This window comes from Haemaphysalis longicornis, unplaced genomic scaffold (genome assembly GCF_048455015.1).
Source record: "Haemaphysalis longicornis isolate Haplotype H1 unplaced genomic scaffold, Haemaphysalis longicornis Haplotype H1 scaffold_1, whole genome shotgun sequence".
Lineage (NCBI taxonomy): Eukaryota > Metazoa > Arthropoda > Arachnida > Ixodida > Ixodidae > Haemaphysalis > Haemaphysalis longicornis.
Window position 1 is genome coordinate 299,413,210 of NW_027526203.1, and position 121,860 is coordinate 299,535,069.

The 121,860-nt window shown below is 47.2% G+C and overlaps 4 protein-coding genes across 4 annotated transcripts; 1 reads left to right on the forward strand and 3 right to left on the reverse strand.

The window, feature by feature from the left end:
- Positions 1-4,070: 4,070 nt before the first annotated feature.
- Positions 4,071-27,438, reverse strand: Pgls (6-phosphogluconolactonase). Its single transcript, XM_077680599.1, has 5 exons — positions 27,148-27,438; positions 26,859-27,059; positions 26,624-26,760; positions 14,536-14,676; positions 4,071-4,304 (listed from the first exon to the last, which is right to left on the reverse strand). Exons 1-5 carry the CDS (start codon positions 27,272-27,274, stop codon positions 4,188-4,190), a joined length of 723 nt encoding a protein of 240 aa, XP_077536725.1. The 5' UTR covers positions 27,275-27,438; the 3' UTR covers positions 4,071-4,187.
- Positions 27,439-33,144: 5,706 nt separating this feature from the next.
- Positions 33,145-35,708, reverse strand: LOC144149042 (uncharacterized). The gene has a single exon (XM_077680592.1). The coding sequence runs from the start codon at positions 35,554-35,556 to the stop codon at positions 34,534-34,536; it is 1,023 nt and encodes a 340-aa protein (XP_077536718.1). The 5' UTR covers positions 35,557-35,708; the 3' UTR covers positions 33,145-34,533.
- A 140-nt stretch (positions 35,709-35,848) lies between these two features.
- On the forward strand, positions 35,849-80,645 carry Mrn (general transcription factor IIH subunit 4 marionette). Its single transcript, XM_077680583.1, has 14 exons — positions 35,849-36,228; positions 36,306-36,410; positions 41,146-41,277; positions 41,883-41,976; positions 43,862-43,950; positions 48,862-48,976; positions 51,761-51,829; positions 58,333-58,416; positions 60,874-61,006; positions 69,937-69,988; positions 70,082-70,160; positions 71,996-72,043; positions 72,133-72,273; positions 79,601-80,645. Exons 1-14 carry the CDS (start codon positions 36,107-36,109, stop codon positions 79,709-79,711), a joined length of 1,374 nt encoding a protein of 457 aa, XP_077536709.1. The 5' UTR covers positions 35,849-36,106; the 3' UTR covers positions 79,712-80,645.
- Positions 80,646-101,187: 20,542 nt separating this feature from the next.
- On the reverse strand, positions 101,188-103,126 carry LOC144149061 (uncharacterized). Its single transcript, XM_077680607.1, has 4 exons — positions 102,785-103,126; positions 102,411-102,624; positions 101,652-101,748; positions 101,188-101,581 (listed from the first exon to the last, which is right to left on the reverse strand). Exons 1-4 carry the CDS (start codon positions 102,822-102,824, stop codon positions 101,387-101,389), a joined length of 546 nt encoding a protein of 181 aa, XP_077536733.1. The 5' UTR covers positions 102,825-103,126; the 3' UTR covers positions 101,188-101,386.
- Positions 103,127-121,860: the final 18,734 nt, after the last annotated feature.

Here is a 121,860-nt window from a genome sequence, read left to right on the forward strand (position 1 = left end):
ACCTCCATTGAAGCCCATGTTTTGCGACCTCTATGTAACGAAGGAGTTTCGACAGTTAACCTGGATGTAACATTTTCTACGCTGATCAGTCAATGTTTTTTGCACTCTTTCTGAAAAATCGGCTGGCTTAATGCACCAACTTAGCGAATTTCGCCCGCACCGGCGGCACCGCAATCTCCGGCATTTCCCCGTGTGAGTGGGATGCCGGTTAGGTGCTTGGCCTTCCTGTCGGCGTGTAGTCGCGCGTCTCCACTGCTGTCCGTGGTGTCGGTTCGTCGGTGATGAGTTCTGCTGCCAGAAAACGAAAACTTTGTCTTTTCAAGACAAGCTCGCTATTTTAAATGCCGTCTCTGCCGGCGAGAAAGAATTACGTCACCGCCCTGTACAGTGTCCCAGCTAGCATCCCCTCAACAATTTTGAGTGCGGAAAAGAGCATCAAGTTCGAGAAAAGGCGCCCTTAAAAATTTCAGCATAAGTTTGGGTTTCGTTTCTGCTTCATTCACGCGAGCTTTAACAGCTTTAACTCGAAACCTGCATGTAATAAAAACCTGGGTGTAACGAAAAAAATGTGAATTTTTGTCAACTTCGTTATATCCATGGTTTAACTGTACAAGAAATAGTCATCTAAGCTGCTTGAAATGCTAAAACTAAATAAAAATGTAAACTGGTTATACATTATATATTTTATTTCCAACGCCGTCCCGACAGATCACTGGGTACTCTGCGAATACGTGCTCACACTTGGCCTCCACTCACTATGGCGAGCGCGAGTGGACGCTGTGGAGTGTGTTCCCAACCCCAAGCCAGCGTGGCGGCATTTCGTCCAGTAAACAGGATGGACTGTGAGCGCACTCGGGACACCCGACTCGGACACAGAACTCTGCGAGGCCCTCGCGCGCTGCTGCCGCGCCGCGCGGTGCAGGGGTTAATCCGGAATTTCGACTTTTTTTTTTTTTTTTTTTTTTGGGGGGGGGGGGGTCTAAATCCTTCTGGAGGGGTGTTAGGGAGGGTATAAATCCCTGCCGCAGCGGCCTTCAAGACAAAAGAAGCAGAACGCTTTCGGCGCCTATGAAGGCAGTGACCAGCAGGGGGGATTTGGGCACTACGCGTACGTTCGTCAACAGTCAGTAGGACGTGTGAGTGCATAATTATTCCAAGCGTACCTCACCAGAACACGCCTATGTAGTCTTGTATATGTCGATAGTTTGTATATGTGCCCTTTGTACTTTGAATATTTATTATGCTAATAAACCTGTTTTTGTTAGAAAAAAAGAAATGGCTCTTGGCCGAGTGGTCTGGAGCGCTACGTATGCTGTTTTGCAAGTCGCAAGTTCGAATCTCCGAGAGTGCATGCTTTTTTTTCCTTTGAAGTTGATTTCTTCGTTTTTGGCCGATGTTTTCTATACTGAATTCACCATTTTTGCACTGTAACGTTCATTGCTCGACGAGCGAGTTCGCAGAACGCCCGCAGACTGACACTGACGCTCAAGGACGGCACCACCTCATGCAGTGTATCACTCCGCCAAAGCGCCGAACCCGTGACGTCAGTGCGCGCGCGTTTTGAAAGGGGTTTGCTATGAATGCGTGATATCGCCTGCCTTGTCTCACGCAGTTTGTTTGTCGTCACTGGAGTCGTTTATAAGCATATTAAGTCCAAAAAATCACTGGAACGGCTCACGCTATGTTCAAAATATTCCCAGTAACGCCCCACTTGCGCCGCGCGGAGAAACATCCGGCTACGGTGATAAGGCAAAGCGGCAACTTTCGGTGTTGCCATAAGCACCGAGTGCTTGCGAACAATGAGCACAGGCCCGAATCAGCAGATCAGGCCTTGGCCTGGTACGAACATGCTTTTTACGATACAGACATGAGCCAGGGAAACTCCAAAGATAGGGGAAAAGCGCATCGGATTTGAGTGCCTCCGGTGACGCGGAGGCACTCCCCGTACGCCACTGCGTACGCCACGCGACTAATGATTGCTACGATTCCAAGCCGTCCTGGTAGGCTTATCTTGCTTATCTGACGCATTTTACAGCCGACAACATGGCAGAAGCGCGTTATGTCGATTACTGAGATATAGAAAATACCCATCCAACGATAACGTCAGCTGCCACGCATGTTGTTTCACAGAACCGAAACCGAAACTTGTTTGAGTGCTAATCTTGGACGTCGTACGTACTATCACGTAGCACCTTGCACTGACGTCACTGCAATTAGTTGGTGCGACCGCCGCTAACCGCGCATAGTAGTTTTTTTTTTCTTTCTAAAGAAAGCCGCCTTACTCAATAATGTGTTACTCTGACATTTCATTTGAGTGCGTGTCTGTGTATACTCAGATTAGTGTTTTTATCTCATCGCAGGAAGGTTAACCCCATAGGGTTAATGCAACGTTTGGGTTAATGCTACTGACTCTAGAGGAAAAGCTGCCCGGCCAGCCCGTGCATTGAAACGGTGCTAAACCAACTAACTAACCCATGGAGGAGAGAAAAGAACTAACCCCCCGCTATCGGATCAGCCTACCTGGATTTCCAGCACTTCAAACAACATCAAGACTCAGCCCACTTCAAATGGGTTAATGCTGTTATACGCATTTTTTGATACATTTTCTGTGATCTTCAACTTCTTTTTATGAACATTTTTAAAAGTTGTGTCAGTTTTTTTTTGCTACAAGATTGAAAGGCATTCAGTATGTAGTCATTTTTTTATAACCATGTTTTAATTGCTATGGCAGCCAAATAGGGCGGGTTTATAATTTTTACCTTTTATCCATAACATTTGTATAGTTTCAATTTTAGTGTTTTAAGTTTTATTTACTTCCACATCTTTGTCACCTTTTATGCTATTTTGACTTGTCATAATTTATTTGAATAAACGCGTTAGTCTTGCAAAATTGCTTAGTGTGCTTATTATATTTAAGGAGTCTGGAAGCTTTAGCTCACTCAAATTTGTGGGACCACAGGGAATGCAGTGAAATGCGATCAATGCTATTCTATCCATGCAATGCCAAGTTGTTTTAGATGTAACCAAATATATATGTGCACCCTCTAACTCTGATAACTGCATTTTTATATATTCCCTAAGCATAAAACAGGAAGAGAGCTATAACAGTCACCTTGATGACATCTTGATAAGATGGTAGCAAGATGACTCCAATAATGGTGGTGTAAACTGCTGTGGCAGGTTTTCCTATACGTCTCCACAACTACTAGAAAGTCTACACAAGACATTATTTCTCTATCATGCTTAGGAGTCGTCTCGTAGAGAGCTATGCAATATTTTTGAGAACGTCGTCAAAAAAAACATTAAACGTTTTGTTGCATTCAATCTAGATAGCTATGAGGTGATGACATGTCCAGTGAGATGTCAAGATTATCTTGCGAGACGTCTTGTAGCTCAGGCGTAGTGTCGCGTTAGCCGAGCTACAGGATGGCTATATCACGTCTTGCCGATGTCTATAAAAATTTCGATCAGGTGTTGCGTAGATATCTTGGAGGTCTTGCTATGATGTCGTATAAAAGTGCGGTAGCTGTCCTAATGTAAAGATCAAGATGTCTTGAACAGCTACACAAGATCATTTTTAGACCTTTACAAGACGTGCTTGCGTTCAGTGGGAATATCCAACTTAATGAACGAGAACTCCTGTAGTAGTACAGCTAAGCTTCCCTCGCTAGACAGACTGCGTGCGTTGAAAGTTGCCAGGGTCAAGTTGAAATTTGGAAAGTGATAAAGCCGAACCGTAATAAAATACAGCTACCGAAAGCCGAATTGACACCCCCATTTTTTTTCCAGTTCGAAACCCTCTCTTTCGCGCAACCAAATATCGCCGAAAGTCTTGCCCTGGTTGGCGAGCCTGAGAACTTGGATGATCAGCATGCTAGCGATGGGCATGAGCTTGAGTGAGAGACGATTGCAAAATTAATTTGCGAGTGAGTTTGAGTGCACGGCTTCAACTTTGCCAAAGGTATGCGTGGAGCCATAGCACAAAATTATCGAAACAAAGCTTCCAAATTTCGATGCAGCAAAGTCACTCTTCAAGGTTGTGGCCAATAATGTAATAATCAAACAGTTGCTGGGGTTTCTAAAAAGATTTATTATAAGGCACATGAACAGCTCAGCCAATGACTCGTGCAACATTTTTATCAATGGCCTGACATATCCAGAAAGACTGAAAACTGGGCTAGGAAATGTCATTTCGGCAGCAGGCTAGCAGCTGCACTGTCCAATAGCCAGATGACTTCACCACATTTGGGCTGAACCAGAGATGCAGGAAGGTGTGCTTCTCCAGCCTTTGGGTGAAGTACTCTCTGAAAAAGCAGACATCATCCACTTCAGTGCTTAGTCTAAGACACTAGAAGACAACACTGTAAGGCCAAAATATTTTCTTTGAATCAAAAGGCACATTCAAGTTCAAAAAATAACTACTACGCATGTTAATACACACAATGTAACATATAGACTGACTTGGAGGGGGCCTGTATAAATGCTGGGTCTAAGCCCACTCATTACAAGGCTACTCATCATAGGCCAACTCGTCACAGGTAAACTGGTCAGGAACGCCAACTCATCATAGCATAGGGCATCTCGCACGAGGAATTCTTGTGCTGCCGGAATATCGGATAACTCGCATTAAGAGCTTGTTTTTGAACATCAGTGATGTTACCGCCTGCTATGCGTCGCCTTTTAAAGAAAGGTACAAGCAAGTGCAGGGACGTAGCCAAAGGGGGTGTTTAGGGGTTCAAACCTAATCCGAAATTTTTTTCCAGGTGGCACGGGAGCCATACTTAGTGAGTATTTCGGCAAATCTTCACCTTTCCAATACCAGCCCACCACCACCCCCTTAAAAAAATTATGGCTACGGACCTGGGCGAGTGTGCTCGAGTTTTTTGCAGAAAAAGTTAGTATACCGTCACACCTCATTAAAAATAATTGGATTTCAAACTTATATCACATGACGCGATTTCACACCCTGATGCTTCTTTTTTAGGGGTCACGTGATTTGACCGTAGACCAATCTTCCTGGCCCTTTGAAGCCAGTGCTTTGTTTGCAATATCACGGAGCACTGAAGTCCAAGTGACAAAAATGGAATCCAAATGACAAAAAGCAACATATTTTCTGTGCCAAATTTACATGGATAAATTGCTCTGGTATCAGGCCTGCTTACAAAACACAAGTGTGGGGCACGCTGCTTCTCGCCGTTCCCCCCCCCTCCCCCCCATTCTTCTGAACAGTGCTTCAGCTGCGTTTAAAGGGTTCAAACATATGTGCAGTCACACCATGACATGGTCACACAAACCTCTACACCACCCTGCCCAACTACAGTACCATTGTCCACACCAGCTAAGTACCCAACCTCAACGCCTTTGTACGATCAGCCCTTCAAAGCAGTCCAGGTCACGCTGATTTTGCCACCCCCCCTACCCCCCAAAAAAGCAGCACTATGGGTGTTTTACACACATGCAGGTTGCACAGACCTCCCCATGCCCTCATAAACAGCTGTAACGAGTATAACATTGCTAAAACCATCCTCGGAACCGCTTTCAATGGCAATTTCCGGTCAGTGCGTCAAGGGGTTTATTCACACGGTCGCGGTGCGACGAAACCCATGTGACGAAAAGGCACCTTGCCCCAGAGTTCCTGTCTTGAGATGGCATTGAACCAAAAGGCCAGCGGGCTTGTGATGAGTGCGCTTGTTCCCATTAATTTTGGATTAATATGAAAACTCCCTCTTCGGACAAAAGACACCCAACAGACCTAGATGTTGTCATGAGATGCAGAAGAAGTGGACACTGACTGGCACGTAGCTCCAGGGGAGCCACCACAGACGACAATGACAGACTCATTGCTAGAGCTATCATGGCCACTTGCAAATAGGTTGCATCGCTCTTGCCAACATGTAAATATCATGCTTTCACCATCAACATCATCATGATGATATTGCTTCACCAACATCACGCTTCACCATCAACCATCGTTCATGTCATCTGTCCTGCTGCCACGTACAGTCGATCTCAGTTATAGTATCAGACCCGGATATAACGAATTATTACATATATCGAACAGTCCAGACATCCCCTTGGAAATCCTATGCAAACGTATACAGTTAAACCTCGATGTAACGAACTTCAATGTAACGAAACCCTCGATGTAACGAACCACGGAATTTTTTGTAACTTCAAGTGTGTGCACACCATGTATTTTCACCCTCTGTGTAACGAAGTCCCGTTTGCCGGAATTTCAATGTAACGAAGTTTTATGGGGAACGAGGCACGATATTTAAGTTGTAGAAGTAGATTTTGGGAGACGCAAGCGCCGAAATGGGGTCCCAATAAAACGCGAACGGCGACACAGGTCGCCCGATGCCGCGTATGCAGCCAGCCACGGAGTCTGATTAAGTCCCTTGCCTACAAACTGCGTGGCGTGCATACACGGCTGGCGCACTGTTTCTGTCGGAGCTTAATCGTCTACTGCTTAATCGGTATCAGCGTGAACCGCACGCAGCGTTTTCTCCCTGCAAAAACGCAAAACGCGCCCCGCAAGCCACAGGCGCGCTGACGCAGCCGCGGAGACCATCCGCGCGATGCGGGTAGCTCCAGCGACCGCTTCTAACCTCTCGCTGAAACGCAACTCGAGGGGCATATGAGAGGGGCATGCGAGAAAAAAAGCGGATAACGTGGGTGAAATTTTCATTGTAAAACGTGACCCGCGCCGCTTACGAAAGCGCCCATCGAATATCCTCCGCGGTGGTAAGCCTAATCGCCTCTGGCGTTGCCGCCGCCGCCGGAAGCCGCCGCTTTGCACTTCGGTCGAGTTCGCTCATGCTTGTTGGGTGTCGTCGTCCCAGCAAGCATTTGTGAATCTTTATAAGCCTTGCACGCGCGTTTTTTTTTTTTTTTTTTTTTTTTTTCCCACACACCGGCGTCCGTGATTGCGTGCCGGCAGCGGGAAGTGACTCGCGCTGCGCGCGGCAGTGGGAGGAGCCTGACCAGTTTCGCCATGGTTTCGCCAATGGGGAGGCGCACCCTATGGCGGGAGCTTCGAAGCGCTCGGGGATGCCGGCTGGCTAGACGATAAGGCCGCCGCGAAGGATATTTGATGGGCGCTCTCGGAAGCGGCGCGTATGACGTTTTACAGTGAAAATTTCGCCCACGTTATCCGCTTTTTTTCTCGCATACCCCTCTCGTTTGCCCCTCGAGTTGCGTTTCAGCGAGCGGTTAGAATCGGTCGCTGGAGCTACCCGCATCGCGCGGGTGGTCTCCGCGGCTGCGTCAGCGCGCCTGTGGCTTGCGGGGCGCGTTTTTGCGGGAAGAAAACGCTCCATGCGGATCACGCTGATGCCCGCGTACACGATTAAGCACCGATAGAAACAGAAACAGTGCGCCGGCCGTGTATGCGCGCCACGTTTTCTTTTTCAGGAAACGCTTCACGGGATGAACACTTCATTATAACCGCGAATTTCAATGTAGCGAAATTTCAATATAACGAAGTAAATTACGAATTTTACCGACTTCGTTACATCGAGGTTTAACTGTAGCACTTTTGTGCATGTGTATCAAACTCTCGTTCACTGTAACACTCAATATGTTGAACACCGTGCTGCATGTTCCCCAGCAAGTGCGCTTCTCCTGATGGCTTTGCAAGCGGTAACTTCTTGTGTGTCGCGTCGCTTGGGTGACCTTCAATACTTACTAAGAAACTATGCCTTCACCACCTGCTCGACGCGCTAGCATGGGGATAGCCTCGTGACAACGAGAATGCAGGGTAACAATGTGAAAGGGGAGGAGGAAACCGACGGGAGGCAGGATGGAAAGTTGGGCGAGTTGGTACGTCGACATGATATAAAAACAGCCCGGTAGGACGAAATACACGAGGAAAGAAACCAGACAGGACAGGCGTTGTGACCCAGCGGTGGATCTGCTTTCTATGGCCTTCTGGCCATGGTCGCGAAAAGAACAGACGAATTTCGCGATGAAGGGGGACATCTTTAGACGGGGTGGAGGCCAGTGAAAAGTAGTCGAAGGTCGCAGAGGCATTTCAAAGTCGAAATTCTTCGCAGCATGATTGAGCAAGACACTATGCAGCAAAATAATGTAAGGTGAAGGCAGCGCAGCCTGGCCATTCTGGAGTGTCATATGTGTGTTCCCGCAGTTGGTTCAGCAAAGCGGATTTGTTGCAACTCCAAATGAGAGGTGTTCGGACACAGAAGACGATGACAGCGGCAGGGATCGCCGTTACCGAAGAATTGAACCTTATTAGCGACCCTGACGATGTTCCCAACCGTCTACAGCAGCTGAGATTAAGTCAGCAATCAGCATAATTTGCGGATGTTGTGGCACGGTGGATGCCGCTGGGCTTTGTCATTTGAATGGCATTAGTAAGCTTCAGGACAGTTTGGTGGACTTCATGACACAGAAGATAAAGCAATCGGTACTCGCAGACTTTTTTTGTGCTGAATAAAGTGTAGTGTTCGCAGCACCGTATTTTGTATTTTCCGTGTTTTGAGCAACAAATGGGGAAGCTACCTATTGTCACGAACTCAGAAACCTGTCAGCAATGTGCGGAGTTTTCAGGTAAGCTTCAGATGGGCATATTTTATAATTTGAATTATCACACGCCGCGGTGGCTCAGCGGCTAAGGCGTTGTGCTGCTGAGCACGAGGACGCGGGTTCGATTCCTTGCCACAGTGGCCGCTTTTCTGATGGAGGTGAAAAGCAAAAACGCCCGTGTGTACGACATTTCGGTGCACGTTAAAGATCCCCAGGTAGTCAAAATTAATCCGGAGCTCTCCACTACGGCGCGCCTCATCGCCTGTGTTGCGTTGGCGTGTTAAACCCTACAATCAATCAAATCAATCACTTCCGAATTATCGATATATCGAACTATTTTGCGATCCCCATGGAGTTCAATATATCCAGGATCAACTGTAGTACTAATGGTAGAGGTGCGGGGTACAATTCTTCATGCCACAACACTGCTGGAGATGATTCCCCGTTTTACCTGCTATACGGCCGGAACCCCAATTTACCATTCGACACTTTAGTTCCCTCTTCAGCAGCTGCTCCTACTGAACACGCGCGCAACTCCATTGCCAAGGTCAACATGGCACGTCAAACGGCACACACCTGACTACTGCATCCCAGGTGTCTAGCAAGCTTCTCTACAATAAACACTGCCATGATGCGAAATTTTGTCCAGGTTCTGTGATGCTTCCATGGACACCTACGTGTCATGTCAGCCAGCGCTAAACTCATTCCCCGGTACACCAGCCCTAATCGAGTGCTGTGCCAAGTCACCAACGGGACTTATGAGATCGCACCACTGCAACACTCCTCTGCACAACCACTGATAGACATAGTACATGTTGTTCGGCTAAAGCCAAAATCTGCCCTTGAGCCTCATAGCCTGCCCCAGCTCAACTGCACTCTAAACAGCGTTGAGACAGCGCCTCATCCTGGGGGTTATGTTACCCACTGGTGTTGTCGAGCAACGACGAGAAAGGTGAGAGACTTGGTCGGCTGCTTGGGTGTAGAAGAAGACGATGTCGTTTTACACTCTGGCTCCATCTGAGCCATGAGTACTGTAAATAGTGTAAATACTTAAATATAACATGTTCCCTATTTCCTGCATCTTAAAGTTACAGTCCCCAGAGGTGTGAAGTCAGCCTTGCCCACCTCTGGTAATTCATTGCAGCCCCTGCAGCAAAGAAATTGTGTCAGCTAAGAACCTTTCAGCCGGTAGATACTTGAACTGTGATGCAAGAAGCCTGTATTGCCAATTTTTTTTTTTCTATGGATCACAAAACACAGAAAGGAGGAAATAGGCATTTAAAGGGACACCAAGTGAACTTGTCAAAACTCTTATTCGTGGCTGCATTGTACAGTTGCACTCAAGTAATCCTTTCAACATTACACAGAAGCCCGCATCCCTTGGCTTCTTTGCAAAGTCCAGAAAAAGAGACAGTGGCCTCCTCATAAACTAGTACTGCAGTAATGTTCCACTGTGGTTTGCTGCTTTCCCAGATGTTCACCTCCCTTCTGATGTTCACCACATCTGTGGTTGATGTGAAACATACTGTTCATGTTCTGTTCATGTTCCTGCAGTTTTGAAGGTTAAGCATGTGTGTACAATCTACTAATCGTGCCCTGCTGATACGCCACTTTTTTGTCGCAGTTGACAGCACCAAACCGGCAAGGAGCCTCAAGGAACCCGGAAAATATGTTCCATTTATCAGTAGTTTTGTATACGGTGAGAACAGTTTCAGGACTGCGTGATGCAAAATATAGGTAACAAGGAGAGCAGTACAATATGGGCACAAACTATTTGAGTACAAATAAAAACAGTGGAAGCGCTTTTTTTTCTTCCAAGTAGTACTTGAATTTTTAAAAAATGACAACAGTAGTGATTTACCACCCAGTAAAAAATGACTTCATAATTGCTTGTCTTAGCTCTTACAGCCCCTTTTTTTAATGGCAGCACTCATACTCGACAGGTTGGAGACTGCACTTTTTTTTTTTTTTTTTGTATGAAGCAACCACTTTTGAAGTTGTTGCTGCACTCCACCTTCCTTTCTGACGCAAGAGCACTGTGCAGTCGCTTCTGCGCTACCATGGGATGCTAACTTGGTGATGAAATGTCGCATAAAACATCGAGCAAAAGCTCCAAGGTTTAAGCCAACCTTAAAACAATTGCAAGCACACAGCTACTCCAAGTAAGTGATGCAGGTGCGGTGTGCAAAGTGCACGAGAAAACCAGAAACTGCTGGTGACCGAAATCAGGGAAGTGACGTATACTGCAATGGCGCAGCGTTTGAAAAACTAGTGGTGCTTTCAAGGCTGTTTTCAAGGCTGTTTTTGGCTAAGTTTATGTGGTGGCTGGAAAACCGAGTTCAAATTAACAAGGTTTTTTTACTTTTTACACTGCCCCAAAACGAAACCAACCAACCACAAGGCATTCGTCCCATTTAACACTTCCGTGCACATGCCTATTCAAATTGACAGTAGTTAATTGATGATTTTGAAGTCGAATTTTGGTGTTAACAAATTTTAATTTCAATGTCTTTAGATAAGAATTTCGCTGCTCTCCAAGCCCTCTTGGACAGCTACCGGCAGAAGCTCAACTTTTGTTTGTCCGGTCGGCGTCGATTTTTTAAAGTGCCTCTGGACTCATGTGACGTGTGCGAGGTTGAGGCACCACGGAAACATCGCAATTCGAGTTATTTGGATGATGTGACTTTCCAGACAACATCAGCAGCACGGTTTCTGAAGACAACTTTGATTTGTCACAGTTTTCCTGACGGGCACCAAACCGGCCCGAAACCCCAACATTAAGTTGCCGATAAGCTTCGCTTTCTGCTCTGAACTGTTTCGTAGCCTGTGTCTACAGATCTAAAGATAACCTGTGTGCTAAAGGTCACCTTTCTCATCTACAGCTTTTGCAACTTCCTTCAGGAGCTATCATTTGCTGGCTACAGCACAGAGTTGACTTTTGTCCTGGGAGAACTTAGGCAGCCTTGGAGGTTGGCCGTTTTATTTTTTTTTTTTAAGTCAAGAAATCCTGCAGTTAGACTTTTGATATCTGCAGGACTTCAGCACAATTAATGTCTAAAAATGTATACTATTCTGTATGTTCCAAAATGTTTTTTCTTTGTGGAACATGGACATTTTTGCTTGTTTTTTTTTGTCTTGGTCGCAAAATTCTTGTGTACACTCCTTTCCCTTTTCCTTTTTTTTTTTTTTTAGAACAGCAAAGAAAATCTACTCTTCTAGATTTCCACACCATACATTTAAATATTGCACCCGCTTTGCGACACAAAAAAAAATATTTGCTAGACTGCCCAAAATTACTTCTTTTCTTGTGGGCAGGAAAGTGTTACGCGGCTGTTTCGTTTACACATTTTGGTTTATCTAGGTTCTACTGTATATAAATTTCACCCATTTAGAACAAAACCAGCCGCCAGGTTCACCGTATTCACGTCAATGTGTACATTTTCTTTCTCTGCTTCGGTGAACATCCTAGGCGCATCCCCTCAAAACAATATTCCATCAACTAGTAGACTAATATCCAAACTTGGCTCAAGCACATTTCAAATTTTTCACGCTTTAATTTTCCTCATCTAATCCCTGCCTGATGGCATGCTACTTCATTGGCCACGTCACTGAAACGAGATGTCCTAACAGACCGTCAACCTGTCATGACACGTGGGCTTAATGCTCTTGTGGTTTCCATGCTGCTTGGGGGGGTAGCCCTGATGGAAGACACCACTTGCCACCTTTGCCAGATGTTGCAGAAAAAAATGTGGATACAAGCAAGGCTATTCCAGGACCACATCAAAGTAACTTGCCTAAGCATTTTGCAGCCAGGGCCAAGTAAGTTCATGTTCAGGTTTAAAAGGGCCATGCAGACAAAATACAAGTTTGTTTTATTTGAAAGATTCGGTGTTTTATAGTTCTCCCAATGCTTGTCTGGCAGTAAATGATGCTTTATTCACTGAGATTAAGTTGAAATTTTGATTCTCCTGCCAAATTGTGTATTTCGTGATGTCTGCGATGACGCAACAAGGCTAGGTCTTCAAGCTAACATAAGTATGCCGTTTAGTCTGCAACGGACTCCGGAACATCTTGTTTACCGTCATTCCTCCTAGATGGTGCCACCATAATGTGCAGTACCACTGCCCACCCTCGATTTGTTTCTGACCATATTTGCAGCTGGTTTGTTTTTAATACGGTTAGTAGTAATCGTTTTGTGAAACATTGGGTATGCTCAACAAACAGGGTAACATATGACAATGTCATTTACACCAATCGGCCAGTGTAGTGTGAGACAACCCCAAAGCGCTGGACTGCTGTGCATCTATAACAAGCATAGTGCGTGCAATACTAACAGCAGTACGCACTGGCACTTCAATGTTTACGCTGCACTTTCGTTTACCCCACCATTCTTACGGCCATAAAATGAATGTGCATTACATTTAGGCAAAAATAGCTCGTTCTGCAAGCTTATAAGCCCTGCCTAACTTGCATTTGCTTTTGCCGGCCTCAGCCAACTGCACAGCTGTGCATATTATGTCACAGGTTCTACTGCAGGAAATGAGCTAGTGAGTCGCATGGCCATTCCCTTTTCTCCTAATTATATAGCTTATTTGAGCGACGTTTTACGTTAAGAGTGGTGTCAGTATGATTCTAACGAAGCAATCTTTCCAATGAACCAAACTTGCGCTTTGGCTGCATGGCCCCTTTAAAAGACTTGGCAAAGAGGGAGAACAGAGGCTTGATGCCTTGTTTAGAGTCCTACCATGGATGGGGACAAAATCTCAAAGGATTAAGTACACCTTCTACAACCTGGTGAAGCTCCAGTTGCCAGACAAAGTCCAAAGAGCCAGAGTTGGTGAAAGGGCCAAAGTTGGCGGCTCATGCACAGTCAAAACCATTAGACCTGCTGGTTGACCACCTTCAAAATGGTCAATGACGTACATGTACATCATTGCTTGTACGTTTAAAAAGCGCGCCGTTTTCGATCATTTCTCTCGCTTGGCATGTGCTGCCACACTGCAGAAACGCGTGAAATTTCTTTCTTGCGCCGATGACTCTTCTTTTCTTTCTTTATGCTTTACTACAGCGGTGCACCAGCTATCGCTTGCGCATCCGGTCACGTGCAGGCCCGCAGCGGCTAGTTTCGGTTTCATCCTCTGGGCCCTTCCCACCTCTTGCGCCCGCGAAACTTTTTAAAAAGTTTTCTTGCGTTACTCATGAATAAACCACGTGTATGTAACAACACAAACGATTTCTTTGTCACTTTATAATCACCCTAAAAAAATCATGACAATTTTTTCTGAAAATAGATTCATCAAAACAATTTAAATCAGCAATAAAAAAATCGACCCTCGGGGGTCGCATTTGGCAAAAAAAAAAATTTACTCTAAAAGGGTTAAAAGTTACCATACCAAGAAAAGGTGGATGCAGTCATTCCTAAAAAATTTCAGCAAAAGCTATGGAGGACACAGTTTTTTGGCAGAGTTGTGCTACATTTCTTACAAGACGCTTGAGGAAGTTGCTTGTGGACGACCCATTCTCCAAACGGAACTTGTAACGACGTTGTGGACTTCCTGGAGGGCAATACTGGTTGGAGCTGATTCTCAAGCATCACTTGGCAGGCGAGCAACTTGGCACATGCCTAACGGGCCTGCACTTCCCAGCAACAAAGTCCTCTCCTTTCCTGGCTCAGCATTCTTTTGCTCAGGTGGGCGTCACAGACCAGACTTTCTTTCACTCACGGCGTAGACATCTAGCACTACAGGACTGTCAAACTGCACAATGATATCAACAGAAACTGAACAGGAGATTCCTTGCAGAGGGGGATGAGTTTAAAATGGGCACAGAGAAAAACCACTGCCAAGCCCCAAAGTACTCCTACAGCACTACAAGCCAGTGGAAGCTGCAGTGCCACTTATTCTGACAGCAGTAGAACAGTGAAATTAGTTCTATAATTAAATAACTTACTACAGACATTGCCTTTCTGAAAAAAAAAAGAAATATACTTACCAGAACAGTTTCAGCTTTTTCAGCACCACTGATAGGGAATATTGCCAGTTTAGCAGAATTGAGCACAGGCAAGGTCAAGGTCACTCTACAGGGTGGTGGCTTCGGGGAGTCTGTAATCTCAGCCACCCATTTGTCCTTTTCCTGAAAAAAAAAAAAAAAGGCATGTGCACAACTTAATTTAGTTTATTTTCCTCCAAATCAAAATATCAGTTACATATTTCTCCTGTCAAAACACATATCATGTAAAATAAAACTTCCCTTGAGAAGAAGCTTTTCAGAGAACCAAATCATTCTGAAATGCCCTGCTGTCACCGTATTCACCCATTGCATATATCGTTCAGTTATTAAAACTTTTTTTAAAGACAGTCAATAAATTCTCCTTAATCTGCACCCACCCCTCCCCCTGAAATTTTCATTTGGAATGGCAAGGAATGCGACTTATGTCGACCGCTTACTGCTTTACACCTAACTTGCAACCAGAATAATATATACCCACCCACTTTACCAGTGGCCAAGGTATTGGATCATCTTGTAACTTCCGGCAGAACAAACAACATACTCGCTCAGATTTTTTTCCTTGATAAAAAGAATATATACAGTGATTGGACAGTGAGCTACACCGGCAAGGTATTCGGCATTAGGCAGCAGCAGGATGCTATGACAGAGCAGGTACATTAGTGCCTGGTCATATGCAGTCAGCCTACAAATACTTTTGCAGAATGTGCCATGCAGGAAAAGTTCATCTACACTTTCAAGCTGCTGCAACGTGGAGACTGTGAGGCACTCCGAGTGATGACAAAAAAATGTCAACAAGCGTGTAGAACTGTATCAAGCTCTCCATAGTTTTGTAGTGATTTCAGCTGGGCAAAGTTCCACCTAAACTTCTTGTTTGTCCCGTCATTGAAGTTTCACAACACAGCGCACTTATTTCTCAGCAGTGTCACAACATAACAGCATGGCGGGATTGTGCCGTCCCATTGAAGCATTTGAGATAACACCAGAGACTTCTCCAGCATGAAGAGCACACACACCAACAGAATTAGGTGTCGGAGAGTGTAGCCTTGGCATGCAAAATAAAAAAGTAAACATACAGAAATCAGCTTTCACTCTTTCTGCCTCCTCCTAACAGCCTGTGGAAGCATTAGTCACAAAGCATCTCTTCATCAGCGAGTGTTCCCATCAGGCCCACAATTTCACAGAAATGCATCTGTGATGAAACGGAACAAGGCACGCTGTGTGTGCTCGTTGGTTCCCCAACAGACCACAACAGATACCAAGTTGTATTGGGTTTCCCAATAGTGCAATTAACCTGCAATGATTTGAGCAAAGACACTAAAGGGGCAATGATGACAAGATATAACTTTATCTATTTAAAAGATTGATCCAACAAAATAACACGCATGGCAATTTTAATGTGAACTTCAACCGAATAAGTTTTACACAGAATGAAGACAACAGAAGAAAAGGTGGCAACTCACGAGCTACTTTCCCGTGCTCAACTTCGCGAGACTACGTTTAATTTGCACGATTGGGTGATGCCAAGCCAACTGAAAATTGAAAGAGTTTTGTGGGCTTGAAGCTTGAACTCGGGGTTTCAAATTAAAAATAATGTTAATTTAAGGCAATACACACCCATACTAACAAACAGCCACAGGGGCATCGAACGTGAGTGAGGACATTACACCATCTGCAAGTAGTTCCCAGAACAGCGTGACAGCTTTTGAAAAAAATTACGCCCACCTCCCCTCGCGGGAATCCTGGTGTGACGCGACGCTGAGGGAGGTTCAAACGCAAGCGGAGAGCAACCGTCGACCGAAAGGCCGCCGGAGAACGGCACACCGGTTATATGCGCAGCGCGCCCGAAGGAGAGGAGACAGCGGAAGAGAGAGTACTGCACATGCGCCGGCGCCAGTGCGTCTGCCGCGGCTATGACGCAACACAATCCACTTTAATCCAATCCAATTCAAGCCAATCCAATCCATTCGAATCCAATCCAATGCCCCCCGCGAGAGAGGGGCATCGAGAGGAGAGGGGGTGAGCGGCGGAGAGCGCAGCTCGCGCAGCGAGGAGAATGGGGGAGGGGCAGACAACAACGCCGACAACGCTGCATGGACAAGGCGAGTGAATGAGATGCAGTCGCATCTAATAAATATTATGAACAAATTGCAACTGTTGTTTTCTCAGAAGGGCACCAAGGGTTTAGGTGAGCTCAAGTTATCCAATTTCAGTCTGTTTCATTACCTAAAGAAAGAACGAAGCTCAAGGCTATGCCACTATGCCGCACAGAATTATTAAATGTGTAACACCCCCCTAAGTTAGATCAACAATTCTAAACTTCCGGTTTCTTCACAGAGGCAGCAATTGAGCGTATCGACTGCCCCTTTTTGGCTGCTCCCCTAAGCATGCCCCACAGCCCTTGCCAAGTCATATCATGGCGTGCTGTGAGTGGCTAATTCGAAACCTACCCCTTTTAACACAAATTCTTCAGGATGGTGGCAATGTTTTCCATTGAACAAAATTGTAGCAAGGTATGATGAGCTGCCCAACATTTGAAATAAAGCAAAGTAGTACGTTGTCTTTGAGGTAACCTTAAGAGGTTCACTAGTAAACACACAGCTTTCACGTCGAATATTAGTACATTGAATTTTACACATTTTCCTAGTGTTATTTATGGAGACGAGAAAATGTACATCTGTTTATTTAGCTGCACCCTTAATTTTTCACCAACTACCAAGATGCATCAAAACCAAATAAATTACCGGCTCTGCTCTAATACCAATATAGTTCGCCTGTAAAAAGTGAGGCCTCTAGTGTAAAATTTCTTTGCGAAAATTCCTCCTCTTCATCAACTTGCAGACTAGAGCTTAAGAATCGAGGAAATGTTACAGAAGCTACGGCTTTTAAAATTGTATGACCACTGCAGAACTCTCTACAGTACGACTCTCACAATCATGTCCAGTACCAGCGCCGCTCACCTCTGCAGAATATTACCCAGGAGTTTACCAAGTGAGCCCTTCAATGGTTTCAGTCTACGCACGGCCAATTGCAATCCCGTAAATAATGGCAACTTTAGTGAACTTGCTCTCACAGCTAACAGTTCTTCGTTGCCAGCACTATTTAGGAGGGAAAATGTGCTTGTCGGGCATATGGGAGAGCACCCGCCGCTCCAGCATGTCTTTTTTTTTTGTTGTTGTTGTTGTTGCTCACGCGCTCCATTCATGACATCAAGATAAGAGCCCAGAAAAAGTTGCTTTCGGTTTTTGAAACGATATGCATCAGTACGTATCCTGCAAGTTCAGTTTAAATGAAGAGTGGAAAGTTAGCTCATTTTCACCAGTGCTTCCTTGTCCGCTATAGACAAATTGTCTGCTAGACATGCCATTCACAAGCCAGCTATGTGGCGAGGCGCTTTCATGGGATGAAGCGTGTTTTTAGATAACGTCCGCTACAGAAGACTTTCAGGTCCCGTGTGCTGACTTTTTGTCAGAGAGGGGACAGCTGGTCAATTCACCAGAGGAAATTTTTAATTTGTTCCACCTGTTTGGTACTTATTCTCTCAAGCCGACTTGTTCACAATTAGGACATTACGAATTTTTTTTTTTGCAGCCAAGCAAATTGCCGAAAATGGGATGTCAACATGACTATTCCACGTTGGTACACTGACACTGACCTTTGAAGCAATCAGGTGCTCGATATGTGAGATGCACTTGAAAGGCACATGCCATCAGAGAACGCACGCTGACAACATCACATTTTTTGAGAATTTCTGCTTGCCAACATTCACATCTGATTTAAGAAAAATAGTTTCTTCTGCTACGTTAATCCAAGTAGTACAATGTCTCCACTGACAAATTCAGAAATACAACAATATTCTGACTTATTCTTGTATAGCATACTGGATACTACAAGGCGTACTTATTTTGAGGCTCACAAAAAAACACAAATAAATGCCTCAACCTTTGAGGAACTGTACTAATGTTCCTATGAAAAACAAACAAAAGGGAAAACTTGGCATCCATCTGAAATGCAGAACAGTTAAAATAGAAAGATATATAGCTTTCTTAGAAACATTGCAGTTGACGAAAAATTTGAACTGGCCCTGGTTAATGTCAAATTTTCCCTCTGCAGAAACTTGCTCTACCTTCGGGTTTCCCCTAAACCAGTTGAAAAACAAATATATACACAGAAATCTCAAAATTTTCTAAACAAGCAGGTGAGCACACGTAAGACTACAGAGTCAGAACCTTATATTTCCTGCGGATTTATAAAAACTTTTTTCCGAGTTTCTTCATTCATAAAATTTCTCGAAAAGCTACCTCCACAGCCCCGAAGTTGGAGGCCAAGGGTTCTGCTCCACGCAGCTGTGACAGCTGACCAGGCAACAGTATTGTAGACCAGCCTTGGCGTCAGGTTTTAGCCACTGTGGGCACGGTAGCCCTAGTTTCAAGTGCGCTGGGACATCAGGAGGCCATCAGTTCCACTGGCGCCCCTCCCTTTGGATCCGCCACCTGAGCGAAGTCCAAGTAATCTCATTATAGCCCCACTGCACTGGCCTTGTATATATCATGACATGCAACAGCTACCTGCAGGAAACAGTAACACTGAGAATGCCGGTAACCCTGTTCATGACACTGTTTATATTGATGACGATGGTTGGATGTTAATGGTGCAGGGCCAACTGGGGCAAAGAGCGCCAAAACAGTGGTTATACATGAGAGAGATGAAGACGTAAACACTAAAATTTGTTTAGCAAGAACAAAACTAAAATCAATCAAATACAATGAGGATGGCTGGTGTAGAAGGTCACATTGTAATTATGTGTGGCATGAAATTAGGACTAAAAATTTTACTTCTGCTAAATAGTTAAAAACACGCTTGACAGAAAACATGAGATCATCAGACAGGAAAAACACTGGATGTGTTGCCTGTAGAGCTGGGTGAAGTGTCGCATTGTGTCGAGTGCTACGGGGATTACAGATAGGCCGTCTCCAAATCTGCTGCACAGGGGCCTTGGAGATCCCGTGAGCAGGTGGGAGCGTGTTACATGGGTGTGGCCTGTCCGTAGCCTAGCTAAGGTAGCCTCAGTGTGTCTGCTGTGTGTGTCAGTGGTGTACGGTCCCAAGAGTGGCTTTATTACATGTAGTTTGTTGTTTGTCTGTTCATTCCAGTGTGCTTGCCATGTTTTGCGAACGCGTTGTCTGATGTGTGGTCTGAGATCACTGTAGGGTCCACTGTATTTGTAAGTGCAGCAGTAGTGGCCATTTGATCTGCAGCCTCATTACCGGCTATGCCAGAGTGACCTGGAACCCAGCACAGGACCAGTTCAAGTTTTTGGGCATACACAGATATAATGGCATTGACGACAAGATGAGACAACATGGTTTTTTGAAGGCTTTGGAGACGGCAATGCCTGCACAACACTCGCAGAATCTGTATAGATAATGGATTGTGGAATTTGACTTTGAAGGATATGATTAACGACAAGAACTATACCATAAGCCTCTGCTGTAAAGATACTAGTATTCCCATTCATAGTTTTACTGGGTCAGTGTGCAGCACAGGACACAGAAGTGGCAGTTTTTGAGGCGGCAGTATAAAATTCTGCACACTGGTATTTCTGCTGCACAGACAAGAAGTGCTGCAGGATTGCACATCTGGGCACTCGGTTTTTCTCTGTGTGTGTGAAAGATGTGTCGCCTGATACAGGGCGGAGATGCCATGGTGCTATAAAATCTATTACAGAAGTTTTGATGGTATCTAAGTAGGAGACACCAAGCTCCGACGCTTCCTCTCTGACTCTGTAGAAGGATGCAGAAAAGGATGGACGATTTAGCCGGAGTAGGGATATGGATGTACCATAAAAAGCTTACTTAAAAGAATGGTGAGGCATTGATGAGATTTTAAAAGCATAAACCAGGTCCATGTATGCTCGCTGGTGATCTAGGGACCATTTATCACACTCAACGTACAGGCTTCGTACGGGGATAGTGCGAAAAGCACCTGAAAAAAGGTAAAGCCCCAAGTGCAGCATTGGGTCTAGCATTTTCAGAGCTGTTTTCATCGCTGAAGCATACACCACACTTCCATAGTCCAGATGAGACCCCACCAAGCTCATCAAAACACGTAAGAGCAGGTGCTTATCCGCACCATAAGCCTGGTGTGAGAGGACCTTTAGAATGTTGATTGTTTTGAGGCATTTATGCTTGAGTTGTTTGATGTGAGGAATGAATGCGAGTTTTTCGTCTAAGACTACACCTAAATACTTGTGTTCCTTTTTCATAGGAATTGGGTCGCCATTGAGTTTAATGTCACAGTCCACTTGCATCCTGCCCCTCTGAAAATATCACACAGGTACTTTTAGGAGGATTAAGTTTAAACCCATTTTCAACTGCCCAGCGAGCAAATTTGTTTACCCCAAGCTCGGCCTGATGTTCACGTATAAACATGTTACATGATTTAAAAGATATCTGATCATCTACATAAATGAGGCAGGAAATTGTTGGCGGCAATGCCTTTCGGAGCGAGTTCACCGTAGACTTAATTTAACTTACAAGCAAAGTGCCGCTCAAAACGCCACCTTGAGGCAGGCCTGCACGTGAATGTTAGATAGTGCCGAACCAACTCTGACATTAAATGTTCACTCAGAAAGGTACCTAGAAAGGGTGTTTAGCATGTTACCTGATATACCAAAAGATTTTAGGTCTCTAAGAATGCCGTAGAACTATGTAGTATCATATGCCTTTTTTAATATAAAAAAATACTGTCATGTACTATTGCATATGTACGTAGGAATCTTTAATGTAGGATTCTAAAGCAATAAGTTGATCACTGGCGGATAGCCCAACCCTGAAGTCTACCTGGCAGCTCTCAAGAAGACTGTAGTACTCCAAGAAGTACACAAGTCTCGTGTTAATCATCTTGATTGATTGCAGGGTCTAATGTGCCGACGCTACTACACAGGCGATGAGGCACGCTGTAGTGGAGGGCTCTGGATTAATTTCAACCACCTGGGGATCTTTAACACGCACAGAGACCTCAAACATGGGGGCATTTTTGCTTTTCGTATACACCAGAAAAGCGGCCGCCGCGGCCGGGAATCGAACCTGTGTCCTTGGGCTCAGCAGCACAACGCCATAGCCCCTGAGCCACCACGGCGGGTCTGTTAATCATCTCGAGGAGCTTGCACAAACAGCTTATTAATGCAATGGGATGATAACTTGCAGATGTTGGGCCCTTCCCTCTTTAAGAAAGGCTACTACTATCGCTTCCATCCAAAACATAGGAAGGCGCCCTGAAGGCCATATCTTGTTGTATAGGTGGAGAAGTGCTTCAAGTGTGTCTGCGTGTAGGTGTTGTATCATCGTGCATGTAATGTCTGCACCCGGAGCTGAACGCTTACATGTGCCAAGGGCAGCCCTCAACTCATGAACTGTAAACTTTTATTGTCATGTAAGGGATTCTTTTCTGCAGATGTTTTGTGTTGCATAAAAGTCTTCGTGTAGTGCGCAGAACTGGATGCGTGTTGGAAGTGTTGTGTGAGCGCGTTAGCCTGGTCTTGAAGAGTGGCCCCTGTTGTGCTGACCAAAGGTAGGCTATGTGTCGGCTGTCCTCAGAGTTGACGTATTCGTGTCCATACCTTGTGCGTGTGTGTATGAGTTTATGGATGTGAGGAAGGCACGCCAACACGTACTCTTTGCCTCACGGCACATACGCTTCCCAAAAGCTTTGGCTCGTTTAAACGATATGAGGTTATCAGACATGGGGTATCGACGAAGGATGTCCCACGCCTTGTTCTGTGCCTCTAGCGCCCGCCTCCAGTCCTCCTTCCACTAGGGCCTCCTAGGGTTGTGCAAGGCACCGGAGTCCTGGGAAATTAACCTTTCGGCGGTGGCAAGGATGTGTGCCGTGATGAATTGGGTTGCCTCCTCTACGTGTAGGTGCGTTATGGATGTGTGGTGTAGTTTAGATGTCTCCGTGAATCTACTCCAGTTTGCTCTTGCTTCGTTAAACTTTCTATGGGAAAGTGAAGTGTTACGGGCTTTACCTATGTATGCTAGTGTGGTTGGGAAGTCATCACTACCATATGGGTTAGTGCCAACATCCCACTCAAGAGATGGGAGGAGTACTGCAGGGCCAATAGCCAAGTGAAAATGTTAATAAGTGCCCTAGATTATGGTACGTAGGCTTGTTTTTGTTGAATAGGCATGCTCCCGAAAATGGTAGAATTTTTTTAACAAGGCGACCTCAGGCATTTGTGCGGGAAGAGCCCCAAAGTGAGTTATGCGCATTCAGGTTGCCTATAAGAATGAAGGGTTTGAGTAGCTGATCTATTAAAAATTATGGTTCGAATGAAAATAGCCTCGTGTGTGTGTGTGCGTGTGTGTGTGCGTGTGTGTGCGTGTGTGTGCGCGCGCGCGTGTGGGTGGGTGGGGGGGGGGGGTGCGTGCGTGTGGGCGCGTTCATGTGTTGTCTTTTGGGGCTTGTAATCTAGGAGGGAGCTTTTTGGGCTTTTCTGTTGCTTTGGACGTCGCAGCCCGTTCCTTGCGCTGCAGTGCAGGCAGGTATGGTCTGACGTCCATTTCTTCGTCAGATGTCCTGGGTGTGCCCGACAGAGTGGGCTCCCTGGACCTGGACGTAGCACTGTTTCAGGCACTCTTGGTTTCAGCCACTGCCGCCGAGGGCGTCGCGGACGCCACGGGCAGGACAGGTGATGGGCCGAGAATGGGAGCGGCCGCGGTTTCCTCCGTGTCAATTTCCTCCAAGCCCGAGGGTGTGCTTGAGGCTTGTGCGGTGGAAACAGAAGGAGCGACTCCGCTCCCGTCTGTGTGTGTTGCCACCTCAACCACTGCCGGGCCAGCAAGTGGTGTGGCGGGAGCTTGAGCTGCCAAAGGCTACCTAGCAGAAGGGGTGGGGGGGCATATTCGTTTAACAGTTGTGTGTCCCTGCCAAACCAGATACCACTTTGCCCCCCAGAAAGTTGCGTCAACATACCTTAATGAATGATCAATAACTTCGGGACAGCACAGCGATTTGAGATAGGTGGCGGGGCAGTGGAAGTGGTAAGCGAATATATCTACTTAGGCCAAGTTGTGACCCCGAATCCCAACCATGAGACAGAGATAATAAGAAGGATAAGAATGGGATGGAGTGCATTCGGCAGGCATTCTCAGACAATGAATGGCAGCCTGCCATTGTCCCTGAAGAAGAAAGTGTATGACAGCTGCATCTTACCGGTACTCACCTACAGGGCAGAAACTTGGAGGCTCACTAAGAGGGTTCAACTTAAATTGAGGACGACTCAGCGAGCAAGGGAACGGAAGATGATAGGTGTAACATTAAGGGACAAGAAGAGAGTGGAGTGGGTCAGGGAACAAACGCATGTTAAAGGCCAACTGCACTCAAATTTCACCTCGACCAAATTTATTTTAAATGCGTAGTAAGTACCCCCAAATCAGCTGGGACACAAGTGGTAGGCCCGTGAAACGCTTCGTTAACCAGTCAGAGGCGTTTAAAGAAGCTCCACCGCAGACCACTCTGCACCTGCCGGCGGATCACGTAAACAGCCATGACGCGCCTGTGACGTTCCAGCCAACGGGGGCTTCTTCCTCTGGCCAGCCATGCAGTTGGAGAACCGGTCGAGCTCTGCTGCGCACGCCTCACCCATTTTATGCCCCATGCATGCGTAGAGCTTGTGCGCAGACTTTTCTCCCAAGCTGGTGACCATCCGGCCGCTCGCTGGACGGCTGCAACGTCACTACAATGGCCGCACTTTCCTCGGTTTCGGTTTCAACATCGCCAATTTTTGCTGGCCGCTTGCGGCGTCCACATGCGTATTTCAGCTGTTGTATTTTGCATGTTGCTTTCTTTTTAAGCAGACTATACGAAAATAGGTTTTCAAGAGGTCGAAATTTGAGTGCAGTTAGCCCTTAAGGACATATTAGTAGAAATTAAGAAGAAATGGGTGTGGGCAGGGCATGCAATGCGAAGGCAAGATAACCGTTGGTCACTAAGGGTAACAGAGTGGATCCCTAGAGAAGGCAAGCGTGGCAGGGGGCGGCAGAAAGTTAGATGGGCAGATGAGATCCAGAAGTTTGCAGAGATAAATTGGTTGCAGTTAGCATAGGACCGGGATAATTGGAGATTAATGGGAGAGGCCTTTGCCCTGCAATGGGCGTAAATAGGCTGGTGATGATGATGACCTTGCAGAAGCAAAAGCACTGAGCTTTTTGCGCTCTTTTGGGTAGGAGATGTTTTCATTGACTTCCAGATTGATGATTTTCTTTTCGAGCTTAAGTGTTGCACACGCCCTTGAGTACGCTGGAAGCGAGTCACTGCAGTTCGGTCGTTTAATCCCAGTACTGTTGGAATTCTCTGTGGGGTGGTTGTACTGGGAGCACTTTGCACACGTTAAGCCCACGGCAGTTGTTAGTGCAGTGCCCATACCGTTAGCACTTAAAACACCGACATGGGTTGGGAACATACAGTCAGACGGTTCATCGAAGAAAGCCTGCATTTACAAATTCAGGTAGTGTGCTGCAGTCAAAAGTCAGCACTATGTGTTTGGTTTTGATTTTCTGATTTTCTCGGAGCATAGTGATCCTCCTTACTGCAATGACCACCCGGTCGTGCAGGCCCTTGAGGATGTCGGAGCCAGTTTCATTGCTCAGATCAGATTCTGATATGACACCTCGTGACGTATTGAGTGTTCGGTGGGGAGCAACTGATTTTCAGGTTGTCAATTAGGGTTTGTTCGAGTAGCTTTTTCGATTGTGCCAGGTTTTTTTACTTCTACAGGGATTTCTCCAGAGGTCAGTTTTTTTTGCGTTGTAGTGTTTCCCTAAACACTTTCAATGAACTTAGCTATGACTAAAATGGATTTAGATGTCACTGGTTCAGTATAGTCATTGTATTCAAGGATCAAGAACCGGGGGGTAGTTGCCAGATATTTGGAGCGATAGGGCAGGTAATGGAGGAAAGTTCACTTCGGCGTGGCCCCTTTTGGGGGGGGGGCCGATCATTTGGTTTGGAAAATTTTGAAAAAACCATACGGGATAAAAAAAAAAAAAGAACAGGGGAGTTCTTGCTTCGCTCAGTTTACCCTGATGCCAAGAGAGGTCCCAGAGTTCCCTGCCTGATAAACACACAGGGAGCCCATCGGCTGGAGTTTGACCAGGGCTCCGACGGCCACCGTTTGAGGCTTCTACCCTTCACCATAAAACTCACAGCCGTGGTAGGATACAGTGCGAGTATGGGGGCTCGGGGTACGTGGTGTCACCAATACCGTCACCTTGAATACACAAGGTGCCCTGTGCGGGGGACACCGTTTACATTACCAATGTGGATATGTGTCAAGCAAAGTTTTCAGGGGAAACTTGTTGTTGTGAGTAGCAGCATTGACTTTTTTGGCTTAAAACAGGATGGGGCATCACTAAGTAACCACAGCGTTCATGCTAGTCTATATGACAAAAATTCGCGTTTTTAAGGCGTTTCAAGGCTCTCGGTGTGGATTTTCAAGAACCACACTGTCCATTAGGAACCTAATAAAGATTGATGTTTAGGGGATAATGGAGGCTTGAAATTATGAGAAATCATCAAAAAATAGGAATATTGCTGGAGCCAACGTTTTAACAAAGAGACTTGTGTTGAGACAAGTCCTTGTGCTGAAACGATGGCTCTAGCTGTGTTCCTATTTTTCGACAATTTCTCATCAATGTTTGGTAGGTGTACATGGATAAAAATATCCAGTGTTACAAAATGCAAACTTTTATTGGCTAAGGAAGAACAACCAAAAACAATTATTCATTGAAGCCTTACGTAGCCTCACGCTGATTTTACGCTGATCAGAATTATTATTTGTATTTTTGGTACACACCGATAAACACTACGAGGCAACTGCCCCTAAACAACTAAACAAATTTACTTGTGGTGGGCTGATTTCGACCAAACATTAACAGCAACCCACTTGTGCAGTGATCAACAACACGTGAACGAAACAGGGCCAGTGCCCACCTTCGTTCGCACTATTTCCTTACGGTTTGAAGAAAACGGACGCTATAAATGAGACAAATTGCTGAAGAATACCACTCGCCTCGAGCAGCTTGTGGCCAGGAAAAAGGGAGCACGTATGGCCGTCAGGCCCCATTCCCATAAGTAGTAGGTCGAATACCGGCATGGCCGTAAAGTACTTTGCCAGCTTTTCACGGTAGTCTTTAGCTGCCTCCGGGGCTGGAAAAAAAAAAAAAAAACAGTGCACAGTTGGCTGCCACTCGCGGCGCAGGATTAGAAAGCCCGTAACAGTGAACAAGAAAATGATGTGAGCTTACGCGACAGCGACGGGTTGACCACCACGAACTGATCCTCTTTCAAACCAAGCTTCGCTGTAAGCTGCGCATTGTAGCAGCCGAAGGTGCTGTCAGCATTCTCAAACGGCACCAGCCGCTCATCACAAAAGAAAAAGCGCCACTTCTTCCAATCCGTTTTCACTTCAGGAAGTATGGTGGCAAGCATGCCAACCATACTGCCCCCTTAAAAAAAGAACGCGCACACAAACAGCATTGTCAAGGTAAAGTGAGCGCACAGTTTACGTCTATTATAAAACGCAATGATCCTTACCCGAAAGGCCAACTTTGATAAAGTCGTTTCCGCATGTACCGGAGTTATCGGCAACTTGTTGAATCAAGAGCTTCAGACGAGAAAGCAGGTCCGCTTTGTCTGCCGCAGTAACTACCTTCAACGGCATGGTAGAACAGCTGGTAATGTCTCTGTCGTGGCGCCAAGTAAACGATGCCTTAACAAGTTACTACCGAGGTCAACGAGGAAAGCGGCAGCAGTCGGAACCGCGGAACTGGTGGGACCAGATGGGGGGTAGAGGGGTACGAAATGTAGCGCGTAGTTGTCATGGCAACAGCTTCAAGTAGTGGCCGTCGCCAGATGATTTTAGGCCATAGTTAGCCAAGCGGGGCAGTTGATGAACGCAGAGTAGGTATTTCTGTCTCCAAATATTGTGAAAATCTATGGCGTAAACGTGCTAAAAGTCGACACGCCACACAGCTTTTCCTGGGCGCGATTTACGATGAAGGCCGCTACACGCGCATCAGCTCCATTTCCTCCTGCGGGAGTGGCGCGCGGTTCAAATACGTAATCGTGGAATGAGAATAACAGGGCTACAGTGTAACATAGCGGCGGCGATAAAGTTTCATACAAATATCGTAAGGTACAGGCCAGGAGTCTTTGACTGCAGTTTTATTGAGTGAACCTTGCTCTGTACGACATGTTAACGAACCCTGGGCAAGAACGGAGTATCACAGCTAAGTGCTGGAGTAGGCCGAAAATTGTGATAATGAAACAGGGTGAACGACGAAGAAGCATAACTGTTAGAGAGAGAAAACAAACTTTATTGCCACCAGAACCTAGGTCCAGATCCTGATCGTGCGGATCGGGTGCGCATGTTCATAGAGAGAAGTCCTGGGAAGCCTGGATGTTCACTGTCGACGGTGGAGACGGACAGGGCGCCCAGGAAGTGATGAAGGCGGGCGATGGAGCAAGAGACGGTGGGGTGCATCCCCAATAAGAATGAGAGATGGATGGGTCGGATGAACAGGTGGGACAGGAATTAAGGATGGCCAGGACGCCGATAGATGCGGTGAAGGATGTGATGGGAGGTGGGTGAAGTTTGAGCGTGCCGAATGAGGCACGCAGCCTCACGAGTTAGATGGGAACTGGGGGGTGGGTACAGGGTGCGTGATAGGCGCTGGGCGTGTAAGTGATAACGGTGGGAAGCGCGGTGCTGAATGCGAACGTGAGCGGGTGGTACAAGGTTGGCCAGGAAATGGGCGGACTCGATAAGGTTACTCGGGCTAGTGCGTTTGCTAAGGGTTGCCGTCCATGCCAGAGTGGCCAGGAACCCAAAACCAGTGTGAAACGTGGCCGAGAATTCGAAGCAAGTATTCAAGTAATGAAGTCAGTGGTATATGGGTAGGTTTCATGGTGAGCGAAATTACGAAGGGCTGATTGGCATGCAGTTGGAGAAAATATATACTGACGTCGTGGCAGGGAAGGTGAGAGTAGCGTGCTCTGTTGCAAGGGGCAGTGGCTTATTCTTCGAGGGAGGTCGAATTAGGTGGGGACAGAAAAGAAACCGAGGCAGTGTCATTACAGGAGAGTTGGAGAAACCGTGCCCGTTGAGTTTGAGGGGATGTTGCTGGCATCAGTAAAGTAAACGACGGAACCGTGAGAAAGTTGAAAATGAAGTCGTTTGGAGAGGGCCTCAATGCGCAGTGCATGACAAGCACGGTGTCGATCAGGGTTCATATTGCGGGGCAAAGTCTCAACCCGTAAATTAGCTAAAGTGGCCCAGGGAGGGAATTCCGGTGGTATGGGGGCCAATGCAGAAGTGGGGTAGTAAAGTGCTTCAAGACTAGTGCGACCTTGGGCAGAAGTCTGCAGGCACTCGAGTTGGGCCTGCCGATGGCACACAATGTGCTCTTCAAGGGTGTTGTATATTCCGAGTTCCAGAAGGGTGGCACTGGGGGTGTAGGAGGGTGCTCCCACAGCGATGCAGTAAAGTGTATGGAGTGAGGCCTCCAGGGACAAGAGCTGAGAAGGCGAGAGTTGCAAGTATGGAATTGTGTATAGTATCCGGGGCATAACAAAAGCATCGATGATGCAGAGCAGGTGATGTTCGTGCAGTCCAGTGCTTCGATTAGTAACTCTGCGATGTGATCTGATTGTGGAGTGTCCGCCAGAGTCGGTACCGAGCTCTGTTCAGAGGTGCATGAGCATCCCCTTACAGAAGAAGAGCACTTAATAGACGTTTTTTTTGTTTTACACTGCAAGGTCACACTGAGTTCCTAAAGCCCTTGTTCTGAGGGCATGCACATGTCACGTTCGCTTTCTTCGTGCGCTGGTACTGAGCAAGAACATCAGAGTGTTTTCTGCCCTCGAGTAGAGACCTGGACATGCAACAGAAGAAAATTACTGTGTTCATAAAGTAGGAAGTGTTTTATGAATGTCAAGGCACGAATGTGAAGTGCAGATCACTGCTTTCAGCGACTTTATGTGATATACAAGTAGTGATCTTAAAAATTATTGTATTAAACAAATTTTTACTGTTAACGCAAGCAAAAGCCAGTCATGTGGCTTCATTTGCTTGTTCACTCCAAGACGTTTTTGCCACAGATGTGTTTGCAGAAATTTCAGATACGTACACAGGTCCCCAGTTATTAGACCAGCTAGATATTGCAAGGTCACAATTAAATCAGAATGAACCTTCTCAATCAAATTTATCTCATGTTATTCATTGTGTAACATGTGTCCCAACCACTGCGAGGCTATCTGCATGCATGCATTCCCACGGTGCAAAGGTGCAGCCCTAGGTGCAAACCGTGCAAGCCCATTAGTTGTCAAGTCGCACAAATGGGAGTAGTGGATGGTGGGTGGGGTGTGTAGGTGTCTAATGCCAGCTGAAGTCTTTTCTTTGTCTGAATCCACAGGTGATTGGCTTTTGTAAATGACTGCAATTCTGCCAGAAGGCTCAAGGACGTAGCTCTAAACAGTAGTAAACCCAATAAGGTTTTGGCACCCTGTGTAACATCTCCAGGCGGCATCTTCCCTTAGCATATTTCGCTCTAGGTGTGAAACAGTAAATAAAATGCCCAATGCACAACCCTGGTATGTGGACATGATGCACATATTCCTGTTCAAATGGAGGCAGAAAAAAATACTATAGTTACATATATCACACAATGTATGCTAACGGTACATTTCTGCATACAATAGCGATAACCAATCAGTAAATAAATTTCATTCTTGGCATGTTATAAACAAAGCACACAATGTCCTCAGGTTACAAATAGATATATATGATGTAAAAGAATACGCACACAGAAAACACACGACTTGTGAATATCACGGGCTGGGGATGCACTTGTCAAAGAAGAGCAGCTAGTAGATATGCCTATCCTGAGCCAATAAAAAAAAAAATTCGATTCTTGAAATGCTGGAACCAGAACTTTGAAGTTGGTGGCTGCTTATGAATTTATTGTGGATATTATCAGCGACCTTTTCCCCTGATATTAATAACATACACAGATTTTGGGTACATATCTGGAAAACAGCAAAGCACTGTTCTGGAGCTCACTATTCAAAGTTGCTTGGAGTTGGTTTAAGGCCAAGCTAGAATGCATCAATGCCTTCTTTTCGAGTACAAAGCATACATCCAGTAAAATTTCACAGGTGATGCTGATTTCCCCAAGAGTTCCTGCTCCACTGAATGCTTTTTTACTCTAGATTCATTCTAATCTGCTGGTCACCTGTGATCTCAGCACCTAACAAGGCATGTGTTAGCTTGGCTATGGTGGCTCCTTCTAGCCACCATAGCTTGGCCATATAATCAACTTTTAGAAGCCCGTAGTGAGTGAATTCAGGTATAGAACCACTTTGCGGGTGCAGTTTTGTTGAGGCTGCATTCTCCACATTTTTTCACTTTTCATCTTCATGCGAAATTAATGGTGATTTCTTTCATCAGCAAGGTTGCTCCCACGAGCAGCGATACCACTTGCGCAGAGCCTATAAATACTCGTCAGGTCTAACCGTGTGGAAGAATTTTTCATGTGTCTAAAACACATCAAGGCGAAAATGAAGTTTTTTGTTCGGTTGCTTGAATGCATGAGCGTGATTGCGCTGTAATGGTCATCTTTGGTTCCCAGAGCTTGCTGCCTGAACTTTAAGGGGTGCTGCTATTCCTCACCTGGCACTGTGCGCAAGCACTGCTATGCATCAGCCAGCATACCGAGCTCTCATGAAACTGGGCGATGTTTGCTGATCCAGCACTAGCCCTGAAGTACCTATATATTGCCTCCACCAAGAGCTATCTTTCAAACACATGTAGGCTGTTGAAAGAAGAGTACCGTGGTTTCTGATCGGATGTGGTACTGTGAAACAAAGCAGTGCCGCTTTGACTCTGAATTCATAGTATCGGGAGTCTCAATGCTTATCAGTGCCACCACCATGTACACGGTGTGGACTGCACTTTTTCGCAATGCCACTGGCTAAAGGCAGGTTGCTGGCACAAGGACGTTAAAAGCCACTGTTCTCAGGGTATGCTATACCCTTATGAGAACGAATTTTTCATAAACATTGCTTGCTTATGATACAATAAAATTACATCAGAAAAATGAGCTGTATACATACATAATCAAATAAAAATTAGCAAAGTGGAATTTGAAAAGAAATGTATGACAAAGGAATCTGTTTATAACTGTTGGCATCCTCAAATTTCTGGTTTCTAAAGATCATACTAATTATGGTTTTCAGACCTCAACATTTAAGATACCCAAAATTTTAAATGAGCAACCCACCATTCTTTGTATAGCTAAAGAAAACACTTCATATAAGAAATTGATTGATTATGAGGTTTAATGCACCGGCGCTACACAGGCGATAAGCAGTGTAGTGGAGGGCTCCCTCCGTGGGCTCCCTACACCCTCCGTGGAGTGGAGGGCGTAGTGGAGGGCTCCAGATTAACTTAGACCACCTGGGGATCTTTAACGTGCACCGAAATCTCAAACAAATGGGCGTTTTTGCTTTTCGCCTCCATCAGAAAAGCAGCTACCGCGGCCGGGAAATGAACCCGCGACCTTCGGCTCTGCAGCACAATGCCTTAGATACTGAGCCATTGCGGCGGGTTCATATAAGAAATTCAAGTAGTGTGTTCAGCAAACGCTAACCTATAAAGACAAAGCAGTATGAATATTAATTTCATGGAACATACCAGACATTTATGGTGCCCTAAATTGTATTGTTATCTTTCTTGGGTCATTTTTTAAAACAACGCAAAGCTGGGCTTTATGCTTTCACTTTTGTTACCACATATTCGAACCTATTATATAAATCTATTTTCAGTGTTCTAGAATATTTTTTTTGCCCTTGTCTGCATTTGCTCTGCCATGCGTATTCATTTTGTTGTTCCTGATACGGCCCTTATGACTAGATATTGGCTTTGGAAGGTATTCACTTTCGCAAATTTGCAGCAAGTGGTAACTTTAAAACTGTCTTTATGATTTGTTAATACCTCTCATTTACAGTTATACGCAAACTGCCTGTTTTTAGGGGCAGGTTGACCTTGGTCATGTGTTTCAATACCTTTTGCTTTTCATTGTCGGTTTTTGTTTTTTCATGTAAAAGTAAAACTGGAAGTAAACTGTTTCAAACCAATGATTTAGCCCATGCCCAGAGCAATGTTTTGGCAGCTCTCTCACACAAAACACCCCAGCCCCATTCCATCTGGGAAAGATGCCTTCTTGAACCAAGCTAGGCCTGATGCTGCTGGGGGTATTAACCCATTCAAGTTACAACTAGCACACTTTTTCAAGACATTCTTGACCATTTTATCTCTTGGCCCCATTCTACATCTGCAAACTTATGCCAGTCAATCCTAGTTTTATAAGCAATATAGCAAATACACACAACCTATGTCAAGGACAAGTGTCCTGAATGCAAAACTCACGACACTAAAGTAAAAAAAATCACGATGCTCGCAACTGTAAACAGTCTAATTCTAAAATATTATCTCTTTTTCCTTACTCAACAAACTAAACCAAAGACTTCAGGACAAGTGCATAAATACTGCTTTTAATTTTGTACTGTTATGCACTGCCGCTTGGGCTGTGTCACACACATTTAGCAATAGTAATGCTTCCGGACCAAAAATGTATGCTCTATACATATGAAAAGTTCTTTTAATCCAAACTAAGTTTGGAATGTCACACACAGTCGACCAAATAGCATAGGTGGCATAACAAAATCAGCAGCAATAAGCTGCATGCTTCTACCGCGGAGCTGTATCAGGCTAGGTTTCCATACATTTTCCACTGTACCCGCATGAAGAACCCTGAGGCTCTCTCTTTCTTTGAAGTGCGAGGTGTTTCACAGCCTTCCACAGGCATTCTGGTATCAAGTCGTCACTTCTCTATTCGCGACAGTGTTTGCAAATTATGAGCGAAAATCAACGTCAACACAAATCCGTAGCGTTACGGGATTTTCATTCACGCCGATTTTCGCTCACGCTCACTGTCACCACCGCCGCTGGCTTTTCTGCAACACTTGGCCCTTAACAATATGACCTCTGAAACCCCCGACATCGGAAGCCATTGCCCTAACAAATGAAATGTGAGCACGAGCAGAAAGTTGTGATGCGATGCGAACACGGCCCGATAACGCTATGGCAATAATTAAGTGTCTTCGAAAGCACCGCATGAATAAACAAGCCCCAACCATTTTTTGTACCTTTTGTCAACACACTTAAATGAGTAAATGGGCATTGACTGCTTTATTAAACCACACTAAAAGGCAACATGGTGACTGTGACATCAACAGTCTAAAAATTAAATCCCTTAAAAGAAATAGCGACAAAGAACAAAAGGACACTTTTGTAACAAAGAACACTTGTTCAAAGGATATTGAAATGTTTCGCATTGACTGACATCACCCATTTCGGCTGAGCTAGTGAACAGACTACAACTATACATGGCAGTACTTTGGAATGGAATACCCAGTTTTTGAACACAAGCATATTGTTGAAATGTTTGTACAACACACGAAAAATAATACATTGCATTTGGTCACAATCAAAGAAACTCCACATGGCTGGCAAATACAATAAGGTACAACAAAGACCAGAATAGTTCGTATGGCTCTCATTCAATGGTGATAGGTGCTATCGGCCCCAAGCCTTTGTCAAAAGTCTCCAAAGGTCTCCAAAAGTCCCTATCGCAGGTGGCCAGGCCTGGTTGTTTGGGAAGCCATTTGGTGAAAGGTGATGAATCATCCACACACTCGAAACATGCTCTTGGCTGACAGTTAGCCAAAAAATTAAAAATAGCACTTATGTCCCCTAAGCTTTTGTGGCCAGAGATGCTACCTCGAGAAGACCACAACTTGACACCCCTCAATCAAAACCTTTTTACAAGTGACCAAGGCCAGTGTTTACGGCTACATTTTTCAGGCATACACGGAAATCACTTCAAAAATTATGTGCCGACACATGGGACATGTTTGCTGCTGTTGCTGAAGCAATGTTCCGACACACCGGTTGCACAACGCAAAATGACGGCATGGCATAAGGATGACAGTACGCTCTTCGTTGAGGCAGACAACGCAGAGTTGCTTTTCACGCTGTTGCTCGAGTTCTAGCTCAAGGCGTTTGAGTCTGGTTGTGCGCGCCGCCGTGGTGCGCCGTAGGGTCATTGTAAATGGTGGAGGCGATGGGCTCTCTCTTTGGCCCACCTGTCGCCGTCGCTGGAGCGTTCGCGCTCTTAAAGTGAACACAAGGCGCCACATAGCGTGCCAGATGAAGCGATGAACCTCGGCACGGATGGCGACCCTCAGGGTTATCGCTGTCAGCAGCAAGATCACTAGTCCAGTGTACACGTCTCCCGGTTGACCGAAAATAAATTGATATAGGTCACTGGTGGCGGTGACGATTACACTTCTTACGTAGTCGGTCACCGTTGCTACGAATGTGCAAATGCAACTGACAAGGCCAAACACCCCATAATACACATAGCGCGCCAGTTGCAGTGTTGTGTACGGAAGTAGTTGCAGTAAAAGTAGGGCTGATCTGAAAAAAAGTCCGAGGAAGTTGCGAGATGAAGACACAACTTGGAGCGCTGCTGACGACGCGCCGTTACACCCACTCACAAAGCTTTCCTTTAGAAAGGTCGATAGGCGAGATAAGGAAGTGACCGTCATGACGATACAATCGGCACTACCGTGGACTAGAATGTCGGTAACGCTCACTATAAAATGCACCAGGGACACGATGTCTTGCATGAAGAAGACAAGCTCTCTGTAGGCTTGACACAGACCGGCACCAAGGTATTGAACGACAACCGTGGCATAGTACAAGGCTGCGAGGGTAACGCTTCCCAAAAGTTCGTTGATCCGCAGAAACAAGCACACGGCGGCGACGCAACCGTCGACTAGGCTGCTAAACGTCCACAAAACGGCGGATACTGCTTCCATAGCACACGGCTATTCGGGAATGAGCTAGGTGAGCGCAGGGCATGCCATAACGGCAAACGCAGTTCACTCAACGCAGCCTAACTAAGGGAGAATCGCGAGCACTTCGAACTTTTTGAAAGTGCCAACAGCCTCAGCGCGTCGCCTCAGCCAACGCTAAGGGAAAGTGCTGCCACTAACGATAGCGCTGACAACGATTTAAACTTGTCGGTGCGCGTGCAGGTTGGCCACGGTGCACCTTCTAGCGCCCAACTAGCCCAACGGAAGCCAAATCGTAGGCTATCCAATCCAGTCTGTTGCCGCTCTCGGCTACCTCTGCTGCCTGCCGCATGCTCCCGCATGCTTCGCCGGCCCTTGCCCGCCTTGGGTGCCCGCCACAATGCGACGATGCTCCGTGTTTTAGTGTGCCGCTGTATGACCCAATCGCGTATGTTTAAGTGGCAGAGAGCCACTCGTGTCGACTACTACCCAAGTTGACCAACAGGGGCGGCGATAATGCGTAGACTTGGTTATAAATTGAGTTAATTGAAGCTCGTTCCAAAGCGTGATCGCGATGAGCTTGACAACGTCCGCTGGCCTGCGGTGTACCGATTTGCACGCGTACCTGAAAACGCTCTCGCCGGCTACTCTCGACAAGCTGTACACACACCCGGCGACATGTTTAGCCGTTTTTCGGTACGTTTCTTTGAAATAGCGTTTCTCTGTTCATTGGTGGTGGCATTGTCGCGTTCAAAATGCGCTCCCTGTTTCAGAGAACTGCCCATCATATCGCGTCATTACATCATGCGATTGCTCTTTGTTGACCAACCTGTACCCCAGGCTGTCGTGTCCTCGTGGAACGAACAAAAATACGTCAAGTGAGTAGCGCATGTGCCCCTGCAGCTCGAGTCTCGACATGAGGTACAGCAGCATGCTACCGGTGCTTTCTTTCTAGCGCTGTTGCTAAAGTATAACTCTAGCCTGCTTTTTTGCTGCGCGCATGAACAGCCTCAAGGAATTGTCAACTCTGCGTTAAAAAAAGGACGAAAACCGGCGCACTTGCTTTGGCATTTGGTCGACGAATTTTCGGTTTGCAAGCTTCTTCACCCTTCGTGCCTTTTATTCTTTTATAATACCCTTCATTAGCAGCTCACGTGCATCGCTACTCTTAAAAACCTCGTGTCTACCTACCGACATCTTTTGCAAGTTCATCAGTCCATGTGTCCTCAGGCTGAACATTGGAATGACCATTTGGGAGTCCTTAAAATATTGCCTTGCCTAAGCTCTTGGCTCGCTTGGTCAGGGTTCTCTTAGTTCTCTGTCTAATGCAAGAATTTACCACCCGAGAATTTACCACCCGGTATGGCCTAATGTTTTTGACAGCTTGTAGATAATTTATTTCCCTTCATTACACATCTATAAATTTTTTTTTAATCGTTTTTGCTTAAAAATTTCAATATGTGTGTGGGTGGAGGGGCGTCCTTGCAGTGCACTTCTCATTTTTAGTTGTCACCGAGATAGAGACGTGGAAATGTTTCAGGACAAATTACAGATATCTTGGGAATGCATTTTTAGTTTTAATGGGAAGTTTGAAGGAAGTGGCAGATGATGGAAAGCCATTTGCATGCTGTGTCACGACACTGAGGGTCATTAGTCGAGCCGTGAGAGGTGTATACAACCCCAGGACAGACTATGTAGTCCTTATCTCTGCGCAAGAATGCACTACTTCTGTTCGAATAAAAATGAGAAGAGGCCAATGTTTGCTCCTGAGAATGATCTTCACCACGCTTCTGTGTTTGAGTCATTGTCAGCTATGCTGCAGGCTAGGCTTTTCGACAGTGAAGCAGGTAGGCCCACATCACGTCAAGCGAGCCAACTGACAGCCTTATATGGGGTGGATGGTTTTATTCATAAGGGCAAGTTTGCATTGCATGCATTCGGTGGTAAGGTGCATAAACATACAAGGGTGAGCTGACTAAAAATCGTAAATAAGTAACAAAAAATTAAAAGGACACCTCTGCACTCCTCATGCTGTGGTGAATGAGAAAGCATTAGCGTCCCATTGCCAAATGGGTATGTTGGTTGCTGTTGACGGTTGCACCACTGGGTGAGGCAGTGGCATCAGCATAAAGTGCGGTAAGTGCTAAAATCACGTGTCCCCTCAGTGCCGTCATCATGCTTTTTCCTTTGTCTTTTTCTTCTCTCCATGACTGACTGAGAGCCTTGGCAATTGCCCTTGTTAGACATGTCTAATATTAAAGTTAGGTAGCTGCAATGTCGAACCTTCTGACATACCAGTTGATGTCAAACTCATTGTACGTCAAGCTGCGGGTGCTGGTTGATGTCAAAGATAAAAGCGTGGCAACCTCGGGCCGGCACATCTCATCTACTTGCTGGGCAGCACCATACGATCGCAGGTTTCAGTAGATGCAGCATGATGGCACTACTGTTGCACACAAAGCAGAGAGGATATTTCGCGGAAGTGTACTCTGCTATGTGCCTAATGGCTACTTGTATAATTAGCTTGCTCAAATTACTCATGCATGCCTTAGTACATGTCTAACGTGTTTCTAAGCCACAATGCATTCACTAGAACCACCTTTAGTCACCTAGAGCATGGAGCCGTCGTGGCATTGGGTAGGTTGCCATCTTTCTCCTCGGGAAAAAAAACTGCCAAGGGTAGGAGGGGGGTGCATGTCAATCGCTATTGAGCTCACAGTGTGCAAATGGAAAAAAAGAGGAAGGGAACACAAGAAATGATGACAAAGCCCCTATTCTTGAATATTTCTTAACTTTTGCGATTATCTTTTAGTTAGGTTTACCACTTTGCACCAAAAAGGAAACCTGCAGTGGGGGAAGGGAGGGAAGGATTAAATTTTGACAGTTACCACCTGTAACAGGGAAAAAATAGTATTTGGTGCCTAATAAGCTTTTTGTGCCTGCCCTAAGCAGTGCTAGTATTAAACCAAGAGTGTAAAACATGGGTATATTAGTCCTTTTTGGTAAGATGACATGTCATCACCCCGCTACAAAGGGGAAACCAATAGCAATCATCATCATCAACATTCAATGAATGGGGGGAGGGAGTGGAATGGAATGATGGGTGGATGTCGACATAGAACGTGCCATACTAGTGCTCTATAAACCCCCCCCCCCCCCCTCCTCCCAATTTTCTCCCCTAGCATTTGGTGGGGAAGTCTACAATGCATGTGGGTGCGCAGTGGAAGATAAGACTACAAATCACCGACACAAGAAGGCATCATCTTGGAGCATTACGCATCATTAGGGAGCAATAATACTCTGACCTCCTAAAAAACGGCCTTCATTCAAATCGAAATGTGAATCGCTGCCTGCAGGTGTTCTGTTGCAACATGACAATGTAGAGTTGCGACGATACTGTATCGAAGGTTCCACTGGACTCGCCGTACGCTACAAGCAACTTCTATGTTTTGACCACTCAAAGAAGCACTGGGCAGCAAGAAAGGCTGCTCGGATGAAGAGAGATGCCACGCTGTGCATGGGTGGGCGTGCACAGACCCAAACGAATTCTTTTCTGTACAAAGTCAGAAACTTTGTGATTGCTGGAAAACTTGCTTGAGTGTAGGGGAGATTACGTTGTAAAGTAATACAATTTTGTGCAGCTTGTGTGCAGTAAATAATCAAACATATATTCAAAGCCGTCACTGGATTCACCCTTTTTGCATTTCATCTGTGGCAGTCTTTGTTGCAAAACACTCGGTTCGGGATGGCTAAGAAAGGAAATGGCAGTTTTTTTTTTCCCCATCATAGCAGCTGTGATGCGAGACCATACTTAGGCAGGAGGCTGTGAAGACCCAATAGTTCAGAGAGTTCGGCATTGTGTCTTCTAAATCGCACTTTGGGACGCAATCAATGCTCATCAATACCTCTGGTTGTGGTATGCTCACACGGTGTACGTGGCAGCCTCCAAGTTCGATATCTAGCTAGGCACATGCTGGTGAACAAATGGCCTTTGCAAACTATACATGAGTTGTCTCATGGGCAGAGTGTCACTCTATAAATGTTCATTATGCTGTGGTACAGGCTGCCGTCGTGAACGGGATTTGTCAGCCATGGGCCAGGAGTCGAGGTCTAGCTTAATTTATGAAAATGTGGATGCCAGAACTTGCCTCAATCGCCCAGATGAAAGTAATTGCACTAGTTAGCTTAGGCACCTTCATTGTTCAATCAGACATCACTTTGTACTTTGCAGCATCCTACTTATTATGCATATAGCCAACATAAAGTTTGCTGCAAACAAGTGGTCACTTAACTTTCCTGTCTATAACTCACACTGTAGTCAGTGTGGCAGCCCCCTGTAAACTGCCATTTTTGAAAAAAATGTGGTGGCCAAGTCACACTTTTGTGTAAGTCATACTTTCTTAAGTTCGGCACAATAAAACTACACTGATAAACCTTTATATGTGTGCTGTCATTGGGAAGTATGGGTGAACGGAAGCCAGTTTTATCACTTTTTGCAAGCGAACCACCACGGCAGTGCCTATTTCTGTTGGGGCTGCATTGTTTGAAGACACTTTCAGAGAAAGGGCAACATAGCTGCATCTACGAAAAGTAAGCTACTTCTATAGTTCATTTCGCAAGCTGTGTGGAGCACTGTGGAGGTTACACATATCTCAGCTAATCCGTTACTCACTGGGACATTCTACGAAGGCTGGCTGAGGGAAAGCGACCGTGCGCACTGGGGCCTTGGAAGGGAGTTTCATCCCCCACCTTCCCCTCCCTGTCATTCAGGTGGAATCGCGTAGGTATACCGGCCTCCGTAGCATGCCCTGGTGAGTTGGACACGAATTAGCTCGGATCTACACTGCCTCCACAGTGCTCTATGCAGCTCGTGAAATTGACTATAGTGAGCTGCTTTGGTGCATCTGGGAAGTTTTGCTCTTGGAACTGTTAAACCTGATTGATCTTTATTGCACAGTCTATATACCCCTGAAAATTTCTGAAAAATTGAATGATTGTTAATAGACGAGAAAATGCAGTATTGGATTGTGGTAGACAACAAAACAGGCTATGAAATGCAATTGCTGTGCTTGGTTAACTATGAAAGAATCAGCTATTTAAGCTACGTAATTTTTACTACTTTCCATCAATTACATAGATGTTCCACACTGTTACAGTGCTGTAGTTGGGGTTCTGTCGGGGTTACAAGGTATATTTTCTTGCATGCAAGTCACCTTTATGTTCTGGGTTTGCCAAATTTTGTCTGTATATTCCCACATCTGGGAAAAAGACCATTTCTTCAAATGTAGAATTTAATGACATCTTCCTTGTGTGCAAGGAGGCTTTTGTAAAAAGGATTAGGGTCTGGGAACTAGTTTTGCTTTCAGACTTTTTTTGTTTGTTCTAGCTTTGCAGTGCTGTAAGTTGTGCTTGGCCAATAAAATGCAGACATAGCCGTGGAGAAATTATTTTGCTTTATGTTTAGTTAGGACGGTCAACCATTCGTCTAACCAAAGCAGTTCTTCCTGCAGTTTGTGGGGTGCCTCCAGCTTGCTTGTGTGGCATCAGTTGGGCCTGGCGCGGAGCCTCGTGATTTATTTTTAACCTGTCTCTTCTGTCCACTCCTGTTGGCAGAGAACACTTGGAAGCTCTTGAGGCACTCACAGCACTGCACATCTGGACAGACTCCAGTCTTCCTGGCGGGCTCCCAGGCTGGTGGCTGAGTGGGGTGTTTCGCAAGAACATTCAGATTGCACTGCTTGGAGGGTGAGTTGTATTGCAAAGTTTTAAAAGTTTCCGCAGATTTTTTAGAGGCACAGTTGGGAATTCAAGATGTGAGAAGCGTTATAATTAAAAAACTTGTAGCACTTTTCTAAACTATTGTTTCATCATCATCTTCAGCAGCAACCTGTTTGTGTCCACTGCAGAACGCGGGCCTCTCCCCAAAAATTGTAGCCATTTGACGTCTCAGAACCGTTTATTGCAAAGCAGTTGCAGGTCAAGCATCTGGCTGCAGCAAAAACATAGTGCCAGTCAGAGGTGCTCGATTTTGTGAGCCAGAGGCAGGAGCACATGAACCCATAGCTCGGTACATGGCACCAACAAAGGAGCCTGACAAGCCCAAATTGGTGTATTTGCATGTTTTACTGATGGGTGAGCTTTTTGAAGTTCCTAATCGGCAACAAATGACCGCATGCACATTTATTACGGCGTTGGGTTTGTGGCTTGAGTAGAAAAATATTTTGGGGGGCCACGTTTGGGCAAACACATTTTGTTTGTGTAGCTTATACTATTGATGTGCTTTTCAGTGCACTCTTTAGACACGAGCACAAATGTGTGGCTTGTGCTGATTGTGTTTGCACATGCTGCAGTGGGAAGCCATGGGCGGTCTACAACCCTCTTGAAAGGGACAAGCACGGAAGAGATGCTGCCTTTCTCGACCAGTATGCGGCCGAGCGGTGGGAGGTATGCACTCGCAGTTATTCTACTGTGACAAAAACCTCGCTAGGCTTTGGTGGCTTAGAATTAGTGGCTTACGGGGTAGTGGTGGAGTGTCTCCATCCTGATGTACGGTTGGAAGGTATGTGTTACAGGCGAGTGTTGGTCAGGTATGTGTACCCCAAAGGTCACCCTGAGCTACGTCAGCGTTCTTCGTCATTTTACGCATCTGACCGCCTCAAATCAGAAAAATGATCTGGAAAGCTCAAGTGTTCAGGGTGGCTTGGGGGGAGGCATATTTGTAGCCACAAATTGCAGATGTTTATCAGTTGGTTTAGCTTAGTTTAACATTTTGACACCACTTCTATAATATGAAAAGTTCCCCAAAAAACAGCAGTAAAGAAAAGATTTATGAAGTGTAGGTAATTATGCTAATTAATGTATTTAGCAGCAACTTGCCAGAAATATATTCTGGGGTGTGTAGTAAAAAGAAAGAGAGACTGTGTCGGATGCCCAAACAGTATGTGTAATTTTTCTGCATGCATAAATTTTGAGAGGTGTTCTGACATCGAAACGCCCCCCTGGCTACGCCCCTGGTATTTACTATTGTATTTCCTGGCGACTGCCGGAATACAGTTGCTCATGCGAAAAATGAAACTGCTCCAACTGCCCCCCCCTCCCCCCCTTGCGGAATATCTGGAGCAGTTAAAAAGTAATGAACCCCTTATGTGTCATGAATACGCTCCGTTCGTTGAGGGTTTAATTTTTACTACTGCTCTAGCGGTATCGATAACAAAAACTCGTCGGTGTCGTCGGTGTTTGAGAGTGACGAGGAGTGGGCAAGAGAACAGTGACAGGGAGGATGGAGGAGGTAGGGATGATGTGAATCAGTTCGTCAACATTCATCTGTCGCACATCTGGAATCGCACTGCTAGCGCAGACCTAACTGCATGAATCAGAACGATTGCCCATAAATTTTTTGAATGCTTTGACTGAGCTCCAGTCGCCTTAGGTGCTTTGCCATATTGGTAGATGACAGCACACACTATATGTTGACCTAACCAGGTGCAATATGGCTTGGTGGCAACAGGGATGTTTATAAAAATGGTGTTGTGTACAGGTAAGGCTTTTTTTACCTTTCAGGGAAGGGGAGAGAAGAAATATTGCATTGTAAGGTGATTGCAGTGATTTGGAAGAACGGGGCTTGACTTTACCACCAAGGAATTGACTACGTTACTCATAGTGGAAGTGAAAAAATAGGAGCCATGACAGTGGCACTGGTGGTGACTTTGGCATCGCAAAGCAGTGGTGCCGACTTGATGTCAGTGTTTCCCTCAAGTTCATTTTGCTTGTCATAATTTTGTGGTCCCTGGGTGAGGCATCAGATGCAAGGGACCAAGCTGACCAAATACAGTACCGTACTTGCACGATTCTAATGTGCCCCCGATTGTAATGCGCAGATAAGTTTACTGATGAAAATTTGAAAAATACTTTGACGCCGATTCTACCGCACAGAGGCAAAAGAGATGACATCACGTACCTGGCAGAAGACAGCTTATTTGATGCATGCAACTATGGCAGCAAAAATTCCTTGTGCTTCATAAACTTGCTTATCCAGCTTCTGCTGCCATTAACACTATAGCGGTGAACGTTGAAAGCTGATTTCGGTTTTGAGCCCGATTTTAACGCGTGCACATTTTGAGGCTGCTTTTAGCAGAAAAAAAGGTGCGCGTTAGAATCGTGCGAATACGGTAATTTAACCATTTAATATTTAACCGTAGCCATTTGTTGTTTTACACATAGCTAAGGGGTTTGCCACATAGTGGGAAAGCAATGTTATAGCTGAATGAACACAAGTGTTTTGCTTCTAGTTTATGTAATTTCTGTGTATGGTGATTTGTTCTCATTGCAGTGCGTTCTTCACTTCATGGTGGGCTGTCATACAACGGAAGGCATAAGTGCAGATGCAGTTCGAATACTGCTTCATGCAGGGTTGATGAAGTAAGTTTTTCTGTGCACTTTACCTTCAGCACTTTACCCTTAGCTTCTATGCTTCACTGACCATTCCGGACTGCCGTTGTTGCAACGTATCTGGTCCACGTGGTAAAGACACACGTAGTGTGTGGTTATGATGGCCTGTTACCTGCTCTGGGTGCCAATGTGGGCATAAAGGTTGTTGCTACAGAGCGCTGTAATCCCGGCTAGCTAGCTACGGTAGGCAACAGCATCCCTCAAACTCCACCAAGAAATGCGGCGTCACGTAGGGAAGACGCGATAGGTTCTATTCACTGACAGAGCAAACACAGGCCCCATAGGGCCGAAACGAACAAGGGGCTTTATTAGCTGAGTAGTATGTACAAGTATTTACATAGTGATTGCTCATACAAGCCGGTAATTACAATATACTAACGCGTGCCATTGTGACCGGCGGGTAGACGGGCAGGAATTCGCTATGCTACATGTAGATACGAGCGAGGTAGGCCTAAAAGTCTTAACCTGGGCATCCGGCTCAGGGCTACTTTGACAACGTCACAGCAACATGTTGAGAAGAGCAGGTCTCCCCCCCCTTCAAAGTGTTCAGACAGACAACTATTTTTATTGGAGATGGCTCGAGGCCACAGGGTTGAAGGAGAGGGTTAATAATGTCCAGCCGTGGCTGCCTTTGCCATAATGCGGCCAACGTATCTTGGTGCCGACGACGTGGCCGGAGCCAGTTCTTTTATGAGAGGACCCTGTCGGGACGGTGTTTGGCATGAAGCAAGTCTAGTGCGCCGTAGTCCCAAACGAGATGGCAGGTTGTTGTGGTCCCGTTGGTTTTGCAGGCAAAGCATCGGACTGGTCTAGGTAGCGCAGAGGTGGAACCACCGTTGGGGCAGCTGCCATCATGGGATGTCGGTTGATGTGGGTAATCTTACCTTCGAACAACCACGTCTGCTCAATGTGCGCCTGTTATCCTTTAACCCTTAAGGGCTCATTAAAGAAAGCAATTATGTTCCAAAATTGCCAATTTTTTTTGTTGTGTGGAATGCTTCAGTAACATGTTCCAAACAGAAAAACATTTGCGAAAACATTTTATGGCAGATGATGTTTTATGGTCATTCTTCTCCCCACCATGTAATACCCTCATGCACCTATGTTTCGAGCACGACTGCAGCGCCGCTGATCAGTGACGGCGGCAATAATCAGATGTTGCTCATCCCGAAGGAGCCGCAGTACGCGGCAGAGAATTCGCAGTTGTTGCGAAAAAGTCGGGCTAGTAATGCGTATTTCTGTGTACTGCTAGGTCTATGGCTCCCACAACATTTTCAAAAACGCCGCGAGCAAGCTGCCAAATCAATAATTTCTCTCGGATCTCTTGAAATGAAGCGGAAAGGTGACAGCAATGAATCCGCGTAGTGCAACGTGCCATGTAAACAACGCCGATTGACTTGTGGCCATTAACATTTGTTTTGCTGTTTTGTGACTCGGGGATCTTGTTTTTGTGTGCATCCGCCATCAGCTTCGAAGGGGGCTTGTGACAGCCAGTGCACGATGAAACGCGCATATGCAACGCGAATTTTGTCGGGAGTAAAAACAGCGCGCCAGCACACACCCGAGCAATCTTCCCTGCGTGCTACGGGACGTGAGGCGGAGCAACGGTTGGCGCTTTTAGTCTTTTTTTTTTTTTTTTTTTTTTTGTTACTGCGCATGTGGCTACCCCAGCACTCTATTATTACATTTCGCTTATGTTTTAATATTCTGTATGCTTGATTTCTTTTCTGTGTTACGATGCTCATCGCTGCTTATGTTTTCCTAGTGTACGCGCGGAGCTGCGGCCCGTACGGCAGCGGCGGCTGCTTCGACACAGATATATCGCGACCAACTTCATACAAATAACATTTTGTTGACTCATACAGCGGGCACACCGGTGCTAATCTCAGGGCTGAAAGCAGGCAGCAGCTGCCCAGTGTTCTCAGTTATGAGTTGACGAACCTAGCAACTGCATCAGCATGTTTACATGAGCCGTGGCACCCGGCCTTGTTCGTGCAGATTGCTTCGACTAGAATTCACTTAAATCTTCATATAATGCAGTGATGCATGAACCTCGTGTTTCCAACAGAACCCACAACCGTTCACTGTACCCGCCTTTAACTAAAAGTCATAGCCCACACCTGTTACGTGGCCAACGCCATTGCCGGAAACATCAGGCGGCTTGCATTGCACCCGCTAGCTCTTCCCCGGGTGCAGTAAACATTGTTTGTGGCCTGTGTACAGAGCTGGCAACCACATTTTGCGGTTTTCTTATAAAAAAATGCCGATATTTCCTATCTCTCTAAACCTGTTAAGAGCGCGCTGGTTTGAGCAATCACACCTCGCACCGCAGCGCGGGCAGTGTGGGGACAGCGTGCTGGTGATGTAAGCAACATGTGTAAAATGCCGCCAGTGGCCGGTTGGGGCGCTAGTTCAGGCGCCAGTGTCGCCACCGTACCAGCGCACAGAGCCTATACCGGGGGATGGCCTGACAAATCAAAACAGCACATATCTATAACGAATCCCCCGTCTAAGAAGGCTGTGAAGGTTCACACATTGAAGCAGCCCTCACACTGGCACAAATGCACCCACACCCACAAAGACATGCTGTTTCTGAGTTCGACGCAGCCCAGCGTCTCCATGGGAGAAGGGGCAGATTAAACGTATTGCCAAGCCACCAAGGAGCATGCCCAAGACCAACGGGCCATGGGGCAGGTTCATACCAGGCCGTTCAAGCAACGGGCTCGTGCATTGAAACTCAGGTGTGGCTTGACCAGCTGCTGCAGGAGAGGGCCAGTATAGCTAGGTAAGCAGCAGCTACAAGGTGCTGGCCAGGCTGATGAACTTCAGCGGATAGCACAAGCAGGCCCAACCCGGGCTGTTGATGAGGCTCCAAAGAAGCACCTAGGATGTGCCCAGTGGAGGCGCTAGGGAGGAGCAGCAGGAAGCGACGCTGCACAAGACATCGCTGGGAAGAGCCCCGAGAAGGCGCCGGACCTCCAGAGTTGGAAGAGGTGGCCCGTGTGCCCGCTGAGTGACATTGGCTGGTGTGTGAGAGGGGTGGCGTGTGGTGTGGCTGCTGGCGCTGAAGAGAACTGGGCTTGGGGTCGAGCCAAGGGACGGTGCTGGAAAGGGGAGATGAACGAAGGTGGAGCCCAAATTACCTGCCGCTGCTCCCAAGCGGAGTGGGACAGCGATAGGGACGCACAAACCAGGCTCAGGCCTAAAAGAGACTCCAACGCCGGCACAGGGAAAAACTGGGGAGGGATAAATAAGGCCGTAATAAGGCTGCCTCTCCCAGCGAGGCGCTAGCAGAAAGTGCTACCTTAAGCGTCACCAACCAGGCAGCGAGAAAAAGAAAGCTCCCAAGCCTGTAAAGTGGGGTGTGTGTGGCTCGCAGCTTCGCTGTGCATAACGGTCATGGCATGGATGGTAGCCCAGCTTCCCCGTTTCGCTTTCATTGGTGGGTTGGAAACCATCACTGATCATGCCCAACTAGCAGTGCAAACAGGTAAATTATAGAAGGAAAAACTTATTTTGGTGAATTGCCAAGCAGTTGTGCTGTTCCATACATGAACCGTTCGCAATTTGCAATGCTATTTGCTTAGCTCTTTGCCCGGCATTTACTTGCACAAAAAATTTGCAACATGATTGGCGCTTGTCTGAGCTGCATGAGCTACCCCAATCGAATCTCGTTCCATCCAAGCAGGTTACGCACTTTTCTTCAGCATGCAATGTGCTCTAGCAACTGTGGTGGCCACACCACACCAATTTAAAATTATGCGCTCAATCTCTATGAAAGCGTGCGCGCTTGTTGATCAAGTGGTTTATGATTCAAAACGTGGCAGTGGAATGAAAGGTCTTTTGTTCTTTGCCAAGAGTTCCAGATAGTACGGAGACTGAGGAGTCTGCCTGCATCACCAGGCATGCCAATGCATACATCATTAATTAGTCAATTAATTTTTGTCATTAGTTTGGGCACCACACACAGTGAGGCTTGTTCATAGGTGGCACTAGTTATTGCTTACTGACATTTGGATGGGTTGGGCGATTTGACCAATCCAATCCCCTCCTTCTACCTTCTCCCTCCTCTACTGGGATGGTGACCACCATGAAAATGCTGCACATGTATCCTAAAAATATACTAACAGCAGCTACTGAATGCACTGATACGAACTCGAGTTGTTTCTGGAGTTTGCATCAGGCAAGCGGCTGTCAGAGTAAAGATTGATGGTTATTAGGATAGTTGCTGCCCTGGCGGGGCATCAGATTATTTTTAATGCTCCTAGTGGGGCACTTGGTGCTCCATTGATTTTCAGTACACGTGGTGTATGCATCCGCTCACCCAAAAGTACACTTCACTAAGTTTCATTTATTTGTTTGTTTATTCTTTGCCCTCCCAGCATAAATGGCTGGTTAGCAGGTCCATTTTGTACACATCTTCAACTTTACCTTGAGAGCCCAGTACTTTGCTAAGGTCGTATTTCTCTATAGTTTTTCATCTTTGGCAAATATTAAAAAAATATTGTTGTAGTAATAGTAATAACTGCAGCTTGTCATAAGTATTATTATTCAGTGAAAGAAATTTCAGTGCTACTGTCTGTTCTTTGGTGATTTAGTGCTAGTATTGATATTCCATTAAAGAATGATCCCACTCCAGATCCCAATTGAGATCTAGAAGCACCATCAGTCGCTTCTTTGCCTTTGGAATCGTACATATTTGCTTTGAGTAACTGACTTTTGTTGATTAGAGGAGTCCTTTGCACAAAGCCCCCTGGCATTAGTCTTTGTTTCGCTCAGAAGATAATTGCTGCTTTAGTGTTAATGCAGTTGATGCTTTCTTCGAAACTTTTTGCTTCTGGTACTATGTGGTACATTATTGTACACTCTTTGTCGGTGCAGGGAAGAAGGCGAAGGCAGTCCTCCGCTGATCACAATGGAGGGCTTTCAGTTCTTGCTGATGGACACACCGTCCCAAGTTTGGCATTTTGTCCTTCAATACTTGGACACTATTGAGGTATGCATTGCCCCTTTTGGGATAGTTACATGTGTTACTGCCGTGTTTTATGATCTCTTTCTTGATGCTGTGTGTACAAAGCCTTTAGTCTGTCCTGTGGAAATTTTCTGCCCCTTTCTTTGTGTGCCACCCTTAACCGTCGCTTCGCTCTCTGAGAACTCCAGCCAGCATGGTGAAAGTATTTGCAAGGTGCTCTTTTTGGCACCTTGTGCATCCCATTGTGTTTATTTTTGTTTAGCGTTGCCAGCAGGCTTGATTTTTCGGTTGGTTATGAAGCGCTGATGCAGAGCTCGCTTTTTCTTAGGCAGCAGTGACATGACGAATACGCCCAATTTTCACACTGGTGATACAAATTTATGTCGAAAATCACGTTTTGTTGCATAAATGAAAACAAAACTGATTTAAGAGGGCATTATCTAAGTTTGCCACGAATAGCTTTGCTTGTTTTGGAAACACAAAGAGGCACTGAAGCTGCACCTAGGCCATGAGGCATGCCTTAGTGGAGTGCTACAGGGGTAGTACAGCTGCGCCAAAGTACAACATTTGCGAGTTGCTGCGGCAAGATGCACCAATACCACAAAATTGACCCAAATTGCGCCTGTGCTGTGCCAAAGTACAAAATTAAGGGCAGGTCTACCCTTTGCCAGTGGAATCACCTGCCAGGGTTGCCACTGATGGCTACTTTTTGCCAAATTGGCGAATTTTAGAGGTCCGTGGCGACTTGAAATTATGAATGGCAACATGGTGAATTTATGACGATTTTCGACTAAGGACTCTCTCAATCAAGTAATGGGTTCCAGTTGCTGTTGTGATCCTTGTTTGCTTCCCTCATTGGCTTCTTCTCTGTCCGTCTCGACGGCAGTGTGTGATGTGGTGTTGAGGGGTCGTTTTTCTAAATTCCCCCGAGGCGCGCACGCATGTCTAGGCGGGGCTGCAGGGGTAGGCAATGGGGAGCGGCAAGCGGGACGCAACTGGCATGGCTCGCATGAAATCGTCCGCTGCCGTGGCTCAGGAAACACGCGGGCAGCTGATTTTTAAGTACGATTTTGGGTACTTATTCAACTAAGTTGCAGACAGTTTTTTTTTTTTTTTTTTTTGTAACGAACGAAGACATGCTGCGTGGCTGGCAGTGAGAACAGCTTTGCTGGTTTGCAGCCTTGCAGGCTCCCCAATTACCTGGAAATGTGATATTACAGGGAGGACAGAAGGCACATAACTGAAAACTTCGTGCCCAAGGGCAAAGGGTCTGTTGTGTCCTTGCAGTCAATGATGAGTTGACGCGGGGGAACACTTAAAAAGGTGGTTTATTCTGGAAACAGCAATGAGGACTGGTTTTGTGTGGGAGGCGTTCGCGAGGGAAAGCGTGCGTATGTATGCCCTTGTAGGGAACACTAATTGGCACGGGTTATAGGGTCCCGAACCCTTGCTCGCAAGATGCGTTCCTGCGCAGCATACACAACATATCCCCCAGTCTTATAAGATCGCCTTGTTGGGGTCAGGAGGTGGTCGCTGCCGTGTGGACCTGTGTTGGTCAGGTGTCTTGGGGGCCAAAGCTTGTGGGAGCAGGCTATCTGCAGGTGCAGCTGGAGGCGTCGCTTTCCCCGTCTGTGCTGGGACGGCGTCTCCCATTGTGAGATATCAGGCTCTATTGAAAGGTGGTGATACACACTTTCTCTGGAGTGGCCTCTTTTGCTCGAAGACGGCTGGAAGGTCGAGGTGCAGGCGTTGTGTCATGCCGTCAGTTTGGCCTGCAAGCGTCACTTGTTCCTTCACCCAGGACATATTTTACCCTCTAAAACAACTTTTATTTATAGTACTCTGCTCCTTTACTGCTCCAAAATAATATTTTTTACCCGTGCGAGCTTCTCCAAAAGTGGGTTTTTGTGCTCCACAAAGCAGTTTTTTTCTCCTCCAAAAGCTGTTCTAGCTGTCCCACCCATGACAGATTAATTTTGACCGCCTGGAAATCTTTAACCTGCGCTGAAATCTCAACACACGGGTGTTTTTGCTTTTCACCTCCATCCTAAGAGCAGCCATCATGGCTGGGATAGAACCGATGTCCTTAGGCTCACATTTGAATATTTCATTTTTTTCTGTATGTCATGGAGGGGGGGTGGGGGTGCCTGTTCATACCTTCAGTATCTTTTTTAATGTGTAGCATTCTTTGCCGAGTACTCCCACAGCCAGGACCGTGTAACGCCCTGCATTTCCACAATAATGCAGATTTTGCAGAAGTTCCGCCTGTAATCATTTTAATAGCAGAAATGGAAATAATTGGTCAAACGAGATTTTAAGAAACTAAAGAAATGAGAGAAATATAAAAAAAAATTATGGAAAAGGGCGAACCGTATACTGCCTTGCATTTCCTCAGTAATGCAGATTTAGCAAAAGTTCCGCCTGTAGTCATTATAATAGTGCAAATGGAGATAATTGGTTGGACAAGATTCAGAAAAACAAAAAAAAATTGGCTGTAAAGAACTCGCACTCAAGACAAGCGGCATAAGAATGCTGCGCATTAGTAGACAATTCTCTGAATTTCTGCAGATTTTTTTTTTTCTGAAGTTCTTTTGAATGACTTCATACTGCTTGCATTGTTACTTTTCTACGTGGGTTTAGTTCGGCACTTAAAAATTTCTGATTCTGACTCCTTTTCTTTGTGTAATACTACAGCCCTAAAGGTTTGTCTGGCAAATAGAGGACGGTTTCAACACCCATTTTTAAACTTTCATGAACGAGTATTCTGTAAGAACGCTAATTTTTTTCCTTCCTTTTTTTCACATGCAGTCACGAGGCCTGAACCTGGTGGAATGCCTTACCTTTCTTTTCCAACTCAGCTTCCTGACATTAGGAAAGGTAAACTACCTTTCATTTTCTTTGAGGGGGTGACTAGCATGTGCATAAATGCAGCCTACTGCACTTCTCCTTGGTGACGACGTTTTCGTAAAACCTGTTCAGCCTTCCTGTTGTCGCTGGACAGCTGCATTCGGGTGGAGGCTAACTTCGCGCGTTCGAAACCTTGCCCCACTTTGGCTTTTTTTTTTCCTTAACACGCACACTTGGAACCCTCATATTGTATTTTCCTACTCTTTCTTATTCTGCTCTTTCTTTACGTAAAGTGAATTTCTTGGCACAGTATTAGGAGTATGCCAAGGACAATAGTCTGGCTGCTTGGACAGATTACAGAGGTTAATTGACAAATACTGTGCGAATTTTGGAAGCGAAAAGTCGGTAAGCTAAAAATTACATAAGCGTAAAAGATGCAAATGCGGGCTCTTTATCCAACCTTTTTTCTGGTTTATGTTTTTCTTGCTGTTGGTTGGGCTAATATATCAAAAAAAATTTCTGGTGTGCGGCTAGGAATTATTATTATTATTATTATTATTATTATTATTTATTTACCCTATTTATTTTTCAGGATTGGTGCAGGCTCAGATGACATGTAGTTATATTTTTCGTGAAAATTTCCACCTCAATACCATAACAATGAAAACACAGGGAAAAGGAATAAGTTTAGCTTTCAAATGGATGTTGTTAGTATTGGGATTTCTGGTGACATACATACTCCGGGACTGTGAAAATATTTTGTGGCAGAGAGAATTTGATCCTTGTGAGCGTTTGTTATTGCAAGGTTCAGCCCCATTGCAAGATGCATGTGTGCGAGGTGGCTTTTTTTTTTTTTTTTTTTTTTTCTGGTGCAGGGTGACATGTTACATGCGAATTTCGGCGAAAATGAGTGCTGTATAAATCATTGGATAATATTTTAAAAATCTACCATTGCAGTTTTAGGTCCCAGCATGTAAGTAGTTGGTTGGTCTTAATGGTTAGGGCCAGTGGGCTTGGAACATTCATCGAAATTCAGCGTGCGACTTCAGTAGCTGTCTCTGTTTTTTGGCGTGGCCACAGTCACAGTCACTGCTGATCGCAGGGATAGGGTGCATGGGTTGAAAGCAGTGCATCAATGAAAATATCTACTCGCACTGGGCCAGTCTTGTCAATATTAGTGTTGTGAGGCTGGCATTTGAAGTTCCCAGTCAGTGGTTTTATTCTTTCTCGAGAAAGATTAAAATCATTCTGGAGAACCACCATTTATCCATCCCACTTCCCACCTGATACTGCACCACAGGAAACACCAAGTTTCAGAAAACTCTGCTGGCTCTTTGCAGTTCAAAGTAAGATTATTTTTTATTGGTGGATCTTTTAAGGTGATGCCACATGCTAACTGAAGCAGAAGCTAGTACTGGCAAAACAATTCATTTAGCTAGTGAATTGTCTCTATGCAGTGTTCTGGGACTGTATTTCTGAGGGATTTAAAAGTGCTGCCCTTCCTAGTATTATTTTTATACAATTGAATCGGGTTACCTATAACAAACTGTTTAATGCGCTAAAAATTAGTTCAATAATAATACGATATACCCGAACCTATTATGAACTCTAACAAACTTTTTGGATACGTTTGTTATGCCAGGGCTTATCTACGGGGTGAATACAAGCAAGGAAGTAATTGCTTCATTGTTGAATGACCTGTGTGTAGTAAAAACAGTAACTTGTGTCCGAGCCTTTCTCGGTGTCACTAAGCACAGTGTCCTTGGCACGTTAGAGATCAGCGCAGTACCGGTGAAAACACCGAGGCAATCTCTGCAGCCCCCCCAAAAAAGCAGTTGGTGCCTAAAGGAGCTGTCCGTGCTGACTGTGAGGGGCACACCCTCTCCCTCAGTAGAGCCTTTGCTTTCCACCGTGGCACTTTTCATTTCTGAGTGCCAAAGTTGTGCTGGGTGTCGTCTTCACCGTCATTGGACTTCTTATGTCCACTGAACCCCTACCCTGTGCTATGCAACTATATTCTTTATCCTGAAATTTTTGTATCTCATCCCTCATTCAGTTTCCTGTTTTCCCCAACCTCTGTTCTCTTCCCTCCGTAGTATTTCTGTTACTCGAATGGTCCACCTGTTGTCGTTCTTCTGCAGTGTTGATGATACAGTATCGCTACTTAAGGGGACTCATCTGTTAACATTCCTATGGTACTTGCTTCTTCATGACCCGCAGGCTTAAGAACTATCGGGCACCAATACCAAAAGTTTTACAAATGCGTAGAAATGTTCACAACGGCTTAGTTTGTTTATTTTAGAAATATGTCTCTTCTGTTACTGAAAGAAACACATGAAACTGTGGCTTGCTTGACAGCTGGCACCATCTAGTGAAAGCTAGATAAGCTAAAATGTGTTTCTTGTTTATTTTTTATTTCAATAAAGAAGGGATATATTTTTTAAAAAGAACAAACAAGGTGGCTGGGAACATCTCTACAGGTTTGTAAAACCTTTCGTATTTTTACCTGATGCTTTTGAGGCCCGTGGTTCATGAATTCGCAAGTCCCATAGGAATCTGATCAGGCGAGTCCCCCTTCAGCCACCAAAAGCCACCCAAGCAACTCGGGAAAGAAAAAGTGGGATTGTGATGTGTGCCACATGCCTTATGGCACTAGCAGCGGGTGTTCAGAATTTGATACAGTGGAACCCTGATAATACGACTTTCAAGGGATCTTGCTAAAGCATTGTATGATAAGGGTGTCGTATGACCCGGGCGTGGGGAAATGCCGCCCTGCTAGATGGTCTCACGTAACTGGTGGGATAAGAATTTATACAAACTACTATACCTGCGAACCTTTGTTAGCGAACCTTTAGCTAAAATCTCAAGTTAAAAAGAATAAACGCCTATTTTGCGCCCCCCTCCCCACCACGGTGGCCAAACTAGCCCGCTAGCCAAGCGCTGCGCGACCCCCGTGCCGTGAAACTGCCAAGGCCAAGCAAAACAAACTAGTAGTACCAGGCGGGGATGGAAAAAAGGCGTCAAAGAAAGAAGCGGAGCAACAACGCTGCTTTGAAAGACACTGATCAGCAGAGAGCAGAGATAGAGGGAGAGAGAGCGAGCGACATGAAAGGAAAAAAAACTTGGATAGAGCGGGCGAGGAAAGCAGGTGTTCAGTGATCGCCGTGGGGTTGCGTCGTATGTGTTTTCACGTTTGTTCGTTCGCGGCTCGATGGGAGCTTCAAATTTACGTTCTGCCAGCCACCTGAACTTCGATCACAAGGGTGCTGGTTTGGGCCTGTTTGTAGAACATGACAAAGAATTGAAGCACTAGGACAACAGGACAAGCACCTTTTGTGTGTTGACTCACTTGTCCCATTGTCCTAGCGCTTCAATTCTTTGTCTGAACTTTGACTTGTCGTAGTTGGTGCGTTGGCATACTGCTGCCGTGTGGGGCCGTCAAAGGTCAACTCCCGCTCGCGAGTACCCGCCTGCTTGCTTGCGTCTGTTCAGCAAGTGGTCTGGCCCACCTGCGGACTTTTGCACATCGAGCAGTGTCAAACGGGGGTCAAGAATAAAGAAAGGTCGGGATGAGGCTCCTAAGCGGTGTAAAAGATGGGAAAAACGCCTGTTTATCCGCGCCAGGGTCCGTCGTATGAAGTGGACCGCGTACGCCCACTCATCATATCATCGGGGTTTGTAATGCATTGTTTCTATGGAGAGTTTGCCAGGACCGCAGTGATCCGTCGTAAAAAGTGGGTCGTCGTAAGTCTGGGGGACGTATTAGCGGGTTTCCACTGTATATCCAATGCACAATGAGGAGCAGATGGCACAAGCACAATCGGCCGAGCGCGAACACAGGGATCGGGGACGGTTCCCCACTTCGACAGGGATGTCTTCACCGCAGGCAAAATATCCCAATTGGCAACTTTGCAGAACGTACTCTTGGGAATGGACATTTTTCGCTACTTTTATCAGTACATGCACTTGCAGGCTTCCCTTTACTTTTGCTGGGTCACTCTTATGTGGGTTTTTTATTTTTATTTTTTTACTCAAGGGGTCAATTTTTTTTCATTCAAGAGGTCCCTTTGTGTAAACCAGACCTCTACTTTCTCTTTTATTCACAGAGTAGGATGTGTTAGCCAGGTGTTCTATTTGTTTTAGCCTTGTTTAGAAGCTCTTGGCTGTGTGTGGGATAGTATAAAATCCTTGCCTTTACACTTTGCGCACAATACAACAGGTACAGAATGTTCTTGAATTATATGGCCGTCTGAAGCAGCATACGCCCAAGACTAGACAGAATGAAATCAGAACTTATAAATTTATAACAATGGCTGCAGACGTCTCTGGCGGGCAGGGTCGTAATCACAGTTGGCGGGAACAGGGTAGTACATAACTTCAGGTGCTGTCAGAGCAACCGAACGGCCTGGTGTGCAGTGACAAAACATCTTTGTGGCACCGTGCCCACCATTGTAGATGACCTCATCACACTTGCAGCATGCCAAGACGCCTGGATGATCATTATAGTTAGGGATGCAAAACAGTGCAATCCCATGTTTTCAGTAACTGCGATTAAGGTAGCACTTGATGTTATGTGCTTTGTTCAACGTGTACGTTGGCTATGTTGTGATGATAGGCAAACCTGAAGGATAGAAGAAAGAGGATTATAGAACTGAAGGGTAGGAGTGGACATTACAACTGCCCCCTTTCTCTGTACCGTCACACAGTGTTTCGGTTCTTTCCATTCAACCTCAGCAATGCATGAGCGGATGGAATGGATCTTTTGAATTGATATAATGGTAGCGTTCTATTTTGACGTGTTAAGATTTTCCAGTTAGGTAAAATACGTGTGCATAAAAACATTTCTAATATTTTTTTTGTCTCAGATCCCCGCTGTCTATAGTAACTGATCTTGAGCTTGATCTGTATTACTGTAAGAAGCTTTGCAAAGCCCTCTAAAGGCCAGCACATGTGAAAATTTTTCATAGTTGGTTCAAACTGCTGTTAACTGACACTGAAGCCACCATGCCTAGTGACCTGCTGAGCGTTGCGCCTGAGCGTAATTGTAACTTTTATGCTTTGCTGGTGCAACTTGATGATATGTATGAAAAAAAAATTTTGTTTTGAGCTCCACTAAATTTGAACATGGTAGCAGCAAACGTGGAAGTGAATTGTGATTTTCACTGTCTGTTTACAGGGGGGGCTCAGCAGCCACTAAAAAAGGGGTTAACTCTCACGGTAATTAGCCTAATTAATAAGCTTAAACTCTTAAATACTCACTTTTGTACATGTTTCCGGTGGGGAAACGAAGCCCGTCTTAACCACGGGGAAGACTCGTTGGTTGCTCGGCAATAGACCAATTCCGCTTCGAATGTTCAGGCCCAAAATTGCGGTTTCTAGGGCGCAAGAAACCTGGGTTGTGGCTCCAGCAAGTACTGGTCAACAAGTGCAGACAATCATTGTTCTCTTTTGTTTGCCAGTCCTGAGTAGTTTGTAAGTGGTCCAGAACTGCACTCATTACAGAAATTCTATTGCAAAAAAAAAAAAAAAAAAAAAACAGCTGCTCTGGAGCAGTTCCGTGCAGTCCAAATGTCAAATAAAAAAGATGTGCCCCTACTATTGCTTTGCTGTGGCCCCTTTTGCAGCTTGTCGTTGATCGTTTTGCTCGCGTCATTGTTGTGCAATCACCGGTAGTGGAGGGGCTGGCAAGCTCACAATTTCACCGTCTTGCCCAGAGCAAAGATATTCCATTTTGGATCTACTACAATGGGCTTCATTTCCCTCATCGCTGAAAAATTGCCTTCGGTCATCCTTCTACCCCATTTTTTCCCCCCTCCCTTACTTGTATTAACCAGTTTGAATCTCCCCTGCAGCGATTGTGCACAGGGTTTTTCGGGGGGAGGGGATGAAGGGGTAGACAACCTTTTTGCAAGGGTGCAGCACATAAGAGATGGGCTGACAACTAGTTGCACTCTTTTTTCCTTTTTTTTTTCTTTATAAATTAAGAAAAACACTTTTCTTTGAGAAGAGTCTGTCTGTTCCTCAGTGGCTTTCTAAGAAATGAACACGTGTCGCAACTCCTTGAGATGATAATCAAGAATGGATGGGAGGGCAACCTTCATTTCCCCCTGCGTGCACTACCGGGATGAGATGCCAGATGAGCGTACAGCGTTGAGTACTGGTTTCATGAATGCCATCCCCTGTAGACAGTGTTAAATGTGCCACGTTTTTATTTATTATTGAGGAAATTTCTAATGTGACATATTGTGCAGCTTTCTATTATGTGGCCATTACTTTGAGTCATGTCTTTAGATAAAGGTTCAAAAGACACTTTTGTAATGGTCTACCAGCATTGCTTTAAATTATCAATATAGCACGCATTTTGTTGTTGTGTCTGGGTTTTAATGAGGAGTTTAACATACTTTTATACATTACTGTATTTGTAATTAAAATGTCTAGCTTTTTCTTTAGACAACATGTTCCTTAATAGTGTTGGCATGTGTCTGTTGTAGATTATTTTGGGTGGTGGCAATGATTGATATGCTTAATTCCAGGACTACAGCACAGAAGGCATGTCGGAGTCTCTGCTGGTGTTCCTACAGCATCTCAGGGAGTTTGGGCTTGTATATCAGAGGAAGGTGTGTTTATTTGCATGTTTTCTTTTTATGCTGGTTGCTAGCTATGCTTTGAGCCCACTTGTAGCAGCTAAGGTAAATATGCATAATACATTTGAAAATAAGTTCAAATAATTCAGAACCAAAGTTCGCCAGTGGCACACTGCTTTAGTTCGTTTTGCCTCTGAAGTTGTTGCTGCCGTTGCTATCAAACCATGCATGTTTATGCACAGAGTATTTGATGTTCACTACTTTGATATCAAATGCTGGCTAAAGCTAGCAGGACATGTCTTTTTTAGGGCAGTTGTTAGGCATTCTGCAATGTGAAAGTTTGGACAAGTTGGTAGTCTATGATGACCTTGAAACTCATACAGAAGCAAGGGTGATATGCCAGAGAAAACAGGCACAGCTTCTACAGGGGAAGTTAAATTTTGTGGAGCTAGAGGATCAGTTCTTGATCGAAAGTTCATACCAAATCACGGCATTTCTTGGGGATCAGCGCAGTCTCTTATAGGCTTTCGGTATCGATGTAAAATGTTTGTTATTCCCTTCTGCATAGTGAGCTGTTAACATGAGTAGAAGAATGCAATGATGCTTTCTGAGGTGGGGTACTTCCAGAATGCTGCAGGGTTGTCTTACCTGTGGGAGGGTTACTGGAGTATGTTTGGAGCAGAAAAAAAAAAAAAAAAGAAAGATAGAAAAACTAGGCAGAGGAGGGAGCGGTTGTTATTGCCACAGAATTGGCTCTGGCTGTTTAGGAAGAGTGTGCGGGCTGGGCTTTTCTGCTGGCACCCTGTGCACTTTGCATTTTCCAGGGTGGGTAGTCACCCTCTCTGTTGTTTCCTGTGCACTTGTGGCTACTTTATGGGTGCCTTGTAAGTTGTAACTTGGCATTTTGAGACTTCAAGATTGCTCAGTCTTCATTGGGTAGCCACTTGCTGCAGTTTCTGCATTTTTCGAACCGTGGATTTCGATACGAGCCTATCCTCGAACCTGCAAAAAGAAATAAAAGTGAGGTACTGAGTCAGAGCGAATAGTCTGACTAGCCACACAAGCTGTAAAAGCAGGCTACAGATGTGGGAACGTAGCCTAATAAAGAGCTGATGTGAAACCATCGATGCTAACTTGCAAGATAGAAAAACAGGCTGACTGATGCGAGGGTTCTTAGAGCTACTGTCATTGTACGCAATGTCAGCTTTCGTTGAACAAGGTGGGCAGCCTGTAAGGTAGTAGCAATCTGGTCAGTCATTGTCAATATCACCTTTGTTGTCATCGTGGTTATTAAGCAGAATGTGACGTAGAATGTGCTTGTTAGCTGTCTGCAGCGGTGTGCTGTTTTCCTCCACTCTCTTGCTGCCACGATCCAGTGGCTGCCTCCTGGCCCTGGGAGTAAACATAGCGGTTTTACAGTATACTCAAAAACTGGGGATCTGATGAGGTCCTGCATTGCTCCTGTATTAAGCGACACTTATGCTTCATAGTTTCACTGTGCAGCAATATAGTTTTTGACTGCATCCCATCCCTCTGTTAAAGCACCCTTTGCACGTGGGTAAAGCAAGAGTTTCATAACCACTGGTTCATTCATGAACTCTGAATAAACGGCGTAATTGTGCGGGGGTGGCATATATGCAGTGGCGGGTTATACGAGCAAAGATATGGTATCACACTTAAGCACATGTATTGCAGTTCCTGCATGGCTTTTCAAATTTTAGGATGTTCGGGCAGATTGTTTTTTAACACGCTTTTCTTTGTTTTTAGCCTTCACTTGACCACATGGTTGTTCGTCTACTTTTTCGTAAATTCACACTACATGAAAAACCATGTGCTAATATTTGCGAATGCTTGCTATTAACATGGCACAAATTGATCTTTGCATGTCTTGCTTTCAGTGGCATGGTAACTGCGAGCCACTGGAAAGCGATGTATTAAATTTGAGTGTATCTACCTTCAAGAGAGTGAATTATGGAGTTCAGGAAGTTTTGTACAGCTCGTTAATTAAACATTTCTGAAACTGCAGCTTTAAAAACTGCACTTTTCGCTGCCTATTTTATACCCTGATGCAACATTGATCTCTTTTGTAAGCATTTTTGTAAAATCTGCCAAAGCAGTGAAACCAATGCTAAAAGTTTCTTGTTCCCATGCATTGTTACCTTATGCAACCTGTTTCCTTTTTTTTTGGCTCGAGTGGTATAAAGTTTCAGCAATATTTTGGTTTCTAGATTTTGAGATTAGCAAAAAAAGGGAGGGCAACCCCCCCCATTTTTCCACTAATCTTAGGGAGGGGGTACTGTTGGTATTTCAAAGAACGTGGTGCAAACAAAGGTATTTGAAGTACTGTTTTGTGCTTTTGGTCATAATTTTTGTAGACTTAGTTCTTGCATAGATTTTGTCTAATTGGTGTTTAATTTTACCTTTTTTTTTCTGCTTGAATAAGTAAAAAAGCAGTTCCAGTGACCTCTTCAATTCTTTTATCTCTATCAGCGAAGATCAGGTCGGTTTTACCCGACGCGACTTGCCATCAACCTGGCTTCGGGCCTGAAGGAGACCAGCCTGCAAACTTACGAGACCGGTTACATTATGGTGGAAACCAACTACAGGGTGTATGCATACACAAGTAAGGCATTCCTTGGGTGTGAATGGATGCTGGCATGCTCCAGTTGATGCATCAAGTGCACTTCTGGTCATCAACACTTGTGCACCAGTATTGGTTTTTGGTTGGCTGTCTGGTGCCCTGAGTTTAGGCTACCTCCTTTCGTCTTATGCTTCTCCAGCCCTGGCCATTGTCCTATACTAGTCCATCCATGCATTAGGAAGACTACCAAATTGGCTCAGGTTGCGTAGAGAAAACGTTATGAACATAGCAAGAGGGGTCAAGGTAATATGAGCGACTAAAAATGAACATGCTTGGATTGCTAAAATTGACACAATTTTCTGCAAATTGCCTTAAAGCCCGTTCTACATGGTGCAATTTCCCCTGCAAATTCGATGATATGGTGCCGCTTGTGCGGCAGAGTTAGGTATTTTCACAGCTGCCGCAAGCTGCCAAATGTATGGGACGGACACACTTTTCGTGCAAACGCTGCTGCTGGGGCCTGGACCGGCCGTACTGATAAGAACAGAACAAGATGGACATTGCGTTTTTTCTGTGATGTTCAGGCTTGAAGGGGCCATGCAGACAAAACAAAAGTTTGGTTCATTCGAAAGATTGCCTCATTAGAATTATACTGACACCACCTTTAACATAAACGTTGCTTAAATAAGCCAAATAATTAGGAAAAAAGGGAATGGCATGGCCATTTCCCGCAACACTAGCTCATTTCTCGCAACAGAACCTATGATGTCATATGCCCAGCTGTATGATTGGCTGAGGCCGGTAAAAGCAAACGCAAATTAGTCAGGGCTTTTAAGCTTGCCAAATGAGCTATTTGCGCCTAAATTTAGGGCACATTCTTTTTATTTTTATAGCACTAAGAATTGTGGGAGAAACAATTAAAGTTACGGACAAACACGTAGACACCGAAGCAGTTAGTGCGGCACTTTGCCAGCTGACACTGCCTAATACCCCTGTCACACGGCAAATCTAATGTCATTCAAAGTGAATGACATTAGCTGTTAATGACATTCGGCTCGGCCGTGCGGGTCTACACGGCGAAACAAATGTCATTCGATTGCGATAGCGGTGACGATTAGCGAGCTCGCAAAACCGCAAAAATTACATTTCAAGCGCATCTAGAATGTTTTTACACGTAATATTAAAAAAAAAACGTAACAAAGGATTATTTTTTAAAGGGGCACTGACACAAAATTTTGAAGGCGAGATAACGTCGGAGATAGATTGGTGGGAACACATATACATCATCTGCAAAATATCAGCGGCGAATACAGCCTAGAACATATTTAAAATCAATTTTGAAGTGTGCGAAACGCAACCGAGCAGCCAGCAGAGGACCACGCGCAATTGTAAATAAACAACATCCAAACACGTCACGAGTTTGTGTTTGCCGCTTCCGCACTACCGGCGTTTTACGCGGGCTCGCCCGGCTCGCCGCTCCAATCGGAGGGCCGGAGGGCGGAGCTTCTGCTCTCGAGAACGAACGACCCGATCGTTGGCGGCGGAGGCGCCGTGATTTCGTCAGCTAATCGGGCAGCTGGCCGCGACCAAAGTTCTACAGCGATTCCAGGCACTCTGTTTCTATTACTGTTTATTACCATTGGATGCGAAAACGCGCCGGAGGCACGAAAAGCCCACTGAGCTAGCCGCACGGTCGCTGTGCAGGCGGCGGCCACGGCCGCGAAGTGGCCCAGGCCGGCGCAGGTAGCTCGAGTGATAGCTTGTTACCGCTGCACGAAATTGTCCCCAAGTTCCGACCATAGTGGCTTAAATGAGAAAGGAGTTAATGATGCGATGGCGGGTTGCATTAAAAATTGTCATCTGCACCGCTTACGAGAGCGGCACTCGAATATCCTCCGCAGTGCTGAGCCGAACACATCTGTAGGCGGACCTGTAGGCAGACCGGCCGGCTGCTCCCAGCGCGCGTCTTGTTACCCACCGCCTCGAGCGTCGCGCGTCGTTCTTTAGCCGCGGTAGCATTTGCACTCGCAGCGCCTGCGTCACATCCACGGTCGCTTTTTAATTAAGCGCCTCACGAGAGCAGTACGTGGGGGCATTCGCAGAAACTGCCGTCGATGCGGATTCGACAGTGCTACGGCGGCTCTGCTCAGTGATATCCCTCCGACGGTCACGTGGTCAGCTTTGTTCACACAAAATCCACAAAATCCATCGTTTCGCGGCACTCGCTGAAACCGAAACTGCGACTGGCCACATTTAAAATCCCTCTAATTAAACAACTGTCGCACGCTGAAGCAAATGAGGTTTCTACAGGTTATAAGTAGGTCACTAGCTACTTATCGCAACGAAAAAAACAAGATGCTAAATTTTTGTGTCAGTGCCCCTTTAAGTAAAAAAACAAGAAAACCATCGATTTAAGTGGCATCAGTAGACATTACAAGCCGAGACAAGTCTGCAAAAAATCCGGATTCGGCTAGCGCGCGCACTGGGGACGAGATTTTTTTTTTGTTAGTACTTGTTTATCTTTTTTTATTTGAAAAACAACACAAAGAAGCAAATATAAGTTTACTGACAGTTTTTAGAAATAATATTCTCTGGTTTATTACTGAATTTTTCTGTCTAGGGACGCGCTACTGCTGTCGAGGCTACTCATTCGGCCGCCAACTGAGGTCTAACTGAGGTCCGAGACCTCAGTTAGCCGGTAAATGTCATTCGCCTTGAATGTCATTCGGTATTCTCGTGTAGCGCCGAATTAATGACATTTATAGCGAATGACATTTGCTGTAAATGTCATTAGATCTGCCGTGTGACAGGGGTATAACACAGCCGTCAAACACATTGGGCTTGTCTGACGCAACACTGACTAACTGACATTAGCAGTACAGTCACTTGCATGACCATGTTTGTCGAGTCATAGCTTACGTTTTAGGAAACAATTAGTATGAACCCTAACAAAAATATGGCAGGTATAGAATGAATGAACACACGTTTATTAAAAGAAAAAAAAAGAGGGAGAGAAGTTCCTTGGCATGACTGGAGGCCTCGATCAAGGGTCTGAAATGGGATAGGAAGTAAGGAGTGAAGTCCGGCCAGAAGCAAAGTTCGAACGCTGGCACTTCAGCTAGAGTTCCTGTATATCGCGTAGCGCAAGAGTTGCGCGTCTGATTGCCACATGCCGCGGGTTCCAGTTCGACAGAAAGCCCGCTTTCAGTGCTGCGCACAACACCCCCGTATTCAGTCAGTTGTACTCAACTGGGCATCGGCGGTTGTGAAAGCGGCGGCAGTGGCGAACGCCTAGCTGATAAGCGACCCAATATCGTGCGCCAGTTTCTTTCCGTGCCGTTCCTCGCCACCCCTCCTCGCCGCTGCCGCTGGCGCGGCGGCCCGGCGGCAGCTTCTTCACACGAGAAGGGTGGCTTTCCCGCACGACCTGGAACAGATGGCGGATGGACGCACAACTCTGCTCCCCTATGGGGAGCTATGTACAGGAACTCTAACTTCAGCGGTATTGCAGCGCCATCTATGAAAGTGGGCAATAAACAAGATAACCAAACGCCCGTCTGGGAGATGGTAGAATCCCTGGTCAGAAGGCCATCTTTAATTTTAAGGCCCTGCTCTGGATACGTCATTGTCGATGTCAAGAAAACACGATTTAGCAGGAGAATTGAAATTTTGGTTTAAAATGTTTAATTTCTCAGTGAATAAAGCATCGTTTGCTGCCGGCCAAGCACTGAGGGCACTATAAAACACTAAATCTTTCGTATAAAACAAACTTGGATTTTGTCTGCATGGCCCCTTTAAATAACTTGCTCAAAAAATAAGTTTTTTTTTTTAGGAGCACCAAATCACCCATTGGCCTGCAGCAGTTGGCCTGTAAACAACATGTTTCTGAAATGCGAATATTCAAGTGCGGATATTCGTCAACTGGATTCGCTAAAAAAAAAACACATCATGTAGTACGGGCTTAACCCAAAAAAAGGGGGGGGAGGGGGGGGTGTTGGGTTGAAAGGACTCTTGGCCTATATTGGTTGATTGCAGTGGTCGAATAGAAAGACACCACTCGAGCTAATTGCTTTTTTTTAATAATGCAGGAAATGCCAGAACCATGAAAATGAGTATCCCCTTCCCTTGTACACTTCTGTGCTGCGATTTGTGGCATTTCAAATCGTGAAGGGCGAAAAAGGATTTGTTGAGTTTGTTTAGGTATTTTTCTGTAAAGAACAGTAAGGTTGGGTCATGTAAATGCAAAATAATGTGCCTGGAAGCTTTAGTCGAATAGATTCTTTGGAAAAGGTGCAAACCTCAGCTTAGTAAGCATTAACAAATGCGAAGCCGCACTACCTTGGGCAGAAGGCTTTGTTTCAGTTTCAGTGTTGCTTAGCTGCTTTGCCTGTGTGAACAAGTGTTGTGGAAGGGTTTGTAGAGGTGAACACAAGAACAACCATGTGCATACATGCACCACTAATAGTGACAAGAATTGTTAACTACTAGTGTAAGTGGTGAGGTGACCAAGCTGACTGTTGGCTTTACTGTTAAGGCTTTCTACAGCTTCTCCTAGGTGGCAGCAGCTCATGGTTTGGTCAGCATGCGGATGGGGCTTGGGCTTCTCGGTCTGTGGTGTGTTTTTGTATGTTGCAAAAAATTAACCTGTTCAGTGTCGCCTGATGTACCGATATGTTTTCCCCTTTCCATCCAGCCATTCCGTCGATGTAGCTGTGCATTTTTGACCCATATATTTTTCAGTGCTGCTAAGAAAGGAAGCAACATTAAGTGAGCATCACCCCGTGCAAAACCAGACAGAAAGGGTTGAAGGTACCCAAGAGGCTAAGTGCCTTTGTTTTACCAGGAAGGTCACACCTTTTGCAGCTCTTTTAGCTTTGTTCCGCGTGCCAGTGATACCTAGTTTGCTTATAAATAAATAATTAAAGCTAACCCCTCCTCTTCCCCCCGCATTTTTTTCTCTCCAATTTGCATTTAAAATTTTTCGTGACACTAAAGTGCATGTCACAAAGTGCTGAGATTGCGGTGGAGCCATCTGGGAAAAAGTATGAAAAATACCCCCACGGTTGGCCATCAGTGAAGCTGATGGCTGCCACCATTCCCCAGGGGGGTATGTGTCGGATGCAGGACGCTGAGTGGTGCAGCCCCTTTGATAGTGCGACTGTGTGGTAATCACGACTCGCTAGCACATTAGATGCCCTGTCAATAAATCCCATTATAGTGTAGCGGTGGTCCTAATACCCACAAGTCACCAGCCTGGAACTACGAATAAAACAACACGGATTGAAAGTGGGCCAGTTGGTACATGACTGAGTTGTAAAACGGTGTGGGAAACGAGACTAAAATAAAACAAGTGCTCACCACGTTCCACAACTAATCGACCATGAAGTGGCGTCTTTGCTGCATGTGGCGCTCGTGTGCTCCGGGTCTCTTCGCTAAAATGACCCTACTGTCTTCAGCGGCAGTGACAACAATGATGCAGTGGATTAGCTCTCTACTTACAAAAGGGTGAGCACCCACAACACATGGAAGGATGAAATGAAGCACAATGGCTTAATTTTTTTACCTGGACGGTGTAACAGACTTGTAGACCTATAACAATCAAGCCGACATACACATCTGGTTTCCATTTAGGACCACTTTCTCGGAAGTGCTTGGTCGCCCCATTGTGCACAAGCTTTGCCCTGAACGACGACTTCACGTATTCGTATGAGTGCAGCTTGATGAGACATACTCAAGTTACACCAAAGATGCTGCGGACCTTTGTAAGCTAGTGATTCCTGCGGTGGCCAAGTGTGACAAGATCAGAAGTCGAGGATTGTGCGTTTCAGATGCCCCTGGGCAAGAACACGCAGACCGTTGGCAGAGTCATTAATTTGTGCCTTACCTCCACCGAACTACTGAACGGTGCATTTTCACCCTCCAGGCCATGTTGCCCAATGACGACTTCCCACAAGGGTCCCTTTCATTGTTAGCCATACTTCATGACCTTTCGCCTGCCCTGTCACACTTTGAGTTATGAATGAAGATGTTACGTGGCAGCTGACCCTGCTGCTTCTGACTGTGTGCCATGTAGTCTAAGACAGGTCGCTGAGGCAGTCCACCAACTGGCACTTGTGCCCACACCTGGGGGAGGCACTCTCCTCTTATGGCAGCGCACCTCACATCTCCCCTGGTAGTGCCCCTCACACCACCTGCAGGGGTACCCTTGACTTGCACTTCAGCCGTCAGGCAATTGCAGCTGGGCAGGTTTCAGTCATGCCAATGCACAGCAAACCAATGGGTGATACCGTATCTTTGGCTGGCACCCCAACAACTGAATCCTTGGCTCACACCCGACAACGCCTGACCTGTTGTGCGTGTGGTATTCCCGGACAGGTGGAACGTTTGTGCCATCAAAGTCTACCACTTGCTAGCGATGCCACAGATTTCAGCCATGCGTTTCCTACATTGACTCAGGCCCAATACCAAATTCCTCTTCTGATGACCACCAACTGCACTTTTTTAGCTGCTGCCCCCTTCCCCACATCACAGTTTCCTGTCTCCCACATGCACCAGCCAGAATACAAGGGGAACTAACGGTTCCCATTCTTAAGGCGAAATGCCATCCCTTATGTCACTCACATCAAATGCACTTACCGTATTTACCCGATTCTAACGCACCCCCGATTCTAACGCGCACCCGATTTTCCTGGCAAAAAAAAAAAGAAAAAACTTGCACCTCCGATTGTAACGCGCACGGGACTTTGTGACCCAGACAAACGAATGTGAGAGAAACGGGCGATTTATTTCCCGAAGTAATCTCACTCATCTCACTCCTCGTCGCTCTCCACTGACCACAACATCTCATCCTCGGTGCCTTCAAGCGCGTTCGCGATGTCACACTTCTGAATGAACGTTCAACCAGGTCGATGGGATCGTAGCCCACGCCTCGCACGCCCATCCCGAGAGCTTCTCCAGAGAGCTTCTCCAGAGGTGCACGCTTGAGCCGACTGCTTGTTTTGAACGCGTGGGAGCCTCTGCTGCCGTTGCTGTTATCAAGCGCGCAAGTGAAACGATTTGACGATTTGTGTGAATGCCGATAGAAATGCCTAGGCGCCTAGGCTTGCTGCGTCCGAAAAATCGTTGCTAAAAGCTTTGGCGCCATCTTGAGATGGCGATGGCGATGGGTGGGAGGAAATTTCCGCTGTTTCGGCAGTTTCGGTTTTATATCCGATTCTAACGCGCATGCGATTTTTCGGCCTACTTTTTCAGAAAAAAAGTGCGCGTTAGAATCGGGTAAATACGGTACGTCACAATGCTGAAGTATTCCTCTCTCACCCGCCAATGTTGTATAAGTGGCTGTTGTAGGTATAGCCGCACTTGTGCCTATACATGGTATTCGCTGAAAAGTTTAGCAGGTGATTTCTTCGCCTGGTGAAAATCACTGTGACCATGCCCGCTGTGTCTGTGCATGCACTTTGCACCCGCATCTCACGGGGGGGGGGGGGGGGGGGGGGACCCAGCGTGCATTGTCTGCCGCATTTCAACCCAATTCTCGGCGGTGGCATCAACAGACCTGTTATTAATCGCACTCGCATTATGGGGAGGCGCTCTGCTTGCCCTCGAGCACTTGGCATCCCTGGAGAATGAAACCGCTAGTGCGAACAAAAGCGACACGGCGTGCAAGAGGCTGGCGCTCCAGTTGCCTGCGACCACGGATGTCGCCACAAGTGCCCTCGGGTGCATGATTAAGTACAAAACCAAATAATGGTTTTGAAGAAATGTTTCACGCGTACGCCTATTTAGATACGATGGTAGCGTAGAAACTAGTGCATGCAAGGTTGTCTCCCGAGCCGCACCATGCTCACACTGCCCAGCATGTTCCAAATCCCAGTGCAGGAAATCGTATGGGGAGGGGCGGTAGCATACCTGTTTTGACAACTTTGGCATTTTCTGCAATAATAAGCAACTACTGCTGCAATGATTGGTATATTTGTATTCTTGGGGCACTGTAATGTACCACTAGAGGCCAACTTGTTTCTACACAGCAGTCCATTTGATGTGCTGATGCTACTACGTATGGTCTTTAAGTTTGACAGCAGTGGAGGGCTACAGATTTAGGCCAAGGTTGGCCGTTTGAAGGGAGGCAAATAACTATGCACACAGATGTTTTTATGTTTTGCCACTAATTGGAAGTAGCCCTGCTTGTTCGGAAATTGAACCCATAACATCGAGCGCAAGCCAGGATGCTTTTATGCGTTGCGCCGCTCGCCATCAAAGGGAATACAAGAGGAGATCACGATATCATAGTTTCCCGTTGAGCATAGGTGCTCGATGAGTTTGAGCTGTCTTGAAAAGTTTGTAGGCCAGGCAGATGAGACGCGTTTATTGTATTTTCTGCAAGTAAATGCCTGGCAAGCTGAGCTCATGTTTTGCATGAAAAAAGATGAGTGCATATGCAGTACTGTGGACTAAGGTAATGAACAATTTGGACTGCGTAGAAAAGCTTAATAAGGGAGGAAGAGTGCAGATCAGTGCCAAATAGTGCTGCATGATTGAAAAATGACAGTGGCCTGTGATCTCCGTACCACTTCACAGCTGCAACCACAAATACAACCTGCATACAGAACTTTGCTGGTTTTACGGTCACTGCCTCAACAAGCGTACATTCAATAAAGGCTTATTCAGTATCTTCAATTCCTGTGGGAAAAGTTTTTTGTTGATGTTTTATTATTACTAATCGATTATTGGGCCCCCCTGACACTATGTAAACCATACCTGTTTTTTACCCTGGGAAGTTCCTGTACCCGTTCCTTATGTGTTGCTTATTTACTGTATAATGTGGTTTAGTGTAAGTCAAAAGAATTCCCTACTATCAGCCTGTTGCATCCCCACTGTCAAGCGCATCTTTTGAATTTAAAACACCTCAATTTTTTGCTTAAAATGTTAGTTTAGGTGCCATTTATGTAGTTAAATTTGTCTTTCTATTTCAGGTTCCCAGCTTCAAGTGGCCCTGCTAGCACTGTTCTGCGAGCTCTTGTACAGGTTACGTATCACTTAATTTAAAACATTGTTGTCTTTGGTCTGCAGAGGTAGTCATTTTATTGTATTTACTACTGCTAATATCTGGTCCAACAGGTTTCCAAACCTTGTCGTTGGGAGGCTTACAAGGGAAAGTGTTCGGCAAGCCCTTCGTAGTGGCATTACTGCAAACCAGGTAGGTTTTTTTTTTTAAATGTTACATTAAAGGAGATTGCCTTTGGGTTATGCTGCCACTTTCAGAAGTGCAAAAGGGTGCTTCCACATAATGTGCAAATAACCTGATAAGGGTAGAAAAACCTCTCATTGAGGGCCCACAAGAACAGATATGACTGCTACTTGGCAGAGTTGCATATGCTATCTAACAGGCTGGTGTTGGAAGTCAACTTGTATCTCCCGTAGATGAAGGTTTGACCCATAATTGGTGTGCAAACTATTGTCATAGTTAGATTTCTTCCAGAATATTGTTCACTTGCAATTGTTAAAATTAGCTCAAAATGGAAATGAAGTGAGAGAGAAACTGAATCTGACACATCCACTTGCTCTTTTTACTGGCTGAGCTTAAAACCTTGTTAAAGGGGCCATGAAGGCAACGTATAACTTTGTTTTATTTAAGAGATGTGGTGTTTAATAGTACTGTCAGTGATTTTCCGGCAGCAAGTGATGCTTTTTTACTGAGAAATTTAACAATTTATGCCAGAATTTTAATTCTGCTGCTGTATCGTGTGTTTCGTGACATCAGCAGTGATGTATTAATCAGGTATTTAGAATGGAGATTTAGTTGCAATACAACAGGAACTGTAAAACTGCTCGGAATACATATTGAAACGTGCTTGGCTCCCATCGACCTTCCTAGGTGGCACAGTGGTGCTCCTTGGGGTGGGCTGTTCTAGAGGACTTAGCTCGGCAAACTCGGTGATTGCTCAGTTACTTGTGATTGGACCTGTGCTTGCCGTATTTTGTCATGGTTTATAGTAATCATTTCGTGAAAAGTTGGGCAGGACTTCGATATACAAGGTCACATAAGTGGCAGCAGCGTCACTTATGCCAGTTGGCTGGTGTTGCGTCTGAATCGTCTGCACACCTGTACACGCCAGATGTCGGGATTCCGCAGCATCGGCTGGTGGTAGTTCCATACGCGATTCAGTTGCGTACATGTTTATGTGTTCGTGTGGAACTTCCGCTTTTTACCCCACCATTCTTACTGCTATAAAAAGAGCATGAACTAAATCACATATAGCCCTGTTTAATTGCATTTGATTTTACCTGCCGCAGCCAATTGCACAAGCGGGCCATAATGCGTCTTAAGTGGCAGCAGAGGCAGCAGTGGCAGCAGTCTTAAGTGGCAGCACAGGAACGTAGCTGCTGAGTTGCATTCCCATTCTGTTTCCATCATTATATAGCTTACTTGAGTGATGTTTGCATTAAAAGTGATAGCAGTGTTATTTTAACTAGGCAATCTCATTAGAATGAACCAAACTTGTATTTTGTCTTCGTGACCCCGTTAAGAGACCCTGTTAAATTGTTGTTCAACTTTAAAAGGCAGATAAATATATCCCAAAATTCTCAATGCAGCTACTCCGGTATACAAGGGGTACAAGTTATTTATGCTGTCTTACCAAATGCACCCCACCAAGGCTCACTGGACATGCATTGAATTTCTTCATTATGACATGGTGCATTCAGAGAATTACCTATGGCTGGGAGCTTCAGAGTAACTTCAGGGAGTCGCTTATTCTGTTTTGTTGAAGTTTAATTGCATTTTGACGTCCTCTTAATTAAAAGAATCAGTGTTGAGGGAGAACTAAGAGAAAGAGACAGATGTTGGGATGAGGTAAAAGCACTTGTATACTAGAAATGGCAAAGAGAGGCCTTTATCCAGTAGTGGACATCCAGCGCACTATTATCTTGTGCATTGGTTGGCGATACAATTGGGATGGTAATGGGGGGATGAAGCATATTGTTTTTCCTTGGCCGTGTGATTCCTGAGTGAGGTGGGCTGTTCTTTTCCAGATCATCAAGTTTCTTCGAATGTACGCACATCCCGAGGCCCTGAAGCAGGCAAGTGGTTTCCCATCTACTGTTGTTGAGTGATGGCCGAAGCCGCAGTTGAAGCCAACCTGCCTCCTCTTGCATGCGTGTTGCTGCAGACGCCCGTGATCCCGACCACAATCATGGACCAGCTGCGGCTGTGGGAGCTGGAGAGGGACCGATTTACGTTCCGCGAAGGAGTTCTGTACAGCCAGTTTATTTCACAAAGTGACTTTCAACTTCTCAGGAACTACGCTGCGGCAAGTTGCTTGTCCTTATTTATTTTGGAAAGCATGCTTATATGGCTTATAGGAAGAACTATAAAGATGCCGTTCACCAAAACCAAAGTTGACAGAGTAAAATATTTGGAATCAGCTGTCTAGTTTGGCTGAGCTAATTGCTTTGAAGCTTGGGTGAGATATCTCAAACTGCCTTTTAAAGGTCTATTAAAGGGGCAGTAAAGGTAATTTGTAAAACTTGTTTTTGTTTGCATTTCAGAGACTGGCTCAAATGAACACACTTTTCATTGTTTATCTGGTCGTTAATGCAGTATTTAATTTGTAAAGCCTGAAAGAAAAATACCATGAAACATTTGCAGTGGCTGCAACAACTAACAGCAGTGATGCATATTCGCCTTGTGATGTGATTGGAAAATGTTGAAGATGAGAGTTCAAACCAGTTTCAGTTTCGGTTTCATGGATGCTAATGGGAGAAACTTGAGTTGCCCCATTTGTTTGAGTGGTACAAGCAGATTTTCCAGCTGTTGCGTGTTGATAGTTGACATGTGGGAATTCGCTGCATTCACTGCATGGCCTCCCATACAAGGACACAAAAAGTAGGGTGTTTCAGCTGGGCTTGGTAAAACCGTAATCACTTCTTGTGGCTGAATGCACCATTTCTGAAGGTTGATTGGTATTTTAGGGACAATTTGGGTGATGTGTATGGTCACGTTTCCCCTTTTGCATCACCACTCCGCTTATCTGGGATTGAGGGAGCACGGTAACCAATGAAATGTGAAGGGCACAAAGCTTGGTTCCTGTATAAGGAGACCTCACACATGAAGTTTACCACAGCAAATTTTGGTTTTCAGTTCCCCTGATTTGTTCGAAATGCCTCTGCAGTTCCATTGTAGGGTGACCAGTTTATGACTTGGAAGGCACTTAGCCATTTTTCAAGCTAGTTTGTGTAAGTTGTGTCAGCTTAGAGAAGGAGTCAATATTACCCTGAAGATGGCTCGATCACTGGGGAGTTGTCTTCTCAGCATTGAGCAGCATTCTGGCAAGTTTTGCTTGCCCTGTAGTGGCTGTGCGTCAGTGCATTTCATATGGATGGCTGCAATGTGTGCCTTCTTTTGGCGAAGCGCCTCAAGCCGTTGTGACAGTTTTGCTATTTGAGTATGGAGATTTAAGAGCCTTGCGATAAAGGTGCTTTGTTAAATGTCTGCTCAGAACCTCGAATCTTTTTGGCTGAGTATTGGGGGGAGATATCGCGGGGATATTGGTTATGGGTTAAGCTGAGCAGTCCCCTGTTCAAGGTCTGTAGTCATCACTGTGCGTTGTACAATCTCCGAGTGAGGGATATGTGCCGTGTTCCCTGGTTAACCGGTAGTTTGAAGACGACGGCATAAGATGAGTGTGCCCTGTGCTCGCCTGCTAGGGTCCATCAGTCATCTTCGCTGAGGCACGACCTGCTGCCTTGCCTCCCCATTTAAATGCCATGCCTAATAAATAGGTGCATCACCGTATGGCCGACTTTGCCTGCGTTGATCGGGACACAACAATATTATAAGGGGCTGAGCATATTTTTTTACCAGTCCTGAATGCTTGCTTAATTGCACTCCGTCTTAGCGGCAATGGTGATCGACAAATTCTGCAACCTGTAGGTGTACAAAGTGGGATTTAAATATTTACTCGAGTCATGAACCCTTGCTTAATATTCGTTTTGGTAGCAATGGTGATTGATTGATTTGGCAACTTATAGTTGTCAAATTTGGCTTTACATATTTTGTTGATTTTTTTTAACCTTCAAATTGCTTTTCTTCAGAAATGTATTTTGGCTTTTGGCCCCATTCGTGTAATATATATTGACTTCAAACCTGCCATAGCTTTGCTAGAGTGGGTCTTGTTCCCGGTATTTTTTTCCCAATTTTTTTTATGGAGGCAAAAGGGCCAGGTGGGGGGCATAGAATTTAAAAAAAAAATTCTATGCCCCCCAACAGGTTCAGCCAACTCCCAAGGGCCATTGAGCGTTTACTTAGGGGGTTGGTGCTTTTTAGAATCAGACCTTTTCAGAGCTCTAGAATACAACATACCTGCTGTTGCAGGCTTCTCATGCTTGCCTGCTATCAGGTTCATCAATGTTTATCCTTTCTTCAAGGCTGTATTGTTGCACATCTTGTCACAAGACCATACACGCACCATGCAGAAGGGAATTGTGTAGACTGCTGGGCCCAGCAGCTCATTTGCTGGTTGCAGCGGAATGCGTTCAAAGGTCTCAGCGAGCACTGCATGTATTGAAGAATTTGATGCACCCACTTTTTTCTGCATTATAATTTAGCTTCCCTATGAGATGAGTGTGAAAAGACTGAGTTAGGCAGATTCACAAAAACATGAACTGACTGCCACTGACTTGCTGCCTTCATTTTAAGTGCAGAACACTTTAGGGGCTCGCCTTGTCGTCGTAGCTCGCTCGCTCGCTGCACCCAAGTAGAGCCACGCAGCATTCCGTCGTTGCGGTGTAACCCAGAGGCTTCGAAAGCCGAGCAGTTTATATAGTCATAAGCGTTTGAAACTCGTGAACCGCTGGTGCTTGTCAGTCATCTCCCCATTGTTTAGCGCAAATAAAAGTGCAGGTACATTTGAGGCAAAATATGTGTAATTAATTGGCAGCTCCCGCGTTCATTTAGCTAGGAAGGCTCGTTGGGGTGGTTTTTACGATAGTAAGCGAAAAGAAAGTGGCAGTGTAATGCCGGCACATGCGGGAAGAAAAGCAAGCACAAAAAGAACAGAACTCCCGCTGGTGCAGTTTCGGGCAGGGGGTGCGCGAGCACTGCGAGGGCAGGAAATTTGAATTGCTTTGGGTGGCAGCAGTGAGCGCACAACGGTGCTACAGCCTATTGTGGCGAATCACTGCTATGCACTTCCGACGAGTTTCACATTGAGTGGAACGGCTTGAATTTTCTTCCTCCCCGCTTGGCGCAAACTGTCCCTTTCAAGATATGCACGGATTATCGCGTGTGGCTTTTTACTATGCATGTCTGCAGCACATTTGAGAAACTTGAAGTGTTAGCTCACCTGATGGATGAGTCGATCGCTACAGCTGTACCAGATGGCACTGGAGTGTGGACAGGACCAGTGAATAGTTGAAAGGCGGCGCTTGTCCTGTTCACTTCCGTCTTTGTGTCCCTGTTATCTCTTGCTGTTCCCCAAGATGCAAGATACCAGTGAAATTCGACCGAAGTGCTCGGCGTAGCATATGTTGGCTTTTTTATGTTAAAAGGCTCTGCTAGAATTGCTCCTACACCTGGCTGCAGTGGCTGCGACGTGTGAGCGCCGACGTCTGAGCGCCGACACAGCAAATGGCATCACCAACTTTAGGAAATTTAGTGAAACGTACGTGAAACAAAGGCACAAACCCATAGGTGTGCAAAAACGATACAAGATCTTTCTGGTCATTGTCCCCATTCAGCATACATAGCAACTTTTACAGAACTAGAACGACGCAGGAAAGCAGGGAAAAAATTAGTGCTCTTTTGACATGCAATAACTTGGTTAAATAATACTGTGTTAACAAAGAGATTTCTTGTACCGCTTTGTGTAGCACCATATGCGCTGCATAGTGTCGGTAAGGGATGCCCCAAATCCCTTTAATAGTAGAGCTTGTTCCCCCTGAATACATGCTGAGTCGAAGGAACAAGTGTGTGGCTGCAGCGATTGTAAAAAATGGCATCTGTTCTAGGTGTAAAGCAGTAGGAGCCATTAACTGGTGATTACATTTGCCTATAGTTCTGCAAATATTCCATTATATCAGTTTTCTTTGAGGCATTCATTAGGTACAAATGAGATGTCGAGGTAGGACGCTTTCTATGTTTAACCGTAGTGGCAAAGATGATTTAAAGGAGCCATGAAGACAAAATACAAGTTGGGTTTATTAGAAAGACTGCTTAGTCCCGATAACAATGATACCAATGTCATCGCAATCTTCGAACAAATAATGGAGATATTAAAGAAAACGTGCGAAGCAGTCGCGACCCCTTAGCCAATTTCCCGCAACTTTTCAATGACGTCACGGAACCTTGTTTGTGCGATTGGCGGCCACCTGACTCACCTGGTGCGACGACACATGACTGGACGTCTGTAATGGGGCCTCTAGTTTCATTTTACCGCATCACTTGAATGCTAACGTGCAGTTAACGCACTGAAAATTATATTTTATTGTTGGCCCGTATGACGTCATATGACGTCAGGCCAGTCAGTGTGGCGCAAAATTTGAAAGTTTTAAATAATACTTTTTGCTTTTTTTTTCGTTAAAAAACATCTTTTGTGGCTCTAATGAAGCTTAGTGAGATACTGAATCCTAGTTCTTTCAAATTAAACGAAGTTGTATTTTCTCTTCATGGCTCCTTTAAAGGGAAGGTGAAGCGGTTTTAGAATTAAAAGAAAAGTTGACTAGCAGCAAGTACACATTGAATAGTTCATGTGTACGAAATATTTTCGCCATACATGCAATAGAAGCGGCGCAATGAGCAAACAAAAGTGGCCCGATGCCCCGCCCCCATCTCGCCACGCGATGCAGGAAGACCGAAGAGCGCAGGCGAAAACCGGCTGAAAAACGTCATACCAGGACTTCCAGCCGGATCGGCCGCCTCGGCCATGCTCTTTTCACCGCGTTTTCTTGTGAATGATACTTGTTGTTGTTGTGGTTGATCGCACTCATTTGTACAATTTTCGTGTTCAAAAAGTATGCACGAACGCCAAACGAGGCATACGTTATCATGCCGTATTCCTAAGCAGAATAATGCCACGCCGGGATGCTTGATAACATACGGAAGCGACAGCTGAGGTGGCTGTGCTTGATGACAGAAAATATACTACAATACGTTAAATACTTTGTAAACTGCTCCAATGCGTTTTTTTTTTTTTTTTTTTTTTTTTATGCGACGGACGTGAATGTTCACATTAGATTCTAGTTTTAGGAAGGATGGGGAATACTGCTGTACTGTGGCCGGAGATGTTTCGTTCCATTCCAGAAACTAAGTCACATTTCTTCAGGAAATACTTGTTTCGTTAAACGCGTCGGTTTTCTTTCCCTATGGGCTCAGGACAGTGTTCAAAAAAACAATTTTTTGGCGAAACTAAAACAAGGGGCCAATCCTGATAGAAGTTCTCTCCCGGCTAAGAGGTAAACAGTATTCCTACAAAGTAAAAGAACCAAGACAACCAGATTACTTATTTTGCACGTATACATGTCACGATAAGGTGATGTTTGTCTGGAATTAAAAAAAAAAACACCACTCCGAACCACCACCGTGCCATAATTTGTGTTGACTGTGGGGGCCTAATTTTTTGCCCAAGATTCCGTGCGGCTGCATATTATAACCTGGCAAGCACTTGTTGTCACTGAACCTCAAGTGTGCTCCAGTGATAGTTGGTGATATATATAATCATGATGCTAAAAAAATTAGGAGCGAAGAGTAAATATACGGCCTCTGTCCGACTAGCGCGGTAAATGCTTAAATCTAGAAATGCTGAAACAGGCCAACGATTCATTATCACAAACGTTTGGTGATTGTTACCTAAAGTGACGTAACTACAACGTAACTGCCTTGTCCGACTGGTCTGTTAATTATAACGAGGTGGCCGTAATATTGTAGCAGAATGCGCAACGCACAAGCGAAAATCAAGCCCTACTACAGCCAATAATGCTGAGCAGGCATTAGGATGCTGCAGTGTTTTCAGAATAAATGCATGTGAAGCAGTAAGACGCCACTCATCGAAGTGCAGCTAGCAATCGCGGAGGCGCCGTAGCGCCGGTGCCGAAATGGCGCACGCGTGTGGGTCTGTGTACGGGGATGAGTAACGGGGCTGGGGTGGTCGACAACGAACAAAGGAAATGCGGAAGCAGAGTCTGCTTGTTGGTTTATGTGTGTACCGGCAAGATGTGTCTCGCATATACGTTTACAGCGCATGAAGGCTATTTTTTCGCGCAGTGCACGTACGTGCTTTCCGCTGGTAGATTGTTTATAAAACGCCCATTAATCTTCGGCATAAATGGTTTTGTGTATAATAAGAAACAGTTAAGGCAGTACCTAATATTAACATAAGGTATAAAATCCCCCTATGCTGGTTGCCTAATTCAAAAATATTTTGATGGAACCCACTAGTCGACGTCACAGTCACTGCTTTGGGGTTCTCTGTCGTGTAAAGCAAATTTAAGCTCCAAGATAATTGAACCAACAGCACGGGAAATTATAAAACAAACTTCCAGTCATGTGCGAAAATTAAACTGCAAGCTAAATTGCCGCAAAGGCAACCGTGCGATCGTTCGCAATGCTTCCGACAACCCGCGCGGCCAAAGGGTGTCCTCCTTTGACGTCATGACGGGCGCAACCAATCAGGGGCGTCAAAAGACGAAAAGCGTGCGTTTTTCAAACGAGGCCGCGCTTTTTGCAAGATAAATGCCACTTGGACTCATGTACGATAAATTTCAATGTGATATTCGGAATCGGCGCGCAAGAAACTATATAACTGTTAATCTAACTCAAATTTTTTTGGAAAGCGCTTCAGCTTCCCTTTAAGGTAGAAGGCGTACCTTTATTGTTTGTAATTTTTAAAGTTTTCAGAAAATTTTTAAAGAGCTTGCTAAATAGCAACTCCGGTGTATGAGGGTCTGGCTATAACAAAATTTTGCAGGTTTTGGTCGTTAAAGAAATGGTTCCAGCATTGTATAAAGGTAAATGTAGCGTTTGCTGTTTTTCAGAGGCCATAGAGCTCGTTCAAAACAAAGTGCTGCAGTTTATTCACCATGCACGGCCTGTAGGAATGTCTATGGCATCACACACCCTAAAGATTGCAAGTAAACACCAGAAGCTGCTAGACTTTAACAGCTACTTGCAGTTTCATGTGTGTTGTAAGTCGGAAAGCAAACCTGGCGCTACAAACTGTCATAATGCAGGGTTGGTAAAAAAATCCTGTCAGCTTTCTTCCTTTCTTTTTTTTTAAGAACCATTAGTTCCTTTTGATATGCCGCTAACATGTCGGTGGGAGATAGATACTTTGTTACTGCTGCTACAGTGATGCCTGTGATAAAAATGCCTTTTGTTTCATGCGTGCACGTATAGTCTGTGGGCTTCGTTCGCCTGTGTGTACCTTCAGTTCAGAGTATTTGGCTTGCGCTTGCAGTGTTCTGTTTTGTGTTGCGTTTCTGTTTATGTTGCTATTTGGATACTGGCATGATGCGTATGGGAACCTGGCGTTGATTTGTGGTCATTGTTGCTTCCTTTCCAATCATTGCACCCGTGGTAATGCTTTTGTTTCTTGCTTCATCCTGCTCTTCTCTGGTTCTGAAGACTGTTGTCGCTGTTTGCAGGACCTTGGCGTCCTCATCTGGGACAACCCCAGCAAGCGGGTCATGGTGGTCAACCGCAATGGCCACGACGAGGTCAAGCGCTTCTGGAAACGACATCGTCAGGATCACTGAGTGATATCATCCGTACCCATCATACGCAATAAGCCAGGGCTAGCACTATCACTTAATCGTAAACCTACAGTTAATCTTCTGTTTGTTGCCATGGCATATTTCTCATTTTTTTATTGCCTAGTCTATTACGAGCACCATTTTTTCATAAAAGCCTGTTTATTATCTGCATGTTTCATTGCTGCGAACCATGTTAGTAGTGCAAGTTATTTTGTGGGTAATAGAAATACAGATTGAATCATCTTAACAGTGCAAACCACATTCTGTTTGTAGCAGACTTGCACGTTGAAGCTTGTCAACAGTGAGATGCAGATTACAGTGAGATGCGGATTGAAGCATGTCAACAGTGCGAGCTGTTCTGTGTGCATTTGAGATACAGATTATGAAAGCGGCCATGGAGACAACTTACCAAGTTCAATTAATTCGAAAGATTGCCTTGTTAGAGAACCTTTGCTGTTACTGAAAAAGTTCTCTGGCAGGAGAAGCGAAATTTTAAGGTAGCGAATTGGGCAAGTTAGAGTGCGTTCATGATGGTCAGCGCACACGAAAACCGGACAAGAAGAGTAAGGCCAACATAAGCGCTGATTTAGCGCTTGTGTCGTCCTTACTCTTCTTCGGTTTTCGTCTGCGCTGACCATCATGATCGAAATTTTAACTTTCAACGACGTTTGCTGCCGGGCAAGTGCTGAGGGCATTATAAAACACCGAATCTTTTAATATAAGGAAGTTGTATGTTGACTTTGTGGCCACTTTAAAGGATGAATCTGAAAGGTGAATCTTGTAAATTCTCATCTTGTTTTGTGTTGCGCAATGTCAGAATATGAGTTCATATCCACCAAGTTTTGTGAATTGCCCATACATTGCACAGAGTTCAGCCATTTGTGTGCTCATGTGGATGACGTGAAAGTATCATTAAAAACTGTGTTCAACTGCTTTTTGCTCAAAGTTTGTTGCTTTGCTACCCACACACAAGTGCACAGACAAACAAAAGCCAACTGCTGCCATCCACATCATTTGGCTGGAACTCTGCGCAACGCAGAAGAGGAACTGCTGCCTGTGCCTGTTTCAGAGAACTTGCTTTTCAGATGTGTCCTAAACAATTATCTTTATCTGTTGGAAGCATGTCTGTTGCAAGGCAGCTCTGGAATGCACGCATGTGTTGGTGTGAGGCAGGAAAATTGTTGAAATCATTGAGGCTGTTTCCAAAGAATTTACCAAGAAAACTGCTATGCAATACTTTGCCATTTTCCATCAAATTTTTGCAGTGTGTTTAAGTACCTAGTTACTCGATGCTTAGTATGCCCACAGGTAAGTAATGTTTAGTCCACTGGCTAATTTGGAGCTTGGGACGTAAGGGCAGATACTGGTTTTCAAAGTTGCCAAAAAAATTATTGCATGTAATATAATTGAGTTCTGAAAAAGACACTTGCAAAACATTGCTGTCCTATTAATTCTTATCAAGCTGTTGCACTTAGACTCATCGAAATTTTCGCCTGCATGACCATTCTTTCCTACATTCCTAATCTTTGTGTTTTCTAAAAACGGTGTTACGGCCACCTTGCATGGTTTCCATGCAATTATCTCGGCATCTAGACCAGCTAGGGTTACAATTCTCTCTGAAAAATGATCCTCAGTGTGTAAGGCATGGAACCCTGCAGGAGGTTTTGCTTGGTCACGGACAATGAATTTGAATTGGCTGTAAAGCGGGCAGTAATGGTGTCATTTAAAATCTTTTTCAGCATTGCATTTCCTATACATTGCAGTGTCTACCCATATGCTAATATTAATTTTGTTGGCCAACAATGCAGAGGTATTTCTTAATTATTTTGGCGCGTAAAGGACCCACCACAAAAGTAATTGCATATTTGCAATCAGGGCAGAATGCTGTGAAGTTTCACTTAATTCTATCAAGAAGCAAAAAGAGTGTCATAAATACCCAGGTCCCCCATTAAATTTAGGATAACATTCATGGTAACGTAATAGAGCTCAGAGAAGGAAGATGGAAAAAAAAAATGCAGGTGCTGTGTTGTCCTTTTTTCTTTATCCTCATGCTTTGAACTGTTTTATGTTACTATGATCTACCAGCTCACCCAAGATATCCTTATGACTTGCAGGAGAGATAGACACAACACTCATTCATTTTTTTTTACAAAGATGTTGTAGGCTACAAACCTTTATGCATAAATTTATGTTGCAACTTAAAAGGGCCATGAAGACAAAATACAATTTCACTCGATTTGAATGAACTAGCAAGTAACTCGCTCAACTTCATTCCGGCCATGAAAAACATTTTTTAACCGAAAAAACTGGAAGGATTGAAAAACATTCATATTTTGCACTACAGGGACATATTATGGGCAGGAATGGTGTAATATGGGCCAGAACTAAAAACGTACCTACCCTAGTTATATTACTGCATGTTAGCATTAAGGTGATATGATCAAACAATTACAGGCCCCACTACAACCGCACAGTCGTGTTTCTTGGTGGTGTCTTAGGCCGACAGCCGCCGATTAAGGTTATGCGATGTCTAAAAAAAATTGCTGGAAAGTTGCTGGGGGGTCACCACTGCTTTGTGTTTCCTTTAATATCTCCATTATTTGTTCCAAAGTTGCAATAAAATTGGCATTGTTGTTCGGTAAAAGCAGCTTTTTTAATTAACCGAATTCCTATTTTGCCTTCTTGGCCGCTTTAAGTTTGCTCTTGTGGGTTTTATGTATTCCTGGCTTCAGTGAAAAATTTGCTCGTACTTCACAAGTCCTTGCCTTTATTCCACTCAATATATGCTCTGTGGTGGCGGTGCAGCTAAGTGCAAAAAGCATGGCAGATGTGATGAATTATGCTATTGCACAAGCTAATTATGTTTCTGCAAAAAGTAAAAATGAGGTGCTTAGGTAATACAAAGTACTACTAGACTTGGGGCGTATCATGCGTACAGAAAAGGGGCAAGAGGTGTACATCGGTCTTTCCTACCGGCTAACATACCGGCTAACCCAAACACGAGCTGTGCTGCTAATCCCTTATGAATACTGTTTCATGCCTTTAGTATGTACACATTCTTGAGAAGGAACATTTTATCCGAGTCGTCACATTCTGTGTGCTAACCTATGCCTTTGGGAGAGAAAGTAATCATGATTTTTTAGAATGAAGCTGTTAGCAAAACAAAAAACTCAGGCAGGACCCAGCAGTTCTCGTCAAAGACGCCGAGCGCATGCGTCAGGCTAATCAGACGTGCAGCATAGAGCTCAGTCAGTATTCGTGTAAAGACATGACCACAAAACAAGCATAGAAACCACGTGATTGATGATAAGGCGCCGGCGAACAGTGAACAATGCGACCCCCCCCCCGTGTATTGTGGTAAAGATTAAGCTTGCAGCTGCTCTCAAAAGGGGAGGGGGGTTGATGTCATCCGAAGGCTAGCTAGTGCATGCGTCAGGCTGGGCAGGACTCCGTAGTTCTCGCCCAAGTCGCCGAGCACATGCGTCAGGACCCAGCATTTGCCGCCAGAGAAGCCAAGTGCAAGCGACAAGCCTGCCGAGACAAGGAGGAACATTTCATACCCTCTCTCCCTCATCAGCATGGGCAGTGGTGTACAACAGCTTCGCTGGACATCCACTTTCGCAAGGTCGGATGGTGTCCATTTTTTTCTACTTTGTTGCTAGTTCAGTTATACAATTGTTACAGCTCTTGTCAATGCCGTCTTGTAGTCCTGGAATACCCCTAGCAGTGGTACAGAGCACGTTGGGTATGACATTATGGTGGTACGGAGAGCATTGGGTATGACAATGTAAGTTTGGGTGCAAGTGTAGGCATGCATGTGTACAGGGCTGTTCCTGTCTTAAAATTCTTTGCCCCAACTGATTCCTTCAAAAAGGGGATTAACTCTACTGCTTCTCGTTTTATCATATATATTGTTCTAGTAAATAATATTACAGTGGAGCCCCTCTGACACGTCCCCCGGACTTGCGACGACTCGCTTCTTATGACGGATCACCATGGACCCGGCAAACTCCCCATGGAAACAATGCATTAAAAACCCTGATGATATGACGCTCGGGTGCATGCGGTCCGCTTCATACGACGGGCTTCATGGATAAACTGGCGTTTTTCTTATATTTTACACAGCTTCACCGCCTCGTCCCGATCTTCTTTATTCTTAAAGGAGCACTGACACGAAAATTTTATGTTACACTTTTATTGCTTTTATCGATGCTTAATGGTCTGGCCAACCTGAAACAGCACTTCAAATACTTCAGCGCGCGATAGTTAATTATATTGAACGCCCTGAAAATCGTTTGTTTCAAATTCCCGCGCTTGCATCCCGAACGGCGCATATGACAGACTCCCTGCCTGACCTCACCGCTTTGTGCGGACGTCACCGGCGCCCGCTTGAGAGGGTGTTGCGCACGCTCGCCGCTTGTGGGGCCGCGCGCGTGAAGTGACGTCACGAGTTTTTGACGAGCGCTGTCGTGTCACTTCTTTTTCCTCTCCTGGAGTGATGTCACGCTGATGTCCATTTGCTGAGTGCCGCTCCGCGCGCTGCTCCGTCGGCGCGATAAATGAGATCCAATTGAACTATGTTCTTCGCATCGCAGGCCGCTCATATTTCAGCCAGGGTATTCTGTTGAGTGAAGGAAGCGAGCTGTGCAATAATATTAACGCCAAAAATTTGTGTCAGTAATCTACATTTGACACTGCTTGATTTGCAAAGGTCTGCAGGCGGGCCAGACAACTTGCTGAACAGACGCAAGCAAGCAGGCGGGTACTCGTGAGCGGGAGTTGACCTCCGACGGCCCCGCGCGGGAACAGTATGCCAACGCGCCAAGCGCGAGAAGTCGAAGTTCAGGTGGCAGGCGGACCGTGAATTCGAGGCTCCCGTCGAGCCGCCGACGAACACGATAACACATACAGTAATCCTTCATTATAACGAAATCGCTTTACTCGAAATATCGCTTTATTCTAAATTTATTCTGGTCCCAACCCAAACGTATGCATTTAAGGCCGCATTAATCGAAGCGCACGAAGAGCTGGACCCTCTTAGAGCGAAGTGGCGAGCGGAGGCGTGGCCAAGCGGCGGGCGGCGAGGCAGGCGGTCAATATGGCGAGTTGATAAGCTGGTGTTTCCCCGGCAATTTTCTCGAGCCGGTCACGCTCGATTTGCGCCATCCAGTTTAAGACAAACGGTCGCAATTGCGTGTTAGGCTGATTGAATTTTGTTCCTAGACATTGGCGTGGACGCGACGGTTCATGCAAAGTTCACGGCTGCACACCCCGGGAAAAAATTGCCCAGTAATCATGCAAAGCCCCTAGTGCAAAACCGGTCAGTTTTCATGATTGTGTTGTGTACCCACAATAAGCAGGTAATCGTTTTTTGAGCTCAACAAACACAATCTCAGATTCGAGCTGTGGAATTTGCGGCGGTTTCCAGCGCGAAACCTTCATAGCGTTTTGTGACCCCCTCCCCCTGTAAAAGCGGCCACTGCTTTCTCCTCATTCCCTCTGCAGTCTGCGAGGCGTACGGACGCCAGTCACTGCTTGGTCAGATTGGAGCGGGGTTGCTCGCGCCCGGAGAAACATTAAACAGCCAAACCTCGCTGCCGTTTTTGCACCTGAATAAGGTTTTGCTCACTGAATACATTGTATTTTGATTCCTCGCTGTTGTGGCGCAATTAAAGCTTAACCACTGTAGTTTTCTCGGGTGGTCGCTTATATCAAAATACCGCTTATAGCGAAATTTTTCGCCGTCCCGATGACTCCGTTAAACGAGGGATTACTGTACGACGCAACTCCACACCGATTACCGAACCGCTTTCCCCGCCCGCTCGATCTAAGTTTCTTCCTTTCACGACGCTCTCTCTTCTATATCTCTGCTGTCTCCTTATCAGTGTCTTTCAAATCCACGTTGTCACTCCGCTCTTTTCTTTGGTAGATAACATAAAATCACGCGCGTCCGCCGCAAGGGTGGAGACACGCAGACGTTGGCACCGCCATTTTGGGTCAAACGCTGGTCGCCGCAGTGTAAGTCACTGTAGCAAAACCGCGCTATAATCGCGGCAACACGGTTTACTCCCGAAGTTGGAATCATCGTATCTATTTCGCGTTGCTTGATCCTGTGGGAAACGAAAGCAGCTATGTGTTGAGCACTTTACCCAATAGCGACGGCACGGAACCGTTCAAATGGTGTCTCCACCATGTACAGGAATGCTGTTTTTTCATCTCCGCCTTGTACTATGGCTCGTTTCGCTTGGCCTTGGCAGTTTCACACTCGCCTTTCCCCCTCTCAATTTGCTCGACCACATCGGCCTTATCTCGCTCGCGCATGGCGCGTGGCTGGCGGGCTAGCTCGGACGCATGGAGCAGAGGGGGCATAACATAGGCGTTGCTTTTTTTAAACTTGGGATTCCAGCTAAAAATTCGCAAATCACACGAGAACGCACTAAATATAGCAGTTTAAATAAGTTCTTATTCCACCTGTCGCGTGAGACCATCTACTAGGCCGGCAATCACCAGCACACCGCTCGTACGACACCCAGGTCATACGACGCTTTCTCGCAGTCCCTTTAAAGTCGTATTATCGGGGTTACACTGTATTGCGGACTCAAGCAGAAGGGGAAGCTGACACATAGCTCCAGGGGATCCACGCCGACGACGATAAAGCAGTTTGTGGCACGGACTCAGCTCGAGCTGTCATGGCCGCTTGCACATAGTTCATTCATGTAAATACATCGCTGCTCTATTATCCAATATTCGTCTTGTCTTTACCTTGTCGCCACGTAACAATATAAATACTACCAGCGTTTTAGGTTAATTGATTGATTGATTGATTGATTGATTGACTGACTGACTGACTGACTGACTGACTGACTGACTGACTGATTGATTGATTGATTGATTGATTGATTGATTGATTGATTGATTGATTGATTGATTGTGGTGCGCGCCGATGCTTACACAGGCGATGAGGAGCGCTGTAGTGGAGGGCCCCGGATTAATTTTGACCACCTGGGTATCTTTAACGTGCGCCGAAATTTCGTACACACGGGCATTTTTGCTTTTCGCCTCCATCAGAAAAGCGGCCGCGGCGGCCAGGGATCGAACCCGCGTCCTTAGGCCGTTGAGGTTGAACATATTACCTGAGGGCGAGACGGGCAATATATGATGCTAGACAACCAGCACATTTGAGGGATTCATATCACCACAAGCCAGGTTCGGTGTTTTTATAAAATGGGGAGGGTGCGGTTACTGCCAGCCCCCAATTTTCTGGTATAATATAGGCTACTAGAAGCGCCAATAATTAAAAATTTATTTGATGAAGTTTTGTGAAGTGGTCGTTGCAAACTTTTCAGTGTCCTAGCAGTATCCTCCTGTGTCCTCATAACCAGAAAAGAATGGTGAATTTTGTGCTCATCATTTCTTTTGAAACTTATTTACTACAGAATAACTTGGGACACCTTGTAAGGTGCACAATTAGTCAACAGCGAAATTTTGTGGGGCGTGCAAGCACTGACCAAACTAAGGGGTCAGACTGAGCTGCTTCGCTGCGCCTCGGCGCCTCATCCAGAGTATGGGACACGTGCACATGGTTCGGCTCCTGCATCAGGGCTGTTGCGCACCCCGACAGACATCGCGCTGGTGGCCTAATCAGTTATGGACAACAAATGCTGCCACGGGCAGAAGCTAACGGCAAACGCGTTGTTAATAAAGAAATGTGCGCATGCAGAGGGCGTTAGTAGGAGGAAAGAAGAGGAAGATCTTTATTTCTTAACAGTTATGGTCGCTTGCCTTATCAAGTTGATGTTGCCTGGGTGCCATTTCATAGGGGGTACCAATACCCTGGTTAGCATGGGAATGTTGCTAGATGGGGGTGGCTTCAAGTGGGCTGGAGGCAATAACTGATTTTGATTATAGGGTTTAACGCGCCGTCGCAACGCAGGCGATGAGGCGCGCCGTAGTGGAGGGCTCCGGATTAATTTTGACCACCTGGGGATCTTTAACGTGCGCCGAAATCTCACACACACGGGCGTTTTTGCTTTTCGCCTCCATCAGAAAAGCGGCCGCCGCGGCCGGGAATCGAACCCGCGACCTCGTGCTCAGCAGCGCAACGCCTTAGCCACTGAGCCACCGCGGCGGGTTGGAGGCAATAACTGCTCCTCACCTTAGTATCTTCGAGACAAGCGCTACCAAACTTACACCCACTTATGGCCACTGGCCAGTCTACAAGGCGCTATGTGGCCCCGACCTCTCCTTGCGGATTCCCCTCATCATATCGCTGCAGATACACCCCTGAGTTCGGATTGGAAAAGGGGGGCTGAGACCGGAAGCAGTTTTGTTCTGCCAGAGCGGCTTTACCGCTGTCCTTGTGATGAAGCGCCTCCACTTAGGGACCAAAGTTGCCGTATATATGCATGCCGAATAGTGACAGCCACAGTGAAAGAAACTTGTCCGACCCACTCCGTTTTCCTGCTTTCATTGCCCATCCTATATGTATACTATCACTGCTGCAGGCCTCGCTGGCAAACACGAGCTAACACGGGATTATGGAAATGCTTCCAATTGCGCTTCCAGCTGGAACCAGTGCTAAAAGGTGCTTGTCACTACTTTTTCTTTGCCAGTTTGCCTACACGCAGAAGCTTTGCGATCATGCTTAATCGCAATAATAGGTGCCTAGCTTGTGATTTTTATTAGCACTTCAACGTACCCCGACATTGCGAACCAGATTTCTGAGTTGTGTCCATTAAAAGCGTCAGCTTGGTTGGGGCCTTGATTGACTGAAGGCGGATGACACAGTCATGACACAAAACAGGAAAGGTGAAGCACGTGGGTTTCTGCGCACACGTCGGAGGCTCCGCAACTGAAACTACGCCACGAAGTTGGAACGAACGCGTTTGAAACGAACACAACTCGGAATTCCGCCCCTAAAGTGCCTCTTCAGAACACGCAGTGCCTCTTCAGAGCCTCTAAAGTGCCTCAGAACACGCAGCTTTATTCTTGCACCATGAAAAAGCATCGGACCTCTCATCATTTCCATCTGGCCATTGGACTGTACTCATGGGCGTCCGGAGAGGGGGGGGGGGGGGGGGGAGGAGGAGGAGGAGGCAGGGGGGTAAACTGCCCTATCTGGGATTTTCGCTTTATTTTAGTTTGGCCATGCTGATACAAGGCTGCCCCCCCCCTCCCCTCCCCTTCCCCGAGGCCCTATCAATGGATGTGTGCTTTCGCCCCCCTCCCCCTTTGGAAAAAAAGTTCTGTGGATGCCCATGACTGCACTAAATGTTACGATGTCCTCCCACAGTTGATATGCTAACCGCCACGTGGCATTGAAAAAAGGGGGCGTGGCCGTGATTGGTACCCCCCCCCCCCCTCCCTCTAAACTCTTTGTGGACCAGCCCTGGTAAGCCTATAGTACGTACAGCTTCAGCTCCTCATGCCCTACAACCTATTTCCTCCGTCGAAAGTTGAAATCTCAGTGGTTTATGCTGTATGTGAAAGTGGGGATTTCTAAAATAGCAGACGATAATATACAGGGTGTCCCAGCCATCATGAACCAAGATTTAAAAAAAAGAGTAATGGCGTAACTCGAAGAAAACTTAGTGCATAATGTTTGCATACTGTGGAGAAGCGGGCAGCATTTTTTTCGTTAATGAGACTTAACTAATTAACTGTAATTAATGATCTAACTCGAGAAGTACTGTCCCAATCACTATAGTGTCAATGAGGCACTTGTAGGTACCAGATTTCGGCGCACGTTAAAGATCCCCAGGTGGTCAAAATTAATCCGGAGCCCTCCACTACGGCGCGCCTCATCGCCTGCGTTGCGTCGGCGCGTTAAACCTTACAATCAATCAAATCAATCACTTGTAGGTACCCACGAAGGGAATCTAACTGCGGTATTTTCAGCGACGAACTAATTGCGTACACATTTATCCTGACTGATAAAGAAAACCCGCGAAATATGAAAAATACCCCGTGACGGCGCCTCTGCGCGCATCGTAAAGCAATGCCCTCAAACAGGCTGCCTCGGAGTTAGCCACAATGAAATAAACAAAAGAAAGAACGAAGAAATCGCAACTGAGTTTGTGCCTTATCTGCACACGCGTCCCGCGAATCTTGCTGTTGCTGCTCCTTCCATGCATGCCATTATCAGGGTGATGCGGTGCCTCTTCGGGCGGGTGACAAGCGAAGCAGTAGCTTTCAATCAGCTTATTTGGGGACGCTGCTTTACAATGCGCGCGGAAGTGTGACGGAAGCGCCTTCACGTGGTATTTTTCATATTTCGCGGGCTTTCTTTATCATTCAGAATGATGATGATAAATTCTTTTATTAGGAAGGGGAGGACCGAAGGTCGCTGGAGGGGGAAGAGGGGAAATAGGGAGGGAGGTAGACGCCCACTAAATCATGCTCGCCAGGCCACTGGCAACGCCAAACTGGGCTAAATAAATGAGTACGCAATTAGTTCGTCGCTGAAAATACCGCAGTTAGATGGCCCTCGTGGGTACCTACTCAGTGATTAAGACAGTAATTCTCGAGTTAGGTAATTAATTAGAATTAATTAGTTAGGTCTCATTAACGGACATTTACGGTACGCTTCTCCACAGTACTGCAAACATTATGAACTAGGTTTTCTTCGAGTACCGCCATTGCTCTTTTTTAAAATCTTGGTGCATGATAGCTGGGACACCCTGTATACGCATGCCCTGTTCATAAATATAATATCTATGCGGTTTTGCTAGCGGCACAAAGCCAGGATTGTATAAAGACTTCGCGGAGAAACAAACTTGCTGGTGCCGTTCTGATATTCCATGAGCAATGGTAATTGCTACACACTTAAATTACAAGCATTTATGACGTGCGCTCAGTCTCATGCTGGGCGTTAGTGATATGTGCGGGCTCTATTTTGTGCGAGTGTGTGCGCATCGTGTTGTGCTTGTTCTAGCTGATACTCGAGGGGCATGCACATAAAACACACATTTACCAGTTAAATGAAATATTTGGGGTGTAATTCTGTGGCCTTTCAGCCCTTGCTCTTTTGTTTTTTTTTTTGTACGTAATCGTTCACTTAAAAGTCAAAGCTATTTTGTGTCCCCGCGGCCCACCAAGATTCGGCACGACAACCTTCAAGTGTGCTTACGATATATCGTTCTCAAAAAAATTCATAATTTTCGGTGCTCACGAGCACTCACATGCAAGCTGATCTCTGAAAAATAATTTCGGCGCGAGAAATAGCACGTGAAAATTGGCTATTGCCTAGCGGCTAAAGGAGTGCAAATGACCTCCCAATATTTGACCTCTCTCAGCTTCAAATTATCTCGACCTCATTTTAACCTCAATCACGGTGGCTGCGGTCCAGTTTTGCATAAATCAGCTCAGTCACTACACTCACTTGTACTCAAATTCAAGTGTGAGTACAATACTAAGGTGTGTACAATACTCAGGGCCGTACCGAGAATATTTTTTTCGGAAGGGGAGGGGGTTGCGGGCACCACGGCGGCCATGTTGAAAGTTTCTATTTTCGCATACGAATCATGTGCATCGGTGACATAAAATGGAGAGTTATAGCAGAGCGGAGAACCGGTCTTGGTACGGTGTCCGGTAGCCGACCGGCGCCTCTGCCGGCTGGGCGCATGCGCAGGTGCTCCGACCTTGTACCGGGAGCCATGCCGGGACCGATTCTTTGCTCTGCTCTCTCTCTCTCTAGGTGGTTCGGGTGAAAAGGAAAAGAAGTGCACTGGGGATATTATTGAGCCCAACTGGGGGCTCACCTGCGTACAACCCAGAGCGGTGGGGAGGGGGAGGAAGGGGGATGTAAAGATTAGAAGAGAAAGGGGTGATAAAAGAGATAGGTAGGCGTGAAAAAGAAAGCGGGGAGCCTCTACGTGAAACTAAGTGAAGCAGCAGTAGCAATGGCGCGGACAGCAGACTTCCAAATTACTTTTTTTTTCCTACAAAAAAGGAAACATTGCCCGAAATTTAATTGCTGGTTAAGGAAAGGAATAAAGGTTCGGGTTATAACGCTTGCCACAGCAGCTAGGATGACCCTGCGTGTTACGAGCGGTAGTATAGTGACTAGAATATATACACGTGTCCCAGCTATCATGCACCAAGATTTTAAAAAAGAGCAATGGCGTTGCTTGAAGAAAACCTAGCGCATAATGTTTCCAATACAGTGGAGTAGCGGCCAGTATTTTTTTCGTTAATGATATTTAATTGATGAATTGTAATAATTATTTAACTCCATAAGTACTCTCTACTCTTTAAAGTGTCAATGAGGCACTTGTCAGTACCCATGAGAGGAATCTAACTGCGGTATTTTCAGCAACAAACTGATTGCGTACTCATTTATTCTGACTGATAAAGAAACCCCACGAAATATCTGCAAAATATCTTATCTGCACACGCGCCCAGCGAAACTTGCTGTGGCTGCTCCTTCCATGCATGCCATTATCAGCGCGATGCGCTGATGCCAGTGATAGTATCAGCGCTGATACCAGCGATAGCTAGCTGCTGTTGTGCAAGAGCGCCCGGCTAGAGTGAACTAGTTCACTGTAGCCCGGCCCAAATTCGTTGCACGGGGCGACGCGCCGACAGCGGGGCCGATTTACGCCTCGACCAAACCAGGCCAAACCGCCCGTGGCTGACAGGCCCAAACTTGCATCGTCGCAGAGCCGCCGCGACGGGGAAAGGAGAGTCGCCTCTCCTTTTGCCGCGATCTCTCCTTTTCCCGTCGCGGCGGCACGGCCGAACCATGCATCGAGTGAACGACCGGGGGATGCCGCTACATGCTTGGAGACGGCTCCGCGGAGACGGCGACGGCGCCACCTTCTCTTTCCCCGTTGTGGCGGCTCGGCTGACGCAACCGCTTCGCCTCCATTCGTTGTATTTCAAACTTCGGCCAGCGAGAGTCCTGATTGGAGCGATTCAAACCGCTCGCGGCTGCAACAGACTCCCGGGGGTATAAAAACCCGTCCGGCGGCACTTTTGTTTTCGGCGGCACCGACTGTAGAGGTGCTGTCGCCTTTGTGCGAGCCACGTAACTTTTGTTACCCTTGTACACATTGTATATGAACACCCGTGATACGTATGTGGTACGGGTTGGGCTTTTATTTTATATTATAGCCCTTTACTTTTCTGTATATGAATGTTGCTTCAACTTTTCTTCGGCTCGAGAACTTCATCGCACTGCTCTGCGCCGCGTCGATAGCGGACGGAGCAAGGCAACGTCGCTACACAGGACTGCGCTCGGATGGCTACTACTACTACTATGTGGTTCGGGTGAAAAGGAAAGGAAGTGCACTGGGGATATTATTGAGCCCAACTGGGGGCTCACCTGCATACAACCCAGTGCGGTGGGGAGGGGGAGGAGGGGGATATAAAGATTAGAAAGGAGAAAGGGGGTTGCGCCAGTCGCAACACTGGATGGCTGATTCGCAACATTGCCTTCGCCATGCCGCTACTACGGTAACTAGAGTACCTACCCTCGACTGTTAGCGAAATAGTTTTTCACGTTCAGAGCAATCGCTCTCGTGAAGTTTGAAACAGCAATTGCCATTTCTAAAACGAAATGTGTGCATATGCTAAGTGCTTCGCTGGGTTCTTTACGTCCATTACGATATCCTGACCCCTGCCCTACCGGTGACTCCTGACATCATGATGATTATAGGGTTTAACGCGCCGACGCAACGCAGGCGATGAGGCGCGCCTTAGTGGAGGGTTCCGCATTATATTTTGACGACCTGGATATTTTTAACGTGCGCTGAAATCTCGAACACACGGACGTTTTTGCTTTTCGCCTTTATCAGAAAAGCGGCCGCCGCGGCCGGGAATCGAACCCGCATCCTCGTGCTCAGCGGCACAGCGCCTTAGCCACTGAGCCACCGCGGCGGGTACTCCTGACATAATATCTTTGGAAGTGTTATTATGGACCCCGATGGACCCTTTGGACCCCGAGGGCCGTCTCTGGTAGCCGCTGGCTTCGTGGCGAGAGGGACGGCCCGGAGCTGATGGCTTCGACAGGGAGCAAGTGGGAGGCTCACTAGGGAAACTCGTAACCTAGGGCAACTGGACACTCGGCCAACTCGTCACAATTTACGTTTTTCGTCTATCATGTTCAAATGAAAGAGTACAGAAGCTTGTATATTTCTCATCTTATGCGTAAACATTCTTACACTCCTCCTTCAATTCACCACCTTTAATGTTTCCTTTGTCGCCTTCGAGGAACGCGCCAGCCAGACAGCGTATCTTATTTTTTTTTGTGCAGCTAATTACGTGAGCCTTTTATATTCGATTTAGTTTGCCCATTCTTTTTTTCTAATACATTTTTTTAATCTTTGGTAATTAAGTGACGGCGCTGTATTGGGATTGCGATTTAGTTCTGTTTCCGCTTTTTAGTATTTTGATCTTTTGTTTTCATGCCTGCTGACAAACGATGACTGTCAAGCTGGGTAACTTTCATTTTGTTAGTCTTCATATCACCTGAAAGTCAAGGCTGGACTTAACCCGCCGCGGTGGCTCAGTGGCTAAGGCGTTGCGCTGCTGAGCACGAGGTCGCGGGTTCGATTCCCGACCGCGGCGGCCGCTTTTCTGATGGAGGCGAAAAGCAAAAACGCCCGTGTGTACGAGATTTCGGCGCACGATAAAGATCCCCAGGTGGTCAAAATTAATCCGGAGCCCTCCACTACGGCGCGCCTCATCGCCTGCGTTGCGTCGGCGCGTTAAACCCCACAATCAATCAAGGCTGGACTTAAAAGTTGACCGCCCCCCCCCCCCCACAGAAAAACTCACACAAAAAAGTGTGACGAATATTTTTTAGAAGAAGAAAATCAAAAAAAGAAACCGGAAGTTGTGCTGAAACCAAAAAGCCAATTTCAACCAACACCTTCAAACAAACAAGAGGCCAACATTTTGCCCTATGTATAGATAATACACAAGCAGGCAAAAAGCTTCGAAAGATAACGCAAAAAGAAAAAAAAAAGAAAAGAACAGAAAACGCCAAAGAAAGAAAAAGTCGACCCCCCTCCACTGCAAAAGCGTGGCGAATATTTTTTTGGAAGGAGAAGAGAAAAATAAACCTGAAAAGAAAGCCCTTACCCAGTGAAAAAAATGTGATTTTTTTTTTTGCAACAAGAAGTGAAATAAGAAGAGGACAGAGGAACATGTGTTAAAATAGAAGAACCATTTCAACCACCGCCTGCAAACTAACAAAAGCAGGGGACCCCCGAACTCTGAAGAGGTCAACCTGGGAGTAATTATAAGATTAGAAGCCACTAACTTCCTCTCCCCATTTCCTCGACATCAGCCAAAAATGGAACCGCGAGACGACTTTTCCTAGCACGAGAAGGTCAGTGCTACCACTTTTCCTAGTACGGGATCACCTAGAAGGAGATGCCCTCTTTGACCAGCTTCCCTATGACCAGTTTTCCTAGGACGAGTTGGCTTCGACGAGTGGACCGGTTCCCCCTCTGGGTACGTCGGTGCGAGCAGCGCAAGCGGTGGTTGGTCGGTTGCTCGATTGGAGAAAGGAGGGGTTCGAACTGGAGGCCGGGTGTCGGGTACGCGGAAGGGTGGCACGAAGGGCAAGCTGCACACGTTGCATCGTTCTCAGCATGAAGTTAGCGAACATGAAGGGGCAGGCGCACGTTAGTCACTGGTGAGGCGTTGGTCGACAGGGGCCCTCACAGTATATATTTTCGGATCACCGAAACTATTGAAGACAGAAAATGTTTTTTTTTTTTTTGGGGGGGGGGGGTCAGCACCGTCTAACCCACCCCCACCCGGTTAAGGCCCTGCATGACATCATTACCATCATCATCATCACCAGCCTATCTACGCCCACTGCAGGGCAAAGGCCTCTCCCATTAATCTCCAATTATCCCGTCCTGTGCTAACTGCGACCAATTTATCCCCGCAAACTCCTTGATCTCATCTGCCCATTGTTACGAATCAGCCAACGCCGCCGTATTTTCCCGCATCAGCCACCACGTGGCAATACACCACCTGCGCCCGCGTGTCGGTGAATCGTCCTTTCGTGTCTCGCCATCCCGGGTCAGACACCTTGCTTTGCAAGGCGCCTCCGGCGGTTGCCAGTGGCACACCCAGATTCTTCACGGACGTGCGCCCCACAGACGTCAGGTGCCAGCGCGTCGGTGAGTCACGCCTTGACATCCCCGGCTCAGACGTTTCGCTATCGGCGCGATCAACATTCGATAGCGCGGCCCCGGCACCTTTCAAGGACACTCTCTCCCCTCTCTCGGACGCCACGTGGGGCGAAGCCATGAATGACTCACGAACTATGGAAAGAGCGTTGTGTGTGTCTGTGATGTTCGTGGCGTGTGGCTACTTGTTCGCGTTTGACCATTGTTGCTTTTGGGTATAAATAGAAGCAGCCCAAACGATGAAAATCATTCCTGTCTGAGCAGCGAATCCATGCGGTCGCTCTGCTAGAGTCCTGTATTGTAAACCTCGCCCGTCGGGGCATTGTATTTTTTTGTGGCTTCGGCTCACCTCTCGCTATGAAGTAAACAGTTACGTTATCCTACTGCTCTTGACTTCTTCTCGGTTGCAACAGCGGCTGGCCGCTCGCATCATACACGCTACCACTCGTATGTCGGAGGCCACGGAACTCGGATCGGGTGCCCTCGCCCGGTCGCAACAACTGGTTGGCAGCGGTCGGATGACAACTTCGTAACACCTGGAGCCAGCGGTGCGAGACCCAACGCCACGGACGTCAAGGCGGCTTCGGACTTCGCAGAATTCACGGCGGTCAAGGGTGAGTGCGGGACTTTTCTTCACTGAGTTTTACCAGGCTTCTGAGGATAGCTGGTAGGGCGTGTGTTTTTGTCGCGTGGGTTATTCGCGCAAAACATTTTTTGGAGCCGTGGGAAAGCAGTACTCTATACCGGCCATGAATTTGAAGGCGTTGAAAAAACCGCAGTTGTTGGAGCTTGCAAAAGAGTTGCGCTTGGATGTTACGGACGCGCTGAGAAAGCCAGAGCTGATACAGGATATATACTCCCTGTTGGGGCTGACGATGACGAGCTGTCTGAGTGCATTGAGACGATCAATGGCAGGGAAACCGCTAAACATCAGGCTGCAGAGGCAGAGGCTGTGCGCCAGCGTGAGGAACGCGAGGAAAGAAAGCGAGAACAGGAACGCGATGAAAGAAAGCGCGAAGAGGAACGCGAGGAAAGAAAGCGAGAACAGGAACGCGAGGAAAGAAAGTGCGAAGAGCTCGAGTAACGATAGGGTCGCCACCTCTGTGAGGAATGGCGAAACTCAGACAGAAAGCGATGACTGGCATTTCCAGAGGCTCACGACGGAGGGCAGCGTAAGTACACTGTGTGTAAGGTCCCTGAAAGAACTAAGGTAGCGCCAACTGCTCCCTCCTTCTCCGCTGCCCTCCTCTTTTTTCTCTCCCCTCACCCGCGGCGCCGCCGTCCCTTTAACTCCGCGGCGGGGCCGCCATATTTGTTGGCCACTTGAGAGCAGACGCCCTTGCTACGCTTCAGGGCGCTCGCTGCAGTTTGCTCTTGTTTTCGCGCCGAAATCGCTCTTTGGTAGCATTTATAGGATTTCTAGAGCCCCGTTTTACCAACAGGCACTGAGTGATAGTGTTTTGTTTTATATTTTTGTCTACAAGGGGATATTTGCGAGGCGGATGCCGCTGGCGCATACGCACAGCGTGGTTTTTGTTTACGTGTGCGGCATTCTGTAACACCTCAGGATAGCTCGTGAATGCGAAAGGATCGAGCGTGGACATTTCAAACTGCTCTGTTACGGTAGTTCCGTTCTTGCATTCGCGTGACTGTGGTCGTGCAATCACTGCACAGAGGTCTTGCGCACGGTTCGCGGCAGTATACAGTGCGCTTCATTCGCAAATGCCGTAGTTCGAGCGCTGCGCTGGCGTCCTTGCACTCGCCTTTCTTGCGATAATTGTGTATCCTCAGCGGCGTTCACTCTGCGCCCGCTTTTACTAACGACCTACAGCCTACCTTAATTACGCGCAGTTTAGAGTGCTTTGCCGTTTTTGTAGAAATGTTTCCTTCACCTTCATGTCGTTATAGGCTGCTTTGAGTAGACTAAAAACATACACATGCTGTTGTGCGTGTGTGCACGTACAGCGACGTGAAAAGCCCCTGCTTCCCCGACTTCGCAGCCGGATACACTAAACTACACTCGCGGCCGTACGTTCATGTGCGAACCTAGTGAAAAACGCAGACTTGTAATTCTGGGAATACGCGCCAGAGAAGACTGCGATCAATCGATCGGGTAAACTGAAATTACAGTCCCTCTAGGTACAAATTATGTAACTAGTTACTGCAGTTAATTAATCATGCAATACGTTTTTTCACCGGGCGCGGTCGTTTACAGCCGTTATTAATGGAGGCGCCTGGACAGAATTGTTTTGTGCTGGGATATATTCTGGCAGATTTGTACATTGCACTAACACAGGGATACACCCGAAAGAAATTCGAAAGAGGACCAATGTCACGATGATTATCAAGAGAAAACAATAAATCACAAAAATGAATTGGTGCCAGCAAATAGATATTTTATTGGAACAAACGTCCGTAATGACGTCGTGCAGGTGGCTTGTGCTGCTGACGTGGCTTCCCGTGAGAAAAAATGTTGGGAGTGGCATTTGGGTTTAGTTTTTTTAACGCCAAGCTTCTCCAATATCCGTTGCTCAAATTGATCCGTGAAATAATCCCATTGAGAAGGGAAAAGAAATGTCGCCACCGAGTTTGAGATGCGCCACAAACACTCCGCAAATATAGGCAATAATGCATTGCAGAAGGGAGTTAGTGACTGTTCTACCGTGCATGGTCAAATTCGTGTTCGCGCATCTGCTCAGTGCCGCGTCCGCTCAACTCGCTACACTAAACCCGTTTAGCAAGCGCTTTGCTGGACAAAAATACGTCTGCTGAAAATAATATAGTCGCCCAGTGTGTTTTGGTTCAAATCGCAATGACTGGATACGCTGCGGCATTGACTACTAAGATGAAGTAAGCGCGCACACTGCAAATGTACGGCATCACGTGTAATGCAAACGTAAGTCGTAATTAACGTTCCTCTGTGCATACACGGAAGAAAGGGCGTACAGCCGTTACGGTGCGAATATGCATTTGAAGTGCTCATTCAAACGTGCGCGAATTTAATAAAGCGATAACAGAAATTGCGCATCAAACGTACGTCAACGGCGCGGTCACTATATTAGCTGACCTTAAATTGTTTTACCTAGCCGCAATTTTTTTTTTCTCGCAACAGCCTCAATTTGCGCCGCACCGACCAAGCCCATATTACGCAGCAAATCACTCCGATGTCATAACAACGGGATTATAATACCATTCGGGTAGCTAACACACAAAACATGACTTCACGCCAAAAAGAGCGTACACGCACTCGGAACGCACACGATACATGGTCAGACGCAAGCTGCCGTCGGCCAAAACAAGCATGAATTCAGGTGAACAATTCTCGCGTCACGAAACCCTTACGACAACTGACTGAACATGCTACGCCGCTGATATTGATGCTGAAAGTTAAGCGCGCACATGACAAATACACGGCCTCTTATCCAAACCAAAGCTTACGACGGGACGAACTCGGCGCTGCGCGCAATGCCTACTCAGAACAAAGCGTGGACGACGGTCGCGAAGGGAATACGCATTTCTTCGTAAGTGACCGCTCAAGCTCGCGCAGAATTTAACAGAGCAAGAACAAGCATTCAGAAACTTACCTCGCAAAAGAGTGATGGTAGCGTCGGCCTGAAGTATGCCCGTTCAAATCTATGCAACCAAACTTTTCTCCTTTCTGCGTCGCGTTTCCCGGACGGAATAACGAAGTCTTGTGCCCTGCCTGACGATATTCGCGCTGCCTAAGGCACAACACATCGACACCGAGAAGCAACCTAAAACGACACCGGTGCGACATTCAGTCTCTTCGATTTGGCTTGCACTGGCTGCACTAGTTCCGAAAAGTGCCGCAGCGGTGCCGGCCGGTGTCGCGCGCGTGCAGCGCCGGTTCAGGAAGTGCTGGTGCAGCCACGACACTAGCGCGCACCGGATACAACCAAAACGAGGACACAAGTGTAGGCCTGCAGCAGCAGCCGGGAGACGCGAACGTGAGCTTTGTGCATCGCGAGCATGGATCGGCTGTCAGACATGGCACTTTTCGAAGCTGCCGCGCAGCTACGCGACTCCGACAGCGACGGCAGGGAGTATAGTGATCCGTGCAGTGACTCTGACGACGAGTTCGCCACCGTGTGCATTTCCGTGGCGTGCGCGTTGGTACGCGAAGACGCCAATCGTGCGTCTGGCTACGAGCGTGTTGTCAGCAGATACAACGAACAAGAATTCAAGAGGCTGTTCAGGCTGTCGAGGGAGACGTTTGATTGTCTGAGCTCAAGTTTCAGCGCTTCGGCCTACTATCCGAGCGCAGTGCAAGGCCGGCAACAAATATCAGCTCAGAGTACGTGCCTCATTGCGCTTGTGTACATACATCGGCTCGCAAGTGTCGATGTACGCGATCGGAGACAAGTTCAACGTGACGGAGTCGTCGGTGCATGCCTGTGTCACAGGGGTCATTCACTTCCTCCACTCAATTAGCGCTGAAGTCATCGGCTGGCCAAGTAGCGTGGAGGAAGTGACGCGCATCAAGGCCAGGTTTCTAGCCAAGAGCGGTGGAAAGGGCCTTCGAAATGTCATTGGCTGCATCGACGGGTCGCATATCGAAATACTGACGCCAAGTGAATCGGCCAAGTCGTATTTCAACCGCAAGAAGTGGCCTTCTATCATCTTGCAAGGCATCTGCGACGATAGAAACAAGTTCCGAAACGTTTTCATCGGGTTCCCGGGCTCGGCGCACGACGCCCGCGTCCTGAGAGAGAGTCCCTTCTTCGAGCGCGCAGCCGTCGAGTGCGGGGAAAGCTACATTCTTGGGGACAGCGCGTACCCCTTGATGCTGTGGCTCATGACCCCATTCAGGGACAACGGGTGCACATTTCCCACGTGGAAAAGTAACTTTAATAGGCGACATAGCCAGCAGAGTGGCCATTAAGAACGCCTTCAGCCTCCTGAAACAGCGTTTTAGGAGGCTGTACTTTGTAGACGCCAGAACTGTTGAGCAGTCCTGCTACATTGTAATGGCTGCGTGCGTTCTGCACAACTTCTGCGACGACGACAGACTTCCTGCAGGAGCTGACGTCATTGCACCGTGATGATGATGTGGGCAACGACGCCTCCGAAGGGGACTTCGACTGCAACCAACGAGGCTACGCTCAGGCTTTGAGAGATTGCATTGCTAAAGAGCAGTGCTAATTGTGGACACCCTTGCCCTGCCAACGCAAAGTCGACATGAAAGTGCCTTGTGTTAGCACATATCCGACATCACGGAAACTGCTATGTTGTTGAACTGCATCCACTGTGAAAGGCTGGGAACTATCTGAAAAAGGGTGGTGTTCACATTATGTGCAAACCATGTGCATAGAGAACATTTGCATGAAAACAGAGTTGGCACTGCTAGAAGAAACATTTGCATGAAATTAAAAAGTGTGCAGTCCTGACACGCCGTCTTTATTGTTTGTTTCACTTGTCCTTTGTCGCAAGCAGATCTATGAGGCGGTCGAATTTTTGCATTCGCTCTTCGTGGCGCTTTGCCTTCGCCTCTTGCCACTGCTGGCCGGCTTTATGGCCTTTTCCCTGGCCTCCTCTTGCTTCCCTTTGGCCTCCCCCATCTTTTGGAGCGTCTCCAAGAGTGGACCAAGCTGCGACCTGCTATGCTGCACTCTCTTCGGTACAGGGCCCCCCTTGTTGTGCACCGACAAGTCCTCAGGAGGTCCATCTCCTCCACCCTCAAGGTCCTTCGGCTGCAGTGCTGGCCCTGGTGAAGTTGTGGATAAACGTCACGCCAACAGACAGCACTTTGCTTACACAATGCAATTTTCAATTACCCTGGGTGGGTTCCCTCCTGGTAGGATTGCCTTCCCAGGCTCCAAAAGGATCCTTGGGTGTATGCTATGTTCCTTCTCTAGAACTGCGGCAAGCTCCCTGTAAGAACATTTCAATGGTTAAACAGGTTCATGGTGTCTCGAGGTGACTCAGGGTATGAGGGATGCCAGAACTGTTGAATAGTTCAATAAATAATTCCAACTTACTCCTCGTGTGCGCAACTTGTGGGGGCACGGCCAGTGGAAGTATTGAAGTGTTATTTTTTTTTTTTTGCATTATATGATCGGTACAAACTCTTCCATTTATTTTCCACTTGGGTTGCCGCCATATTGCATAGGAACTCTTTGTTGATGAGCTCTGTTATTTTAATCCAGAGCTGTTTTTTGTCCTAAACACAAAAGAAAAGCACAGCTGAAGTAATGTATGGGTAAAGTAAAGTAACACTTGACTTACACGAGTCGCATGCTAGGGGTGCACAACGTTTTATTTATAACTTAGTAAACATGCGCTGCTATAAAGTGCCGTTCTATCAGGATATTAGTATTTCAGCTGTCACATATTTGAAGCACTCGAAGCAGGAGGAAAAGATGTGTGAACGCTAGCATTCTGTGAATAATTTTAAATTGCTTGGAACTAGAAATTCGAGCGACAATGCCAGCGCCCCTGTACAGTTCATTAGCAGCTACTGCGTTCAGAGATCTAGCGCGCGGGGAGAAATTTTGGCATCCTGAATGTAATTCTGCACACAAAGGATAACATACCAGAGTGTTCTGGTCTTTCCCACCAAGTCCTTGAGCGCGGTGTACTGGGCGATGTAGAACTTCGTTTTCCGGGCGCTCCACAGTTCCCCCTCATTTTCAGCCAGTGCGGCTGCACAATCATCGCCGTCACTGCAGGCGGACGTCGGCGGTAGCGCCGGAGGGGGCAAATTCTCATCGCCGGCTGCCGTGAACCGCAACGTTACGTGCTGCCCGTCTGCAAAAGTACACACCAGCATGTATAAAGTCGGCACAGCCTTTGAGAAATCCCAAACTGCGACCCAAAGCAACGCGACGAGGCCGACATGGCTACGACCAAAAATAAAACCGCTCTTGAACGCTACACGTGTTTATCGCCGGCATGCAACAACGCTTACCGGACGCCTCGTACAGGTAGCAGCCGCTGTCGCCCTGCATGGGTGACCCGTCCGGGCTGTGAAGGAGGTACACGTCCTTCTCCACGCCGTCAAACGACGCGCAGCGTCGTCTGCTACGCGTTGGGCGGCCCGTACGCCATGCTGCACTATTCCGGCACCTCCTTTTCGGCGAGTGCACGGCGACCGAGAACTAGTGCCGAGGTGGGCCTGCACTGTACCTGCACCTTGGCAAAACGAGGAAGGAAGTGCAGAGGGCGCGCGCGGCACCGGCAAAACGAGGACGACGGTGCTGCACCCCTTGAACTGGTGCAACTAGTGCAGCCAAATCGAAGAGACCTATTTTTTCGAAGCGAGCAGCTAATTCCGGTACTGAAGCACGGTGGCGACGGTGGCTCGGAAGCCAGCAATGGCGTCGCAGCGGCGGCGTTGCGCAATGTCCCAGCCGGCGAGGCATCGGCGAGGCGACCCGGCGGCGGAGCAAAAAAAACAAAACCACGTGACTTTTCCCTTGGCCAATGGCGCGCGGCGTTCGCCGGCGAAAAAGAAAATGGCAAAAAACGAAGTAAGAGAGGAGCGCGGGCGAGGGCGAAAGGCGGCGAGATCTAAAGATGGCGCTACCTTAGTAATTTTAGGGACCTTAACTGTGTGTAAGGTCCCTACTATGGTCCCTAGAAATACTCCTACGGTGAGCGGAGATGTTTCGTCGCCATGTTTGAAGTGCGCTAGATCACGGGAGGCCTTGAAAACGGCTGTCGACCCGAACGCGCCCAGTTCGCGGGCTAACAGCATTCCGCGGGAGTGCAGAAACCATGAGGCTACAGAAAGGCAACACGAGTCCGCTGAAACGGAGGTTGTTCCTTCGGACGGTAGTGCAGAAACGAGCGACGTGGTGGGAAAGCCTGCCGTCGAAGCGCAAACGGTTTGCAGGGTTCAGTTGGGAGTCATGACGGTCTCGCCACTGGGCAAGCCGATTCCGTCCTGCCACCAGCTCAGGTAGCTGACCTCGAGCAACGGCCAGCCGAGCTCGTAGAGATTCAGGGGTCGCGGGCGGCTGAGCCGTCTTTTGAGACATGTCAGCCTGGTTGTAGTGTAGTTCTGGCAGTGAGGAAGCAGAACGGGAACACGCTTCGGTCTTCGCGTGCCGAGGCTGTCGCTGAAAGCGCGAGGGACGACTAGGTAGTGACTGTTGGGAACTGCAAGGTGTCTAATGGGCTCGTCGTGCCCGTTTCACTTCCAGCTGATGCTCCCGATGATAGGCCAACATCGGCTGAGCTAGTTGAGGTTCCGGTGTCGCCTGTGGCTGAACCGAAGTCGGAAACCGACCAGCCTAGAGAAGTAAACGTAAACGCGTTCCGATGTTCGCTTGCCGAGCGCGTTCGCGAAAAGGTGAGCAACGAGGAGAGAGGGAAAACTTTTGCGCGTACTTGCGGCACGTGTTTCAGTGCGGGCACGCCAAGGGGTAAAGCTGTGAGCTCGCATCGCGCCAAGGGAACGCCGCCTAGAAGCAGTGCGCGCCTAACGTATGAACGGTGGAAAATCCCGCTCGCTCCTCCGCGCGCTCGACCTTTGTCGAACAAGACGACCGGTGTCATTTCACGCGGTCACAGCAGCGTTGAGAGAACGGCTGCACCGAAAGTGCGGTACAAAAAGGGAAAAGCTCGGGGCAATGATGAGAGCTCAAATCGTAGCTCTCTGCGCGAGAAGTGGCCTGTAGACGCCTGACTTTCTCAATTTCATTGTTTTTCCTGAAGCAGGTTTCGCCCTTACGATTACGTTTTTTTTTGTGTGTGGGACATTTCCAATCACGCGAAATGTCACCTTTCAAGTTTGTGCACTTGTCTAAAGTACTGCTGGGCTAAAATTTAACTAGTGTAGTTAGTTATTAGCGTATTTTTTCGCAACTAAAAGCCTGGTAGATCTTCAGTGTGGATTTGTCTTCGCACTTGCCGGCGATGCGGTTGTGTCTTGCTGTGTTGTTCTGTTGCTTGCCTGACCAAGCCAGAGACGTTCTTGGGGAGCCACTATTCGTCCAGTGACCGGCCCCTGTGAAGCTCCAGCACGGTGTCGTACAGCCCAGGCCTGGAGTCGAGCGTCTGCTGAGCACTTCACTGCGAAAGCATCCCTCCGGACAACGGTTGAAGACCCTTATCCATCGGGATCTCGGACCCCCGGCGGAGAAGCTGTTACGAATCAGCCAACGCCGCCGTATTTTCCCGCATCAGCCACCACGTGGGAATACACCACGTGCGCCCGCGTGTCGGTGAATCGTCCTTTCGTGTCTCGCCATCCCGGGTCAGACACCTCGCTTTGCAACGCGCCTCCGGCGGTTGCCAGTGGCACACCCAGATTTTTCACGGACGTGCGCCCCACAGACGTCAGGTGCCAGCGCGTCGGTGAGTCACGCCTTGACATCCCCGGCTCAGACGTTTCGCTATCGGCGCGATCAACATTCGATAGCGCGGCCCCGGCACCTTTCAAGGACACTCTCTCCCCTCTCTCGGACGCCACGTGGGGCGAAGCCATGAATGACTCACGAACTATGGAAAGAGCGTTGTGTGTGTCTGTGATGTTCGTGGCGTGTGGCTACTTGTTCGCGTTTGACCATTGTTGCTTTTGAGCATAAATAGAAGCAGCCCAAACGATGAAAATCATTCCTGTCTGAGCAGCGAATCCATGTGGTCGCTCTGCTCGAGTCCTGTATTGTAAACCTCGCCCGTCGGGGCATTGTATGTTTTTTTGGCTTCGGCTCACCTCTCGCTATGAAGTAAACAGTTACGTTATCCTACTGCTCTGGACTTCTTCACGGCTGCAACAGCGGCTGGCCGCTCGCATCATACACGCTACCACTCGTATGTCGGAGGCAACGGAACTCGGATCGGGTGCCCCCGCCCGATCGCAACACCATCTTACTTTCTGCCGTCCCCTGCCACGCTTGCCTTCTCTAGGGATCCACTCTGTTACCCTTAATGACCAACGGTTATCTTGCCTTCGCATTACATGCCCTGCCCACGTCCATTTCTTCTTCTTAATTTCTACTAATATGTCCTTAACACGCGCTTTGTTCCCTCACCCACTCCGCTCTCTTCTTGTCCCTTAATGTTACACCTATCATCTTCCGTTCCATTGCTAGCTGAGTCGTGCTCAATTTAAGTTGAACCCTCTTAGTGAGCCTCCAAGTTTCTGCCCCGTAGGTGACTACCGGTAATATGCAGCTGTCATACACTCTCTTCTTCAGGGACAATGGTAGGCTGCCATTCATTATCTGAGAATGCCTGCCGAATGCACTCCACCCCATTCTTATCCTTCTAATTATCTCTGTCTCATAGTTGGGATCCGGGGTCACAACTTGGCCTAAGTAGATATATTCGCTTACCACTTCCACTGCCTCGCCACCTATCTCAAACCGCTGTGCTCTCCCGAGGTTATTGAGCATTGCTTTAGTTTTCTGCATATTAATGTTTAGTCCCACAGTTTTACCTTGCTGGTCCAGGGCGGCAAGCATGCTTTGCAATTCGTCCCCCGAGTCACTTAGCAAGGCAACGTCATCAGCAAATCTGAGGTTACTGAGGTATTCTCCATGAACCCTTACGCCCACCTGTTCCCAATCCAATGTTCTGAATACCTTTTGTGAACATGGGAATAACATTGGAGAGGTTGTGTCCTTATAGGTATAGCTCTCCCTATGGAGGACGATGGTAGCTGTGGACCCATTGTAGATATCCTTTAGTATTCTTACATAATCCTCGTCTACACACTCGTTCCGTAATGCCTGAATGAATGCTGAGGTTTCAACCTGCATGTACTCACAAGTGAATATACTATAAGTATGAACATGCACCCGACTCGTGAGTACGATCCACATGCTAATCATGGGGCCGTGACGCCCCTTATAGGGGTACTAAAGGCTGATGTCGCACGGGGTTATTTTGGGGACGTTAGTTTCAAGTGGCAGAAAGGAACGAGGAATGATAGCATTGGAGGGAGGCAAGAAGACGTACTATATACATTAAAAGAAGAAAAAAATTCAGTGCCCTTCCGCTTAGTGAATAAGGATGACCAGCAAAGCTGGCCGCAGTGGACTAAACAAAACATGATGGAAAGTTGGGCGAGTTGGTGTTGATTCAACTCGAAAACAGGCGCGGAAAAAACGTTCACCAAGAAAAGAAATACACAGGACGACGCGCTGAAAATTTGCATTTAAAAATGCATGTGGCGCCTTTTTTTTTTGCCTGCCTGCCTTCACTTTTCGCCAAGATGGTTACTTTGTGCGCCGTCCTGTGTATTTCTTTTCTTGGTCAACGTGTTTTCCGCGCCTGTTTTCAAGATAAACAAAACGTTTGTTTCTAGAGCTTGAAATGGGGCTAGTTGGTTTTTTACTCGGAACATTGCTGGCGCTAGGCGGGACAAGGACGACGAATTACACACAATTCGTCGTCCTTGTCCCGCCTAGCGCCAGCAATATGTTCGGAGTTTGTTTCTAATTTGTGATTGATCATACTCCTGGGTTAATTACCTGAATGAAACTTGGAAGGACTATATAGAGCTTTATTCTGTAGGGGGCTGTCCGTTTCCCTCCCGTGGAAGCCCATGTATTGACAACAGACGGGAATTCCACAATATTTACAACTTCACTGTGGACACATATGTAATTGTTAAAAGTAAATGAAACTCGGCGTTAGAGATGTCTTAGCAGCTGATTGTCATATAGTTTCGAGAAAACAATAGTAACAGCTGTTTTATGTAGCCAGTCTTCCTCCGTAGTTGACCGTATATATAGATGGCTTGCACATGGCGTCACCACAGCCAGTTATGATGCACTGCGCTCAGCTTTCTCAGCGAGATAGGAGCGGCAGCACCAACGTGGCACCTGCAAGTGATGTTCAAGAACCTTTTATAACTTCACTGACTTCACTGTGAAGTACTTATGAGGAATAAGTGAAACTCGGTGGAACGTTAGAGTCGTCCTAGCGGACAATTTCGATATAATTTTTGTCAAGACCGCTACGTTAGATTAAGAGCTACAGATCATTCACAAGAAATTTCGCTTTTCCGCAAGATTCAAAATTCTTTGTCGACGCGACTCTGTCCAACGGCGCGAAATTTTCAGAAACTAGCCGTAGACAGCTTTGCTGTAAGAATACATCATATAAAAGTACAAATTATTATCTAAAACTGCGTGAAATGCTACAGTCCCTAAGTGTTTTGCAAAAATTCCAGCCTCAAAAGTTCTAGCTCACGTGCGCTGCTCGACTTCAATGGTGGTGGATGGCGTCGGTGCGGTTGCCATTGGCGTGATCGTTGCCGGCCGATGACGCAGCGTTCTGGCAGTCAAAAGTAATTGGAGCACGGGAGCTGCGGCCGAACCTAATAGGAGCGCCGTGTAGCTGCACCGGCGGTAAACGAAAGGAGCAGAACACGCATGCGCGCCTGCCGACGGTGATAGCCCATCTATTCTTCTCAACCCACTTCTTTTAACGCGGCTTCAAGCAAATTATTCGCAGCATACTGGTCTCAGCGATGGCGCTGATAGCATACCCACCTAAACATATCATAAAAGAAAAATTGTCAAAGTCTGTGAGCTACGCTGCCAGATACCACCTATGCTATGAGCAGAGGTGGTAACGGTTCGGTTGTCTGCTCCGCCAAGTGCTTTAATGATCTGTACTTGTGTTCAGCAACCACAGGCGGGTACTTGCTAAAGCACAAGACTCGGTGCCAGTCCAGCCATTATACACCCGTCTCCGGTGCCACATTTCCGATCTTAGTATTTTACACACGCGCTTGCAGTGGCCAATGAAGGCTGCACAGACCCAAATATATATACTTCTTCAGGAATTCTTCCTTTCCGAAGGCAGAAAGACAGGTATCTTCTGAGGTTTTCTGTTGCAGCACAGAGAGCGACTAGAAGGCTTTCCTGGTTGGTGCTGTACGAGGCAGGGTTGCAAAAGGTTGGGCCCACAGTAGAAGAAATGTAGCCGAGAGGAACTGAGAAGCACAGGACTCTGAGTTTATACACTTTTTTTGCTTTTCGCCTCCATCAGAAAAGCGGCCGCCGCGGTCGGGAATTGAACCCGCGTCCTCGTGCTCAGCAGCCCAACGCCTTAGCCACTGAGCCACCACGGCGGGTCATTCCACAAGATAATGACATTTTCTACCGTTAAACGTGTCCAGGTTTCGATTGCTGATTGATGGATTGATTATAGGGTTTAACGCGCCGACGCAACTCAGGCGGGGAGGCGCGCCGTAGTGGAGGGCTCCGGGTTATTTTTGACCACCCGGGGACCTTTAACGTGCACCGAAGTCTCGTACACACGGGCGTTTTTTGCGTTTCGCCTCCATCAGAAAAGCGGCCGCCGCGGCCGGGAATCGAACCCGCGACCTCATGCTCAGCAGGTTTCGATTGCAGGGAAGTTACCGGACCAAGGGTTTCTTAGCGCCGTATGCAGCAACTTTAACGTAGCCGCCACCTCACTCCCTGTCTCCACATCTGCTGCGGTATCAGCTCCATGACTCTAGTCCTCGGTTCTCAGGGGGATCGCGACCGAGTACTCTACCCGAGTGGCCAGATCAGTACACTGTAGGAGTGCTTATTTGCTCCTTAAAGGAGCCATGAAGACAAAATACAAGTTGGGTTTATTAGAAAGACTGCTTAGTCCCGATAACAATGATACCAATATCATCGCAATCTTCGAACAAATAACGGAGATATTGAAGAAAACGTGTGAAGCTGTCGCGACCCCCTAGCCAATTTCCCGCAACTTTTCTATGACGTCACGGAACCTTGTTTGCGCGATTGGCGGCCGCCTAACTGACCTGTCGTGACGACACATGACTGGACGTCTGTAGTGGGGCCTCTAGTTCCATTTGACTGCATCACTTCAATGCTAACCTGCAGTTAACGCACTGAAAATTATGTTTTATTGTTGGCCCGTATGACGTCATTCTTGCTCATAACACGTCACTGTGGCGCAAAATTTGAAAGTTTTTAAATACTTCTTGCTGTTTTTTCGTTAAAAAACATCTTTTGTGGCTCTAATTGTGCTGAGTGAGATACTGAATCCTAGTTCTTTCAAATTAAACGAAGTTGTATTTTCTCTTCATGGCTCCTTTAAGCCCCCGGATACCACTTTTCATAGTAACGTTGCATTTTCTACTTTATCATCACCGGTATTCGCAGATAGCTTTTTCATAGAAATGTTAGAACTGTGACTTACAATTAGTGATCCGGGATGCTTGCTAAGATAAAACCTCCAACGTCTATAAAGTCGTTTAAGCAGTGCAATGTCATTCAATTTCTTTTAAGATAGCTCCAATAAAGCCCGAGTTTCAACATTTTTCTGTAACAACACTCCTCCCGTAGAAGTAAGTGTGTTGACAGCAGACAGAAATCCGTAATGGGGATTCGTAACGCCACTGTGATCTAATTAGGACATGTTAATAAAACTCGACGTGATGACAGAGTCGTTTTAGCGGCCATTTGCAGTATGATGTTTTCCGAGCCATCTATAATAAATCGAGAGCTGCAGAACATTAACGGGAAAGTTAGCTTTGCCGTAGAGCGTTTCAGCGGTCACGGTGAACCATGGGGGAGCAGCCGTACACAGCACCGCTGTAAAAAGCGCTGTAACAGAGCTTGCGAGGACAATTGCACAAAAGGAAGGCGGGTACCCTTGTTTATGCATAGGTTTTTTGGGTTCCACTTGATTGTGTTGAGTGATGATTGTGTCAACTCATTTATTGATTGATTGATTGATTGACTGAGTAAACTTCAAACAGCAATTAAGCGCAGAAAAAGGAAGGAAGGAAGGAAGGAAGGAAGAAATTTATTGAGATTTGGATGTCTCTTGACTTGCATGGAAAGGAAAGAGAGAGAGAGAGAGCTCTTTATTAGATGAAAGCAGAGGTTAGCCGGCATGTTCCCGCCTGCATGCTGCTCTGCGGGGATGGGGAGAAGGGAGTAAAGGCCCTAAAAGAAGTAGGGCAGAAGAAAGAGGGGAAAATAAGAGATTAAAAGAAAAAGTGAACACGAGGCTTTGCGTGGTGACTTAAAAGCCCACACGATCTCACACGTAAAGTTCTAAATTGTCTCTGCGAGGAGAGAGAGAGAGAGAGAACAACTTTATTTAGCCGCACAAAATTCCGGCGACTACGTGCCGGATGGGGTGGTTCCCTCTTCACGGGACCCATATGCTTCCGCGGCTGCCTGGCCCCTGGAGATCAGGACGAGCTGGTCTTCCAAGGCGGGGCTGGTTAGCAAGGTCTCCCATCGCTCGTTAAGGGGTGTGGGAAGGGTGATGGAGGGTTGGGTAAGGGGTGGGGGGATTGCCTCGGTGAAATCGCACTCTCCGATGACGTGCCGGAGCGTGCCCAATTGCCCGCAGAATCTACACTCTTTCTGGTATATCTCGGGGTACATTCTGCTTTGGAGATAGGGGTGCGGGAAGGATCCTGCTTGTATTTGGCGATAGATGGTTTGCTGTGCTCTGCTGAGCGACTTGCGTGGGTCAGGGTACCGCCGTCTGCCTTCCCTGTAGTGGCTGGTGATGTCCATTTAAGTCGTAATGGCCTGCGGCTCGTGCTCGTCTGCCCGGTGTTCAAGTTCTCGGGCAAGCTGGTGGGCGAGTTCGTTGCCCTCCAGCCCTGAGTGAGCCGGTGTCCATATAAGTTCGACTTTCTGCTCGGGTATGCGGCATATTCCTCCCTCTAGTATTCTGAGTGCCGTCAGAGACACCTGCCCTTTTCTATAGCTGGCATACGCTTTTTGCGAGTCCGTAATTATTTTGCTCGCGTTAGGCAACGTGAGCGCCAAGGCTATTGCCGCCTCTTCCGCTTCTTCCGGGAACGCCGTTTTGACAGATGCGCACGTCACCAGCGCTTCTTTCGTCGTGACCGATATCGCGGCTCGTGTCGAAAACTTGGGGAGAGAGGCGTCCGTGTAGAGGGTGATCCCCGTTCCATCTTCTTGTTCTTCCGCTTGGCTCAGCGTTTCGATGAGGGCCTTGACCCTGGCCTTTCTGCGCCCGTCGTTGCGACCCAGTCTCATGTTTTTGGGCAGGGGTTTGCTCTCGATTTTCTGAGACCAAAGTTTGGGTAAAGGTCCCATTTCCTTGTGGTCGGCCTCTTGCCAGCCCAGCTTGGCCAGTACCATTCGACCCGCCGAGGTTTGGCTGAGCCGCACTCTCTGGGTAGACAGATGAGCTTCTACCAACTCTTCCACCGTGTTGTGTTTGGCCATGCCTAACAGCTTCTCGGTAGACGAGTGGCGCGGGATACCTAGCGCCACCTTTGTTGCTTTGCGGAGGATCGCGTTCAGTTGATCTTTGTCTTTCTTGAGCAGCTGTATGTACGGCGCCGCGTATACGATGCGCGACGTCACAAAGGCCTGGACCAGCGTGAGCGCGTCGTCTTCCTTCAGTCCTCTTCGCCTGTTTGCGACCCTTCGTATCGTGTTCGTGACCTGTTCCGTGGTGGTCTTTATCTTGCTTAGCGCCGCTGCCGCCTTGCCGTTGTTCTGGAAGATCACTCACAGGATTCGGGCTTGCGTGGTCGGCGTTATGTTCGTCCCGTCTATGGCAATACGCACCTTCTCTTGCTCTTCTTTCTTCCGGGCTTTATGATTAGGAACTCTGATTTTTGTGCCAAGCAGTCGAGGCCACATGCCTTTGCATAGTCATGTACGGTGTCGGCCGCTCTTTGAAGGGTCTCTTCCATCCAACTCTCCGACCCCGCTCTAGACGTCCACACGGTGATGTCGTCCGCGTAGAGAGCGTGGTCAATGCCCTCTATGTCTTGGAGCAGGGCTGGGAGCGGGAGTAGCGCCAGGTTGAAGAGCAGGGGCGATAGGACCGACCCTTGCGGGGTGCCCCTGTCTCCCAGCGCTATCGGCCCCGACGTCTCGTCCCCGATCTTAATCCTGGCCGTTCTATTACTTAGAAAGTCCCGGACGTACTTGAACGTTCGCTCTCCGCACCCTGTGTCTCGCAGGTTACGGAGTATGCTGTCGTGGGTTACGTGGTCAAAAGCTCCCTTGAGGTCGAGTGCCAGGATCGCCCTCGGGGTGTGGTTCTTGGCTTTTTTGATCACCAGTTCGTGTAGCTGCACTAGGACGTCTTGCGTGCTAAGGTGCCCTCAGAAACCGTACATGGTCGGTGGCATCTGGTGAGTGGTGTCTAGGTGCTTCTGCAGTCTCTTAAATACCATGCTTTCGACCACCTTCCCCACGCACGATGTGAGAGAGATGGGTCGCAGGTTGTCGACGTGAGGTGGCTTCCCCGGCTTGGGAATGAAGCGCACCTCCGCTTCCTTCCATTCTTTCGGTAACGAGCCCTTCTCCCACGCTGAGTTTGCGAGGTCCAGGAGCTCCGTCCGACTCTTGTCGCTCATGTTCCTTAGAACCTTGTAGGTAATGGCGTCGATGCCCGGTGCGCTGGCTTGGTTGCTCTCGTCTATGGCCGCGATCAACTCCAGTTCGGTGAAGGCCGCGTCCATGTCTTCGTTGCTCGGCCCGTCGTACTCGAGGGACGGTTTGCCGCTCTTTTCCGTTTTGAGGTACTTCTGCGTGAGTTGTCGGACAAGCTTGTCACCGTCCCCGTCGTAGGTGTTGATCGTTCGGGCGAGGTCGCGGGCACCTGCGCTCTTGCTCTTCAGTGGGTCTATTAGGTGCCTTAGCAGTTTCCACGTCTTTTTCGTAGACAAGGTGCCCTGGAGACCGTCGCAGACCTTCATCCAGTTCTCCCTACACAGTTGGATCGCATACTCGGCTGCTTGTCTGTTGAGGTCGTGTATGCGTTTCCGCAGATTCTTGTTGTGTCTCTGTCTCTTCCGCCGTCGGGTGAGCCCGTGTCTGGCCTCCCACATGTGGGCGAGCCTGCTGTCCACAAAGGGAACCTGCGTTGTCGTGGCTATCTTCTGCGTGCACTTCTCGACTAGTTCGCGTTGCTTCTCGGCCCACGCACGATACGTCTTGACTTCGTCGTCGCTTTCTTAGACCTCATCGTCTTCCGCTTCGGCTTTTTTTGCGCAGGCGGTCCCAGTCCGTGATGCTGGCGTACCCCAGTTTTGCCTTTATGTCGGGTCCCCTGAGGGTCACACAGATCACGTCGTGGTCCGAGCCGAGGTTCTCCCCGGTGTTGTGCCAGGCAACATCGAGGTCCCCCCGTACTAGCGTCAGGTCCGGGGTGGTGTCCGATTCCGTGTAAATAGTCAAATAAAGAAACCAACACTTTTCTCTGGGACGATGGAGAGGGCCAGGGTCCAAGGAGACCTTTCAAAAATATAGATGCGTTGTTGAGGCACTCAATCTTTTCTGCGAGGTGATTTCTTTCTTGGATGTATGCCGGACTCTCTAGAAGGACGTGCTCTACTGTTTCGGGCAATTCACAATTATCCACAAAGGGAGGGAAACTACGCAAGTATAGTTACGCACAGCCTCGCAAGCGAAGTGCCTTAAAGACAACAGAATAGCCTCTTGGCTATTGCCGTATCCAGAGGGGGGTCTGGACGTCCTGACCCCTCTTTAAATGTTTGAATTCATACCCCCGAGATGATGACCTCTCATGTCTCTGGAAAAGTCTAGTTGATCGATGATTTTTCTACTTCTTGTGTTCTTGGTTTTCCAGAATTTCGGTCAATAAAAAGGGATACTAACGTCATATCCATCATGATTTCCATCATCATCATCACAGATAGAAGCTGGCCAGGATCCGCCCCTGGTTCCGTTCAGCACAATTCGCGAGAATGGTGTCGTGGCTCAGATCATCAAATGTCCGTTTCGGATATAACGCCAGGATGGCTTTGTGCTGTGAGGGACGCTTGCTGTATGATGTCTTCAGGAGGATATGCCTTGAATATAGTAAGGTGAGGCCAAGATCCGAGCACCGATGATGGAAAAATAAGCTATTGGCTTCCATATTGGGGGTGAAACAGGGTGAAAATTACCATTAAACAGTTTTTCGAGAGGTTATTGAAAGAATTGAGTATCTTAATTAAGTTATCTACCATAGGTGGCTTGCCCATGTTGGTTGGCAAGCATAGGTGGCTTGCCCGTGTACTAGGCGTACACTTTTAAATGCAGAGCATTTCTTTAACTCACGATGTCACCCGGCGTTGTCGGCGTTGGCGTGCCTCGGCGTCCGCAACAGCCGTTCCAGGTGCGCCCTCTCTCCACTCCTCCTCTCCCGCATCACGCTACCCTCCTCGCTCTCAACAACAGGTCCGCACCCCTCCCCCTACACTATATAAAAAATAATACTTACCGGCGCCTGGTTTCGATCCCACGACCCTGCGGGCGGAACGCAAGGTACATGGTGCTCTACCCCCTGCGCCACAAAGCCGACACAGAACGGAAGGCTACGAACGCGCCTTATATCCTTGACTCATTCAAACTACGTCAAGAAGTTGCTGATACAACGCATTCACTACCTGTGGGCGGAACGCGAGGTACATGGTGCTCTTCCCACTGCGCCACAAAACCGACACAGAATGAAAGGCTACGAACGCGCCTTATATCCTTGACTCATTCAAACTACGTCAAGAAGCTGCTGATACAACGCATTCACTACCACCAACTCCCCAAACACGAAACGTTAACGCAATACACCCACCCCCTATGCGACGCATTTACTCGAGTCCCCCTCGCGGGGAGATGGGCCCTTTTTCAACATAGCACACTACGCCATGGCGGTGAGTCGCCTTATAGCGGCGGCCAACCAGGTAGCCACAATAAGCAGACAAGTGACGCCCAAAAAAGAGCGTTCGCTAGCCGCGAAAGCGTTCACTTCACTGCAAGTGTTGCAGATTCCCTTTAATTCGGTCGGCACTAGAATCCCGGAACGCTCGCCGCCGAGTCTGTACACAAAGCAGCCGCGTCGGCGGATTGCCTAGAAAGCGCGTCATCCCTATTTCATATTTGCCGCGCTTTCGAGGCGCTTTTTCAAAGAAAGTGCTACGAGTTGTGCCGCGCCTCCGCCAGATGGCGCCACGGGTCCCGCGACCGAGAGAAGACGCAGTGAAACATCCCCCTCGCGAGGGGCACGATCAAATGCAGAGCATTTCCGGGGGCGCATGACGTTAAGTAGTTTGCGTTACGTTAATGTTGTTGCACTTGTGGCAACTGCTGACGAGAGAGCGCTCGTCAGCAGTAATTTGAATGAGTCAACGATATAAGGCGCGTTCGTAGCGTTCCATTCTGTATGCAGTTTTCTTCTGGGATGTCCTGCAGAGAACAATTAAGAAAGATCTACCTTTGACTGCTCAAGGCATCCGCTATCTCGAGTTGCAACCAGATGTAATCCCGTACGACCTCATTTTTCTTCTAGGGTTGCACGCAATATGGCAAAGCAGGGTAGCGGTACGGCATAACGATGCAAATGCCCGATCCGTTCATGGTTATTTTATTGAAAACGTGTGCAAGGTCCGTGACGTTTTAAAAATGTGTTTTGACGATGATGTTCTGGATTTATTTAACAAATTGATTGAAATGAAAGTGCATTGGCATGTAAATATCATTTAAAGTTGCCGTGAAGTGATTGTTTGTTACACTGATAATATGATGTTTTGAAGTGCTTTTATTGAATTTTGCAATAAAGAAAAAAAAGTCGGCTTTGTGGCGCAGTGGGTAGAGCACCATGTACATTGCATTCCGCCCGCAGGGTCGAGGGATCGAAACCGGGCGCCGGATAGTATTTTTTTATATATATAGTAGGGAGGGGTGTGGTGCGGACTACGGACGTCAACGCGGGTGACACCGTGAGTTACTGAAATGCTCTGCATTTAAAATCACGGAATGAAAGAGACGGAAGCCACTAGACTGGTACAAGCCTTCGTGGTCTCTAGGTGCACGTACGTTGCTCCTTTTCTGAACTTCAAACACAAAGAGAAGGGAAGACTATCGAGCCCCCAGTAAGTGCTTCAAAGTATATTTGGGCCGAGCAGTGTCGACGTCCAACGAGCGCTTCATGGCCCTGAAAATCGCAATACCACGAGAGAGCTCGTAGATGCGCAGAGTCGCGCCACGCGTGCGCCTCACAAGGACGGTAGCAGGCGGAGCTATTCTAAGAAGGCTGGACATAACTCCCCCGACCACGGGGCAAGATCCCATCGACGTCCTTCGGGAAATAAGAGACCGCATTCACGTCCGTTTCGTGCCCCGACACATGCATCCGGAACAGTATCAAGTGCGAAGAAACTTCGAGCCCAATACGTACCCCAAACGTGGGACTCCCAACCTGCTACATCTACGTGGACGCTGCCAGCCCCAACAATGGCGTAACCGCTGCAGCAGCCTGCTTATCATCCAGCGGTAGACCAATAGCAATGGCACCAATCAAAACTACTGATCCGTTCGCGCGGAAGAGGTGGCCTGGCCATCTCGTGCAAAAAATAATGAACGATTCCCAAGAGCCTTAACGAAATATTAACAGAACCAAAGGTTGTCGCCAGACCCTTTGCGTTATCGCAAATTATCGGTCTGAAAGGGCACATATATACATGTTTGCAGGCCGTCAGGGACGGACCGAGCCGATCGTCGCCGTGCACGCCTTAGCTCGCTTTTCTTTCCCCATCGTTCGCCCCGGCAGGTTGCCCCCGACCACGGGAACCATCCGATCGCCTTCACCGATTCTCTGCGCACCAACTACAGAAAGATACTGCTCGAGCATCGATCTTGGCAGAAGCTTCCCAATCCCTCACTCCTCGCTCGCAAGAATGGAGGAGGTGTTACTCCATCAGCTTCACACGAACAGGGCTAGAGCCTTCCCCCCCAAGAATATTTATGACCGGGCTCGCCCCCGCCCCCCTACTCCCTGCCTCATAGGCATTTTGTTGTGCAACTTACGATCGAAGTTTCTATAAATTTGGCTTCATCCCTGACGCGACAGTAGCCAATTTTGCGTTTATAACAATCAGACATGACAACAGTCACGGATTACCAAACCAACACGTTGCCGCTGGTCTGCGTGGCGTCAACTTGCGCTGAGGCAAAGGAATGCGGGAGCTGTTTTCTCGTCTCCCTAGGAAGGGGGGGGGGGGGTGAGGGGAGGGTTGTGGTTAGCGGAAGAGGATTCAAGGAAAGGAAAAGCACTGGGGATATGCCGTTGAGTGGATTTGCCTCAAAGAGAGCAACTACAGCCAAGCCGTAAAGATCCTCACCGACCGACTTGGGCGTACGGAGCTGCTCGTAGACGTCCACGTGGACAGTCTACTTGCCATCCCTCCTGTTGAGTCCTCGTTGCAAGTGTCGCGCCTCCGAGCCCTGTATGAGCAGGTTCAATTACGAACTGGCTGCCTCGGGAGTCTAGATGTGCCGGCTTCAGAGTACGCGCTGATTGTACATCACGTCCTCATGCGCACGTTACCGGAAGACCTGGCAGTTCTATACCGTCAGCGCATGAAGGAGACTGCTAACGACAACGCTGAGCCAGCGACTCGAGAAGAGCAGGTCAAGGCCATCATGGCGTTCTTGAAGGTTCAGGTGGAGAGCAGGGAGGAGAGTCGAGCTTTTCGATCGAACTCCGATTCGAAGGCGTCTTCAATCCGCCAGCAGCCGAGAACTTCCTCTCCTCACTTGAAGTCCGCCTTGGCCTTGTCAGCAGGCTCTGAATCGGGTTTAACGAAGTTGTCGCCGGGAGGAAAACTGAAGTGCTACCTGTGCCATGTTCAGGGCCACAAAGCGAAAGACTGCAGTGCAGTCTTATCAGCAAAGGAAAAGCGACGGCGTCTTTCAAGGAACCACTGCTGTTTCAGATGCGCTAAAAGGGGGCACATGGCTCGCCACTGCCGCACTAGCACGTGCCTTAGGTGCGATTCCTGTTCGAGGCGACACATTACGGTCCTTTGCGACATGTGGGAGAGATTCGCGAGCAACTGCCCAAACTCCTGGGCTTTCTCATGAGCAGAAAACAAACATCTCAAGAAGCTGAAACCACAGCCATACTACTCGCTGTAAGATGGGGAGAATATAACAACAAAAACCTCATCATCATCACGGACTCTACAAGAGCCATTAGAAATCTAATATGCGGCCTTATTCCCATAGAAACCAGGAATATTCTACCAGCCGAACCAAAAGGCCAACATAGAATATTATGGAGCCCAGCACACGAAGGCCTTGAAGGAAATGAGAGAGTCGACTTTCTAGCGAGGCAAATGAACAGCCGCAGGGAAACGGACCACTCTTACACCCTTGCTCCCTTCATGTCGCTTAATGAAAGGCTTTACACTCAAAGGCAAGCGAGAAAGACCATGCCCGCACCGCATCACATGTTAGATGCCGAAGACGCACGAAACATAAGAAAACTACAAACCAACGTTTTCCCACACAAATCCAGACTGTCTCTCATGTTCCCAGAGAGATATAACGAAGAATGCCACAAATGCAAATTACGAGCAGACTTATTCAACACAGTCTGGAACTGCCCTATAATTTGGCAACAGAACACCTACCAAACCTCTAGAGAGTCCTGGGATTTAGCACTGTCCAGCTCGGACCTTTCGACACAGCGTGAGCTGCTAGAGAACGCCAAGCTGGGAGCCTTTGCTACTGGAGTCCTGGAAATAGGACTTCACCCATAACTCTTTCGACATTCCCGTCTTCCTCTTTTCAAATAAAGTTTACTCTCTCTCTCTCTCTCCCCGACTGCGACTCACTTTGACGGAGATGCCGATCGTGATGAACTTCCGCAACAAGACCGCAGCATAACGACTGCCTACAACGCCAACCTTGATTTATACGCCGTACCGGACGAAGAAGCTTAAACAGACAGAGATTGTGCGCATTGTGTAGCGATTTGTTTATTAGGGCCACACGCGAAGACTGCGCGCGCGGGAGGATGTTAAATCCCCGAAAGGGCATGCGCTGCCCGAAAAAGACGACGTTGGTAGCGCGTAGCTAACGCGGGGTTCACGAGTCAGTAACGAGGAAGAAAAGAAGCAGCAACAATGAGCTCGGAACGGTAGTTCGCTGTGTCGCGTCTTCTCTGTTCTCAACACATACAACCCAGTTCAGGGGAAGGGAAGCAGAGGGAGAGTGACAGGATAAAGTGGAGAGAGACACACAGAGAGAGAAAGGTATAAAGAGAGCTGTCAGTCCTAGAAAGCTGTCAGTCCGGGCACATCAGTCACTGTACTCCGGGCTACAGCCGCTGCGTGAGGCTGGTCGTATCCAGGTAATAGAGCAGATGGGCGAAGTTGGGTTGCCGCAGGCCCCTTCGGGAACAGAAGGTCCTCCATGCCGGCGCTGGGAAGGCCTTGACGCTGGAGCGCTCCGTGGAGCTCTGCTCTCGGCCCCGCGGGGGGGGGGGGGGGGGGGGGGGGGGGGGGGAGGAGGGGGGGGGGGCAGGAGCACAGTAGGTGCTCCAGCGTCTCTGCTTCTGGACAGTCCACACATGTAGGGTCCTTGCGCCCGTGTCGGTGCAGGCGCTTTGCCACATTGCAGCAGGCACATTGCAGCAGGCACATTGAAGCAGGCAGCGGGCGTCCCTGATGATGCGTGCCGGCAACGGTCGCAGCGCCAGGCCACTCACGACCCGAGGGGTCGGGGTGCATCGTCTGCACCATGCGGACCAGGGCGGTGCGGGCCTCGTCGAATGCGGTGACGTCTTGGGAAACTGGGGTGCCCTCCCGGTGGGCCTCCGTGGCTCGGGCATCGGCGTCCTCGTTGCCCCGGATGCCACTGTGGCCCGGCAGCCAGTGGCGCCGCAGGTCGCAGCCTCGGGAGGCCACTGTGCGCAGCTTGGCTGCAAGGGAGCGCTCCGGGTAGCCGATGCGGTTGGTGGGCTGGTCGGCCGCGTGCAGCTGCAGCAGGGCATTGCTGGAGTCCGTGAAGATGACCGCCCCGGGGTGGTTCTGGGGCCCCCTCTCGAGGATGAGGTCGGTGACTAGGTGCATCGCTACCAGCTCCGCCCGTGTGGAGGAAGTGGGGAAGGGCAGGCGGCAGCTCCGGCTGGCTTCCAGCTCAGGCACCACGCACGCAGCCGCCCCCTCGCACGTGCTGTGCTTGACGGAGCCGTCCGTGAAGATATGCAGGTAGCTGCTCAGTTCGTCTTGCAGCAGGGCGGCCGCCTCGTGGCGGATGGCCTGGGGCGGTGTGTTCCGCTTGTTGCGGACCCCGCGGTGGGTCGTGGTGATCTGCAGGGCCTCCCCGGTGTCTGGTGGTGGCGGCTCCAGGCGAGGTCGGTTCGGCATCTTGATGCCCTCCTCGAAGATAGTGAGCAGCGCTCCCATGTGCGAGTTGGGCCGGCTACGGAACCTCTGCAGGAGCGCAGCCCCGCCGCGTGCGGTCAGCAGGCGCTGGATGTGCTGCAGCCCCGTCTGCAAGGCCCGCATCTCGATGGGCCAGGTGCCCGCCTCGGTGTAAGTGCCCGCCACCGGGGACGTGGAGGGTAGGCCCAGGGAGAGGCGGATGGCGCGGCGCTGGTCGATCTCCAGCTCCTGCCAGCGTCGAGTTCCCCGATAGGCGAGTCGAAGCGCGTACAGCACAGCTGCGGAGGCCATGCCGTGGAACACGCGCTGCGCCACTTGGTGTGGGCAACCATTGCCTCGGGCCAGAAGCTGCCGCACCCCTTGGAGCACCCGCGCGCTGCGTGCTCGGAGGGCCTTGACAGCTGGCAGGCATGCGAGCCGGCAGTAAATGAGCAGCCGCCAGGGAAGATGCTGTCCGTTGAGTGTGTTGGGCGGTGTCGTGCAGTGTAAGACTTTTGTTGTGCGGGGTTACAATTGGTATTGTAATGGGTGAAGAAAGGCTTGAGAGTGAGTGGAGGCGGCAAACTAGAAACGACTGCTATTGATCCGTGAGGAGTGGTACCGAGGCTGAAAGGAGCTTTGTCGGTCATAGCAGTAATGCTTGTCATAAGTGACGGCGGCAAGCGAGATACCCCTGCTATTGATGGGTGAAACAGAAGAGAAACCGGCGAGCAGGATTTCGTATTTGCGTTGCACCGGAAGGGGCGACGGAGCGGACAATGTACCCCCAGAGGCCGCGGGGGCAGGCAGACGATCATTCTTGCGATGGATGACCAATTAGCTCTCGAAAGTACGGACAATGTGGCGCGTCAGCGTAAAAGCCGCGTCTATGACCTCAG

Bases quoted from the DNA above. Each gene is read 5' to 3' on its own strand.
- Pgls (XM_077680599.1), bottom strand. From the start codon at position 27,274: ATGCCGTTGAAGGTAGTTACTGCGGCAGACAAAGCGGACCTGCTTTCT. The intron at 27,060-27,147 runs GTAAGGATCATT...TCTTTTTTTAAG, and splicing joins TATCAAAGTTGGCCTTTCGG to GGGGCAGTATGGTTGGCATG. The intron at 4,305-14,535 runs GTAAGTATATTT...CTGCTTTTTCAG, and splicing joins AAAAAGCTGAAACTGTTCTG to AGAGTACTTCACCCAAAGGC.
- LOC144149042 (XM_077680592.1), bottom strand. From the start codon at position 35,556: ATGGAAGCAGTATCCGCCGTTTTGTGGACGTTTAGCAGCCTAGTCGAC.
- LOC144149061 (XM_077680607.1), bottom strand. From the start codon at position 102,824: ATGCAGGGCGACAGCGGCTGCTACCTGTACGAGGCGTCCG. The intron at 102,625-102,784 runs GTAAGCGTTGTT...GTACTTTTGCAG, and splicing joins CTACCTGTACGAGGCGTCCG to ACGGGCAGCACGTAACGTTG. The intron at 101,749-102,410 runs GTATGTTATCCT...ATGTTCTTACAG, and splicing joins GGAAAGACCAGAACACTCTG to GGAGCTTGCCGCAGTTCTAG.
- Mrn (XM_077680583.1), top strand. From the start codon at position 36,107: ATGAGCTTGACAACGTCCGCTGGCCTGCGGTGTACCGATTTGCACGCG. The intron at 36,411-41,145 runs GTGAGTAGCGCA...TCCTGTTGGCAG, and splicing joins AACGAACAAAAATACGTCAA to AGAACACTTGGAAGCTCTTG. The intron at 48,977-51,760 runs GTATGCATTGCC...TTTCACATGCAG, and splicing joins AATACTTGGACACTATTGAG to TCACGAGGCCTGAACCTGGT.